Here is a 121,896-nt window from a genome sequence, read left to right on the forward strand (position 1 = left end):
CCCCCAGCTCCCAACTTGATGCCAGACACTTCAGTTCTTCCCTGTTTGCCAATGGTGCCTTTCAAGCTGCTACCCCAAAGGTGCTATAGCTCAAAGGAAGTGCATCTGTGTAAGGTGTATATGGGTTTTTTAAGGGAAACTGCCTGGGACTCTACAATTTTCTTCCATTGACTCAATCCCTGCTGGTTTTTGCAGCCAGAAGTTATGAGAACTTATCTTCCTGGCACTGGAATCCTGGGCTTCATGGCCTGGTGTGGAGCTGGACTCCTCACTGCCCAAAATATCCCTCCCAAATTTTTATCCACCACCCGTGGGTATGAAAGCAGCCCAGTCTGCATCTCCACCCCTCCTACCAATCTGGGTGGATGTGGTTTCTTTAATTCCATAGTTGTCAGATTTCCATTCAGCTCGATTTCTGACAGTTCTGAGTAATGGTGGTTCTATATTCTAGTTGTAATTTTCATGTGGTTGTGCAAGTAGGCACACTCTGTTTACCTATGCCACAATCTTGACCCAATATGCTTTCTTAAAAGAAAATAATATTTTGCAGGTCTTGTAAAATCAAGTTGTTTCTTATAAACCAATGGATTTCTTTTTGTATTGTTTTAATTTTTGTTTATTTGTCTTAAATAATTCAAAGAATTTTGATCTAAAAATTAATATTTTAATCTAAAGATGATCAAAGATCTCCTCGTAGCCCAGATTTGATTATGGGACTCATAAAGTATATACTTTAATTATAATCAATGTAATTAACTTATAATGTGATTGGAATTCTGTAGCAGAAAGTTTCCCCTACTCCCTTCTAAATTTGTAATATGATTTTTCTATATTTTAGAAGTCAAATCAGAGACTTCAGAAAACTGGAGATAAAATTTAGGGGGGGAAATCTAGGTAAAAAATAGAGTGAAGACCTAAATTAAAATTTTCAAAAGCACAAAGAGAAATGAATTCAAAAATAATTTTTTTAATTTAAATAATTATTTAATAAGCAAAAAATAATGAAATTTACAAGTGAATAAGTGCAGCTGATCCAAATCTCAGTTTTAAAGCATTTCATATATAATATCCTTAGGAATGGCTTCCAGCTCACCAAAGAGACAGTGTTTCTCTACATGCCAAATTACGATGCTAAGGCAGATTAAGGGAAAATAATCAACCATTTGTTGATTATTTATTTTTGAACCATGTCCTCAAGCATCTACAGATGTAAGGAAACATGTGGCCTCAGACTGAAGCCGTTTGCAAACAGCAGGAACGCCTGGCCCAAGAAATGGTATTTGCTGTGTGATAAAGCTGCCCCTCCACAACCCTGTTTGGTTAACACCTACGCCCTGCTGAAACTAGCATAGCACGTTTTCCACGGGCATGCTGCCAGCCTAACAGATGGGCATGAATGTAACCCTGCCAAAGTACCTGTGTGCACAGTGAGTTCACAACTGTGGTTAGATTCCTTTCCAAGAGTGTTGAATATACTTAAGCTGCCCAACAGGAAAAAAAAAAAAGAAGTATGACCTACATGTCATCAAATGGCATTAATGAATGAATATGTAATTCTCCCAAATCAGTGGTTACCTGGACCAGCAGCATTGCTACCATTTAGATTACTAGAAATGCAGATTTTCAGGCTCCACCCCAGACCTAGTGAATAAGAAACTCTGGTGGTGGGACCCAGTGATCTGCCATTTAAAACAAGCCTTCTCAGTGATTCTAATACAGCTCAAGTTTGACAGTTACTGCTCTAAATCACCTTCTCAAACATTCAAATTACTTGAGAAATTTGTTCAAATGCATGCCCAGAGATTCTGATTTAATTGGTGCAGGGTGAAGCCAGGGCCTCAAGAGTTTTAAAACCTTCCCAGGTGATTCTAATGTGTGACAAGTTGAGAAGCAGCCCTGTTCAAACTAATCAGACTATCTCCCACATTTTGATGAGAAATACTTCAGACCTTTGCAAATGCACCTAAGTCTTTATTGAAAGAATATTTGTATAGATTTTTGCTTAAATACTTCTTTGATTAGCCAGCCACTTTTTAAGCCCTTAGATAAGATAAAATTTATGTACTCTGTGGCTTTTGGTGAAGCCCTGTGTGCCGTGAGTCACTTCCCTTCAAGATCGCCCTCCCTCGTGGCTCCAGATTTAAGCTTGCTCCAATTTCAGTGTACTCTTCTAATCTCAATGAACTTGACATGACATAGTAATGTAACATCCCAAAATTGTATTCCACTGGTATCCCACTCCTCTGTGTGTCTCAAATATTAAAACCTAGCCTTCTTCCTAGACACAAAGAGATCTGATACCAGAAAATCTGAACTCCAGTCTAAATTGAACTAATCAAAAGCAAAAAAAGTTTCCTTTAGGCCTCAGGCTTACTCACCATATATAGTATAATATTTGACGAAAAAGGCTAGAGCAGGAAAACCTGAAATATCCATTAATTTGCTGCACTTTTGATACAGAGGGATCTGATCAGATCACTGGGGATAAGTAGGGAGGAGCTGTAGGAGGAGTTTGCCAAGGCAATTGTGGGCAGTCTAGGAGTGGATTGGCTGAGCAGCTGAATGCCTCCAGAGTGCGTGGAAGTAAAAAGAGGCCTGCTCTCTGACTCCTGGAGTAGTGCGCTCTCTCTCCCTCTCCCTCTCTCCCCCTCCCTCTTCCCCCTCCCTCTCCGCCTCCCTTCCCCTGCCCCCTCTACCCTCTTTCCCCCCTCTCTCCCTCTCCCCCCTCCCTCTCTCTCCCTCTCTTCTCAAGGATGCCTGAATATCGTGCTGCAGCTGCTGCCTGCATTTCCCGCAGACGGTATTTTGAATGGGAAGGGACTATAGATACAGCCTGGGATTGGGCTGCCCTGGCAGAGGGTGGCAGGTTTACTCTTTGGGTGTTCTATAGGGGATGACCTCTGAGGGAGAAACCTGCCACTCTTCCTAAATTGTATAGCTTTTGTATCTTTTGTTGTTTTAGTTTATAAACTAATCCTATAGAAATAAGATAATGAAAACTAACAAGGGGAAGCGCTAGGAGAACTCGGGTGTTAGAATTTAGCCTTAATTGATAGGCCCAAATGACTAGTTCTTGTGGAAAGCTGTTATTCCAAAATTGCAAAGCTTTTGAATAGACTCCTTTCCTTTATCACCAAAACTGTGCCTCTGGAATTCTGCCTAGAGGGTGGTAGTGGGTAGCAGGACCCAAGCTTGCTGTGTGGTAACACTTTCACTGCTTGTTTCACAGCAAGGCACACTTAGATGTGATAATATTTGCACATCCCAATGGAGTGAATGAGAGAGGTTGCTGCAAGCCTGGCCCCTCGGAGGGAAAGAGAGCAGGATCTCACACACACGCTACATTCACTCTTGGGTTCACATCCGAATTGATGAACTCTTGCTACAATTCTGCAGAGAATGAGAATTAACAAATTAATATTTGCTCCCCCTTTTATTTTTCAGCAACTGATCTATTGTACAATGATGATGGCCCTTTGCACTACTGCTGACTCTGTTGAGGTCCAACTTAACCCTGACACAAAACAGTGAAAAGTTGAGTAACTAGATCTAGTTCCCTGCAGTAGAATCTCAGTTTTGTCTCTTACCCTCTGTGTGGCCTTGGGTAAGTAAATGGCATTGTACCTCAATTTCTTTCCCTATAGGTACAATTATTTCACATAGGGCTGTTATGAAAATTAAATGAGCTGATGTATGGAAGCACATAATAAGCTGTGATTAAGTCATCACTATTCTTATTAACAGTGATTAGATGATGACTATGTAGACAAATTACTAGCCTTCAGCCTCATTTCCCTTGTCCTGGTCTCCCCTGGCTTTGACATATGGACCCAGTGAAGAAGTAGCCATTGAATCATCCCAGCACAGGAACAGAATAGGGCTCAATAGGGAAACGGTGAGTCATGCACTGCCATGAGACAACAAGGTTCCAGGCTGGGTTCCGCACAGAACCCCTGGACCCTGGAAAGGCATGCTGCCTGGTGGTTTTCATTTAGGGTGGCCCGACAAGCTCAGAAGTGTTTGGAAATATTTGAAAACATTTATGGCTGTACACAGCTACTGCATTTAGCCAGTGTTGCTAAATTCCCTCAAATAAATGGAAACCAAAATGGCAATAGCAGCCACATTGAGATCAAAGTCAGAAGCGGACCAGGCCCCAGTATGATGACTGGGACATAAGTCACCAGAACAGGGACGGAGAACAAAAACTAAGAATGAGCACCAAACTATGCCCTGTGGCAAGATGTTTATAAAGAAATACCCTAGAGATAAACACCTGTGGAAGGAAAGGGACTATCTTAGTCTGGGCTGCTTACAACAAAACGCCACCAACTAGGTAGCTTACAAACGAAAGAAATTCATTTCCCGTAGTTCTGGAGGCTGGAAGCCCAAAATTAAGGCACAAGCTGGGTCACATTTTCAGGGGAGGACCCACTTCCGGCTTCATAGCTGGCACCTTCTTTCTGTGTCCTCACATGGTGGGAGGGGTGAGGTCTCTTTTGTAAGAACACTAATCTCATTCATGAAGATTCTACCCCCATAACCTAGCCACCTCCTGAAGTCCCCACCAATTAATACCCTCATCTTTGGGGTTAGGATTTCAACATAAGAATTTGGGGGAGACCAAACATTCAGATCACAGCAGGGATAGAAGCAAAATTGGCCAGAGGGAGAAATGAAGCTGCCTCAGCTGACTATGAAAAGTGGTGTACTCGAGTGGCCCTTTATTATTGTCTCAAGTTGGCATGGATGTCCATGTCTTTATATCTCCAATTGATCAATCATTGGATATAGGCTGCCCTAGAAAGTGTGTGACCTTGGGCAAGGCCATTCTCCTTGGGTAGGTAATTCCTGAAGTGGCTGGCAGTTGAAGGCTGTCTACCGACAACACTCCTAACAGCTGAGTTAATAAGATCCATTGCCCTGGCCAGGTAGTTCACTTGGTTAGGGTGCTGTCCCCATCTGCCAAGCTGCAGGTTTGATCTCCAGTCAAGGCACATTCAAGGATCAACCAATGAGTGCATGAATAGGTGGAACAACAAATAGATCGATCAATCGATCTATCATCTCTCCCCCTCTCTCCTCTCTCTTTCTCAAATGAAAATTTTTTAAAAGATCCACTAAAGGCTATATAATAGGGATGGACAAAGTATATGGAATAACATGGAATCCCAGTGGTCAGCGCCACAGCACCATCTTCCAGGTCAGCTTTCGGGCATGAATGCCCTGAGCAAACACATCAGTTCCATGTCCGGAGTTTTGTTGCTGGTCTCTAAAGTGGGGGAGGCGAACATTCTCAGGACAATGGCCACTTAGCCTTACATAAATGGCCTCAAAGAGGGGATTGATCAATAAAGTCATGGAACTTCTCTAGTCTTTACAGCAAGGCACTGGTTGTTGTATTCTCTGTTCTTGTGTGCTTGAACCCAGAAGTACCCAGTTAACACATTCAATCTTCCAGCAGCCCCACAGCATTGGTATGCTAAAGAGAACTAAACATGGCTATGTTTAAGTACTGCTTCTCTCTCCTTTCAACAGCCTTGCCTGAAAGAGATGAAGAGCAACCCTCTACATGAATTACATAGAAATTCGGTTGGTAAGAGTGAACTTTTGATACCAGTTCTGGTTTACTTAATGATCCACCCACATCTTGAATGTATTTGCTTGGTTGCAAATTTATCAGTCCACCTGGTTCTGGTCAAGCTATTTTTCCCAGCATCTGAACCATGTCCCTGATCCCCACATGCTCTCTGGGATCTTGTTTCTTCCGAACCAAAGCAATATCACCCATTGGTTACCACCAGCATAGCTACTGCTCAGAGAACCTTTCTGTGGGATCCCATCTCACCTTATCTGATACTTTAATTTGGATTTTGTTTGGACTTCATCCAGCTTCCTTGGAAAATGGTCAGGTCAGTCCTCCCAACTGGTCTCATGAAACTTAAACTTACTCCATCTCCTCATACACCCTCTGTTTAGGGTTTAGCATGACCATTGGCAAAATATACATTCTAGACACTCTGAAGATTCTTAGAAAGATGTTTCAAAAGTACGGACTTCAGGAGTCCTACTGATATAACAATTCTATGCTAGCCAAATAGAGATGGCAGATCTTAACCCCACAATTTCTTTGACTTCCTATCTTCTCAGATCTTAGTCTTCCCCTACCCCTTCCCCCCAACCCACAGATTTTACTTTATACAGCAAAGAAGCATTCCTCTGAACATAGCAACCCCTTTGCTAGAATGTGGCAAAAGACCATAGCTCAACATCTCAGACTCCCTTGGGGCCTCCCACGCAGGTTTGGTTTCCTGTCTAGTTTGCATTCCATCTGCAGTTGACTGACTGCACACAATACATAGTCTACACTTTCCAGGCTTTTTGGGATAACTCCAGCTCCCCGAAACTCTGGGCAGTGGCTTTGTCACTTACTGTATAAATAATATCTCAGGTAGTTAATACCAACATTTTCCATTCAAAAAGGGCATGCACACATTCAGAGATAGAGAAAACTGAATACTGGTTGTCAGTGGCTACAGGGAGTGGACAGGGGAAGTTATTGTTTAATGGTTACAGAGTTTGGGATGACAGTAAAGTTCTGGAGACAAATAGCAGTGATAGTGGCACAACAATGTAAACATATTGTACTTAATGCCCCTATACACTTAAAAATAGTTACACTGGTAAATTTTATATTATGTATAGCTTACCACAAATTTTTTAGAGACTGTGGAGAGCTTTTTTTAAGGAATCCTATTCTAGTTAGTTGCTTTGGTTGGAAGGTGGTATTTACTCAAGTTTACACAAGCAATGCTATTTATTGTGAAACTCAGTTTGGAACCAGGCTCACATGTCAACCAAAGAACAGGAACCAGACGAACAAAAACTGGAATGGTACCCAAAGACCCTCAGGAGCAAGAACTGTGACTCTTCTCTCAAATGCTCCATGACAAACAAGTCTCTCCCTGTCTCTGCTTCTCTTCATATGTCTTCTTGATACTCCTCCCAGCAAAGACAGGGCCCTTGACTCTATCTTTTCTCCTTCTCACAGCCACTGCTTAATTATTGCCTCACCTTCTTCACAGTTTAGCTTTCTTATAACCTAGCTTTGACCTTGACCTCTTTTCTACATTATACTTGCTTTATACATCCTTTCATATCAGTTCCTCCTCTTACCCACCTTATTCTGCTTCCCAAATCAGGTTCCCATGACTGAGCATATGATTGGTCTGGTTGTCCCTCTGTGAGTAGAACTTTTTGATCCACATGACCCCATAAGCTGCTCTCCAGTGTATATTTTGACTCTACTGCAATCAGCCATGTGAAAGGTGGATTTATGAGGTGCAAAATATGGCTGCCTTCATCTGCCTCTTTAGCATGCGTGGTGGGTATGAAAGACACTGTGATAGCCATGTCCAGGACAATCTATTGATTATGCTATTATAGGTGTCCCAATTTTTTCCATTTTCCCACCTCACCCAGCACCCCCAACTCTTTCTGGTGTTCCCCCCTCCTTTGTTCATGTCCATGGGTCATGCATATAAGTTCTTTGGCAATTCCGTTTTCCTATACTTTCTTTTGACATATCCCTGTCCATTCTGTACCTTCAATTTGTACTTCTTACTCCCTGCACTTTTTCCCCCAACCCCCAGACCCTCTGCCCACTGGCCACCATCCCAATGTTCTCCATATCTACGATTCTGTTCCTCTTCTGCTTGTTTGCTTAGTTTGTTTTTTAGATTCAGTTGTTGAAAATTACGTATTTATTGTCTTCTTCATGTTCATAGTTTTGATCTTTTTCTTAACTAAATCCCTTTAATTTTCATATAATAATGGTTTGGGGATGATGAACTCCTTTAGCTTTACCTTGTCTGGGAAGCACTCTATCTGCCCTTCAATTCTAAATAATAGCTTTACTGGATAGTGTAAACTACTGGATAGACAAACTACTGGATAGTTTGTGGGTCCTTCCTTTCCATCACTTTGAATACTTCACTTTGAATACTTGCTGCTTTTAAAGTTCTCTCTTTATCTTTAATCTTTGGCATTTTAATTATGCGGTGTCTTGCTGTGGGCCTCGTTGGGTCCGCCTTGTTTGAGACTCTCTGTGCTTCCTAGATTTGCATGTTCTTTTCCTTTCCCAAATTAGGAAAGTTTTCTTTCACTATTTTTTCAAACAGATTTCCAATTTCTTGCTCTTTCTTTTCTTCTGTCACCCCTGTGAGGAGAATGTTGGAACATTAGAAGTTGTCTCAGAGGCTCCTTACACAATCCTCAATTCTTTTTATTCTTTTTTCTTCCTGCTATACTGATCAGGATATCTTTTTCTTTCTTATGTTCCAAATCGCTGATTTGATTCTTGGCTTCATCCACTCTGCTGTTGATTCCCTATAAGTTGTCCTTTATTTCAGTTAACATATTCTTCATTTCTGCCTAGGTCTTTTTTTATGATGTTGAAGTACCCACTGAGTTCCTTGAGCATTCTTTTTTTTAATAAAAATATGGAACGCTTCACGAATTTGCGTGTCATCCTTGGGCAGGGGCCATGCTAATCTTCTCTGTTCCAGTTTTAGTCTATGTGCTGCCGAAGCGAGCACTGAGCATTCTTATAACTAGTGTCTTGAGCTCTGCCTCTGATAGATCCCTTATCTCCATTTTGCTTAGTTCTTTTTCTGGAATTTTTTCTTTCATTTGGGCTCTCTTTCTTTGTCTCCTCATTTTGGCAGTCTCCCTGTGTTTGTTTCTATGTATTAGGTAGAGCTGCTATGACTTCGTGTCTCGGTACTATGGCCTAATGTTATAGGTGCCCTGTAGAGTCCAGTATACAGCCTCCCCTATCACCCAAGGTCTGTACTTGAGGTGCACCCTCTGTGTGGGCTGGATATTCCCTCCTCTTGTAGATGAGTTTTGATTGCTATCAGCAGGTCAATGGGAGGGATTTACCCAGTCCAGACAGCTGGTAGGACTGGCTGTGATCCCTGGCCAGCAGCTACCTCCCTCTGTGGCTTGTGGACGTGGTTTGTGGTGCTTCAACATGGTCTGTAACTGTCCACTGGATGTGCAGGCTCTGGGGTTTCCTGGGTGGTGCAGGCCTACATCAGCCTCCACCTCTGTTCTGTCCGGGGTCCCTTGGCATAAGCTATAAAGTGATCTGCATATGGTTGCTGCTAGTACTGGGCCAGGGGCCACTCAGCAAGAGGTATGGGGCTGGGTTCAGCTGTTACTTGTTTGAGCAGATTTAGAATGGTCCGAAACTTGTGCCTAGCCCAACCCTTCATATGGAAAAGCCACTGTTACCAGTTTAGGTGGGCCCATAAATTGGATGGGGTGGATCCTTAGGTAATTGTCAGGGTGGAGCTTATGGTGTGAGCCAGGTTGATGGAGATTCAGATATGGTGCCGCTGCACTGTGGCTCTGTGCAGGGGAGGGCTCAGAAAAGGTACTACGGCTGCTATCTGCAATTTTGTATAGGAGGAAGTTGTCCCCCATCTCTTGCTCTGATGCCAGACACTTTAGTTCTCCCCTGTGTACCCATTGGTGCCCTTTAAATTGCTGCCCTAGTGCTGGAACCCAGAGTGAGTGAGTCTGAGTAAGTCCGTGTGTGGTGCAAGGCCCTTTAAGAGGAGAGGCCTGAGAATCCCGTAGTTTCTTCTGCTAACACTGCCCTGACTGGTTTTTACAGACTGAAGCTATGGGGACTTATCTTCCTAGTACTGGAACCCTGGGCTGGGTGGTCTGATCTGGGGGTGGGACCTCTCACCCCTGAGATACCCTCTGTTTTATATCCACCACACGCGGCTTTGGGAGCAGCCATTTCCACATGTCCACATCTTGTCTTCACATCTTTGCATCTCTACCCCTTCATCCCTCCTGCTTATCTGGGTAGATATGGTTTCTTTAATTCCCTAGTTGTCAGACTTCTAAGCAGCTCAATTTTCTGATAGTTCTGAGTGATAGTTGTTCTATATTTTAGTTGTAATTTTGCTATGGTTGTGAGAGGAGGTGAGCCATGTTTATCTATGCCTCCATCTTAGCAGGACAAATAATCAATTTCTCAATCTTCAGTACAACCTAATTTTCAATTTCTTCCCTCCTTGTGCTCTAGAATTACCCTTTCTAGGAAGAATCACAGCAACTGTACCTGGATCAATGACATCTTTGGTATCAGTGTATTTCAGGGGAATCTCTACTATCTGATGCTGCTGAGGACCAAGTGACTGACCTAGAGATGAGACCGGCAGCAGTACTTGCAGGATTTTTCCTTGCTCTAGGAAATATGTGTGTGTGCACACATATGTATGTGCACACACATATGTATGTGTACACACGTGCACATATACATGTATGTATACATATGTATACATATATATATGCCTGCCAATGTCAGAGAGCTTGCCTCTGGTATAAACACAAACAAGGTCAATTTAAAACACAGCTTGATTTCATGGCACATTTTCACCCCTGCTGGTTAATTATTATGTTCCTAATTTTGGCATAACTTAAATCCAAAATCTCCTTTGGACAAAACGCCTTTTTAATCAGCAGATTATTTTTAGTTCTTGGTCATTAAATCCTAATAATGTATCTAGGACATTTGGCCTCCAGCAAATGCACTAATTATTAATGTTTTAAGTAGCACATAACAGTTTTTTGTGCGGGCAACATGCTAAGTAAGATATTCCCCAAACTTGAAGGAGGCTATTCCTTGAGACTTCCAATCTGGCTCAGTTCTGTAGAACAGACTAAATTCTTCAGCTGGCTCAACTCCAGCTCTGCAGGGCTTGAAGCTTCTGGGCAGAACGGGCAGAATAGCTGCATTGTGGGTGCCCCCAAGTGGGTACATTTTGATGTGCATGCTGAGGATTTTTCTGGCCTTCTTCTCTATCATTAACCTGTGAAGTATTTATAAGAATGCAAAAAAGCTATAAAAGTACATATTTTTTCAGCATACACTTTGTATTATATATCACCTGAACTAATATTTAATGTTTTGGGTTTTCACAGATCATTTATCTTCTAGCAAATACCTTACAATAAAGTATTCAAGTTATGCTACCATATATGGAATAGAAAAAGGATGGACTTTAATGTCAGACACAACTCGACTTTGAACTCTCAGCCCTTTTTCAGTTGTGTAACCTTGGGCAATCCACTTAACCTACCTATTCTACAGCTGTCTCATTTTGAAAATAAGATTTAGGAGTATTTACCTCATAGGACTATGTTTTGGCTGAGATAATACGTGTAATAGGGACAATGCCCAACACATTATAAGTGACTAATAAATATTATTTATTATTTTTCATAAACAATATTGTTTAGTGTATATAATGTATTATTGAGATATAGCAAAGTTCTAGCACCTCCCAATACTTTTCCAATCAACTCAATGTTTAATATCTAAAGTTAAAAAATCTAGGTTTGAAATGTGTATATAAAAATTTTAAAAATAGCAACATAGTCCCCCTAAATATATTAGATAACTATTCAGTACTTTGAGACAAACACACAAAATTATTGGAAATTAGTTGGGAAATAAAATATGCTTCATGTTAAAGAAATATCTAGTTTCTGAAGAACATTAGAATATATTAACTAATTCTTTTTGAAATTGAGAATTAGGCATAAATGTTCTTCATGAGAAAGGAAGATTATGAACCATAAGAGCTCAAAAGGACCTTAGAGATCACCTTATCCAGGCTTGTTTCCAAGAGAGAAAAGGAAATCATCCAAATTTACTTAAAGATATATCACCTGCTTTTTTTTATATTTTATTTATTTATTTTAATTTTATTTATATTTTAAAGATTTTTATTTATTTATCTTTAGAGGGGAAAGGAAGGAGAGAGGGAGAGAAATATCAATGTATGGTTGCCTCTGCCAGGGACACACAATGTATCGTGTGTGTCAGGGCCAGGAACTGGCCTGCAACCCAGGCATATGCCCTGACTGAGAATTGAACTGCGATCCTCTGGTTCGTAGGCCCACGTTCAATTCACTGAGCTACACCAGCCAGGTAGATTTTATTTATTTATTTTTAGAGGGAGGGGAAGGGAGGAAGAAAGACAGGGAGAGAAACATCAACATATGGTTGCCTCTCTAGGACTCCTTCCTGGGAACCTAGCCCACAAACGAGGCATGTGCCCTGACTGGGAATTGAACAGGAGATTGTTTGGTTTGCAGGCCAGCACTCAATCCACTCAGCCACACCAGCTAGGTCTTAATCTGTGGAATAAATCAGTCTGTATACATTTTCTCATGGTTTAAGATTATATAGGACTCATTATTCCGAAAACTGGCAAATAAAGAGAAAGAATCAATAATTTATCTTCACTTTTCTGTCCTAATTATAATTCAAGGTAAGAAAAATAGTTGATATGAGAAAGTTTTTCATAGAATAATTTCAGCTAATGTATGAAGAAAGAATGATAGGGAAATCACCATATGTCAGTCATAATGAAATAATGGATCCAGAAAATAATCGGTGACCATTAAAATCATTAAGTAAAAAGTTGATGGGGAACTTTATCATGGATAAATCAAACTGACCTCATTGATCAATTTTAGTATCCGAAAAAAGACAAGCAGACATTGTGTATCTCCTAACTGGTCCACATAGGAAGTATATAGTACCGCCTATAAAGAATATTTTAAGAAGAAGCAAAAAGAACTGACCAGTCCTCTAGATCTATCTACCAACTTATAGGAAACACAGAGTTCAGATGAACATGTTAAACAGCATCATGAGGATAAAGGTAGCAAAATCCAGAATGTGGGAAGCTCTACCTATCAACCGAGTTTCTTCGACTAATAAATTTGAAAGAAGAGTTGGAATCTATAGATTCAAAGAGACTTACAAAGCATTAATTACAATGTATAGAACTTGTTCAGATTCTTAATTTTAACAAATCAAATGTTCAAATAATGTTAAGAGACCATCAGGGAGACCTGAACACTGGTTACATATTTGGTGATGTGAGGAACTATTAAATGTTTTAGGTGTGCTAATGGTATTATGGTTATATTTTTCAGATACCCTTATGGAGATTCATACTTAAGCATTCATAATTTTAATATTAGGACTTCTGGAATTTGTTTCAAAAATAACATGGGGTAGAAGGGGAAAGAAGCAAATGAAATTGACTATGTGTTGATAACTGTTGAATCTGGGTGATGGGTGGGAATTTAACATACTATTCCCTTTACTTTTAAATATATTTGAAATTTGTATTATAAAATTTTAAACATTATTTTTAAGAGATTGAAGTAGCTAAGTGTTTACTGGAATGAAATTACTGCCAATACATATCACTGAAAAATCAAGACACAATATTTTGGGTTTTTATTATGATAAAATATACATGATATAAAATTTATCATTTCAATCATTTTCAGTGGCATTAAGTACACCGACATGTTGTATGACCATCACCACTATTTATTTCCAGAACTTTTTCAGCATCCCAAATAGGAACTCTGTACTCATTAAACAGTAACTTCTTATTTGCCCTCCCCTCAGCCCCTGGTAGCTTCTACTTTCTGTCTCGGTGACTTTGCCTATTCTAAGTACACCATATAAGTAGAATTACACAATATTTATCTTTTGGCATCTGGCTTATTTCACTTGGCACAGTATTTTCAAGTTTTGTCCATGTTGTAGCATGTATCAAAATTTCATTCCTTATTAAGGCTGAATAATAATGCATTCTGTGTGTTTGTACGCCACTTTTTGCTTATGCAGTCATTTATTGCTGGACATTTATGTTGTTTCCACCTTTTGGTTATATGAATAATGCTGCTATGAACATGGATTTAAAAGTATCTGTTTGAGTTCTGCTTTCAGCTGAGTATACCCATATGCCTAGGAGCGAAACTGCTGGATCGTATGGCAGCTCTGTTGTAGTGCTTGAGGAACCCAACAGCAGCTACATTATTTTACATTCCCACCCACAGTGCACCAGGATTCCAATTTCTCTACAACCTCACCAGCAGTTGATGTTTTCTTTGTTGTTGTTGTTGTTGTTAATAGCCATTCTAATGGGTGTGCAAGTGGTATCTCATTGTGGTTTTGATGTGCATTTCCCTAGTGACTACTGATGTGCTTCTTTCCATGTGTGCATTGACCACACGTGTGCCATATTTGGGGAATGATCTTTTCAATGCCTTTGTTCATTTTTGAACTGGGTTGTTGGGCTTTTGTTGTTTAGTTATAGGAATTTTTTACATATTCTAGATATTAATTCCTTATCAGATATATGATTTGTAAATGTGTTTTTTGATCCTGTGGGTTGTCTTTTCACTTTCTTGATAGTGTCCTTTGATGCGCAAAATGTTTTAATATTGACAGAGTCCAGTTTATCTATTTATTTTCTTTCATTGCCTTACACTTTTAGTATCATAGCCAAGAAATTATCGCCAAATCCGAGTCATGAAGACTTTCACCTTTTTTTATCCTAAGAGTTATATAGTTTTAGATCTTATGTGTAGGTCTTCAATCCATTTTAAGTTAACTTTTATATATGTTATAAGGGCCCAACTATTTGGCATGTAGACTATTTTCCTAGCACTATTTGTTAAAAAGAAGAGTTTTCATTTAAGAAAATTAAATACTATAGTTAGAGATATTTCTTTGTAAAAACATAATGAAAGATCTGGAAATATACAGCCACACTGTTGGCAGTGATTACTTCCGGAAAGGAAAGCAACATTGGGCAGGAAGTATACAGAAGCTACAGCTTTTGCGCTGTATCAGGGTATAGTGTTCCAGTTATTTGTAAGCACAGGCATAGATAGCAGGATTTTTAGCAGAGAGCTTTAGTGTTTTGTTTTCAGGAAAGTTGGTTGGATGTCAAAACATGAAATGAGTAGGCCAAGGGTCAATATTTTGGCAGCCTAGCGGTCCAAATTCAATAAAACTCTGAAGCAGGAGAACTGTAGCATGGGAACAAATTAGCAGATCTCAAGGGTCATGCCATTTGTCCAGAAGATCTGGCAGCAGCAACAGCAAATAGAGACAGTTAAGAAGACTTTGTTTGAATTCTTAACCTTCCACCTACCCCCTCGACTTAGTTTGTTTATAATGTTCAGGTGAATTTGGGTAGCATATGGTTTGCTGACATATGTAAGAGGTACCTGAAGACTCAGCAGTCCCTGTGAGTTTTGCCAGAACAAAGCAGCCAGTTCCAAAGAGGCTCATGTGCAATGGTTGTATGGAAGACACAGAGGGAACCATGCTGCCCAGACCAGAGGGCTTTAACAGCAGAGTACCATGGCAACAGAAGAAAAAAGGCTTTTAATTTTACATTAGTTAGTATACATTTTATTCTAAAGTTTTCACCAAAGAAATTGGAAAGCTGTATATAATAAATAAAATGCTTGTTGAACAAATACATGAATGACACATGAATCAGAAGGAGAAAAAATGAAGACAAATAGATTAAATAAGAGTAGGCAAATACTAGTAAGATTTTTGGACTACATAGAGTGGTTTCACTGGGGGAAGAAAAACAAAAGAAATAGATAAGTCCCCTGAATAATCAAGAAGTGCAAATCCGGAAGACTGTGACTTTTACCCTGCAAGAAGCTATCAGTAAAAGTGATTCATTGTTGAACTGACACTGCCCCATCCTATTACCTGTCTGGCCAACACCCTATCACGGATGACTCTCCTCCAGCTGCCTTTTCCTGCAGGGCGTTCTACTGTGAGAACAACTTGGAGACAAACCTGGAAAGATATTTCTAGCTTTTCTTCTAGAAGTCAGTGTGGTTCAAAAACTGTCCTGTTGCTTTGTGCTCAAGAGCATTTCAGCAGCATTATTATATATCAACTTCCTATGTCTGCCTGCCTAGAGACATCAATCTTTACTTCTGATAACTGCTATCTAGTTTCTTGGGTACCTGGCTTTTTCCCTGCCCCCCAAAACTCTGGGTAACCAGGGTGAACCTGGTCCTACCACCTAGTCAGCTGCCCAGTATACCTATTATGCTCTTGGAGATCATGCCATCATTTGTCGGAGCATATGCCTGCTACGTATCTCCCTGGCCTTGTACTAATTAGGATCCATAATGAATGACTGTATAACAGTGGGCACCTCCACTGCCTGAATTCCAAAATCAAGGCCCCGTCCCATGTCCTACTTCTAGGTTAATGACCCATACCTGGAATCACACAAGAGTTTGACTATGGTGCTAGCTTCCTACTGCTGCTATAACAAATTACCACAAAATGGATGGTTTAAAAACAATGCAATTTTATTAGTTTACAAATCTGAAGGACCATAGTCTGAAAATGTCTCACTGGGCAAAAATCAAAGTACGGGCAGAGCAGCATTCCTTCTGGAGGCTGCAGGGAAGCACTCATTACCTTGCCTTTCCAGAGTCTGGAGGGTGCCTGAATTCCTTGGCTGGTGGCCGCTTTCTACATCTTCCAATCCAACAATGTCCAGTAGAGTCTTTCCCATTCTGTAGCACTCTGGCCCTCCAGCCTCCCTCCTTCACTTATAAAGACCCTCATGATTAAATTGTGCTCACCCAGGAAATCCAGGAAAATCTCCTATCTCAAAATACTTAATCACATCAGCAAATTTCCTTTTGCCAGGTAAGGTAACATTCACAGGTTCTGGACATTAGGACATGGACATCTTTGGGGAAGGGTATCATTCTGCCTACCAAAAGTACCCTCCGTAACTTATCTGAAGAAGTCATGGCCTTTCTATGGGGAACCAAGCTATCACTTCAGTCCCTGAGTTCAACCTGAACTCCTCATACCTGGTCCTCCCTAACCCCCTCTGGTTCATTTCCCAGAGCTCTTGTCATGCTGTGTAATCAAATGATGTTAACTGATGCTGATTGGATATAAGGATACAGTGTAAAATACATTAGTAGGCTGCTTTGAGCCAAGAAGTTGAAAGATAGGAAGAAAATTGGGTGGGGACAGCGATTTGATTAAACTTAACTCTTGAGAAATTAAAATTGTTAAGATCTTTAGAAAATGATTTACGTATAATTTGCCATAATCTAATAAGTATCCAGAAAGATTTTTTTAAATTCTGTTCATAATGTTGTGTATTAACATGCCCTCTTTTAGCCAGAGGCCATGGGATGAGCAGGCCAGAGAAAGGAAAGTCTGACAATAAATCTTTACCCCTAATGTTGAGGTTCTTGCACTCTCAACATAGGCTACAGTGGGACAAGAAGTAAGCAAGACATGGAAAATTATCACCTACCTCCACATATATTCTTCGGTTTTACTAAAGAATAATAAAGGGAAGAATCAAGCGATTTCATTGGTAAGTCCTGTCAAAGCATTTTAAATTATATCAATCTTTACAGTAGAATGATACAGATATTGTATGATATTTTTTAAACTGATAAGAACAGATACTACACTTGATCTTAGCCAAAAGGCCGAGAAGCGATGTATGATATTTTTTTAAGATAAAATAGAACAGGGGCCTATTTCACTGGCCCTTTGAAGGGACTGGTTTGTGCTTCTCTGCTAGTAGGAGTTCTGTGGTAGAACAAGTTGAGGGGACTCCCTTAAATGGTCAAGAAAGGCAGATGGAATCTGGCCAAAGAACAACCTGGAATAACCAATAGAATTTGCAATTAAATAACATGTGGCTGCCATGAACATATGGCCATTCTCCTGAAATGTTTGCCCAGCCCTGGAAGATTGTACAACCCTGAGCAAAATTATGAGCAGATCAAACATATGTGTGTCCCATGTGTGGCCTTCAAACAAGAATGTTCTCATTGTGAGGGAGTGGCACCCTCTGAATTAGAGTCTTCGTCTACTACGAACTTCGTTTTCCTTTCCTATAGTCCTTGGTCATGGGTGTTTGTCTGACTGTGTTTTCAACTTCAAGTTCAAATGCAAGTTTTTACATGTAAAACTTTCACATTTTGCTTATGCTCTCCTCTAGTTCAAATCAAGAAAGGCAAGTACTCTAACTTAATCCCTGAGCCTTCAATGAACCTGAGGCGTCCACTTCCAGAGCCATTTTGTAGAGTGTGTTTCTTTGATGTTTTGCCTCCGAAAACCACATTTATTTCAAACTTACTAGATAGCCAGATATCACTACTTTAAGTCAAGTTCCCTGGCTTGGTGATATGACATAGGAAATTAACCTTAGTACCAAAGTTCATCGTTCAGAAAATCTTGGAAAGGGGAAAAGGGGAAAAAGTTAAATACTGTCTGAACAAACTACGTAATGGAATAACTAAAATCAGTGATGTAAAAGTTGGCCAAGGAAACAGTGATTTGTGCTGTGTGACCATGTTGTTCCTCCATAAAGTCATGATAATCCAAAAGTGGAAGGAGAAGAAAGCAATACTTACTGGGATGTGCTTGTGCCATACGGACATTATAGTTGCCAAAACCAATGTAAGACCCTCATGTCACACCGCACTAGGACTAGGAATATGAGCCTTAAAGACCTCAGAACAGAAAAAAATTGACAAACAGAAGTCCTCTCAAGTATCTTGGCAGCACTGTAAAATTTCTTATTTTTGACATAGGTTGAATATCTGGGTTCACTGAATATGGTGGATTTAATTTCTTGAAGGAGAATAAGGACTTTTACTTGTAACTGATTGTCTTTCAAAATAGATAAAATTGGCCCTAGCTGGTGTAGCTCAGTGGATTGTGAGCATGGGTCTGCCAACCAAAGGATCGCCAGTTCAATGCCCAGTCAGGGCACATGCCTGGGTTGCAGGCCAGGTCCCCAGTAGTGGGTGTGCGAGAGGCAACCATACGTTGATGTTTCTCTCCCTCTCTTTCTCCTTCCCTTCTCCTCTCTCTAAAAATGAATAAATGAAATCTTTAAAAAATATATTTAAAAAATAAATGAAATTGATATAACATCCTCCTATTACATATAAGAAATTCCAGACAATACATAGATAAGAAGGTACACACATACACAATGCTTTAAATGCCATAACTAGATTAGAGTTTGAATATAATCTGAAAAGTATTGGTTAGGGTTATTCCCTGAAAGAATACTAAAGCCCATCATCAAGATCTGAAACTCAACCTTTAAGAATGCTTCCTTTGATTTAAGTAATGCAAGAACCATAGGACGGATAATTTAAGAAATTGTATTAACTATTGTGAATTATTAAAACTTTTCCAATAAGTTAGTTTTTACAATTGTAAAGTGATTTATGCATATGAAATATACCAAATAATATAGAGAGGTTTGTGAAGAAAACGTTAACAGTTATTCCCTTCCTTCTCCAATTCCATTGCTCAAAAATCTATTGAGTGCCCATTAAAGGACCAAGCATGTTCTAGACGATGTGGATATAGCAATGAACAAAACAAAGTTTATACCCTCATGGATTTATAGTCTGATGAGAGAGCTAAACAAGCAAACAATAAGTAATTCCAGCTGACAAGTGCTATGAATAACTGTAAAGATATGTAAGAGAGCTAGGCAGGCCTCTCTTAAACAGTGATTTGAGCAAAGAGGTGAGTGAAGTGGAGATATAAGCCAAGAGAATATCCAGGGGAAAGGGGTTCTAAGCTAAGGGAACAAAAAGTACAGCTCTGTGTGGTGCAGTGTGGTTAGCATGTTGGAGGAATAGCAGAGACCAGAGCTCATGAAGCACAGGGATCAAGGAGCTGGCTTTTTATCCACTTACAGAAAAAAATTTATATACCCTGTATACTTATGCTACCAAGAACATAAAGTTAAATTCATTTGTTTCATTTACTTTTATTTTTTCAGAATTTTTTAAATTAAAAAAGTTAAAAATTTAAATTAAAAAATTGTAATTTTAAAAAGTAAAATTTAGATCTAAAAGTAAATTTACAATTTACTTTTATAAATGTTTTGCATGGTTCCGAATTCAAATCTACAAAACAAAGAATATTCAAAGAAGTTTACCTAGTATATTTTTTCCCTCCAACCAATTTCTTCCCCCATAGGGAACTATCTATGAAACTTGTAATTTTTAAGTATAGGAAATACATTTGTAATTTTCTCTGCTTCTATGGATGTAAATGGTAGCATACTGTAATAATATAGAATACTTGATGAACTTGGGGGCGTCTTTGCAAAGGGACCATGCTAATCTTCTCTGAATTGTTTTAATTTTGTGTTTCTGCTGCTGAAGCAAACACTAAGAGATTAAGATTTTACATGGATAAGAGTTTGGAAGCTGGACACCACCTGAAGAGAGATGGCTTACCGTGGGAGTCTTATGTATCCCGGAGACACCGTGAAGACACCAGGTGCCCTCAGAGAGAGAAAATTGTCCAGGCATGGACCACTGGCATTGAGAAAAAGAAGTGAGAGGGTCACTGCAGGCTGGCGTTGCCTCTGTCACGAACTCAGGCTACAGCTTAGCTCTGCTTCCACTTATGTCCCACTCCTGCCGATATTCTATTGTACCGTAGAATGGGTCTATAAAGTGCTTTAATGTTTTGGTTTTTTAGTGAATTGTGTAGGCCTGTGAGAGTATAAACGCAGAACCCTTCATAGGCATACAAAAACATTTGTTTGAACAAACTCATGCCACAAATCAAAAAATGTTCCTGGGTTCTCTAAGTTTGAATTTTGCAATGCTGGAAAGAAAAAGACATTCTAGAGGTCATACTAATTTGTCCAAAACGACTAAAATCTTAGTTAAAAGAAAATAACAATATAGTTATTGCTTATTCTGTGCATTCTAATCCCTTTATTTGTTATTGAACAAAAATGTACTGAATGACTATGTTTAACACTCCATGTTAGGTGCTATAGAAGAAATAAATATGAATTAGAACTAATTCCTGTCCTTGTGAATCTTACCAGCTCTGCCAGTTATTAACATGTGACTTCTCAACTACAAATCCATCTTTCTCTGCCTTGCTTCCTCATTCTAGAGAGTCGGACCTTGTAGGCACTTCTGCATTGACAACTGGCAAAATAATAGGCCTTGTCAATAGAGGGCGATAGAAAGGCATAGTGAGGCTAGACCAGGAGGGAAAAGATGTGTGTGCTATTTTTCACGATAGCCAGTGGATTGGTTTGCAGATGACTGGTTATGTTCACTCAGTATGGCTCGTGGTTCACCTGAGGCCCATACCTGTGGATTGTACCTTACTTCTCCACATTAATTAATTAATTTATTTAATTTCTTTCTTTCTCTTTCTTGCTTTCTTTCTTCTTCAGCCCCTTTTTTACTTTTTTATTCCCATCACCATTTATCTCTTTTATACCCTCTTCCACCTTCACCCCCCTGCAATCACCACAGTTGTTCATACTCACGAAGTCTTTTTTTTTCTCAATCCCTCTACCCACCAACCCACACTCACCCCAGAGCTGTCATCCTGCCCCCTATCTATGAGTCTGTCTCTATTTTGCTTGTTAGTTCACTTTGCTCATTAGAGTCCACAAATGAGTGAAATCATGGTATTTTTCCTTCACTGACTGGCTTATTTCACTTAGTGCAATATTCTCCAGGTCCATCCATACTATCACAAGGGTAAAACTCTTCTTTTTTTAAAGCTGAGTAGTATTCCACTGTGTAAATGTGCCATAGCTTTTTATCCACTCATCTACTGATGGGCACCTGGGCTGCTTCCAAATCTTGGCTGTTGTAAGTAATGCTGCCATGAACATAGGGGTGCATATGTTCTTTTGAATCAGTGTTTCAGGTTTCTTTGAATAAATTCTCAGAAGTGAAATTTCTGGGTCAAAAGGCAGTTCTACTTTTCATTTTTTGAGGAAACTCCATACTGTTTTCTACCATGGCCACATCAATCTGCATTCCTACGAATAGTGTGAAAGGGTTCCCCTTTCTCCACATCCTCCCCAGCACTTATTGTTTGTTGGTTAGTTGATGATAGCCATCATGACAGGTGTTAGGAGATACATCACTGTGGCTTTAATTTGCCATTCTCTGATGATTAGGGACATTGAGCATCTTTTGATTTATTTTAAAATATATTTTATTGATCATGCTATTACAATTGTCCCATTTCCCCCTCTCCATTCCCCTCCACCCTGCACACTGCCTCCCACCCACATTCCACCCCTTTAGTTCATGTCCATGTGTCATAAGTTCTTTAGCTTCTACACTTTCCATGGTATTCTTGCCCTCCCCCTGTCTATTTTCTACCTACCATCTATGCTACTTATTCTCTGTACCTTTCCCCCCCCCTTTCCTCCTCCCACTCCTGTTGCTAACCCTCCATGTGATCTCCATTTCTGTGGTTCTGTTCCTGTTCTAGTTGTTTGCTTAGTTTGCTTTTGTTTTAGGTGTGGTTGTTAATAACTGGAAGTTTGCTGTCCTTTCACTGTTCATATTTTTCATCTTCTTTTTCTTAGATAAGTCCCTTTAACATTTTTATATAATAAGAGCTTGGTGATGATGAACTCCTTGAATTTGATCTTATCTGAGAAGCACTTTATCTGCCCTTCCATTCTATATGAAAGCTCTGCTGGATAGAGCAGAACTCATGAAGATACTCACGAAGTCTTTTTTTTTTTCTACATCCAAGACCTACAATCTTGGATGTAGGTCCTTGCCTTTCATGACTTGGAATACTTCTTTCCAGCCCCTTCTTGCCTGTAAGGTCTCTTTTGAGAAATCAGCTGACAGTGTGATAGGAACTCCTTTGACTGTCCCCTTATCTCTTGCTGCTTCTAGGATTCTCTCCTTCATTTTAACCTTGGCCAATGTAATTACGACGTGCCTTGGTGTGTTCCTTCCTGAGTCCAATTTCTTTGGGACTCTCTGAGCTTCCTGGACTTCCTGGAAGTCTATTTCCTTTGCCAGATTAGAGAAGTTCTCCTTTATTATTTGTTCAAATAAGTTTTGAGCATCTTTTAAAATGTCTATTGGTTATCTGTATATTTTCTTTGGATAAATGTTTATTCAGATCCTTTGCCTATTTTTTCAATTGGCTTGTTTGTTTTTTGGTATTCAGTTTTATAAGTTCTTTATAATTTTTAGATATTAACCCTTTATCAGAAATATTGGCCAATGTATTCTCATATCCAGTTGGTTGTCTTTTCATTCTGTGGATGGTTTCCTTTGCTGTGCAACTTTTTACTTTGATGCAGTCCCATTTGTTTATTTTTTATTTTATTTCCCTTGCCTAAGGAGATATATCAGAAAAAATATATTGCTATAAGGAATGCTCAAGACTTTACTGCCTATGTTTTCTTCTAAGGGTTTTATGGTTTCAATTCTAACATTTAGGTCTTTAATCCATTTTGAGTTTATTCTTGTATGTGGCATAAGAAAGTGGTCTAGGTTTGTTTTTGTTTTTGTTTTTTGTTTTTTTTGCACATATCTGTCCAATTTTCCCAACACTTATTGAATTCCTCCCTAAATTTCCAAGTTCTTTTGCTGTTCACTCTCCCTTAGCCAAGGGTAGAAGCTGCTCCCACACTTGCTACTTCTGTATCCTTTAGTCTGCTGTCTCCTTTATAGATAGTTAGACAGCTTTTACTGGTTAGCAATATTTATATTAAATTTTCCTTGTTCAAATTACTGGTATGGTTTCTGTCTCCTGATTAGTCCCTAGCAGATACGGAATAAGGGAAAAGGAAACAAATATAAGTTAATACAAATTCTGTGGGAGAAAGGTCATTTCTGCATAATCACAGCCCAAAGACTAAACAGCTTCAAAGATGTAGATCTATAGAATTACATATCGGTTTGGGTTGTGTTTAACTGCATATAACAGAAAAATTACTTAATGACTTTACCAAATAGAGATTTATTTTCTCATGTAACATAAAGTCGCTATGTAGGCAGTTAAGGGCTGTTGTAGCTATTGAAGGAAATGAAGAATTCAGGCTTCTTTTAGCTTCCAGCTTCTCACCCTAATGTGTGGCTTCTGTTTTCATGTGTGCAAGAATGCTGCTTCACCTCCAGATGCTGGGTCCATATTCCAGGCAGAAAAAAGAAAAAGAAAAGGAAAAAAGAAATGAGCCCCAGTTAAGTCCATCCCCTTTCTACGCATTCTAAGGACTTCAACCCATTACCGACCATTCCTGCCTGTGAGGGAATGTGGGAAGTGCAGTGTGTTTTAACTGTGAACAGAGTGTTGTAGGTAAGAAAGAGAGAGAGAGAGGTGGATATTGAATTGGCATCTGTGTCTGCCACAAATTAATTGGAGAAATGAGTAAATGATTTATGAGATGGGCAAGAGTCAAAAGAGGGCCTTGATCTCATATCCATATACTTACTTTCTTTTTACTTAGTCTTTCTATATTAATTATTGGCCATGACATAAAATTTTTTCTCAATAACTAGAATATCTTACCAGAAAAAGGATAGAGTAATATTTATTTTATTAGTATGTTATTTTAATGTAACTATTTACTATAAATATTAGCTTAGACCCTCTGGCCATCTGAGAAGACATGGAAAGATATATTTACTTTTAATTCCTTACTGAATTATTTGGAATTCATTCAGTAAATATTCTATTCCACTATATTAGATGTCATGAAAATAGCTAAATAATTTGTAAAGGAATCAAAAATGAAGTTTAAGAACAAAAATTTCTGCACCAGAAAGTGATTAGTAGTCTAGGTAGTTAGTATACCTGGGTGTTTGAATTTTATTTAAGAGGTAAAAAATACCATTAAATCAATCAATACATAAATAAAAGAGATCCCAATAAATCTCTGAAAATGGATTATCCCATCTCTCCCGACCTTGTTCAACTATGAAGCATTTTCTGAATAGACTAATCTCTTTTCTTAAGCCATTTCCCTTATCACACACCATACAACTTAGTCCTGAAACATTTACTGGTTTGTACTTTTTTGCAATTTTATTTACCTTAGTCCAATTTTTCATATTACCCAATTTTTTGTAAACTGTTACATTTTCCTGTATACTCACTATGTTCAAAGAGACAACATATGATGTAGAGATCACTTAATTCTATAAGAATTAAGATTTAATGATCTTATAGAATTAGTGCTGGTGTAGAGGTTATTTTTTTAAAGATACATTAATAACAAATGAAAGCCAATAATAAGAAATGAAAGCTTTTATAAGAAAAATAAAATATTATAACAGAGCCCAGAATATTTTTGACTTACATATCTTATTTTCAATTCATAAGTAGTATTTTTTATTACACTAGCATGAGAAGAAGGCTGAAAACTTTACAGGCTAATAGAATGAAAACCTTTAAAAGTAGATGACTTAAACTTCTTTACATATATTTGGGTTAGAATTATCTTATAAGAGCCCTGGCTGGTGTGGCTCAGTGGATTGAGCGTGGGCCTGCGAACCACACGATCGAGGTTCGATTCCCAATCGGGGCGCATGCCTGGGTTGCGGGCCGGTTCCCAGGGGGGGACTCATCAGAGGCAACCATACATTGATGTTTCTCTCCTTCCCTCCTTCCCTTCCCCTCTGAAGATAAATAAATAAAATATTTTAAAAAAAGAATTATCTTATAAGAGTTTTAATAATAGCACCCCTACCCCACTCTACCATAGTAGTTCAAGGAAAGGTGAGTCAGTCACAGAGACATTTGTTTTTGTTTTCTCTGACCGGTTTGCTATGAGCTCTATGTGAAATTTTGAAATTTTGAATTGAAATTCCCCGTATTAAGAAACTGCTATGCTTTTGCCTCCACATGAATCTCAAAGACCAGTGAATATTTGGTGGACAACCTCCTGTTTCAATTATCTACTGCTGCATAACAAACTACCACAAAATGTAATACCTTCAGAAAACAACCCTTTCATTGCTCTTGACTCTGCAGGTCAGGAATGTGGGCAAAGATGTGGGTCAGGAACTTGGGCAAGGCTCATTCCTGTTCCATGTTGTGTTGGCTGGGAAGGCTTGACTAAAGCTGGAGAACCTCATAGGGCCTCACTCATGTCTGGGACACTTTGGTTCTCTTTCATGAGGCTTTTTCTTGTCCATGTAGCTTCTTAGCATTTAAGGGTCTAATCCATATTTTCTTGATATGGTGGCTGGCTTCCAAGAAACAGGGAATGAAAGCTATGGGACCTCTTAAAGGCCTAGTCCAGAAGTCACAAATTGTGACATCCAATACATTCTCTTGGTTGAAGCAAGTCACAGGGTCAGCACAGATTTAAGTAGGGAAACACTCCACTGCTTGATAAGTGAATACAAAGGTGCTTGCAGGGTAAGAGAAATTATTGTAGCCATATTGAAAATGATTTTTTCGTCCTTCTCATTCCTTCCCCATTCCTTTCTTCCCTGTGCCACCATCAGCCAGGCTTATCAGATACTACCAAATTATGATTTCTCATAATTTAACATATCTGTATAGTCTAACAGAAAATACAGAATGGATCAAATACTCCACAAAAAGTTCTCTATTCATCTTTATGGTCTCACTGTACTCCTTCAGAAGGTGCCTTTTTTCTCGAACTTCCCCAGTACAAATATATGCCCCCTATCAACATGGATTGCTGTCACTCAAGATCCACTCCCTTCCTCTGTCAGTGTAATCTTAGGATGCAAAACCCAGCAAAATCTGAGGAAACTGACCTAGAGAGCACCTTGGAGACATGGCCATGGTCAGAACCCTCAGACTGTCTGGGCTGCACTTTAGAACCCTAAGTCCAGTTTCTAGCCCCTAGCCTATGAGGTAGATATACTTTATCATTCTTCAAAGTCTTTCTTCCTCCAGCAAATAATTACTGGACCCTTTCTCTCCTTCTCTCTCTGTCACATACACACACCATTCTCAAAGATACAACATCTGTTCTTTGAACACCTAATGTTCTTCATAAATACTTAAACTCTGATAGAACCCACAAAAGGCCTATTCTCACCTTTTCTAGACCAGTTCATCTGCTTATTGACACATTGACAGTGCAAGGCCTGAACTTAGACTTCACCCCTCCCTCCCATAGGCCTCTGTCTGTTCATATGCTGGAAGTGATCCAGTTAGGAATCCTGGCTTGTCTCATGCCTCCTCCTCCTCCATACTTAGTACTAATGATTTATGCCTGAACAGATAGGAACTTCTCTTATTCTATCTCCATACACAAATCCATTAGAATAATTTTCCCTTAAGAGGATCTATTACTGAAGTATAAGGCATATGATGTTTACTTTTATGTATAAACTTGGCGGCCCATAGGGGTGCCTAGACTAAACATGATTTCTGGGTTTGCCTGTGCAGGTGTTTCTGGATGAGATTAACATTTTAATGTGTGGACCCTGTAAAGCAGAAGTTCAGTAAAAGCCATTTTTCTGAGACATTTCTGAGAAAATGATTTGTCCAAAGTTAGCAAAAACCAGTCTAAAGGTTGGATAGGTTTTGAAAATATTCAGACTTTCTTTAACTAAAGGTCCCAGGCCCTATACATTACAACCCCGTAATTCTTCCAATAATAGAGCTGGAAGAGAAATTGACCTCTCTCACTTTACCAAGAGCCGTCTTTGTTAAAAAAAAAAAAAAAAAAAAACCTCTTAGATATATTCATTGGCTCATTTCTTTGCCACAGTACTTCTAGGTTGGGTCCTGTTCCACCCAAAGGATTAACCATATCTTTGAAATCTTTTCCAGATTCCTTTAAAGAAATGTATTCACTTTGCTGAGACCATAATTTGTTCTGTCAAGTAATGAATGAACCCTTTTTCCTCACACACATAGTCCTATTTCACAAAGAAGAGGGACCAGGAAGGAGACCCTTCTACTAAAAAACATCTAATGAAAGGCCAAAAAATCACAAGGTGTCAAATGAAAGAAAAAGCATTAGCACTTTACTCCTCCGGCTCAGATCAATATCTGTTCATTTGTCTCTGCCAGGGCTAGTTTTCAACTTTTTATCTCTCCTTTACCACCTCCTGTCCACCTGCCCAGGGGTCCCCAATCCCTGGGCAGCTGACCCTTAGCACTCAGTGGTCTATTAGGAACCCGGCTGAGTGAAGCTCGCCTGAGCTCCGCCTTCTACCTCTGCCCCGCCCACACCCCTCCTGGGTCCAAAGGCTGAGAGGCAGCAAGCTGAGCAAGCTCGCCTGAGCTCCGCCCCCTGAACGCCCCACTCCGCCTAAGCTCCTCCTCCTGACCAAGCCTGTACCTCCCGCCCCATACGTCCATTGAAAAACTGGTTCCAGGTGCCAAAAAGGTTGGAGATCCCGGAACCAGCCCATCATCAATGGCTGTCAGTGTCCTTCTCAACTGGTTACCAATAAAGTTGTTACAAAGTGACCTTGAGTGTTTTCCCTACTGCATCCGATTCCCCGCCTTCTCCATCCGGGTGTCACGGCGCCGATAAGAGCGGCACCGCGCCTGCGCTCTTAGCCCCACTCCTTCGACCTCTGCCGCCGACGCCGCCACTAGCTCCGGGAAAGGTAAGTGGCGGGCGCGAGGCAGGGCCTAGCCGGGGCAGAGCGGTGACCATGGGGACCCATTCATTCTGTCGTCGCCTCACTGGGTAACGGGGGGGCCCAAGCTGACAGCGTGCACAGGAGTCCACGGGAAGTGGTGGGGACGAAAGGCCCTCGGATGGCCCTTGACCTTAAGCCTCTTCTCCGCAGAAAGTGGGAGAGGAGCCCACGTCGCCTGCCACCCAAGCCCTCCAGCCGCGCTGCCCTGAGGAGTGTAAGATGTTTGCCTGCGCCAAGCTCGCCTGCACCCCCGCTCTGGTGCGTAGCCCAGCCGGGCCGGGGACTGTGGGCCCGACCTGTTGGCCTCTAGCATCCACGTTGCTGAATGGGCCACCTTCCGGCAGCGTCCACCGCCCTCTCGGGACAGCTGTTCCCTCACCCCTTAGCCCTGTGCTCCAGTCCTCGTGATTCTGGAGCGCCTCACTCTGCTGCTTCCCGCCCTGGGTAATGGAGGGCAGCGGAGGCCTAGCTGTCAGGCCCCAAGCGGTGTAGGTCAAGCCCTCCTTGCCGGCAGGCCTGGAGCACCCCCCTCCCCCACCCACTCGGCCGCGCGGGTGAGTTGGGGTTGACGCTAAGGTTGGCGTGCTCTGAGGAAGGTAGAGGGCCACTGAGGCCTAGTTCACCGCAGCAGCGCTCTCCGTTGTCTCTCTGTAGGTCAAACTCGCTGCTGCAGAGGGAGGGACTTTGCCTTACCCTGTGTGGGTGGAGGAAGGTGGCCGAACAGCTGAGAGTCTTGCTTCCTGCCTCTAGAACGTTATTTCCATAACCATTTTGGAGGCTTTAGATGAAAGGAAGATCTGGGGAATTTGCCTTAGAGAATCCGATCTTGGTTCTGAAAGGATTTTCTGTGACCTTACTTTGGTGGACACTCAAGGGCAGGCAGAGCAGTTGAACTGGAATATGTCCTTATGGTCAGAGTATTTCACTGATTATTCTTACACTGGTGGAGACTTGCTTAAACTGTTTTTTAATTTTATGATTATTAGACATTTTGGGATATCTTGGAAATGGTGGGAGCTCATATTAACTAATGGGATATTTTTAATAAGAAGCTTTTATAGTGACACTTCTAATATACTCACTTGTTGCTCCACTTGAACTTTCCAAAGAATGTGCAATGTTTATTGCCATTTTTCCGATCTGAATTGGGGCACTACAACAACTGAAAGTTTAAAAGCAATACATGTATTTTTTAAATGAATTGTTCTTAGTGGTTTCGTTCAGTATATTACAAATACCTTATGAAGGAAGCTTTAAAATTGCATTGGCAACTTCAAAGCTTTTAAAATGGCTTCACTTATTGAAAATGACCAAACAGCCAAGATAAGTATCAATAAAGAAAAATCATGAACTTTGATTCATATTTGCTGCTTGCTTTCTTAGAGCTCCTGGTCAAAGAAGGGTCATTGAAGTCTTATCTGTATTCTTACTTATTCCACGGAACCTTCTTTCATTAATAGATCCGAGCTGGATCCAGAGTTGTGTACAGACCAATTTCTGCATCAGTGTTCTCTCGACCGGAGGCTAGGACCGGAGAGGTAATAGTAATAATAGAAATTAAGTGACACTCCTAAATAAGTCTTATGGTTTTAATTAATTAAAGAGAAAAAATAACACTCATTAATCGAATGGTTTGAAAGCAATCCTTTCTACTCTTTCATGCAGAGAAATGCACAGAAGATAAGCCAATAAAATAAACTTATGTACCCCAAACTCACCCATCTGATTTGGCTAAGAAATATTGTCAGTATGTATATGTATAGGCTTGAGTTGCCTAGATTTAAGATTATAATAGCTGCAGTTATTGAAAAAACTACTATATTAAAAAGCATATGAACATATGTTGTCCCTTAACTTTCAACAACCTTATGGGGTGTAGATATTATTATTCCTATATTACAAGGTTGGAATTATTTAAAGCCATTGATTTTTCTATTGTGCCACACCACATCCTATTCACACTCAGCTACAAAATAGAGAACTAGTTACCATTTTGACAGTGCGGTAATTAAAATAGCTAACTGTGATTACTGATTTGACCTTTCTTTTATTTCCTGTTCTCTAGGGCTCGACAGTATTTGATGGGGCCCAAAATGGTGTGTCTCGGCTAATCCAAAGGGAGTTTCAGACCAGTGCAGTCAGCAGAGATATTGATACTGCTGCTAAATTTATTGGTGCAGGTGCTGCAACAGTAGGAGTGGCTGGTTCTGGTGCTGGTATTGGGACAGTCTTTGGCAGTCTTATCATTGGTTATGCCAGGTAACTTTTTCCATTGCCAAACAAGAGCATGTTTGAAATAGTTGGAAACTTAGAAAACTAATGGAATATAATAGCTACTTTGTATTAAGTGCCTACTCTGTGCCTTGCATTGTATTTTGAGGGCTGTGCATGCATTATCTCACTTAATTCCCCACAAGACCTATTGGGGACATACTCCAGTTTACCTGTGAAGGACTAGAGACACAGTCTCCAGGTCATAGCTAGTAAGTGTCAGAAAATAAATTTTAACTGAGTTTGACTTCACAGTCTGCACTCTTTAATTGTCAAACTATATTGGGAATATAATTAAGAGCACATTCTTTAAAAGTCAGTTTCTATTTTATTACTTAAGACCTTACTCTTAAACTATCAGATCTTAAAAGGTATAGAACATACTTTCACAGTCATAAGGAGAATGTCAGAACCCCCCAGAATGAATGAAGACTATTTGTATTGACACACAGAGACAGCTATCTCCCCTTTCCCCATGTAATTAGGATCCGGAGAAAGGAATGTCAACAGTGAAGCAAGAGATCTAGGCAAATACTCTTCTAGAACTTTCCAGTTTACAAAGATCCCCACACTAGTAATCTGATTCTTTAACACTTACCAGACATAATGAAATTCAAATAATATTTCAAAGTAACAATTAAATGTGTTGTGTCTCTTTTAGAAACCCTTCGCTGAAGCAGCAGCTGTTCTCATATGCTATCCTGGGATTTGCCTTGTCTGAAGCTATGGGTCTCTTTTGTTTGATGGTTGCTTTCTTGATTTTGTTTGCCATGTAACAAAAATTACTGCTTGAAATGTTGGCATTCATATTAATTACGGATGTAATTCTGTGTACCTTACTGTGACTCCGAACACTGTAGTATTGGTGTCATGGAAATAGATGTTATTTCCAAAGTCATTTCATTAAAGATGAAAACTTTCATTTTTGCTGTGATTTGTACTTACCTAAATTTAGATCATCACAAAGAAGGACATGCATTCAGGCAGATGCTGTCAGAAGGAACTGCAGCAGTTGCCCCACTAATGAAAAAAATCCTAATGTAATTTTATAGGAATTCTTTTATATAGTGTTCTGTGCATTGTAAATGGTAGGGGATTTGTTTATTCATTAAAGGAGAAATATATGAGTGATTTTAGCTTCTTTGAAATATGATTAAACTAAGATAACTGCTTGAAGTGGTTTTGAATTTTTAAGGGCTAACATGAATTCAATACTTGGAAGCAGGATCACTTTCCCAGAGTAATTTAGCTGGTATTACACAGCTGGATCTAAAAATGATGTGAGCTTTTTAGGAATTGGAGCCTTGTTAAATAGGGGTGGGAAGAGTTTTTACTTTTTAGTAAGTTTCTAAGCAATTGTGAATCTTACCCATTTTCTAAGAAGAAGCTCAATCTAGCAGCTGGTTTCTTGCTTAACCAAAGCTCATTAAAAAAAACAAATAATCAAAAAGTAAATTGAATTAGCTACATTTTTAAAGCCAAAAGTTGCTGAAGCATTGCTTATCATTGATGCTAATATGTTTACAGTAGGAGTCTTGGAAATAATAGTTGGTTCAATACTGTTTTGTTTGTATATGTTGCTTCTTGGTCAAATTTTCCTATTGAAAGGAAGAAAGTAGTGCTACCCTAGAAACACTGAGTTCTACTAGCAGAGATGTTGTACCGCTACATCACTTGTCATCTCAATTTCAGGGATTCCATGAAGATTAGGATAACAATTAAGAAACCTGCATTTTACTCCTTTAATGTCTTCTGCCTAATGATCTCAATGAGTCATCAATTACTGTATTTGCCATGTATAATGCACTCCCCTGAATTATGCATGGCAAATGCACTACACACCCACATTTTTGGCCCAGACCTTCAAGGGAAAAGAAAATCTTCCATTTTAATTTTTTCATTCAATTTTTCTATTTAAATTTAGAAACAAAACCAGTTATATTCCAGGGTATTATTTTGCGTATGGACATTGCCATTACTTTCTAGAGTTAAATTTATGACACATAAGCATAAATAAAAGAATTAAAAACATTTATATAGATGGGGGATTTAGTACTGTATAATATGCATCCTTATTTTTCCCTCAAAAGTTTGGACAAAAAAGTGCATTACACATGGCAAAATACAGTACCAGGGCTTTTCAGTACTATGGAAAGACTACCTGAGACCACAAAAAGCTAGAGCTACTACTGCTTTGTGGTTGGTTAATTATCTAGTCCAGGGGTGTCAAACTCATTTTCAGAACAAGGTGGAGGGCTGCATTCGGCCTGTGGGCCTTGTGTTTGCCACCTGTGATCTAGTCTAACATCCTGGAGCCTTCACTGTTGTTTGAGCAGCACTACCCAGTATTTGAACTCAGCCATGTAACATACAAACATTATTATTACCCAGAAATTCCATACCTTCGTATATACCCAAAAGATTTAAAAACAAGTGTTCAAACAAAAATGAATTTTTATAGCACTATTCACAATAGGTAAAAGGCAAAAACAATCAGTCATTCAACTGATCAATGGGTAAACAAGCTATATCCATATAGTAGAATATTGTGCAGACATAAAAATGAATGAAGTACTGATAACACGCTACATCAATGAACCTTGAAAACACGGTAAGTAAAAAAAGCCAGACACAAGACTACATACTTGAGAGGCTTCTGCCCACATGGCCTCCCGCCCTCCCCGTTTGTAATGGATGAGAATAAGTCTACCAAAACATGATCTGCTTGGGGAGGAAAGGTGGCTGGTCTCAAAGGAGAAGCACCAGGAGCCTGTTCCTCAATAGGCTTTTATTGTGTTCAATATGCACAGGAATACAGGTAAAGCTCATCAATCACTGTCAGGCATTAAGTATCAAACAATAGATAACATACAGAGAACTATGAGGGCTTATTCTGAGTTAGTGCCAGTTAGTTAAATGGCTATAAACCTGAGTCCTGTGTGGACCCTTAGAAAACAGGACATTCTTGGCAAAGCTGGTTTCACAGGATTTTATGCATTCTTTGTTAGGCCTGATTGCCCCAGGGAACCCACCCTTTCCAGCACAGGGCTGCACCCACCTCCAGCATTGTTTTAGGCTTAAGTCACTCAGAAGTAAGGTAGCCAAGAGATTAGGAGACTACGCGAAGACAGAATGAGGACTCAGGCTATATCAAAACCAAGGGGTGAGGGTCTATCACCCCCTTTTTCTATAGCCCCCCAAGTCCTTCCCTGAGCTCTCTTTTGTGACCATGCCTGTCTTACGTCATCCTTCCCTTGAGGAATCTTACCCATTATTGGCTAGCCAGTCATCCGCCTTCGGCTAAGCAGGGTGAAGTAAAAGTGGACAGAGGCTGCACCCCTACCACGAAGATAAGCTTTGTCTCCTTAGTGGCTTATGGTCCCAAGGTCTCTACTCAGCCTTAGCCCTGGGGGATTACAGCTTCTGAAACTAGGCAGGGTGGTTCCCAACACATAATATATATGATTCCATTTATATGAAATATCCAGAATAGGCAAACTCATAGATAAAGCAGCTGAGAAGATGGGAAGAATAAGGAGGGACTGCTTAATGGGTATGGGGGTTCCTTTTGGGGTAATAAAAATATTCTGGAAATACATAGTGGTGATGGTTGCACAATATCATGAATGTACTAAATGCCACTGAATTGATAGTTTAAAATGGTTGAAATGGCAAATACATTTTAGTACAATTAAAGTACTACTGTTAACACAGAATACATAGTATTATTCATACCCCATTTTTTAACTCCTAGGGAAATACATAGATTAATTAGTCCTCTGTCCCAGGTTTGTTTAAATTAAGTCAATTTGTGTTTAAAAACAAATTGTTCTTAGTGTTGGTTTGGTAGTTGGGTGAAGAGTCCTGAAACATTGATTTTGAAACAGGCAAGAGAGGCCTCTAGCTGAAGAGATTGAAAATGGAAAAGAAATATCTGGGCTGTGGCTGTGTGACTTCCATGTTAATGAGGAAAAAAAACCAAGGTCTTTAGAAAGTCAGTATAACTGAAGTATAACCACAGCCTATTTCACCTGGAAGGCAAACGGACATTGAAAGGATCAGCCTCCTGGAGTATATCCGCCCACTGTATTTTAGTTTCCAGGAACAAGTTTCTGATATTGAAAGTACCTTGTTGGGCTACATCTACTCTGACAGCAGAGGTCTTTACTGTGCACCATTTGACAGGAAGTACCACCTCCCTCAGTTCGTGCGCCTTACAGACAAATATTAATGGTATATGCTTTTCACCAGCTTTCCTTAGTTTCTGACCAAAGTCCAGTAAGATGTTCACATCAAACATCAAATGAATTCATGTTGATAAGAGTTCGATCTATTTAAAAAGTTCAATAGGTAAGAGCACCTGAGGGTGGTAGTGTGTCAGTACAACTATATGTATTCAGAATATTGTTCCCAAGGGCATTTGTTTTCCAGGCACACTTTTTATTTGGTATTAAATCGTTACCTTTCCTTGGTACAGAAATGTGGTATTATTAATGCCTTTAGGACTAACTAAAAATATAGGTTTGAGTATGAAGTGTGTTCAAACTAAAGAGAAATTTGCCATCTAGCCTCACACACTAGATATGTATGAAAATAACTAAAACTCAGAATGCTAAGTTCCAGAAGAATGGCAGTAAGTTATAAGCTGTTCAACGTATGGAAAGAATTTCCAGTGATGGAATCACATGAAGAAATGTCTACAAATTAAGATGAGCATTAAGGAAGTGGTGGAATGAAGACAAGCAAGAAAAGAGGGTATGTTGGCTAGTGGAGAGCATCAGGAAAGGTATGTGAGACACAAAGCTGCCTGGGTGCGAGAGGGAAGTGGTGTGAGATGAGGCCACTAAGACTGGGGCCAAACTATACACACCGCAGACACTGAAGTGTGGGTTTTATTGGGGTGACTACAGTCAGCCTTTGCAAGGTTAGAGATGTGTTTTAGGAAAGTTAATATAAGACTAGTGTGGGTGGATGAACTAGGGCCGGTAACGCTCAGTGGTTACTGTACTAGCTTTGCTGAGAGACAATGAAGGCCTAGTCTAGGATAGTGGCAGTAAGTTGTTTTGGGGTGTTTTTTTTTAGTCTAAAAAAGTATCAGTAAGATTTGATGTCTAGATCTTGGGAACTAGTTAGGGAAGGAGAGGGTGGGTACATCAAATAACTCATTTACAACATGACAACCCTCATGACAACCCTGCAAAATTGGGATTACTCGTCAAGATGCAGAGAAATATAGGCTCAGAGGGGTTGAAAAATTCCCCACCCAAATCACAGCCATTAAGTGGCAAAGTCACGATCCAAATTTAGATCTTCCTTGATTCCAAAGTCTATGCTTTGATTTTCAGTATGACTATGTTAGGGATGACAAGAAAAAAGCTGATTTTGGGAAAGTGATTATTTTGTTATACAATTTTAAACACAAAATTGAAGTATAATTTTACAAAGAGACTTGTGGGCTTGAACAGAGTTATGCTGTGATTTATGGTATGGATTAGATGTTAATAAAAGAAGTGCAGAGTAGAGTAAGGACCCAGCTCTAGGTAGGTAACATGAATTTGTAGTGAACCTACAATTTGTGGTCAAGTTGATGATTGGCTAATGTTGGATAGAAATGAATGCCAATGAAGTTTACGGAGGAACTGTAGACATGGAAAGTAACATTTGAGAACCAAATAAACTATACTCATGCTTCTGCTGTAAGTTTTAAATTCCATGAATCTATTCTAGACAATGTGGTTTGATTTGGGTGACATGTGTTTGGGGCAGGATGTCTGTATTGTCTCGGTACTACCCTCTGCAAAGCCTCTTAAAATGTGATTTCTAAACATGAAATAATGAGTTGAAGTTTCTACATACTGAGCATATGTTAATTTAGTAATTTCATGGTATAACTACACTGATAACATGAACTTAAGTTGCAAACAGAGTCCATTAATAATCTGCCTGATTCTTTATTTGGGGCGACACTGTTTTTAAAGATCTAATGCCATCCTCCTCTGCCTCAACAAGCACGGCAGTTGGATTCTGTCTCGGTCAGTAGCAACATTACGCCTTAGCTTGCTTTGATGTAGAGACAGTTACAGAGTGGTAGCCAACACTTTCAGGATTTATAAGAAAATGTTTTTGTAACTTTTAAAAAAATATGTCTCACATGAATTTACTTCTCTCTTCCCTCTTCCCATTCCTATCCTACCCTCTCCCCCACCCTACTGCCTCCAACACACACAAGTTCACTTATGCATGCGTTTATAGGCTTTCTGGTGATGTTTATAGCATGACATACCAAGGCATTGCTATGCAAAGTGAGGTCTATGGGTCAGTAACGTTGGTATAACCTGTGAGCTTGTCAGAACTACAGGTTTTAGAGCTTTACCCCAGAACTTCTGAACCAGAATATGAATTTTTTACAAGGATCCAAGGTAATTAAATTTTCTAATGTAGACACATTAAATTTTGAGAACCACTGTATGAGAATACTGCAATTTTTAACATACTGTCCCTTAAGACTCCTTATCTCTCAAAAAGCTGCCCATTCACTGGAAGATCCCTCTCTTCCTTCCTATTGGAATGTACTGTTATTCAGTGATTCTTAAAGTGTGGCCTGAGGATTTCTGAGGCTTTCAGGGCCTTCAGGAGTGCCTCCCTTTTCCACATACATAGCTGTGTGAGGCTAGACTTTCATCAGATTCTTAAATACAATATATGGCAACAGATCAAATGCTGAAGCAGAGACAAGAATGCAACTACAGGCATGCCTCTTTTTTAAAGAAAATATTTTATTTATTTTTAGAGAGACAGGAAGGGAGGGAGAAAGAGAGGGAAAGAAACATCAATGTGTGGTTGCCTCTCACATGCACCTAGCTGGGGAATCTGGCCTACAACCCAGGCCTGTACCCTGACTGGGAATCAAACCGGCAACCCTCTAGTTCACAGGCCTGCGCTCAATCCACTGAGCTACATGAGCCAGGGCCAGGCATGGCTCTTTTTATTGAATTTCACTTTATTGCACTTTACAGGTGTTGCATTTTTTACAAAGTGAAACCAAGACGCTCCACCAGCAAAAAGATTACAACTCACTTTATTGTGCAACTTGCTTTATTAATGTTTGGAACTGAACCCACAGTATCTCCCAGGTATGCCTGTATCTTCTTTTTCCTAGGTCACATCCTTTCAGTTATCAATCTGCTTATAATCTAAAAATGGGCCAGGATCCTGGTCAGAATCTGACTTTCTTCTGACCAATGCTAGTAATCTATCTCCTCTTCGAAATTTGCTACCTTACAGCTCCTTTCTCAAGGGAGCTTAAACATTAAAAAGAGGAATTGACCTAAGATCAACAAGGACTCGTAAATCTTAGGGCTTTTGACTGTTTCGCCTGTTACTGTGAGCTAACATCCTACAGCCAATTTTGGCAGACTCTTAAGGGGACCCTTGGCTGTTGGCTGCCATTCAACATCTTTTAGTCAGCACTTCCCAGCCATGGGGACTCTGGATCTGCCCCTCTTATAGGAGACTCCCAGGGTTTGATTCCTCAAGTAGACAGGTTGGCTGAGTCTTTCAGCCCCTGGACAGCTCAGTATTAGTCCCTTAACATAATACTTGTAAAGGATGGCTCAAAGCATTTATCTACCTCTCTAGAAATATCTAAAATATCTAGCTCTCAAGTCCTCTAAAGTTGTACAAAAGTAAGCTTAATACTGCATGTTATCACACCCCTGCTATATTTTCTCCATAGCACTTACTACCACTATTTAAATTTTTATTGTTTACATATATATTATGTCTCTCCTCCCCCCTAAGAGTCTCCTTAATGGACTGTCTTGTTTATTACTGTAGCCTCAGCACCAGGAACAGCACCTGGCACGTATATACTCAATAAATCTTGGCTTTATGAGTAACGAAGTAGAGACAGAGCATCCGATTGACAGTTAATCTAAAGTCTGTGTCCAAGGTAAGAAGGTAACTGGAAAGAGCAAGGCATTGGTCTAAGGGCACAGGAGAGTCCATATGACAAGACCCTCCTTAGTTCCTGGCATAGGAATTGAGGACTTTGGAATTATGTGGGCCCCAGTTTGACAAACAGACTAGCCATGAAGGGTAGATATTGGAATGTCAGACAAAATTTTTTACCCTAGGAGTTGTTCTACGTATTTTATTGGTAACTTACTAGTGTATGGAAAGCAGAATATAATGATGACAAGTCTTCCTTATAGTGAGTGGGATGAGACAGATTGGGGAGGTTTTGACATGAAAGATGAAAACAGAGCCTGTGGATTCAATTCTCTGTCTGTGGGCTGGTCTCACTGAGGCTGGCATAAACCATAATTGGTGTATTTAAAGATAAATTCAACTCTCTAATTTTTCCCCCACAAAGCCACAGTAAATAATACATTACTTTGAGAATCCAAAGGTGGGGGGGTTGAGGGGTACAGGTGTACTTGAAATGCTCTGAATGCAAATTTCCATAGTGAGAACGAACACTGAAAAATAACTATGACATAAGTCATTTCAGCAAACCATGAGTGGAAGCTACCAAAAAATATATATCAACTACAATGTCATGCTGTTCTCGTCTCATCTCTCTGATATCAGGTGGGTGAATAATTATGCCTTGCTTCTTCCACCCCTTTCATCACACTCTCACACACACACACACACACACATATACCCCTGTTTGCACGAGCAAAATCCCAGCTAATGCACTGTACTGGATTGCATCTTGAGAATACCTGTGTAAATGCAGAGGCTCTTTCTGAGTCCAAGGCAGATATAAGGGATGTCCAGGAGTATGTTATGTTTTGTAGTGTTTAGCTCTGGACAAACAGAAACTATATTTTAAAAATTAAATGTCTCTCTTTGGTAGAATTTTTATGAGCAATAGCAGAAAATGGATTGATAATCACCTAATATTTCCAACCAAGGCAGAAAATATCGCATTCTGTGGCATTTGGAAGGTTTGGAGAGTACTGAGAGGTTGCCATTGTTTCTGGTGGTATTTAGTAATGGGCATGCAACAAAAATAAGTTTTCTTCAAATAGCCTCTTCTGGAATCTAAAGGACGCCAGTTTTATTTACAAATCATGCTGACTCCTTAAAGGAGATTGATCAGATTCTCACTAGTTTTCCTAGGATTAAGTTGGGTAGATGCATGTATGGAATGATAAGATAGGCAAAGAAAGTTTCCAGAAGATGTTTCCTGCATTTGTAGAGAGAAGATTGTAGGGAACATTAAGGCTGTTGGGGGATACTGAGGAATGATGTCAGAAAAAAATTGAAAAGCATTTTATGAGGATATGGACAAATATAAGACTTACAAATTCATAAAATCAGAACTGAAGCCACACTCGTTTTGTCCACGGTGAATGTTTTCTCCATTTGTAGAAAAGCTATAGTCAATGAACTGCTGTAGAACTACAAACATGTAAATAAAGTGAGACCCTTTGCTGTCAGGCTACTGATGTGCAAGAACAGATTTGCATAATTTCCACCTGTTTTCTCCCCATCTTTATTTTATCTCCCTTTATACCATCTCTTTACAAAATTAGCTAAATCTGCATTCTCACAACAGACCAGAGTACTATTTGTATTACTAAATGACTCTTTTCTTGTCTAAGGATGCCTGACGGGACTTTATTTAAAGTGACATGTCCCTCTACTACATTATGTAGATAATTACTTGACAATAGACTAAAGAAGCAGGGATGAAGAGGAGAAATTTAAAACTAAACCAAATGCCAACAGAAAATGAATCAAAACAGGAGAAAAGAATTTTAAATTTTTAAAAAAGATTTTATTTATTTGCTTTTAGAGGGGAAGGGAGAGAGAAAGAGGGAAACATCAATGTGTTGCCTCTCACGCACTCGCTCCTGGGGACCTGGCTGGCAACCCAGGCACGTGCCCTGACTGGGAATCAAACCAGCAACCCCTTGCTTCCCAGGTGGGCACTCAAACCATGGAGCCACACCAGCCAGGGTGCATTTTAAGTTTTTGATATAAGTGAATGAAAAATAATTGTTTAAAAAACTGACTCTAATCGATGCAGATTTCTTTTGACATGCCGTAGCATTTATATGTTTTTTCTCCCATTAGACATTTTGGGGGACAGAGAGAAGCAGCACCACATTAGTAAATGTATTCTAGACCTAACAGTTTGTGACTTGTCAGTCGCACATTTGGTCCATCATCCTGTTCATCATCAGTAATCTGAGCTGCTGAGGGTTTGTTGATATAATCAGTGCTACACTATAGTAATCCTACCTCAATGTTACTAATATTATATAGGGATGGTACCTTCATCTTAATTTGAAAAGTAAACAGAATTAATAACCTGGCTTCTTTCTGGTCTCTTAAATAATGAAATTATTCCTTTTAAAAGAGGAGTGAGTTGGCTCACACACATGTATACAGGCCAGAAACCTGTTAATAGATCCAGCGCCATTACAATTACACTGCTATGCCAGATACCATTACTGATTTGCAGGCTCATTAACTCTCAAATACTACCCCTCACAGTCTTCCAACAATTTCAGTTCCACTTTGATTTAGAGATGTTTGTGAGTTCATTTTGTGTTAATCCATAACTTTATTCATAATTTTGTCATGGACTAGAAATCAGCACTTAATAAATAAAAAAAACAAGATACTGAAAAAACTTGCCTTTTTAAAAGTAGTATAATGCAAATTTTACACAGAGGGCTTGGTCATACTTTTTAATTTATAGTAGTGTGTATTTATTGAACAATCAATATCCATACACTTACCACTTAAATGTGTAAGTTGTATAGAGAATCACAGAGCAACATTAAAAGAAATAGTTTCGGCACTGTACTCATTTCAGAGCTTTTAGGAGTCTATCTGTGTCAAAGGCAAATAAGTAAATACAGACCTGGGGAAAAGTAGGTAAATTATCAGCCATCATTACCTAAAAGATACACCATAAGGATACAAAATAATAACAATAATAAAAAGACAAGTAATACAAATAGTACAATAGTTAACAATACATAATACAAGAATAAACTCTATATGTTTCCATACTCACTAATGTAAACCTATTTGCCCACCCCATATGATCTCCCTAGTCTTTAACGTTTTTTTTAAAGATTTTATTTATTTATCTTTAGAGGGGAAGGGAAGGAGAGAGGGAGAGAAATATCAATGTATGGTTGCCTCTCATGAGTCCCTGCTGGGAATTGGCCTGCAACCCTGGCATGTGCCCTGACTGGGAACTGAACCGAGATCGTTTGGTTCCCAGGCCCGCACTCAATCCACTGAGCTACACCAGCCAGGTTGAACAGTTACTTTCAAAGCTTGAGAGACATTTCTTTGGCATTGCAGAGACGTTAACAGTGATAGTAGCAGTGGGATAGTACTACGGAAAGAGTGACATCTCTCTGCCACATTCTAATTTGGTGACTTTTAGCCCTCTCTAAGAAAGAAAATATTGATGTTTTAAAAGTTTGAAATTATTTCTACTAAAGTGGATACATATTATCTATAACTACTAAGTAAAGTCGACAAAATAGGATACCCCATAATATGAAAGTCTTTCTCTTGCACTCAACAAACAAGTTCTTGCACTCTTTCTTTTAAATTATGGTGTTATAGTAGAAGGCCCTGCACTGTCTTTTGATAAGTTACTTAAAACATAATTGTATGCTATTACCATATATTGTACTAGATGCTTAGGAGCCAAAAGGATCTGTTCCACTTACAGCTTAGTGAAATCCGAACAAATGCAACTCAGAGCAAAGGCTTTTTTTCTTTCCAGAACTGCTTTTTCTGTCTTCCTTTCAGCATATCGGGGGCTTCGGTGTTATTTCCGGCAAACCCCGCCTCTTCCAACCCACAGTTTAACGGAAGGGTAGCCGGAAGGTGGGTTTAGGAGCGCGCCTCCTTATATTTTACCTTTCTTCCTACCCAGGGCCAGGAAGTGACAGAAACGGAAATACCAGGCTCCTCGGGCTGGACCCGTCCCGCTCTCCCTCCGACTACTTACAGCTGTAGCTACCTGCGTACAGTCAACCCCTTCCAGCGACCTCAAAAATCACCCGCTCCAGTGCCACACCCAGTCCGCCTCCATCTGGCTGCCAATCACAGGCTCCAGCAGGTCCTGTGCTACGGAGACACCTTCTTTTTGGCTCCCTGGTCCCGCCCTCTCCAGAACTGCTTCCCGCCCTTCGGGCTTATTGTCCAATCACCAACTACTGAGTGTTCTTTGGTTCCCGCCCCCTACATCCCCGCCTTCCTGAAGTCCTGCGCCCTTCTCTGAAACCTGAAAGAATCACCTGACCCGTAGCCTCTCCATCTGAACGAAGGCAAGAAGGGGCGTGTGTGTGGAGGGGAGGGGTACTGGAAGAAAAAGGGGGATGCCGGGAGTGGGGCGGGGAGAAGGTTTGTCAATCCGATCTCGCGAGAGACGACGGAAGCCTGTGGGAGCCCGTGGCCTTTAAAGTGCCGTTCAGCCCTTTCCTCCAAGGGTAGTTTGTAAACACGGCTGAGCTCAGGCCTCCCTGGCGACTGAACGAAGCATGAATTAGTGTCTTAGAAAGGTGAGTAGCGGTGGGGAGAGGGCCGCAGGACTGGAGACTGTAGGGATACGGAGAAAGAAGGCACTAACATGGCGACGTCGCTCACCATAGTCCCCACCCCCCGCTTCCCATCACCTCGGGCGCTCCTGCCTTGGTGCCTAACCCTCGGGGCCGCTGTGACTGTGCTGCCACCTCAGCATCCTCGCAGCGTGGGCCTCAGGAGCCGGACCGGCAGAGCCACACCGTTAGGTAACAAGGGTTGGTTGTTCCGGCCCCTCCCCACTCGCGCGCTTTCTAACGAAGAAGGAAAGGGAATAACGGCTCCTCTTAGACCCCTCCCCCCGATTTATCTTCTCCTTCTCTGGTCAGTGCAGAGGTTCCTGGGCAACACGTCGGATATCCTTAGGGATCAGAGGGATCACCTCTTCAGTCCTTGGATTGACCAGGAAGAGGGTTGGCTCTGGCCTCCCCACCCTAGGACTCAGTGGTTGGGGACTATGTCTTTGGTGGTGGTAGGGATGAGGATAGGGAGGCGCGGCTGAAAATAGGGTCAGGGTCTCTGGTTGCGGTGGAACATGCTGGAACAAATGGTATGCAGAACCTGGGAGTTGGTAGTTTCAGCCTTTTCCGTCCTATCTGCCCCCTCACACTCCCGCCACCCCCCACTTTTTCACGGTGGAGCGGGGTGGGGCTGAGGTGTGTGTGCGTATTGATTCTTGCATTTCCCCCCACGTTTTACCTTTCTGGGTGGACTGCAGGGTTCCAGTTGGAAAGTAACCTGTGCTTTTGTTGATGCCCTAGGGACCAAAGCGCTGTGCGGGCGTGTGTGTGTGTGTTGATTCTGAGTTCCCTTGTTGAACCGCCCCTGGAAGGAGGGAGAGGGTGGGGGACCTGGGTACTATTTGCGAGCTCTTAGGTGTAGTGTAAAATTGTCTTCGCTTAACGGGAAGTCTTAAAACTGAAAGCCAAGAGTAGCACTACAGTGCATGTGATGGAGTGAAAGGGATTACACCTGATGGAATTTGGCCTATTGACTAATCCGTAAATTCTAATGTGAAAGATACAATTTCTTAGGGATTTTAAATCATGGAAAAGGTAACTGTGCATAAATCTAATATGTGTTTGAAGTTAGAGCAAAAACTTCCCCTGAGAATATTTTGTCCTATTTGAAGAAATTCATCATCAGTGGCATTGTTGGTAATAGCCTTTCTAGGCATAATCTTTAACCATATAGCCTTGGTCTTTTGTACCCAAGCTATGAAGGTGAGAAGCTTGTTAAAAAGTCATCCCTGCAGGGCTAAGTGTCCTGAAAGACACATACAGTCGCAGTTTTATCTTAATTAAATTGGCTACACTGAATTAAGGAATACATTGTAAATGCTTTTTTCAAAATTGTAGGAACATCGATGTAAAGTACGTTAAAAAGGAAATAGAGATTCCCTTCCTCAGATCAAGAAACAGATTTAAGGAAGTTCATGCATCTTTAAGGCCACCAATAATTGAATTACAGTTAAGAGTCCTGGTCTTTGCAAACAGATTTAAGGAAGTTCATGCATCTTTAAGGCCACCAATAATTGAATTACAGTTAAGAGTCCTGGTCTTTGCAAAGTAATTATAAGAATCTTACAAATTTACGGTGGTGTATATGCTGTTTTCCTAAAGCATGTTTAATCTTCCTTTGAGAAGATGTTATTGCCATTAAGTTTTTAATTATTTAAAATATAATACTGTGGTCATTCAGAGTTTAAGTGTTTGTATTTTAATTGTCAATAAGGAAGGAGCTTTCAGGGACTTTGTGTATTTTTAAGGTATATAATGTCTTCTGTAGATGGGATTGCATTTCTTGGAAGTTCTCTTTTACATACCCATTAAATTGCTTATTTCATATTTTGGACACTATATTATAATCTGTTAAACATGTATTTCAGAAATTCCTGCATTTACTTTTTTACTTGGAGAATTTGTTTTCTGTTTTTAAAATAAGATAATAGTAGAAATTATTATTATGTGTAATACTGTGTGGGGATGACTTATTAGAAACTATGAATGTCAAAAAAATTATATGCTATGCATCAAACTCCTACTACCTGTAACTAGCATTAACTCTTGAGAGATTATCTATATTTTCCTTCCTAAATTTCTGTTTTTTGGAAAAGTTGGGTTTCAATGATTTATATGTTCTCTTGGTGTATTAAATTATTAGATCAAGTTTGTGGATCTTACTATTTGTATGACGTTGGGCAATTATAGAATCTTTTAAAACCCAGTGAATAACAATAATTGGGTATTCAGCTGATCCTTATAGAAATCAATACATATAATGTTGGGTTGGCCAAAAATCCATATGTTTTTTTACATAAAATAAAAGACACATTTTTCATTTTCACCAGTAACTTTATTGATTTGGATATTTTGAGTATGTCGGCTGTCTCCTACTATTGCCTTCTAGTGCTTAAGAGGCCAGAGGTGCTGCTAAACATCTTCCAATACATAAAACGGCCCACAGCAGAGAATTATTTGGCCAAAATGTCAATAGTATCAAGAAACTTTGCAAACTACTTTTGGTATGTTCACTCAGTCACAGCACCTTCTCCATACACTGCACAAATCTTTTCTTGTGTTTCAGTTGTGCTTTTACCTTTCTTGAAATAGTAAAGCATAATATGCCTAAAATGTCGTGTATTTTCTTCCATCTTCAATATTAAAATGGCTGCATAAAAATTCATCAATTTTTTTTTAAAGATTTTATTTATTTATTTATTTATAGAGGGGAAGGAGAGAGGGAGAGAAACATCAATGTATGGTTGCCTTTTGTGCATCCCCTGCTGGTAGTTAGCCTGCAAGGAACCGGTTTGCAACCCAGGCATGTGCCCTGACTGGGAATCGAACCTCGATCGTCTGGTTCGCAGGCCCGCGCTCAATCCACTGAGCTACGCCAGCCAGGGCCAAAAATTCATCAATTTTAATAAGTTTTTTAAATGCATGCTGATATGACAGTGGTCACAATATGATCTAACAAAATTGTTTCAAATGAAGTTAAAGACAGTTTAGCACTATTAGAGCTATTGTATGGAAAAAAACTAAACAAACTTTTTAGCCAACCCAATAATTAGCAGAAGCTATTTGGCAAAATACCAAGTGCATTTTGATTATTTTAGAAGTATATATGGTTACCTTCCTGAATATCAAATTTATAAATAAGCTCCCTAACTTAAGTTCTTTAGTTTGCCTAACTTGACATAAACCTTTGCTTTTTCAGTTTTATAGCTAATCTGAAGTTTGGGCTAGTATGTTTCCTTTTATTTGTTAAGCATTTGTTAGAATAGTGTTACTAGAAATCAACTTCATTTTTGCCCTATTAACAAATATTTTTATTTATTATTTTTGTCACCTCCTAATTTGTGTATATACATTACAGTTTTACAGAATTGTAATACAGTTTTATTTTACTTTTACACCATTAGCATTTTTCCAATGTTATCTCACCTTTGTAATATTTAATGTTTACACGACATTTACTAAATGACTGTTAAAATGTGCTCAATTTTAAGTGCCCAGACAGGAAAATAATTGTGTTCAGGTTTTGCTTGTTTTAACAGTAAATTGAGCATCTCTGTGCATATATCTTTTTACTTATTTTGAATTGCTTCCATAGGATACTTATATTACTAGGTCAGAGGAAATGAATGTTTCTACAGATGCCAGTTTTTGCCTCCCCGAACATTTGAGCAAATTTATACCATTAGAATAGGAATGCACCTATCTGTCATAATTTCACCAACTTTGGAGTTGTGTTATTAATAAAAGTGGATTACTTAATTAGGAATTATTAATGGGAATAAGTTGTATTACTGAGTGGTTTGAGTTAGTTAACCATATCAATCTGTAGATATTTGTCTATCAGTGATCTGTACTGAGACATATTCTAGATATTTAATATTTTCTGTCGTTACACTGACTGTTTCTCATAAAGATTACCAAAAATTTTTTATTTATTTATTTATTTTTAGACAGAGGGGAAGGGAAGGAGAAAGAGAGGGAGAGAAGCATCAATATGTGGTTGCCTCTCATACACCCCCTCCTGGGGACCTGGCCTGCAACCCAGGCATGTGCCCTGACTGGGAATCAAACCAGCAGACTTTTTGTTCACTGGCTGGTGCACAATCCACTGAGTCACACCAGCCAAGGCTGATTTTTTTAAATGTAAATATTTTATTGTCTGTGCTGTTAAAGTTGTCCCAATTTTTCCCCTTTGCCCCCTTCTACCCAGCCCACACCCCACTCTCACAGTCAATCCCCACACTCTTGTCCATGTCTGTGGGTCATTTATACGTGTTTTTGACTAGTCCGTTCACCTTCCTTAAACCAGTCCCCAGCTCCCACCTCCCTTCTTACAGCTGTCAGTTTGTTCCATGTTTCTGTGCCACTGGTTTTGTTTTTCTCATTAGTTTATTTTGTTCCTTGGTTTCCACTTATAAGTGATATCATATGCTATTTGTCTTTCATCAACTGGCTTATTTCACTTAGAATAATAGTCTCCATTTCCATTCATGCTGTAGCAAACGGTAAGAATTCCCTTCTTTTAAAGAGCTCCTACCCTTTGCGACAGCATGGATGGAACATAGAAAGCATTATGCTAATTGAAATAAGCCAGGGGGTGAAAGACAAATACCATATGATCTCACTTTTAATAGGAACCTAATCAACAAAATGAACAAGCGAGCAAAATATAACGAAAGACACTGAAATTGAGAACAGGCTCACAGTGACCAGAGGGGAGAGGGGAGGGGATTATAGGGGAAATGGGTGAGGGGTTTGCAGGAACCATTATAAAGGACACGTGGACAATAAAAAGGGGGGGTGGAAACGGGAGGGAGGTGGGGAAGGCTGGGATGGGAGGAAAAGGCAGAAAACTGTACTTGAACAACAAAAAAAAGTTAAAAAGATAAAATTAGAGAAAAATTCCTCTTTTTACTGCTGCATAGTATTCCATTCTGTGTTCTTTTGAATTCTTTACTAATTATTCATCCAATATAACTGCATCATCAGTTCTCAACCAGTGTGAAGAGTCACTGGTGCCTCTTTTATAAAAGACTAGAAGAGTCTTTTATCATTTGTAAGGAAGAATTTTAATTATTGTTGAAATGGATATTTGAGGGTTATTCCTATAGTAATACCTATATCACTTAACTTGAATTTTGACATACTTTGAGAGGAAGAGAGAGAAGTGAGCTTACTCCTGATGTAATATGAATCGTCATAATTCATACCCTATCTTATTATGCCTCCTTCATAGTGAGAAATTATTTATGTACTCTTAATAGTGATGATGACTATGAATTATTGTAATGCTTAGGGAGCTGTGAATTTGTTTTCTTTTTACTTTTACAAAAGACCATTTTTTAATAACAAAAAAAGCAATGGTAGGTAAGTACATTTTATACAACTACCTTGAGCAAAAATAAAGCAGTGCACATTATTTCATATAGCATACAAATACTGATTCTAAAATGATGTTACTAATAAACACTTGCATTCACACTGTTCATGTTCATAACTGGTAGTCTGTAAGTGCTTTGTATTTGTATATTTCTAATGGTCTTGTAATTTTAAACTACAAAACAAGAACTTGCTTGCCTTACTTTACCTAGTGATTAGAGGTCTATGAATAATCAAAACTCATTTTAAAAATGAAGTTGAACATAAAAATTGGACTACTGATTTTTATTAAAGAATACTTTGAGATAGTGGGCTGACATCACCATTCAAACTAAATGTACTTTCATGAATGCAATACTGAGAAAACTCTTTATGTGTTCCATCAATTTGGAGGGATTTCATCAAAACTTTAGTATTCTCGGTGAGTTGTGATATGTGTGAAGGACATTTGTCATGTTTGCTGTGACTGAAGAAAAATTAAAAACTGCTACTTTCCTCATTAAAGCTGGCCTTATATTTTTCTCACGTCTGAGGAGTTTGATTTCATACATTGATGAACTAAATGTTATATACCAGGTAACATCTGGATTAGAGAGCAGTGTAAAAGTCTTCTAAGAGTTAAACTATATGTGTAGTTCTCAGTTTCTGGCTTTAAAAATGAAAAAGGTAGTGCCCTGGCCAGGCAGCTCAGTTGGCTGGAGCATTGTCCTGGGCACCAAGAGGTTGCGGGTGTGATGCCCAGCTGGGACGCGTGCAGGAGGCAGCCAGTGGATGTTTCTTTCTGTCTCTCTCACACCCGCCTGCTCTCTCTTTCCCCCACCCTTCTTTTTCTCTCTGAAATCAATAAACATGTCCTTGGGTGAGGATTAAAAAATAAGGAAAGACTATAGTAAGATTAGGATTAAACATTAGGAAAATGTATATTTAAAATTAAAATACAGTAAAACTGTTAATAAACTTAATGGATACTGTATGACTATCATACACTATATGTGTAAAATATGTTTTACACATATTTTCATTTATTCTTTTTGACAACCCTGAAATGTGTATTGTTTCTTATTGGAGAGGATTGTTGTGAAATTATACTGTTTAAAGTTTAAACAATATTCCTTGGCTGGTATGGTTCAGTGGATTGAGTGCTGGCCTGCAAATCAAAACGTTGATGGTTCAGTTCCCAGTCGGGGCACATGCCTGGGTTGCAGGCTGGGTCCCCAGTGAGGGGGGTGGGCGGGAGGTGCACATGAAAGGCAACCACAAATTGATATTTCTCTCCTCTTTAAAAATAAAATTTTCCTAATACAGAAATACAAAGATACTTTAACCCTGAAAAAGGGAATGAAGTCCTACCAACTGGTAGCTAGAGGTTTTCAAACCCTTGAAACATTGGGACACAGGCTTATTCTCCTAGGCACCTTAACATCTTTGGCTCTGTTATCTAGTTCTGCATCACAGATTACCACATACTTTATTTGACATCTTAACACAGTTAAGACTTGTCTCACAGTTTTTGTAGGCCAGAAGTCTCACAGCTGGGCCCAGAAGTCTTCTGCTTAGAGTCTTAACAAAGCCAATATCAGTGTTTTGGGAGAGCTGCATGTCTTTTTTTGGAGTCTCTGGGGAAGAATTCACTTCCAGGTTCAGGTTGTTGGTCTGAGGTTCCTCTGTCCTTGCTGACTGCCAGTCAGTGCTGGTCCTTGCTCCTGGCAGCTGAAGTGCTTTGAGTGCTGCCCCACTCCCAGTAATAGCTGGCTGGGTCTCTCCCATGCTTCTGAGCTCTGTGGCTACTGCTGCATGACTGGCTCCAGAGAGAGCACGTTCTCTGCTTATGTGATTAGAATGGGCCCCCTGGATAACCCAGGTAATAATCTTCCTATTGTAGGATCTGTACATCTGCAAAGTCCATTTTGCCATGTAACATAACCTATTCACAGGTTCCAGGGATTAAGGTGTGGACATCTTTGGGGTAAGGGGCATTCTACCTACTTGTACTCATATGCACCTGAAAAGAAGTTTGATTTAAAAAGTTGGAAAAAATAAAAATTCCGGCTTTTCCAGATATTAATGACACTGTTTTGTAAGTACCCAGTTTCCATAGTGATTTGATAGTATCATTGTTTTTAGAAAACAAACCTGAGTTTTCACACTGATAGCACTCTTGTAAACATTGTGAAGTTCCTAACCCGCCAGACTTTCTGTAAGTGTGTTAAGCATCAACCCCACACAGTGACACAGTATAAGAAGGGCAGGATACTCTGTGCGCACAGGCAAAACAGCCTTGTGATAGGAAGCAGAGTGGCTATGGTGGACAGACATCGATTTTCTGCAAAAAGGCTAAAACTACAAAGAAGATTGTGTTGAGGCTTCAGTGTGTTGAGCCTAAGTGCAGATCCGTAAGAAAGCTGCCTATTAAGAGGTGCTTGCATTTTGAACGGGGAGGAGATGAGTAAGGGCCAAGTGATCTAGGCTTCATATTTTGTTTTTTTATGTGACAATAAAATGTTGGTATGTTCACTTAAAAAGTTCATTCATCTTCAACAGTTGGAAACTTGTTCCTTTTTCTTATGGAAGCTATTTAACTTCCACTTCTGATAATTTTATTTGTATTCAGGGTATTTTAACATTTTAAAGAATTTATTGATCAGCTTATCTCTACAACAGATACAAATTAAACTTTTCAAAATTTCTTACCTATTGCCTCTTTGCTTTGTTCTCATGGAGCTCTCTGTCAGGACCATGCATTTTTGGACAATATTTCAAGAATGAAAGGCAATTATTCAATGAAAGTGGGTTTTTTTTTGTCCCTATCATTACACTGTAAAATATATTTGAATTGAGAACATTCCTAAACGTAAGGCAAAACACCATTCTTAAAGCCATGCTTTACTCTAACAAAAATATATGGAAAATATATGGAAAATACATGGAAAATACAGGAAAATATGCAAGTCTGAGATTTAATGATGCCTTGATTAATGGGGGCTTTAAGACACTTTTATTTTAAATTATTCCTTGTTTTGTTCCATGGAGGTTTTTACAGCCTGGGGCAATACATTCTAATAAGATTTGGTCTGGGTGAGAGAGGTGGGTTTCTTTTGATGTGTGGGAGGACGAGGACTTAAGGAAAGTAGGCAGGTCATTTTTGGGAAAGCAAACATAGGCAAGTTGAAGCTGTGGAAATTGATTTTCTTAAAACTTAGCTTGTTCAGATGTCCTGTGGGAAGTCTCAGTTAGGTACCTTCAGTCGTACATACATCTGTTGGAACACTGCTGCCTTGAGCGACTGTTTCCTTTGGGTAGCTCCTGTTCTCCCACAGGGCCAGAAGCCATCTTCTCTTTTCCAGCCAGGATTGCCTTTGAGTATGTTAGACTCTTCCTAGTCCCTGCCCCAGAAAATTAATTCCTTTCTCACACTACCTTTTGGGCCCTGCTTCCTGGCACATAATCTACCTTTTTTCAGAATCCTTGCCATTAGCAGTTATCCTACCCCTTATTCTCAGGTTAATTATAACCACATAGAAGAAATACATACACAGTAGCTAGGATAGGGTAGTAGTAATTTCTCTCTGCCCAGAAGATGGGAACTTTCATATTATCCCACAGAGCCACTTGTTTGAATTGCTACTTCATTTATAGTCCCAGTCTTACATTTATACAGCTGAGTGTAGTTTGGGGTCCCTTTCCCTTTAAGAAACAGTCTGTATATAAAGCAGAATTTTGCTGCCAGCTTTGAAATGAGTGTCTTTCCAGCTTCTGGTATTTGCAGCAAAGTTTTAAACGTATTAAAGCTAGTTCAGCCAACTTGATTTAAGATAAAGTGCAACCCTTCTTTCCAATAGTCTGTACAATAGGGGGAAATCTCTGAAGTTCATAGATGGCCTAGTGGAGAAGAAAGTGTACTTTGGCTTCATCTTCCTTCTAGGTTAGTTGCCTTTCTCTAATGCATTTGGTAACCGAGCTTTCTGCCAAGTTCTTACCCAATCTCACCTTGGCACTCCCATTACTTACATAATTGTCCTGTGTAATTCTGTGTTTTGTGGATTGCTTATATGAGTTTATCCTCCCAAAGTACAACTATTGTTTCTTTACTCTGGCATTGTTATTTTGGTCTTCAGATTTTTCCCCTTCGGTTACCACAGATTGTCCTTGCATATTGAGAGAAATCCTTCTGAATGTTGGTCTTGCTCTTTGGACACGTGACAGAACTTGGTGCTTTTGAAAGCTCCCTTCAGTAGACTGCTAATGCAGCTCTGCAAGGTATCCAACCATCTTACATTTTAGAATGAAATGAGTATGATGACAGAAACAACTAGCTGTCCACCGGTATTCATTCTTTTTCCTTATTATACATGTGCCATTTTTTAGCTGAGCATATGGTGAAATAAAGAATATATTTTCCAGCTTTCCTGCTAGCCATGTGACTTACGTTCTAGCCTATGGAATGTACATAGACGTTTTCTGTGAGATTTCTGAAAAGCTTCCCTAAAGAGAGGCTATTGCATGTCTCCCCATTCTCCTTCCTGTTGTCTGATCAGCAGGTGTATTACTAGACCTTGAACAGTTAAACCATGAATGGGACCCCTCATGTTAAGGATGGAAAGACAACGGAAAGAGCTGGGCTCTTAAGGTTGATGGTTCCGGATTGCCTGTGTTTATATGAGAGAGAGAAACTTCGGAATCATTTAAGCCTTTGTTCTTTTGAGTTTTCTGTCACAGCTGAACCTAATTCTATAACTGATTCTGGTATAAAAAAGTCAAGTTGTTTCCGAATAACAAGCACATAAACGGTCCCATGGGGCTTGTGGTGCAGCACTGACACAAGATACACTGTTAATTTTCTCTAATAATTTTGGTGCTTGGATTCGGCACTGCCATTTCACCTGTCACCTGCGACTACCTCTCCCTTCTGTTATCATAAAAAGCCCCATTTTTCTCTTTTTACCAGGATTCCACTCCAGTACTTCCACCCTTGGAACTTATACCTCTAGTGAGTGGCAGTGTGCCTGGGGTTGTGGGAGTCCACGGGATGAACATCTTCCTGAAGCACTGAAGACTGTGGAGGGAACCCTAATTTTTGAATAAAAATAATAGAATGAAAAGCAAAATTCACATGCATCTTTATTTTTTTAGAGATGCATTTTAAAATATAAAATACACGTTTTTAAAGGGTAGTGAATGGAGTTGAACTACATGAGGCATCTCTTCTTTAGATGTCACGGAGTGATGAGTTCACTCTTCTCTGCCTCTCCTTTGCCCTAGGGATACTTGGAAGGAAACCTGAGGGCCACCTTGAACTTGATCGGATTTGAGGTGGCAGAGTGAATAAAGCTCATGGCCCACCAGCCAGAAAGGTAAGAGACTTTAAACTTTGTGTGCAAAAGTAGTCTTTTTACTTTGTGATTGTCTCTCCAATATTGTTGAATTCAACAGATGTTTCCAGACAGTAGTCCTCAGAATGCTAGTGTTCTACCATATTGACAGTTGTCTAGTTAAAAAAAAATTCTGAGGATCAGAATTTGAAAATTTGAAAATGTCCTTTTGGAGCTACTATGCAAAATAGCACATACGTACACCGAAGGCTTCGGTTGAAGTACTTAATTTTGTTTGACCCAGAGGCTCCCAAACTTCTCTGACAAGGGAGCCTTCTATATTAGCAAAGCATCCTAATATGAAAGTCCCAATTGTAGGATTTTATAAGGATAGTAACGAGTTAATCTGTGACGTATTTTCTGTGTTTCAGAAATACGTTGGACAAAAAGTATTACCCACTTTAAAGCTGTACAAGCTAACTAAAAGGTCAAATTTATTTGCTTTTGGCTTGAAGTATATCAACTGAGTTTAGTACCATGATTATTTCATGCTGATCAGAAACATTAATAGTTATATAATCAAACATTTACCTTTATTATCTATGTGGCAACTACGGTGTGCTAATGTTGAAAGATACAAAGTATAATGATTTCCAGTCTCAAGCCATTTATATAATTTGGGGGTGTAGCTTCTAAAAATGGAAAGGAAATACTGATTTAATAAATGTGGCCTGGTGTACAGTCTCTCAAGGCAGTGTGGTGTGGTGATGGACTCTGTCGGACACATCAAGATGCACAAGCAAATTGGCCTGTGCCATTGTTCCTGAATCTGGAGGTTCATATCAAAAGAAAAACTGCAAAAAGTACATTTACTCTTAATTTTGACAAAAATTTGGAAGATAATTTAAATGTTACTATATAGTTGAAAAAGTAAAAACTTTTCAACAGGTATAAGGTGGCAATACTCGATAATTTTTTTTACACATTGATACCTACATTAAATAATTTTGAACTACTTGTCCAACTTAAATGTTCAAGTCTATTGATTTGATTAGAACTATTTTCCATGAAATGTAAATTCCATGAGGACAGGGACTGTGTCTGTGTCATTGAAGTATGAAGCCCAATTCCTACTCTCCTGCAGCTACTTAATAAATATTTGACTAAATGACTGAGTAAATGAGAGATCTGAATTTCAGGGTGGGGGGATAGTGGATGTAGGGATATCAGAGGGGAGTGGTGTTAACTCAGACTGAGATGGATGAGTGAGAAGTGACACCGAGAAAGGGAGCTGATTAAAAGACTATCTAACTACAGCCAAGAGAGGAACAGGTAGCATAAGACTGGGAGGGGGACAGGAGTCAGTCCATGCAAGGGTCTGGAAACAGTGTTTAGGTCCTATCCTAAGAGCAATTTTTCACAAACATGTTCTTCCCTCTCGTTTTGATTGGCACTGCTTGAATTCAGACCATCGGACTCTTCTCTGAGGTTAGCAATAGCTTGTACTGGTTTTCTCTTGCATAGTGTTGCCCTCTCTAGCCAATCCTCCACACTTCTACTAGTGATCTTACCAACATTACCCTTTCATTATCTAGTTCACCTGCTTAAAATCTTTTCATTTTTGTAAAGATTTTATTTATTTTTAGAGTGAAAGGAAGGGAGAGAGAAAGAGGAAGAGAAACATCAATGTGTGGTTGCCTTTCATGTGCCCCCACTGGGGATCTGGCCCACAACCCATCATGTGCCCTGACTGGGAATTGAACCAGAGACCCTTTGGTTCACAGGCCAGCACGTAGTTCACTGAACCACACCAGCCAGGGCTCTTTTCAATTTTTGTACAGCAAGGTTAAGCAAACTTTTTCTTTAAAGGGCCAGATGGTAAATACTTTAGGCTTTATTGAGGTCTCTGTTGCTTATTCTTCTTTCCTCCTGCCCCCCCCCCCCCCCCCCCACCCAAACCAATTAAAAATGTGAAAAACATTCTTAGCTTAACATTTTGGCATTGGGCCCTAGTTTACAACCTCAGAGTACAGGTGGGATGGGAGGCAAGGATGGAATTGAAATTCCTTGCCAGAGCTTTAAAGGCCCTTCAAGATGTGCTTCCCTCTCTGGCCTCACCTCCCTTCCCTTCCCTTCAACTTTATGTTGTACACTTTAGCCATCAGAGTTCTCAGAGCCCTCAGTGTAACTCCGCTTTATTGTGCTTTGCACATGGCATCTCCTGTCCCCAAAACATCATCTGTAACTGGCTGGTGCCTCTTTCATTGAAAAGACTAAGCTCAGGCATTGCTTCCTTCCGTAGTCTTCCCAGACCCTCTTTCTAGGGTTGGCCAGGTGCTTGCCTTAATTAGGGGATATAAAATCAGATACATTCAGGCTTAAAAAGAGGGGGGGGAAAGGCAGCCTATACTCAGGATTTAGGAGACTCTCTCATCACCCAATCATAAGCATAGGTGGGCATCACAGAAACCACATTCCTTCATCTTGGCTGCGTGGTTTCTTGGGTCTGTTTTTCTGTGCCTACTTCATTCTGGCTCTCATTAATTTCTTATCACTATGAACATGACAGAAAATATCCACCAGTCCTGAGTATGATTTTGAATTGCTGATACCTCTCTTTGGCTGATTTTGAACTCACATTTTATTTATTTTTTTAAAGGGAACTATCCTTTTGGACAAATTGTCTATCACCCCTGAGTCTTTATTCAGATATATAAATCGTTCTACTGCACTATGACTCTTAACCTTTTGGTACAGATCACAGTTTTTCTACTCGTTGATATCTCATAACATGAAAGTTATAAGACAGGCACAAGTAGAAAATTGTTCAAGAATCCATATATTTTGTAGTGTTTTTCTCATGTAACTATTGCTAAAAACTACATACTTATATAATAATTATATAGTAAATTATTGTAGTGCATATTATTTATACATATTGTAAACTACAAATTTTTTAATTTGAAGTTTTTTAAATTTTTTAAGTTCAAAATCTTTAAAAAGTTGCCAGCATGTCCCATCATCCCCCAATACTTTGTTTTCTGCAATAAGATATTCTTTTACAAAACCACAATACAACCATGAAAATCAATAAATTACTATATACTACCATCTAATTTGCACATCACATTTAAGTTTTGCCAGTTATTCTAATAACGTCTTTTGTATTTATAGCAAGAAGGGTCAGGCTAGAATCTCATATTGCAGTTAGTTGCTATGTCTCATTAGTCTTTTTCAGTTTGAAACAGTTCCTCAGTCTTCCCTTGACTTTGATGACTTGGACCCTTTCAGAGATTATAGACCAGTTATTTTGAAGAGTTTACCTCAGTTTGTGGTTGTATATTTCTTCGTGATTAAATTAAGTTAATGTATTTTTGGCATGACTGTCATGTAAATGATAATATATCCTTATTGCAGCCTTTCCAGGCACGTGATCTTGATTTCCTCTATTTCTAGTGTTAATTTGGATAACTTGACTAAGGTGATGTTTGCCAGGTTTTTATCCTGTATATATTTGTTATACTATGTATATTTATACTGTATATATAGTATATTTTAGTATAATACACTATACTATATATATTATTGTTGCCTTTAGTAATTAAAATGTATTTATAGGGTAATACTTTGAGAAGATATAAATATTCTGTCTTGTCAAACTTTCAATTTATTCTGTATAGATTCTATATGTTTATTCTGTATTCAGTTATATCAATATGGATTAATGGAATCCTATTTTATTCATGATATAATCAATTACTGTCGTTATTTATTTTGATTCTCAAATTGGCCTAGATTTGGCCACTTTCTGGCCATATGTAAGTTCTTTACTTTCTGGCTCAAGATATTCAGAGTCCATCGTGTGCTATACCTGTCCCAGCTCTGAAATCAGCTGAATTTTCAAGGAGCCCAAGTTCCTTTTGGTGGGAACGGTGTCTAAACATCAACATCTGAATGCTAAGTGGGCTTATTGCTAAAGGGATATCAGTGTTCCCATGCCCTCTCAGTGGGCACAGCTAAGAAAACATAGGAATATATTAAATATATGCTTATATATGTACACTTTATTGTTTGTATATTTATATCTAGATTGAAAGCCATGAGTTCACACTAATATCTTCAAATCTCATTTAATATAAGGGTTCGTTATATTTAATTACCTTCACTCATAGTGTGGATTTACCTTCACCTACCACATCCTTGATACATTTACATGCTCAGTCAGTCCCTGTGTATGTATATAATGAATTGCCTATTGTCACCAGGCCCTCTTCTCCTTAGCGAGTAGGTATCTTCCTGCTTCGGCCCTAACTTCCTTAGCTGGGTGGTACCAGCCCTGCTCCTTACCCTGTGTGGATGCCTTCTCACCCTACTTGGGCATTGATCCCACATCAGGATACCTACCCTCTCACACACTTGCCTCACACAATTCAGATTGCCCTCTGGCCCAATCCATGTTTCCACCCTTGGACACCTTGCTCACCTTGCCTAGGCTCTGACACTTGGCACTGGGCTGTCCCTCAATGGCCTGAGTTGCCTCTTAAAAAGATACCTGTTTTTTTCCTGGAGGCTTGACTTCTATATTAATTTTAAGTCATAAGAAATGATTTTCCAATTTCTCCCATTTTCTTCTATTTATCTTTCCTTAAAGTTGTTCTTCTTTACTATTTTCTCATTGGCACTTTATATTATGTGTGATTTTATTTGATAAAAAGTGAGCGGTATTTGATAAAAGGTTTTGGGGACCCTACAAGTCCACAAAGAGTCTGCTTTTTTTTTAAGGTAGTTCATATAAAATGTTGGTATAATTGCTAGCCATAGAATAGCAAGGTACAATATTTGATATACTTTAGTGGAGCAAGGCATACCAGTTAGTAGGCACAGTTCATACAGCAGTTGAAAGGTTCATTTGTTTTTACTTTTGAATATAAATCATGTTACCCTTTGGGACCCACTTTTGTAGGTTGAGCAGTTAGGGTCAGATCAGGAACACAATAAGGTACATGAGCAGAAATTCATATAAGAAAAAGCCTATAGTCTATAGTCAAGAAAGAATTTTGGACTAACATTTGATTTTTTAAGAATCGGTAAGAGAAGAATTTCACAGATAACTACAAAGAACTATTTTATATATATGAAGAAGTTCAACCTTATTATGTCAAGCTATGCAACCTTAAAATTAGCTTTTTTCACTAATCTAACAAAAATGGTAAAAAATAATATCTACTGTTTGTGTGAATTTTGAGAAATGAGGCCTTTTTATATACTACTTGTGATGTAGAAGTTAATATTGTGTATTTGAGGACAGTTTAGAAATGTAAACCAGAAGCCTTAAAAATATGCCTTCAAAGCCCAAAACACTAATTTGAAATAATATATGCACCCCTGTGTTCATCTAAGCATTGCAAAGCTATGGAAGCAAACCAAATGCCTGTCAGTAGACAAGTGGATAAAAAAGCTATGGTACATATATGCAGTGGAGTATTACTCAGTAATGGTACATATATTACCAGTAATGGTACATATATGCAGTGGAGTATTACTCAGTAATGAAAAAGAATGAGTTTTTTTTTTTTAACTCTTTGTAACAGCATGGATGGACCTGGAGGGTATTATGTGAAATAAGTCAGTCAGAAAGACGAATACCATGTGATTTCACTTATATGTGGAATCTAAAGAACAATAAAAATGAACAAACAAAACAGAAACAGACTTATAGATAGACAGCACAGACGGATGGTTGCCAGAGGGGAGGGGGGTTGGGGGACTAGGTGAAAAAGGTGAAGGGATTGAGAAGTACAAATTGGTAATTACAAAATAGTCATGGGGATGTAAAGTACAGCATAGGAAGTATAGTCAGTAATATTGTACCAACTATGTATGGTGCCAAGTGGGTGCTGGAAATATAGGGGGGCACTGTGAAGGGTATGATTGTCTAACCACTATGCTATACACCTGAAACTAATACAAACCACACTGAATGTAAATTGTAATTGAAAAAATAAAAAACATTAAAGAAATAAAAACATATGCCTTCACTCTGACAGTGAGTTCACATTTATAAATTCATCCTGTGGAAATTATTACAGATATTGCACAAAAATTTGTCCTAGGGATATTTATTGATGATAAAAATCTACTAATAAAGAATTAATTCTACATAGATCATAACTTTATGATGGAATACCATATAGCTATGAAAAACAACATCTAATAGTTAGTGATACCACTATTTAATGATGTGGCAGAGTTTAGATAATTGCATTTTAAAGAAAGTTATGATAATGTTTTTGCAATTTTTGAAGTTATGTATCTCCATACATTGATAGGACTAGAATGTGTACCCTGGAGTGTTAAACAGTAGTTAGTTCTGAGTGGTGCTATTTTGGGTGACTTGTGTTTTTGCTATATTTTTCTGGGAGCAAATTTAAAGTTATTTATAACATTGTAGTTCAGTAGGTGTGATTAGTTCATATTGTCAGGAAATAACAGTGACCTCCTGAACCCTATTTCTAACTTCAGGTTTTAGGGTTTTTTAGTAATTATACACGATTGATCATCTGTGTGAGATAACCGTTAGTGGAACTTGCTCTGGCTATGTTTTAACAAACAAAATTCAAAGTATACCTTTAACCAAGTTTGAAGTTCCAAAATAAAATACCTTATAACAATGAAATATAGAAAATATGAGGAATATATACATGTTTATATACTGAACCCTGGAAAGAGGAGGTCTGAGCTGGATGCTTGATTAGTTAGTGTAAGAATATTACTATCCTGGACACTTTTAAGGACAGGTATTTGTCTTCTCTACTGCATGCCTAGCATCTGGCACGGTGCTAAGCACTAGTAGACACTCAAATTCATTATTTGTTGACTGAAAAAAGAAAAGGGTCAATTACTAGATTATGAGGACAAGGAAGATAAAAGAGTGTAAGAAGAGTTGAGAGAGATTACAGAAACCAAAGAAGCTGATTTCTTTTAAATACTGCCTAGAATTCTCTTGTGTATTCTTTTTAACAGTGATTTTCCCACCATTATAAATAGGGGCGCTTGCCAGAGACAGTGGTGTGGTGTATTAACAGTTCTCTATCTGCAGTCAGTAACTTCCTCTACAGTTTTCTAGAACAGAAGCCTCCCTTCCAGGCTTTCATGTGAGCATATTTCCAACCTTGCTCTCAACGGGAGATAAGCCCGGATTCAGAGGCTTGAAATGTCCCAAAGTTGCTTCTACTTTGAGGCATAAGCTTATATTTATAGCTACCTCAGCGAGGTATTAGAAAAATAGCAATAAGGAATGGGAATTTTAATTGGTTGGCCAGGAAATAGGCTGATAAGTAGACCTTCTTTAGAGAAAAGGGGCAGTTGTGGTAGGGGAGGAGTGGGAAAGATGAGAGAGAAGGGTACCAAAAGTTAAGTCTGTCAGAAAGCACTTCTAGAACTGTCAGATTGATTCCTGTACTACCTCTGTATTCTCATAAAATTTTAACTCTCATTCTTTCCAAAGGAATTGAAATTATAATAGATTTCTGTATTTCTCTTTCTTTTGCTAGACTGAAAGTTTCTCGGTGCAAGCGCTGCTTGTTTTTTCGGTTGTCCCCTCTACCCCTGCCGTGAAAAATCTTTGTGCATTGGCATGTATTTGGTGTTTAAATGCTTCTGGAACTTAACTAAGTTTAAATATTGCTTTAGTTTTTCAATATTTATTTGACTTGTCCATGTCATACAGCTGTTTATTCATTCCTTAATATTCATGAGTAAACATTATGAGCTAGGCACTGTTTTAGGTAGTTAACCAAAAGGTAAGTTTTTTTCCCTCATGGGGCCCACATTCTATTGGTAATGACAGAAGCATAATGTTTATAGGATTCCTTTGGATTATTCTAGTGTTCTTTTCCCTCTTTTCACAAACAGCATGGTAAAGGTGGATGTGAATGAAGAAATGGAACATTTCCAGACACAAGCTTTGCCTGGGGCCAGGGAGGAAACTTTCTTCTTCCTTTCTGCCTTTCCCCATCACTCAGGCCTCCAGGCCTCCAAACTGCAGCTAGTACTTGCTCACTTCCCACAAGAACTGTCTATCGTTTCTGAGCCAAGACATTCCTGATACCACAATCATAAGCAAAATTATCAGAAATAAAATCTTTTCTTTCTGTACTACTGGCTTATTTGAGTAAGCATATATACTCTTTTCTCCACTAGATGGGGTTTCTGTCACTAGATGAACCAGTATTAGCAAAGTTTTAAAAGTGGGCCACGAACCTAGATAGTTTCAGTATGTTACTTGTCCTTAAGCTAGTATAAAGTAAGTAAGTTATAAAGGTATGGAAGAGAGAGCTGCTTATGTAGATCAGTATGTTATAGGACAAATAGATTTTGATGAATAAGGCTGAGGACTTGACCACCATGGACTACATTTTTAAAAAAATTAAAAGCCTTCCGAATAGATATTTTGAAATATCTATTTCTCATCTTTGTCATCAGCCTTTAGAAATCAGGCTTTTCACCCTTTTAATGGCTCTTCAACCATAGTCATAAAGCCAAAATAAATGTTTTTTTTCTCTTTTGCCCCCTTTGTGCTGGGGTCCTATGTACTAATATATACATTTTATATAATTTATATAAAATATATTTTGTTTATATACAATAAATTGTATATGTATTTTTATACAAGTTTATATATTTCTATTTTTATATTTATACAAATGGCATTTACATGGGCGTTCATGTTTAAGAAGCAGTACTCTGTTAGTAAAGATTCTTATAGTAACTGGATTTTTGGATGACAGTAACATTACAGAGTGTCATTATTGGAGTGTTGTTTTTTTCCATAGTGTCTCAAGAAATGTTTCAAAATTAGCCCTTACTGGCATGGCTCAGTGGGTTGGGTATCCTTTCGCAAAGTGAAGGGTTGCCAATTCAATTCCCAGGGCCTGTGTCTGGGTTGCAGGCCAGGTCCCTGGTTGGGGATGTGTGAGTGGCAACTGATCAATGTTTCTCTCATATACAGATGTTTTGCTCCCTCTCTTTCTCCCTCTCTTTCTCCCTCTCTTCCCCTCTCTCTAAAAATAAATAAACAAAATCTTTTTTAAAAAGGTTTCAGAACTACTAACAGTGGGGAACCGCTTTCTTTTTCAGTATCCTTGCCATGAAAAAAAGGACGTGATAAGTTGTTCAACTTATGAAATTCAAATTACATGTGAATTCTGCCAGGTATGTGTTTCAATATTCTGAAAATATTTTTACTATTTTCAGTATTTTAGAGTAAAAAAATCATAGATTGTTTCTAGATAAGTATTTTAATGTTTTTTCCATGAATGTGAAAAAATATTCAAAATATTCCTTTAGTCATTTCATTTGAACATAGTGATGACTACAAAAATTTGTACCAAAAAAAAGTGCACTAAGATTTCCCACATTTGTTTGGCCACATACCTTTTTTCTGTAATAGCTGTTGCCATTCTTATTGGAAATGCTCACAAGTTCTGGCCAAGATGGAGACGTAGGTAGAAACCCTTTACTTCCTTGCACAACCAAAAGGAGGTTAACAACCAGCCTGAAATCAGTAAACAACCAGAAGTGCCAGAAAATCAAACTGCACGGAACTCCGAATACTTAAGGTACCACCCCCTTATAGCTTAACAAGAGCGCCAAGACAAAGAAATAGGGCCCAAGTGAGAGAACAGAGCAAAACCTCAGAAAGAGAGCTAAGCGATGAGCAGATAGCCAACGTACCTGATGGAGAATTTAAAGCCCTGGTAATCAAAATGCTCACAGAACTGATTGAGCTTGGTCGAAAAATGAAAGAACAAATGAAAGATACCCAAAATGAAATAAAGCAAAATATTCAGGGAACCAAGAGTGACAAGAAGGAAACCAGGACTCAAATCAACAACTTGGAACAAAAGGAAAAAATAAACATCCAACCAGAACAGAATGAAGAAACAAGAATTCAAAAAAATGGAGACTTTCGAAGCTCTGGGACAACTTGAAACGTTCCAATATCCAAATTATAGGGATACCAGAAGGAGAAGAACAACAGCAAGAAACTGGAAACTTATTTGAACAAATAATGAAGGAAAACTTCCCCAGTCTGGTGGAGGGAATAGACTTTCTGGAAGTCCAGGAAGCTCAGGGAGTCCCAAAGAAGTTGACCTAAAGAGGAACACACAAAGGCACATCATCATTAAGATACCTAAGATTAAAGATAAAGAGAAAATCTTAAAAGCAGTAAGAGGAAAGGAAGAAGTTACCCACAAAAGAGTTCCCATAAGACTGTCAGCTGATTTCTTAAAAGAAACGTTACAGTCAAGAAGAGTCTGGAAAGAAGTATTCCAGGTCATGAAAGGCAAGGACCTACATCCAAGATTACTGTATCCAGCAAAGCTATCATTTAGAATGGAAGGGCAGATAAAGTGCTTTCCAGATAAGTCCAGTTAAAGGAGTTCATCATCACCAAGCCCTTATTATATGAAATGTTAAAGGATTTATCTAAGAAAAAAAAGGAAGATCAAAAATATGAACAGTAAAATGACAACAAACACAACTATCAACAAATGAACCTAAAAAAAAGACAATGAAAACAAAAACTAAGCAAACAACTAAAACAGGAACAGAATCAGAAATGGACATCACATGGAGGGTTTTCAGTGGGGAAGTGGGGGAAGGGAAGACTAGGGAAAAAAGGTGCAGGGAAGAGGAAGCATAATTGGTAGGCATAAAATAGACAGGGAGAGGTCAAACATGGTAGGGAAAACAGAGGACTCGACTTATATGTACAACCCATGGACATGAACTAAGAAGGGAAATGTTGGAGGGTTGTGGGGGTGGAGGGCAGAGGGGAGATAAAGGAAAAAAATGGGAAAACCGTAATAGCATAATAAAATACACTTTTTAAAAAGGAAATGCTGGCCCTGGCTGGTGTAGCTCAGTGGATTGAGCGCGGGCCTGGGAACCACACAATCGTGGTTCGATTCCCAGTCAGGGCACATGCCTGGGTTGCAGGCTGGTTCCCTGCAGGCCAACTCCTAGCAGGAGACATGCAAAAGGCAACCATACATTGATAAAAAAACAAACAAAAAGGAAATGCTTTAGGAAACACATGCAAAAGGCAACCATACATTGATAAAAAAACAAACAAAAAGGAAATGCTTTAGGAAACATTGCTCTGGAGAGTTAACAAGCTAAGTGTTGACAAGGACAGAATTTTTAGTTGAGTCAAATACAGTTGATAGACATAATTTCTAGAAAAAAAGCAAAAACAAAGTAAAGACCTACAAGTTGATAAAAGGAATAATTGAGAACTTTACATCAAAAACTAGGAAAATAATCTTGACTCAAAAATGTCTTTTTGTAGTTGTGTTGTTCAAATCAGTATCCAAAAAAGTCACCATATTGTATTAAACCTCTTTTAACCTAAAACACTTTCCCCTATTTTCTTTGCCCTCCACTTTGTTCCTTATGCTATTTATTTGTTGAAGAGACCGGGTTTCTTGTCCTGTAGAATTTAGCTAGGCACAGCCTGGTGGTGGTGTTTTTCTGTCGCCTATATTCCCTGTAGCTGGATCTACAGAGGCTTGATTACATTCAGGTTTGACATTTTTTCTCCCTGAGTATACTTCATGTGCTTTCTATTGCATCATATCAGGAAACACGTAATGTCTTTTTGTGCCACTTTTAGTGATGTTAATTTGAGACTGACCAGCAAGTTTAGGTGCCATCAGCGCAATCGAACCATTACAAAGTTCCCGTCACTTTTTCTCCTGATGGTTTTATCAGATGTGATAAAATCATTATTTTGTCTATATCCATTATTTTATTGAAGGTCCAAGTGGTGATTTTGGAATAGTAGGATTATTATTTCTGCACTTTACTATTTAACAGGAAATATTTAGCCTGATAGACCAGGAATCCTACCCTTTTTTTTCTATAGTATAAAATTTGCATGTTAGACACGTTTGTCTACTCATACAGTAAGATAGAAGTCAGGATTAAAATGTCAGTAAAAGTGTATTATTTCACAGACAGGTAGGAAAAGCAATAAACTTAGGGAAAATCAAAAAATACTACATTTTGCCCTGACCAGTGTGGCTCAGTTGGTTGGGTGTCATCTGGAAAACAAAAGGTGGTGGATTCAGTTCCTGGTCAGGTCACATGCCTGGGTTGTAGGTTTTGCCCCCAGTCAGGGCACACATGTAAGAGGCAACTGATAGTGTTTCTCTCACTCTTTTTCTCCCTCTCTTTCCCTCTCTCTAAAAATAAATAGACAAAATATTTTCAAAAAATATATTACATTTTAAATTCTTTTTTCTTTAAAAATCTGTACTGTAAAATATTTAGCCATCTCTTAATGTTTTATTACAGGCAATACAAGGACCTGTGGAATATGAGTGATGACAAACCCTTTCTATGCACTGCCCCTGGATGTGGCCAGGTAATAAATAGATTACTTTAAACTATTTTTTAATCTATATTTATTAAAGCACTAATAAAAGTCATTAAAAGAATTCCCTTACAATATTTTGTACAGTTTTGGAGCTAAATGAAAACAACCCAGAAAAACTGGGGGAAGAAATAGTTCTCCTTCCTCAGTAACATTATCCGAGTTTTAAAAAATTCAGTTTAGTATGGAAAAGAAGTTGTCTTCTAATGGAAGGATGGAAAGCATGGACAAAATCTAGGGTTTAAAAGTATTTTCATTTGACCATTACTGGTTGAAAATCACTGCAAACTGCCTAATTGGAAATTAGATGTACATTAGCTTATATGAAAATTACTTTTTTTGCTAAACTCTTATGAAATTAGCTGATATTCACCTGAGAGCATTACTAATGTATTAATGTTCTTAAGTCTAACATCTTTAATACAGAGCATGTGTGGATGCATTTTCAGAAAATAATACTTCAGTGTTGTTTCAGAAAATAATATTTCAATGTTTTATAACAGGCTATTAAATTATTAATTTATTGCTATTATAATTCTCATCTTAAAATAACTACAGACACTAAGGAATTAAAGAATAAATGTAATGTTTAGTGAAATTACAGAGTACTTAAATTTGCAAATTATACATATAAAATAAACATTAAAGGGTTTCCTTCTGGTAAATCACATTTACTCCTGAATTTGGTACAGAGGTGAATGGAAGAAAGGTGGTATTACTCCAGTCGTCCGTTTGCTGGAGTGGATTGAACAGGCACACCCTGATTCTGTGATCCCCTGGATTACTGCAGACACAGTGGGGGTCTAGAGCCAGCCTTTGGACAGTGAGCAGTTTTGCTATGCTGTTTAGCAGTTATTCTTAGAAGCTAGTCTCCAACATACCCCTAATCTCTTCTTCTGTTCTTCTCTTAAACGAGTAAGAATTATTTGTTGTTTTGTGATTGACTTTTATTAATACACCTCATTTTTTAATAAAAAGTATTACATTTAAATTTGCTTAAATTGAACAGAACAAAAAGAAACTTATTACTATAAGAATATATATGTGTATGTGTTTTATAAGAGATTGTTTCTTAAAAGACTTCTCTAGTTAAAAAAAGGAAAACATTAAGAAGTTAGAATTGTTTTGTATACTCCCTATTGTAAAAGGATTTAACATTCATACTTCCTTTCACTCCTTCTTTTCCATCTCTTGATGTCTGATAATTCTATTTTTTACATTGTCAGGGTTTGCGACACATTCTGTCCAATAACCTGTAATTCCCATATTTGCTTGATTTTACTTCCATACTTAAATAGTATAGATAGAGAAGAAGGGGAAGAACTAAGCTTCGAGGAACTTTGTGTGTAGAAGTCAGAAAGAGAGGGAGGGATAGCATAGGAAGCTGAGAAGCAGCAGACAGTGAAGAAAATTATGTCCTGGAAGTCAAGTAGAAGTGTTTCCAAGTGGAGAAACAGTGTAGTCACATGGCTGATAGGAAAAGGTGGGAATTTAGTATTTACTGTTGGATTTAGAAATATGATTATTAGATGAATAGTTTCAGTGAAGCAGCAGTAACAGCAATGTGATATAGTAGGTTGAAGAGAAATTGAGGAGAACCAGAAATGAAGGAGACATTATAAGACAGCTTTTCCTTAATTTATTTTAAATTCTCACCTAAAGATATGTTATTTTGATTTTAGACACAGAGGGAGGGAAGGAGGCAGGGAGAGAGAGAAAAATCAGTGAGAGTAAGAAACATCGATCTGCTACCTCCAACATGCGCCCTGACCAGGTATCAAACCTGCACCCCTTTGGTGTCTGGGACAACGCTCCAACCAACTGAGCCACTCAGCCAGGGCAAGACAGCTGTTACTTAGAGTTTAGCTTGAAGGGAGCAAAAATATAACTGCAGTAGGATTGAAGATATAGCTTGTTTGTTTTGCATTTTATAGTAGGATTATCGCAACATATTTGACACTGTGGAGAGAGGGACTGTTGTAGGTTTGGTATCCTTAAGTAGGTAAGAAGATGGGATCTGGTGTTCTAGTGGAGGGACTGGCCTTAAATGAGTCCATACCCAATTATTCCGTAGTAACGGAGAGTAAAAAGGAAGAGGGGTAGAGGTTTGGAATGTTCAAATAGAGAAAAGGAAGCATACAGACATACTTCCTTCAGTACAGTTGCCATAAAAAAAACCCAAGCCCTGGCTGGTGTAACTCAGTGGATTGAGCACGGGCCTGCGAACCACACGATCGCAGTTCGATTCCCAGTCAGGGCACATGCCTGGGTTGTGGGCCAGTTCCCAGCGGGGGACTCACGAGAGGCAACCATACATTGATGTTTCTCTCCTCTCCTTCCTTTCCTCTCTAAAGATAAATAAATAAAAATTTTAAAAAAAGAAAAAGGTATTGTGAAAGTTACATTTAAAAGAAACCCTACATTTCTGTTTATTGCAAAGAAATTACCTTTAGAGGCTATGGCAAACTGTTTTAAATAAACTTGGAGTGGCAAATTTTTAGCCCATTTTGTACTTGGGATGCTGGTTTGGACAGACTGAATCTAACAATAGCTTGAACGGTTTGGGTTTTTTTATGTAACAGCCCAGAAGTAGGAGTTCCAAGGCAGGCTGACTACTATCCTCAACATGTGAGTTCCATTTTTAGGTCCAAGATGGATGTTCCAGCTCCTGCCATCAAGTTCACATTTCAGCCGTAGGAGAAGGGGGAAGCAGAGCACCACATACACACTTGCCATTTTATCAGCATTAACTGAAAGGAATGCATACAATTTCCATTTATTCCTTTCAATGAGAACTCAATCACATGGCCATCTTATTGCTAAGGGAGCTAGAAAATGTAGTCTTGGCTCTGGGCAGCTCTAAAATTGGGAAGTTCTTTTATTGAAAAGAAAATTTTGAGTAATAAGAGATTGAGAAACAGCTAGCAGACTTGTCATCATTTTCAGAAATGATTTTGAATTTGAGGACATAGCAATAAGTCATTTGGAGCCTGAATTTGGTTAAGCTGGGTATAGTAATTCCTCACTTAATGTCAGTAGGTTCTGCAGCTTTGTGAAACAATATGAAATTTTATCATAGGCAAGAGTGAAAGACTATCAGGCACTTGGTGTAATGTTTTAGAAGTTTAAAACAAAGTTACCAAAGTCTGGAATTTAGTTATCAGTAATGTATCAGTGTTGGTTTCTTCATTTTGAGAATGTAGCACAGCAAGTAAGATGAGAACAATAGTGGGAACTGAAAGGAGTTCGGAGTGTGTGGGAACTCTATGTACTATCTTTGCAACCTTCCTGTAAATTTTAAAGTTTCCCAAAATAAAAAGTTTATTCAATTAAAAAAACCTTTCCCCCCAAAAAATGGGTTTGGTGATAACACTGCCAACTTTACTAGAATGTTGTGACAGTCAAAAGGGATAATGTATGTGCGGCACATAATAGGTGCTCAGTAAATGCTCCCCAAAACCCCCAAAAAAGTTTATTCAGTAATAGTAACAACAAAAACTCTACCCCAGAAACACACACACAAAACCACAGAGAACCACAGAATACAGCTTTCAAATATTAAGTGTGTGCCATGTCTATTACTTATCTGTGCCCCAACTTGTTTCAAAAAGTATTTGAGAATTTAAAGGCTCATATAATAGTTGTAATGATGAAAACAATGATAACATTTTTTGACTTAGTCACTTTGCTAAAAGTGTATGTGGGTTATGTCATTTAATACTTGCAGTACCCTATGACGTGGGTGCTGCTGGCCTTATTTTACAGGTGACCGACTGAATGTAAATATTTAAGAATTTCTCTTGAGTCACAGAACCAGCAAGTATTGGAAATAAATTGGTACCCAAGCCCACTCTTGTGTTTTATCTGGATATAGAATGTTCAGACTTCAAGGTATATTTGAATATCGGTCTTTGTATTTGTTATCTTTCAGTTAACATAAAATTTTTATTTTCTGTAAATACCAAAAGTTTCACAGATAATGTTGACAGGCTTAAACAGGGCAAAACAAAGCCCAGAGAGGACTCTTCACGAGTCCTTCTTTTTTTCTTTTTAAGACAAACTTGGGACTGTCTGCAGTTACATAGTTTTGTATTCTGTTTGTATGTAGATCACATTATATGTATCATAAGCATTTTTTGTGTTAATTTAAAAGATGCTCCTGTTTGTGTTCATTAAAAGTTGATGTGTCCTGTTCTGTTGCCAGAGCATGTCCCATAATTTATTTCCCCATTTCTCTATTATGGGCTTTGATAATTTTATAATTTATAAAACTTTAATAATTAATTTTATTGTATAATTATGTTATATACAAATTGAGTATATAGAATATAACATTATTATTTATATGTAATTTTATAATTCTAGTGTTACAAGCAACAGTGTGGTGAATATCCTGCATAACCTTTTATATGCATCTAATTTCTTAAAAATACAATTTTAAAAATCTTAACTGTTACTGATCAAAACAGTAATTTGTCTAATGTCAGCATCATCTATTTGTTAAATTTTGCCGAGAGCAGAAATGGAACAGTCTCTTTAGGTTCAAATAGTATTTCCTAGGAAGTGAAAAATTTCTGCCCTGGCTGATGTAGCTCAGTGGATTGAGTGCGGGCCAGTGAACCAAAGGATTGCAGTTCGATTCCCAGTCAGGGCACAGACCTGGGTTGCAGGCCAGTTCCCAGCAGGGATGCACGACAGGCAACCATACATTGATATTTTTCTCCCTCTCTCCTTCCCTTCCCCTCTAAAGATAAATAAATAAAAATCTTTTAAAAAACTTCTAATAAGACTTGATTTTAAAAGTGATGGTAGTGCAAATTATTTTTGGTCACAAGTAAATAATGACTTGATTCCAAATTTGAATTTTAGCTCTAACACACTTAAATTTAAAATTTGAAGTAGATTTTTTCTCTTTTTAATTGATTTTAGAGAGAAATATCGATTTGTTGTTCCACTTATTTATGCATTCATTGGTTGATTGTTGTGCATGCCCTGACTAGGAATAGAACCCAGAAGCTTGGCTTATCGGGATGGTCCTCCAGCCAACTGAGCTATCTGACCAGAGCCTCAAATAGATTTTTAAATTTAAATATATTTTGTTGATAATACCATGTTGGAGAAAAAGACCTGTAGAAATCAATGAAAGCATTTAACTTTATTCTTGCTGTTAAATCTTTTTTTAGAATGCTTTAGTCACTGCTAGGTATTTCACAGAAAGAATTCTGTTAATTTCATTTGTTTTAAAGTGTTCCATTGAATTTGTCCAACAAGACAAAGTGAAATAATTTAGTGAAAGATTTATGGAACATTGGAATTCCTTTAGTTTATTGATGATAATTTTGCTTTTGGTGACATTTTCATTGAAAATAATTTTTTGCCCTGGCTGGTGTGGCTCATGCAGCTCAGTGGATTGAGTGCCAGCCTGCGAGCCCAAGGGTCCCCAGTTCAGTTCCAGTTGGGACACACGCCTGGGTTGTGGGCCTGGCCCCCTGTTGGGGGCATGCAAGAGGCAACCAATTGATGTATCTCTCACACATTGCTGTTTTTCTCCCTCTCTTTCTCCCTCCCTTCCTCTCCCTCTAAAAGTAAATAAATCTTTAAACTTTTTTGGTAGAATGTTTATACATTATAAACTGTTTTATGAAGGGATTGAAGATTCATTTTATTTCGTTTAAAGTTTCAGTGGAGGGGGGGTGATGTGTGTGTGTGTGTGTGTGTGTGTGTGTGTGTGTGTGTGTTAATCAGTAAGTTCCTAACAGCAGATAGATCCTTCAACTGGTATTGTTCTGATGGCTTTATAATTCAGTTGAACCTATTTACCTGTTAAGTAGGAATTAAAATCTATATCAGGTGTATGAATTAAATGCAGAATGATTAATTTCTTAGGAAGTTAATGCTAGTGTGTTCAAACCTTGGAATTAGAGTTCTCAGATATCAGAACTTATATCAATCTATTATAGAAGCATCTGATTCATATCTCTCTGTGTATCTCCCTTCCTCTTTTTTAACCTTTTATAAGACATGATTATCTTGTTCCACCTTTCTTGACTGCCTTTCCCATTGTTTATTCAGCTTTACACTTGAAGTCTTGTTAACACAATACTGCGCACATTTCACATTGGATTTGTGCTCTGATTTCACTTTGCTCTTAATATTTTCTTACTAGCAGTATTACTATAATTTTCTTAAAACATTTTTAGAATAAACTTTTTAATTTGGCTGGGACAGCAATTCAGATAGATTTTGCAAAAGTAGGCTTGCAGCCATAATGCAAATAGTACAATAATAAATAATAATACAAGAATAAACTTTCACATACTCAAAACTGTAAGCCTACTTTTGCCCACTCCTGTACATATCTTTTCTTGATGACTGCCTTTGGACAAGGTTGCCTTTTGCCACTGTCTTTAACTTTCTTGTTAAAGGCAAGTAAATTTTCTTACATGACAATCTAGGTTAAACTGACCTGTATCAAGTGCCAATTTCAGTGTATTTTATCCATGTATACAAATTATATCACCAATTTCCTTTAATACCATCAATATTTCCTTTATTAATAGCATTTAGATCAATTTGATCTGGAGATCTTGCATATTTCTTGCATTTCCCATTTTAATATTAATATGACCCTAAATGTTTTTTGGGGTCTTTTTAGCTGCTCCTTTTCACCTCTAGGATCAATCTTGCTGCCATTTTCACATGTTGTATACAAAACATAGTGTTATTTATTCTTCATGCTCTTGATTTAAATATTTGCGATCAAGCCAATTCAAGCAGAAGATACTGGAAGAATAAAATTTCTGGGAGATAATTTTCCAAGTCCTCATCTATTAATTATGCTGACTTTGCCATTGTAAAATCTAGGACCTCTGCCAAAATACATTCACTCACAAATGTTTAATGATTCTCCTCTGTAGAGAAAAATCTGTAGAAGCCAAATTATTAGGTTATTTTTAACATAAAGTAAATTTTGCTTTAAGATCCATTTAATGTAGAATGTAAGACGTACATTTAAAACTGCAATGCAAAGGTTAAAAGCAGTGAAATAATGCCAGTAATAAACTCTATAGATACGTGCATTCTCCAAGAGCCTTGTTGTCAAAGAATGACTACTTATTTCTTTAAATTTGGGAGGGACTTTTATAATGATAAGCTTAGGAAAATAGCACTTGAGTGGGGAAGAACTGCATTATGGTCTTGGTGCCTTTAGTTGGTGCATAGTAAGTGTTTGAAGAGTGAGTGAATGAATACATCAGTGATAGAGATACTGTTGCATCTAAACACTCACCTTCAATAGTACCACAGCAGATTCTGACAGAGAATGTCTCATAACAGACATTTTTCCACTAGTGTGTACAGTAACCTAAAGACTTAGTGGCAACCACACGTACTGTGCTAACAAAATATGGCCAAATTAAATGAAAGCTTAATTCACATTACTGAACAGTCTCTAGTTTTGGTGGTTTTTTTGTTTCTTCTTTAGGCTGGGCTTAAAGTTTCAACTGTTTTATTGTAAAGGAGCTCATTCTTATTCAATTTTTATTGACTACTTATATGTTAGTTTTGGTGGGCCTCAAACAATAGGAGCTTAGCCTACTTACAAGGACAGATGTACAAAATTGTTAATACAGTATTGATAGGTGCTGTACCCAAGGCATTGTGCAGAGCATATGGGTATGAGAGGGATTGACTTCTACAGAGTGAAGATCTGGTTGGCTTGTAAGCATAATGTAGGTATTTAGTATCATACTTTTAGAATTAGAAAATTTCAGAATAAAAAGCATAATGGGAAAAAATTTTCTTTTATACTGTTCTAATGTTACCCTACAGCTACTATTATTGGTTGCATGAAAGGAAATAATAATTGGGTAGGATGAAGTAGGGACTGGACCACAAGGAAGGAATCCGTTTTGATGGTTTAGGGGAACTAAGGTCAAGTATGTATGATTTTAATTAACATCCCCATTTATAAGGATATAGTCTAGAGAGTGAGTTTAGATCTCTTAATTTGGCATTTTACAATTATTGGTCTGAAATAAAGAGTAAGTGCTCACAATTTGCACTTATAAATGTTGTTTAGTAAAGATTATCTTCATAAACATTGGTGTCCAGATGTTCAAGAGGTGTTTAAATTATATGTTATATTGTAATCATAAAAGTTACCTTTGGCATGCAGGACCTTTAATGTAAGAACTATGGTGGAAAAAAAAGATGAAAAAAATCAGTATTTTAAGTTAAATTTTTATTTTAAAATTATTATTGTATTGACTGCTGTTTCTTTACTGATTATGACAGAGGCATTCTTTTTACATGTGGTAGCATATAGAGCCTGATTTACTTCTTAATTATTCCAGGAGTAATATTTTAAAAATTCTCATTTTAAAAGTGGTAAGTAACTTGAAGTCTATATAAATACAGTATTTCTTTCAAAAGTCTTTACACTATGGAGCATATATCTCTACTATGACATGGCAAAAATTATAGTGGTCTATTTTTAGTGTCTGATGAAATTTCTATAAAGTTTCTTTGCCTTGGGTTTTGTTTTACATGCTCTGAAACGACCTATGTGTCCTAGTAAGATACCAGCATTGTTTATTCTTGGGTAATAGTTTTCTCTACAATTATTTGAAATCTAGTATGTTTATCTATACTAACAATAGATTCTCTTATAGTTAACAAACTGCTATTTCATTGTTAATGGTGGTTTTACATGTTGTGGAAATGAATTTCCTTATTTTACTTATTTGATCAAATTGAAAATCTTAACTATATTTTAAAACTTTTTGCCACAGCGTTTTACCAACGAGGATCATTTGGCTGTCCATAAACATAAACATGAGATGACACTGAAATTTGGTCCAGCACGTAATGACAGTGTCATTGTGGCTGGTTAGTATATGCTTTTATTAATAGCTTATATACATATTTCACCTGGAATGTGCACAATTTTTGTGTATTCTATGTAAATAATATAGTCTGGTGATATTCCAATGACTTCATTTACAGTAAATGTTGGCAACATGTATTTTACCCATTACATCTCCATGTTTCCTTCTGACCATTCATTTCACTTTTTGTATGGTTTTGCAATGTAGATTTCAATGTCAGTTTTATGGAAATTAATTAAAAACCTGGGAGCATTTATACCATCTCCAGAGTTTACAATTACTAGATAATTGAACTAATATGATGTTTGGTCATTGTTTCTTTTAGCTGTTCACACCTGGTTTATGGTGCTGTGTGAAGATAGAAAATGATCACGCTCCTCCTGTCGGGGAAAGAGCACTTACCCAATTTGTTCACTAGGAGTTTGTTTCTATTTCTTTTGTACTAAACATCTGTGTTAGTAAAGTACTCTCCTAAATTCAGTGTTTTTGTATGTTGATTCCATGAACATACAAGATCACCTAAGTAGATATTATCTTTCATAATATGTGAGGAGAGAAACCCAACTTATGAATTTGTTTCTTGTCCTCCATGCTGTTAGTTGCCCCTTTTTCGTTATTTAAATATATATAAGCACATATCCATTTGTATGTACACACACTATGTTTAATTTCAGTGAATTTTACATATTTTATAATTATGGTAAGAAAAGTCTATGAAATTTAATATATTTATATAAATTTCAGACTTTTAGTGTCATAACCACAGATTCACAGAAATACTCAAAATAACATTAAATTTTTTTCTTTTGTAAAGCTTAGGTTGTTGTACTCTTTGTAAGTCTGTATTTATACCTGAATATTGAGAATGATTAATACTTTTTAAAAATTACCCAAATGTAGAGATCAAATTTTCATATGCAATCTTGAGAGATAATGAGGCAAATATCAGATTGTTCTTCCAGTACTTTTAGCATCAAAATTTTTGTAATGAAAACAATTGGATATAACAAAAAGTTGGTGATTTATCAAAATTATTTATTTATGAAAAATGTAGAGGAATGTTCAACCTATCTTCAGTTCCATTAAGTAAAAGGAAGCAGAACAGAGTGAGGTGTGCGTTTCTTTAGAGTGTCGTGCCTCAGATACGAGCCAGAACTGCAGACAGTCAAATAAGCGGTGTGACAGCAACTTGGAACAGTCACTCTCCCAGGCATGGAAGTCCTTGCTTCTCTGACACTGACTGCCTTAGGGCACTTTCTCTCTGTGTAACTTTTTAATTCAAAAGTGTTTGAGATTGCTTTCTAGAATTACTCTCCTGTTGGCATTTAATACAGTAGAAAAATAGAACACATTCAAACACAGCACTTAACCATATTTTTTACTAATGTATGTCGAGGTGAGTAGTTTAGCATTACTATATAAATAGAATGCATGATTTGTGGTATAAATTTGAGGAGCATCAGTCATAAGCCATCTGCATGTTTAAACTGTTGTGCCTGTGTTGACTTTCTCAAGCCTGACCATTCCAGTAATCACTGATAAAAGTGATTTATGCATATGTGTTTTGTGTTTAAGACTTTTTTTCTCCCTTTAACACAAATTAGGAGCCTTTTGTTGAGCTTAGATAGTTAAACCCTTTAAGTGTGAACAGAAGACTCAATTATGTTCACTTTACTGAGTCAGTCACAATAGACCTAAGCTGATAATGTACAGTGGGCACTTGTGTAATACAATATTGGAAATCTTATGGGGTAGGTGCTATATAAGTTTCAGACTAATAGGAAAAAGGGTAACACAATAGAGTCACTTTAGTAATTCTGTTAATACTGATAGTATCTGAGGTAGGCCTAACTTATGTGTAATGTGTGACAAGTAGTTATTTTAGTGCTAAACTACATAGGTAGTAAACATATTAGTCCTCTGATATAATGTGGTATTAGTATATGTGTAGGAACAAAAATAAAACAGTAAGTAATGCCCACTTTTGGGATAATAATTAACAAATATATTTTACAAAAGATTTTATGAGTATTTTACCTTAAATGAAGAATCATACTTACACATTTATTTGGTTTAAGCTAGATTCATTATATAACCTATAAAATCGATGCCCTAAAGTATAAAATGTGAATAAAATTTGAATGTGCTACCAACTCTGATCAACACGAATAGCCTTGGAAATAATATGACTTTTAACAGGCAAAATTTGTAAATTTACTATTTTTGTACACATGGACCTTAACAGTCATTTGGCCTGTAACCAACACATGTACATGTATACATTCTGTACCTGTGTTAATGCACATAGCATGAGTAATGGTCAAATATAGTGACAATATTTCAAGTTTTGAGAATGTAAAGTTGACTTACTCCTCTGCTGCTCAGAAATTAAGCTAGAACACTCCATAGATAGGGAACTCTTCCGTAGCTAGCTCCTCATCCAAGCTTGAAAAGTGCATTACAATAGAAAATTAGCTTCAGTAGGTAGTAATCTTAGGGATTTTGTTTTAGTTTGTTTTGGGGCCCTAATTTTAACCTTTTTTTTCTTGTGTATTTGATTCACCTGCTAAACATTGTTTTATTTAAACATGCTTCCATAATAGATTATCGACAATAGTGGAAGGGCCACATTTAAGTGAATATACATGCTCTTGTCTTAGTTTTCCCCAAATTGCATGTATTTTAAACATAATTTTAATGTAAATTATTAAAAACATATTGTGTTGAGTAATGACAGTAGTTCTCTGAGTAGAGGATGTTTATGTCACTCTGCCGAGAAGGTGTGGACTAAGGAACAAGAAGGACTTCTTTCACGGTTCATAAACTGGACAAAATATCTTGAACTGCAACAGGTACTTAACCAAATTTTGTTTGCTTTAAAGGAAGAGGACTTTCCAAAGAGAGAATTAACAGCTGACTGAAGCAGTCCTGCTAATTTGTTAATTTACTACATGTATATTAGGGTTCATTATGATATTTAAATCTATGTGATTGCTGCTTGACATTTATTTCAGATCAGACCCCAACACCAACAAGATTCTTGAAAAACTGTGAAGAAGTGGGTTTGTTTAATGAATTGGCAAGTCCATTTGAGAATGAATTCAAGAAAGCCTCAGAAGACGACATTAAAAAAGTATGTTGTTAACCGTGATGTTAAAGAGTACTTCTGAGAGAAAAACAATTATAGTTTACATTCCTTCTTTCTTATTTTAGACAAACTAATTGGCTGTTTTTTAACTTCTAACTTGTTTTTAATGTTTATGTTTATCTTAGATGCCTCTAGATTTATCCCCTCTTGCAACACCCATCATAAGAAGCAAAACTGAGGAGCCATCTGTTGTGGAGACAACTCACCAAGACAGCCCTTTACCTCACCCAGAGTCTACCACCAGTGATGAAAAGGTTAGACATTGGTCTTTATGGTGAAAACACAAACTAAGTGGAAAAATTAGCACCCTAAGTGAAGATTAATGTTTGATCTACATAAATGTTAAGGTAATAAATTGTACATAACTCAGTGTCAGGTTGTAACAGTTTTATATGTGAAAGCCTTTGACTACTCATAGAAATTTCAGGGAGAGAAGGTTCTATCTTTATAGATAATTAGCTTTTTATTACACAATATTTATAAGGGAGAACAGTTATTTTAGATAAAGCTTATTTTTAAAAGGATATGTAAATTAAAAAATATAACTTAATTTTTCTGGGCTTTGCTATTTTTAATTTTAACAACTTTTATACAGTGACAGCTTAATTAAGAATGTTTACAGTGAGAAGTTGAACAAAGATTATTTAGGTGCTTAAAGGGTTAACAGCATTACTCATCCTTAGCAATGGATCTTGGGTAGCAGCAACTAAGATAATGTCTTAGTACAAGGCCTTTAGTAGGTGGTTTAGAGCCTCATTCCTGGATTTCGAATGGCCTGGTAACTTTCAACCACCTTGGTCTCATCTTGAAATACCTGTGTCTCAATCAGAGCCCTTGATTCTTTCCACAGTTTTTCCTGTCTCAGTATATTTTCTTTTAATCCATCTAATTGCTTAAGCCAAGAACCCTTAATTTCTTCTTTTCCTTCACACTGAAACCAACAGTAAATCTTTCCAGACCTACTTCCTGAATACATCAATTTACCCTCTCCCATCTTCAATGTCACCACTGTAGTGCAAGCCATCCCAATAAATTGTCACTTCCTGCTTGAAATCCTTCAGTGGCTTGTCATTGCATTTAAGGTAGCTCACACTCCTTCCATAGTTCCTCACTGATCTGGGTTTGTCTCCCCATCTGACCTCACCTCGTGCCACTCTCTGGTGTATTTATCAAATATTGCAAGTTCTTTCCTGGCTCAAAGACATCATTACTCATGATGTTGATTCCTTCTCCCTGGAATGTTCTCCTTACCCTTCAGTATCAGTTCAAATACTATTTTTTTCAAAGTTTATCTACATTATACTATCAAAAGTAACCAACTCCAACCTTCCTTCAGTTAATTTTTCATTATCTATTATTTGTACTTCTACTGTATAGTGCATTTCAATCTGTAATTTTGTTTTACTTGTTTATTTATTGTCTGTCCCTTATCACTAGTTCTTGAGAGCATGTTATACCTTCTCAGACTTGTGGAGTAGATGAAGCTCCAGTAGTAATAGTGTATCTTTCTGTGTAGCTTAAGATTTTGGTAATAAGTGGCAGCATAAAAGCCAATTCAAAGTATACGATAGACCCAGTTTTTCTACTAACTAGTTAAGGAGTTCTGGATAAGGCCCTTAATCTGTTTCCTAATGTGTAAAACCAGGGAAAAGACTATCTGTGAGGTCTCAACCAAGTCAGAAATTCTATGTTTTTCTTTAATTTGGAAAGTTCTCATGCCATTAACTATTTTATAATTCTATAATTATGTATTTATATTTAAGATATCACTATTTTTGGCCTCTTGATACTGAGAAATTATTGATAATGGAGGAGTACCTACCTAACGCAACATTTGCATTGTTTTAATTTTTTTTTGTACTTGCCAGAGGTTGTGCTTCCTGATTTTAAAGTGAGAGGAAGGGAGGGAAAAAGAGAGGGAGAGAAACATCAGTATTAGAAACATTGATTGGTTGCCTCTTGTATGTGCCTGACCTGGGACTGAACCTGCAACCTTTTAGTTTACAGTACAGCGCTCTGACCAACTGAACCACAATGGTTAGGGCACTTTAAAATTTCTTTTTCAGTATTTCTATTACTGAATTTGTATCAGCCATAACACGATCTCCCTACACCCCTTTGCTCTTTTTTATCATATAATGATGCAGCAGAACTAAGCAATCCCTTCTGGATTTTAAGTTCTATGATTCCATGAGAATGGATTGTATTTTTATTTTTTACTAAAATTCTCATGGTATCATAGCCAAGTTGCTGAGCCTAATAACTTATTTCTGGATTGATAGGAAAACAAGTTGCACTGAAAGAACCACTCAGATGTTTTTAAATTAAAATATGAACATAGCATTTGAAACTTTAGAGCTGCCTCTAAAATTTTCTTTTAATTAACTTTACATATTAATTTACTTTGGGGGATATTAAGTACTATCCTGCAAATGCTTTCAAAGTGTGTTATATTCTATTCATTAAGGTACCTGAATTGACTTGACTTGCATTTTTCAATCCTACTCTTTCTCTATCATTATTAAATAGGAAGTACCATTGGCACAAACTGCACAACCAACATCAGCTATTGTTCGTCCACCATCATTACAGGTTCCCAATGTGCTGCTTACAAGTTCTGACTCAAGTGTAATTATTCAGCAGGCAGTACCTTCACCAACTTCAAGTACTGTAATCACCCAGGCACCATCCTCCAACAGGCCAATCGTGTAAGTGATTTGAACCATTCATTGACCTATATGAATACGTGTTAAGTTTTTGTTGTCATATTATTAAAATTGTGACCTCAGGGGTATGTATATGAGAGAAGGAGAGTGAGGTGGGAGGACTCATATTCTGCATGCTTTAGTTTTGGGAAAAAGTACTTGGGTAGTCTTTTTTAAACGTACAGGATGTGTGTATATATACAAGGTCTGTCCAGAAACTATCCAGCCATGTAATATGTATGAAAAATAGAGGCATTGGAGAAGGTACAAAAAAATTGTACCTAGGACAATGATTCCTCAGTCCCCTTCACAGTAGGCACCTTGGGACTTCACACAGTTCTCCCATTCACCATCAGCTAACTGCCCTGTCATTTTACCGGACCTTACTGACAGTCTAAAATCTCTTCCCTTTCAAAGGTGATTTTAGTTTTGGGCAAAGCCAGAACTTGTAGGGCACCAGGTCTGGGCTGTAGGAGTGCTGAGTCACTTGGGTGATTGGATATTTCACCAAAAATCTCTCCATGAGACACGATGCATGATTGGGTACATTTGTCATGGTGAAGCTGCCAGTTACCAGTTGTCCATAGCTGCAGCTTCTGTATCATCCAAGTAGCTCAGTGCAAAATTTGGTGCAGATTCAATGCTCTACTCACTCATTTTGAATGCATTGTCCACATAGTACACGTGCTCACTCAGCAGCGTCTACTGCCCCCACTGACTAATACAGTGAAGTCGTCATTGTTCATGCATACACATTCCAGTCCACTCTTTAGCTTCCAGGTTACATTGATGTTATGTAAGCCATTCTAGTTATATTAACAGTGGCTAGACTTTTCCCAGACAGACCTGATACGTATAAAATTAGAAAATAAATATCTAAAATTTAGATGGCATTTCTTTTAGACTGGTAGCTCTTCAGAGCTCTTTCTAATAAGAATTTTTCTCATTAATATATTGGAGAGTATCCTAAATAAATCCATAACTTTCTGTTTTTTTCCCTTTTTTTTGTTTTTCACACTACCACATATATTATGCATATAAGATGCAATTAAAAATGATTAAATTTTGTGATTTGCTTTTCATTGGTTAGAAAAATTATTTTTAAATGCTACAGTTATAGAAGTAATAGAGATGTTAGTACAAATTTCTTTGTTTTAATTCCCCTTTTGTTTTTATTAGTCCTGTACCAGGTCCATTTCCTCTTCTGTTACATCTTCCCAATGGACAAACTATGCCTGTTGCTATTCCTGCATCAATTACAAGTTCTAATGTGCATGTTCCAGCTGCAGTCCCAGTGAGTTCGAGATTTAGACTCTTTAAATATTTTGTTATAGCAAAACTTAGAATGAAGAATTTTATTCCTAGTGAACCCATTTCAATTTGACTGGATTTGTAGAATTCAAATAGTGACACAGATTTTTATTCATGAAGCGGATATTTATACTAGAACACTTGTCAGATAACTCCGTTGTATTTCAAATAGTGTAGAAATTGTTCATAAAAACACTTGAAATTTTATGGTCAGATTGGGTTTATAGAATTATTTTGCTATTCAAGCCTGTGAACATCTTAATCAGTCTAAAACAACAGTTAGTCCCCCACTTTCCTAATGAGAATTTTTTTAAAAGTTGTTTGCGGGGCAGTTTATGTAAATTTTAAAAGACATAGGCAATAGTTAAATATCTAATTATAATATTTAATAATTTAGTGAATATTTAAAACATTATTTGGAATAATGTAAGTTAGAAATAATGCTTTTTTCCTGTTCTTATATTTCATAAAACAGTTTTATTCAAATTCTCAAAATGTGTCTTCAACATTAAAGTCATCATCAGAACCACCTTTTAAGACATTTGGCATACTTTTCCAAAATACATTATTTTCATTTTTACTTAAGTAATTTCAGTACAATACTTTTTGAATCTATTACTCTCTTTCAGGAAGTCTTACCCCAAACCCTAATACTCATTCATAAAGAAAGATAGTTTCTTCTTTTACCTTGTAAATAGATACTTCCCTGTAGTACATTATAATCATGTATTGTGTAGCTTTTTAAAAAAAAATGAAAAGATTTTATTTATTTATTTTTAGGGAGTGGGAAGGAGGGGAAAAGGGAGGGAGATAAACATGAATTTTCAAGAGAAACATTGATTGGTCCCCTCTGGCATGCCCCCAGCCAGAGTTAGGCCTGTAACCCTGGCCTGTGCCCCAACCAGGAATTTATTGGCCTGTGGGGAAGGCACCCAACCAAGGCACACCAGCCAGGGCTATTGTATCACTTTTAAAAATCATTTTTAAAAGCCTACTTATAGTAACATCCAGCACTTTTGGTCAGATTATACCAAGAATAGTACTAAAATTAATGTTAAATACTTATTTTTGTTAGCTCTTCCAAGTGACCCTTCTAAGTATCCAGAATTAGCATTGATTGAAATAATTTCCAAATTATGTGACTTTTCAACAGAACTTTCCTGTTTAAGATGAATTATTTGAGAAACTTTATAAGGATTAAACATAAGGTGACTCCTTCCTCTTTTCTGGGGATAGTCTTGAGAAAGAAACATTTTTGCCCTGTATTTGAGATTTGTGGGTATCCTGTGAAATGTAACTGTGATGGAAGAAATTGAAATGAAAAGGCACACTTTAGCTACACAGTAGTTTATCACTTGGTGTTGATATTAGGTTTAAAAAAGCAAAAAACAAAATGGAAAAATCTGTTCCAGGTTGTTAGAGAAATTATTAGAGGTAATCAGGGCTTTTTTTGTCATTACGCAGTATGGTAATATAGCAAACTTTTTATATATTTTAGAAACCTTACATATTTTAGAAAAGCATAATTCATTGATGAAGTTATTTTTTATGCCTAGTTGTTACAAGACTTAACATTTTCTTTCACACTCAAAATGGAAGTGTGACAGATGTGTGAGAAGTTGTGCATCAGTCACTTTGAATACCATGAGTTTCTGTAGGAAGAAACCATTTTTTAAAATTACGAAAATTAAAAATTAGGGAAGCAAGTGTCTTAGAAATTAACAACTTTTGAAGGATAAATCAAGGTATAAGATTGATAAGGGTTTAAGGCAGAAACAGTTTTCTGATTTGAAGTCTCAAATTATTTATAGCAGCAATCATGAAAATAAAGTACAAACCTCATTTTGAATGTATCCTCTAGCAGTTACTGTTTAATATCTTTTGCATAGCTTGTTCGACCCGTCACCATGGTGCCTAGTGTTCCAGGGATTCCAGGTCCTTCGTCTCCTCAACCAGTACAGTCAGAAGCAAAAATGGTAAATAAGATTTTACTTGTTCTGTTTGTTTCTTGAGCCGGTTCTAAAGTAGGCTTTTGGTTTTTGTTTTTCATTCAAGCCCACTCAAATGCACAATCTATATCACATCTTATAAAATTGTGGACTATATTACACTATTAGAAGAACTAGAAAATTTGGAAAAGGAAAGCTTCCACTAGCGTGGTGACTAGTTAGTGGTGCTTTAAAATAAATGGATGCATGGGTAATACATTTCTAATTCTTGTCTGGTTTTTGGCTGTGGCTTTTTACACAAAGTGTCCTCCTGGTGGAGGCTAGGAATATTGCAGCTGAAACGAATCATCTGAAGGTGGTGCTGATAAGTAGTTTTAAACACTGATACACATTTGCAGAACAATATTAACAAGTATTCTGAAGTAATATACGAATTAGTAGTTTAAAGGAAAACCATATTTCGGAGGTGTGTTTCAGACCCTGAGAAACTGGTTTTGTTTACGGAACGAACTATATATAGATTAGGAGTCAGGATACATGTTGTAATTTTAATCATTCTCTGCTATTCATTACCCTTAACCAATCCATTTTAACTCTTCTGAGACTCAGTTTTCTCATCTGTAAGATAAGGTATTAAAATTAGATTTCTGGGGTTTGTCTTGGCTCCAAATCCTATAAATCTGCTAATTTTCTTGGGAGAAGACATACAGCTACTGCTTTTTTTTTTAAATTCTCTCTACCCTTTATATTCATAGTCTTACATTTCATCTAGTGTCTTTATTTAAAATGATGGTAAACCCTACTTTATGTCATATATAAATGAATCCAGTAAGAGGCCTTGTGATAATCCCTGAAGGATAATAAAGCTGGAATTTCAAATCTTGGCTCTGGGCGGAGAACATTGTTTCCTTTTCTCACTTGAGTTGTGAAGCAAAGGGTGGTACCACCTGAGAAGGCCTTCAATGCATATTAATTCGTGATGCTCTTTCATATGTTATTCTTGGGGGATCATTCTGCAATTACGTGTGCTCGGCAGCATCACTGAGCTAACTCAGTGTGTGGTCTGTTTTATTAGCCGCCAAATCCCCTGACCCTAAGCCTCAGGACCATGGTAAACTAACTGTTCCCTTAGAGAAGCTCTTTGTGGTTTGTGGGGTAAGAAGGAGGGAGGACAGCGTTGTCTTCCCACTGAGCTTGTACATAGGGAGTGTGGATTTCTATCACAGCTTTGGGAAGAGACCTTACAGGGCCCATATGCCAAAAAAGGAAATAGAATATCCCACTCACCTTTGGGGGTTGAATGCCAGCTAGGGTCCTTTGCCTTATGCTGTGGTCCCCATGGGATTCCAGAATGGGAGTGGAGGTTCTTTCCCCTCCCTCCACAACCAGCTTGCATGGCAGCCAGCTGCTCGGATGGTTTCCCAAAATGCTGTACAATACATGCCTCTTCTGTACATCATCATCTTGTTTAAATCATTGTAATTCTTCCTTACAATCTCACATACTTCAGGGTAATTTCTTCTTAACAGCAATTAATGAATGTATCATTAGGAAATCAATAGATAGTTATTGGGTGCCTATTATTTGCTCTACTTCAATGCTAGGTACTACAGTAATGATATAAACTTGTACACATAAAATCATTGTATGTTGCAAGTTTTTAAATGTTTTGTTGCTGTTCTCCATTAATGCAAATAATCAATCTGAAATTGGCATGTGATGACTTCTCTTAACAATAAAACTTACATATCATTCAAATGAATAATAAGTGGCTGAGGGATGTAAAAAGTAGCTGGTTATTGATTGTAGTAAGAGAACTTGAAAACCTGAGAGGGAAATTTTTCATGGAACAGCATTTTTAGGCCAAAGCTTCGGAAATACTAAGATGCATGTATAGCCAAAAAGCTTCACTGGGAATGTTTTTTATACTTTTTACCTTAAACATATACTAATGGAAAATTCAGTTAGTAAGAACTGGGAGTAGAAATGTGAATAAGGAGATGATATTATTGTACACTGTATCTAAAAATGTTACCTATTCAGTGGGCTTTTTTTTTTTTTTTTTTACAAATTCAAAAAGAACAAATCCGATTTAAAGAAATACTCTTGGCTTACAAGACTAGGCCATATTTGTAGAAACTATTAAATTGAGCATTTTCCTAAATAACTTTCTCTGTTACCAGGAAATTAAATTAATAATAATAAAAGTGTTTTGTATGCTTGTATATTAAAAAATACCAAGGTTGTAATGTTCACAAGTTTATATATGGAAAACAGTCATTGGTTGAAGGCCCCCAAAATAGCAGAGGGAGTCACAGATCACCCCACTTAACTTTAACAATCCAAATAGATTTCTTATTAGAAGTTTGCTAATGTGAAAGAGCTATATTTAGATGATTGCCTCTTTTAATTGGTATAATAAATAAGTTTGATTGTTCATTTTTAAATTAAATAAAAACACTCAGAAATTAGGTTATTAAATTTTAACTTTGCATTATGGAAAATTTTAAACACATGCAAAGTAAACAGGATAATAGAATGAACCCACACATACTCATCACCCAGCTTCAATTATTATTAATATAATTACCATTCTTATTTTATCTGTACCTCAGATTACTCCCTACTATGATATAAAATTTATACACATTGAAAAGAACCAGTTTTAAATGTACAGTTTTGATAAGTGCATTCATGAACATCACACCCTTATTATGGTATACAACATTAATATCTACCCAGAAAGTTTATTTCCCTTCCCAATCAGTTAAGCTCCACTAACTATTCTATATGTCACCAACAATTTGTTCTAGAACTTCATATAATTAGAATCAGTATACACTGTGTCCAGTTCAGCATGTGTCTCTTCGATTTATCCATGTTGTTGAATGTATCCCAGATTGCTATTTCATATTGCTAAGTAGTATTCTATTGTATGTATAGAATATACCACAATTTCTGTATCCATTCTCCTGTTGATGGACATCTGAATGGCTTTTAGTGCTTAGCTACTATGAATCAAACTGCTATGCGCATTTTTATATAACTCTCTGTAGATATACATTTTCATATAGTCTGTCCACCAAATAGTAGAATTGCTGAGTCAGAGGGTAGGTGCACATTTAAGTTTGTGAGAAACTGCCAGAGATTTTTCCAAAGATTTACATTCCAACAAGCAGTACATGAGAATCCCAGTTTTTCCCACGTTTATGCCAACATTTGGTTTTTATCATTTTTCTTGTAGACATTCTAGGAGTATATAGCAGTATCTTGTAGTTTTTATTTGCATTTCCAATTTGACTAGACTTTTTTGTGGTATCTTTTTCCTGTTTTTAAATTGGGTTACTTATATTTTGTTATGTTACATGAATTCTTAGTTTCTATTAATATAAACTAGATTCAAATTTTTGTTATATATAACCTTACAAATATCTTCTCTCTGTAGCTTGCCTTTATTTTTCTTAGCAGTATATTTGTACTATTATTGATTGCTATTGCTATCTTTAATATTCTCTCTTGTCTACTCAATTTGCTTATCTTCTATTTGCTTCCTAAAGTGAAGCTTATTGATTTAAATCTTTTTATATTTTTAATATAGGCATTTAAAGTTCTATTTTTCCCTGCACAAATTTTTATATAATATATTTTCATTATCATTCATTTTCTAATTTCTTTCATGATTTCTTCTTTGAACCGTGGGTTATTTCAGTGGGAGTAGAAGGAGCATACCTCAACATAATAAAGGCCATATATGAGAAATCTATAGCCAAAATCATACTCAGTGGGCAAAAACTAAAAGTTTTCTCCCTAAGATCAGGAACAAGACAAGACTGTCCATTTTCACCATTTCTATTCAACATAGTATTGGAAGTTCTAGCCACAGTGATCACACAAGAAAAAAATAAAAGGCATCCAAATTGGAAAGGAGGAAGTAAAATTATCATTGTTTGCAGGTGACATGGCTGTGTACATAGAAACCCCTATGGCATTTTCTAATAGGCCCCACCAAAAAACTACTCATTCTAATAAATGAATTTAGCAAAACGGCAGGATACAAAGTCAGTATTCAGAAATTGAAGGCATTTTTGTACAACAGCAATGAGATATCAGAAACAGAAACTAGGAAAAAGATGCCATTTTCTATAACAACAAGAAAAATAAAGTACCTAGGAATAAACTTAACCAAGGGTGTGAAAGACCTGTATTCAAAAAACTACAGAACACTGAAGAAAGAAATTAAGGAAGACACAAATGTGTTCGTGGATTGGAAGAATTAACATTATTAAAATGTCCGTACTACCCAAAGCCATCTATAGATTCGGTGCAATCCCCATCAAAATACCAATGACATTTCACAGATACAGAAAAAATATTTCAGAAATTTATATGGAACTATAAATGACTCTGAGTAGCCATAGCAATTTTGAGAAAGAAGAACAAAGTAGAAGGGATCACAATACTTGATTTCAAATTGTATTACAAGGCCACTGTAATCAAAACAGTCTGGTACTGGCAAAAGAACAGACACATGGATCAGTGGAACAGAACAGTGAGCCCAGAAATAACCCCCTGTCTCTATAGTCAATTAATATTTGACAAAGTGGACAGAACCATAACATGGAGTGAAAATAACCTCTTCAATAGATGGTGCTGGGAGATCTGGACCGGTACTTGCAAAAAAAAAAAAAAAAAAAAGGAAAGAAACTGGACCACCAGCTTACGCTATACACCAGAATAAACTGAAGATGAATAAAAGACGTAAAGTCATGACACCATAAAAGTCTTAGAGGAAAACAGAGGCAGTAAAATGTCAGATGTCTCATACAGCAAGATCTTCACTAACATATTTCTTAGGGCCAGGAATATAAGGAAAGAATAAACAAATGGGACTATATCAAATTAAAAAACTTGTGCATGCCTGAAGAAAACATCAGCAAAATAAAAAGGGAACCAACTGTATGAGAAAACCTATTTATCAATGATACCTTGGACAAGGGTTTGATCTCCAGAATGTATAAAGAACTCATACGACTCCCCATGAGGAAGTCAGTCCAATTAAAATGAGCAAAGGACCTGAACAGATACTTCTCCAAGGAAGATGTATAGAGGACACATAGACATATGAAAGAATGCTCAACATCACTAGCCATCAGAGAGATGCAAATTAAAACTACAACAAGATACTACGTCATACTGGTCAGAATGGTCATCATTAACAAAACAAGTGCTGGCTAGGATGTGAGAAAAAGGGAACCCTAGTACACTGTTGGTGGGAATGCAGACTGGTTCAGCCACTGTGGAAAACTGTATAGAATTTCCTCAAAAAAACGAAAGATGGAACTGCCTTTTGATCATGTGATCCCACTGCTGGGATTATATCCTAAGAATCCTGAAACACCAATTCAAAAGAACCTGGGCATCCCTATGTTCAAAGCAGCAATAGTTACAATAGCCAAGTCCTGGAAACAGCCTAAGTGCCCATCAGTAAATGAGTGGATAAAAAAGCCCTGGTCCATTTACACAATGGGATACTACTCAGCAGAAAGAAAGAAGGAGCTCCTACCTTTTGCAACAGCATGGATGGAACTGGAGAGTATTATACTAAGTGAAGTAAGCGAGGCAGCAGAAGACAAATACCATATGATCTCATCTATAAGTAGAACTTAATGAACAGAAGAAACGAGCAAAATAGAACCAGAAACATGGAAATAAGGAACAGACTGACAGTGACCAAAGGGGAGGGAGGAGAGGGATAACAGGGAAAGGAAGGGGAAGGGTCTAGTCAAGAAACGTGTAAAGGACCCATGGTAATGGACAACAGGCTGGGGATTGACTGAGGGGGCAGGAGATGGGAGGGGTAGGGGGGAGCAATGGGGAAAAATTAGGACAACTGTGATTGAACAACAATGAAAAAATAAATGAAATGCAAAAAATACCCAAATAAAATTTTATGGATTTATACAGTATTTAGTCATGTCTGTCTTACTGTATTCAGCATACAGTAAGCAGGACATTGATGCTTACACTGTTCTGCATTTCATTTCCTTCACTACTGGGTATTATTTCATTGTATAAATATAATATAGTTTATCCATTCATGCATTGTCACACATTTGGGTTGTTTCTGCTGCCTAGACATTATGAGTTAATCTGCTGTGAACATTCTTATGTATTTGTGGAGAGATACGTCTTAATTTTTGTGGGTAAATAATCCACTGTGGAGTTTTACTGTTAGTTTTTATCTGCATGACTAGAACAGTACAGGAAGGGGGGAAGAGAGAAATATCCATTAGTTGCCTCTCCTCCACCTGCTACTCGGCATGTGACTTGACCAGGGATGGAACCCTCAACCTAGGTATGTTCCCTGACTGGAAATTGAACCTGAAGCCCTGTGGTGTATGGGTCAAGGTTCCAACCAACTCAGCCACCAGGTCAGATCTCTTGGTCTTTTACAGTTTTGCATTTGTTAGCAAATTTTAATAGTTAGAATATGTTCACATGAAAATAGAGATCTTTGGCTTCTCTTCAAAAGTTAATCTGCTTTCTGGGGGGTGGTTTTTTTTTTTTCAGTTTTGAAGAATTTAATAGTCCTGCATAGGATGTGTTTATTTATTTTTTTAAATATATTTTATTGATTATGCTATCACAGTTGCCCCATATTTTTTCTCCCCTCTATTCCCCTCCACCCTACATTCTCCTTCCCACCAGCATCTCCCCCCTTAGTTCATGTCTATGGGTCATACATATAAGTTCATTGGCTTCTTCATTTCCTATACTGTTCTTAACCTCCCCCTGTCTATTTTGTACCTACCATTTATGCTTCTTATTCCCTGTACCTTTTTTCCGCTTATTCTCACCCCTCTCTCTCCCCACTGATAACCCTTCATGTAGTCTCCATTTCTGTGACTCTGTTCCTGTTCTAGTTGTTTGCTTAGTTTGCTTCGTTTTTGTTTTGTTTTGTTTTGTTTAGGTTCAGTTGTTGATGGTTGTGAGTTGTCGTTTTACTGTTCATAGTTTTGATCATCCATTTCTTAAATAAGTATCTTTAACATTTCACATAAATATAATAATAACTTGTGATATGAACTCTTTTAACTTTACCTTATCTGGGAAGCACTTTAAGCCTTTCCATTCTAAATTATAGCTTTGCTGGATAGAGTAATCTTGGATGTAGGTCCTTGCTTTTCATGACTTTGAATATTTCTTTCCAGCCCCCTCTTGCCTGCAAGGTTTCTTTTTAGAAATCAGCTGATAGCCTTATGAGCAGCACTTCTTTGTAGGTAACCTGTTATGTCGTAAGGGGCAGAGGCTTAGGTATTCCCCAGGGTGGGGCAACTCAGGTTGCTGCATTTGAGGCACCGTATGCGGAGGAGGGGTTCCAGAGGAAACAGTGCCACTTACTTGGCTCTTGGATGGCTTTTGGTCACTTCCCCCGCTACTCACAAGCAAACTGGGCCCTTCTGGTGCTGGTTCCCGAGTGAGTGGGTTTCTTTACATTCTAGAACCCTGTGGGTCTCTCCAGCGAACTCTCCTGTGAGGCTGGGAGTCTCTTCCGCTGCTACCTCAACCCCCACATGTGTTTTCAGCCAAAGGCTTTGAGGCTTTATTTCCCTGGGCTGGAACCCGGGGTTGAGGGGTCTGTCTTGCTCCCCAGTTGTTTCTCCGGTTTATCTGCACATGAATGTGGCACTGCCCAGAATGCAAAGTGCCAGCTTCCCACCCAGGTCTGCCAGTTGCTTCTCTGCCCAGCTGCCCATCTCCTCCCTTCCTACCGTTCTGGATGGATGTTTCTTCTTTAACTCCTTGGTTGTCAGACTTCCATACAATTCAGTTTTCTGGCAGTTCTGGTTATTTTGTTTTAAAACTTTTTGTTGTCCTTCTTTTGGTTGTGTGAGGAGGCAAACGGTATCTACCTACACCTCCATCTTGGCTGGAAGTCTCAGAATGTATTTATTAATCAAACTAGATTTCAACTTAAGCCATTTTTTTAATAAGATATTTCAAACTTTTTTTCTCATTTTTTTTCATTTTTTTCATGTAAACCCATTTATATAAAATTGTAGAGCAGGTAAAACTGATCTGTGGTGGAAAAATTCAGAATCGTGGTTGTGTTTAGTGGTATTTACTGGGAAAGAGCATGGGAGAATATTCTGGGGTGTGGCAGTGTTTATAGAGGTTTTGGTTAACACAGGTGTACATTTGCGGAAACACTGAATGGTACACTTATGATTTGTGTATGAGTTTTATATTTCAGCCCCAAAAGATAGAATATTTAAGTGTATATGTACTGATACCTGCTATTTATTGTACTTGAAAATGCACCAAAAAATAAGTTGGCTTTATGAATGATGGATTTGTCAACAGATGTGTAATAAAGTAATATAGTTTAAAATGTTAGTGATATACTGCATTGGTGGGTATACAGATGTTTATTACATAATTCTTCCATCTGAATATATATTTGAAGGTTTCGTGGTACAATAAGATGTTAAGAAAGACTTCATAGTTTTTTTCAAAAGAATTATGAAGAAAAGGCGTTAGCCTAAGGATATATTTATAACTAGACTTTCTGAGATACTTGGTTACATGCCTCCCTAGTTGACTTTGGATGAACTGACTTCCACCTACCGTCCTTGTGTAAACCTGGTAGTTCTGGGCAGTATCAGTGATCTGCTTTTGGACCCCAGGTCTCTGCATTTCCATAGTACTTCTTGTTTGTATAGGATAAGTGGAACTGGAAGCAGAAATGAGAAGCAAGACTTTATTTTCTAAAGTTCAGAAGAAAATATTTGTTACCTGCCCTTGAAGCTTAGGTATTGATTTGGCTTATAACTTTCTCTGGATAATTATTACAATTATCTTATCTGGCTTTTATCTCAATCTGTGTAACTCTGTGTAATAGGTGGTATTGTTTTGTAAATAAAATAAAACGTACATTAATTTTTTTAAGTATTATATAATTTCCAAATAATTGGAGGCTTTCTTCTGTATCTTTTTCTTTACTGATCTGTATTTTAATTATACTATGCTATGGTAAGATACCACATGTGTTTTTATTTTCTAATATATTGTAGGCATTTGGCTTATTTGTGAAAATCATAGTTGATACCGTGTTATTCAGGTAACATGAACTGGTAACAAAATACCAATCGCCTGGAATGCCAGAGGAATTGTGATTAATTGGGGTTTTTTGTTGTTGTTGTTGTCATATCTAGATTATTTCCTACTTCATTATTGGCTTGATATTTTTATCAGCTATTACTTTGTTTTCCCTGTCTTAGTAACATAGAATGAACATTATTTAGTATCTGTTTAAGACTTTTCAGTGCTTACATGTCATTATCATCAACATGAACTATACTTAGAGAAGTACAAAATGAATCTATCAGCCTTAGGGAATAACCAGAAATAGCTTGGTTTTTTGTAGTTTAATTCATGTTTATATATTTTGCCCCAGTCTCATTGAACAGTTATTTCTATCAGCTGTCATTTATTTAACAAACATTTCGTGAGTACCAAGAAATTCAGCAGATGTGATCTTAGATTTTGAGGAATTTTCCCCCCAGATATTGCCTGTGACCATCAAGAGAGTCAAAAAGTGTTACCTTTAAGAAGGACATTATTGATTTTTTACCCCAAACAGGTGGACAGGATAATATATCATTGGAGTGATTTTTGTTTTTGATTTTTTTCTGTTTTTTTTTTTATGGTGACTTTTTTTTACAGAAGAATCATTTTTTCAGGGACTTCTTTTTTTAAATATTAGATATTTTTAAAATTACATTGATTATACTGTTAGAGTTGTCCCAATTTTCCTCTTTTACCACCCCACCCCCCCAGGTAATCCGCATACTTTTGTTCACGTCCATGGGTCATGTGTGTAAGTTGTTTGGCTACTCCATTTCCTATACTGTACTTGACATCCTTGTGGCTTTTCTGTGACTGTCAATTTGTACTTCTTAATCTCCTCACCTCTTCTTGCAATTTAGGGAACCCTTTTTGCAGGGTTTAGGGAAACCCTGCCCTCCCACCTGCCAACCATCAAAATGGTCTCCATATCCATGATTCATCTCTGTTCTTGTTTGCTTAATTGTTTTGATTCATTCATTGGTATGTGTTATTGCCATCTTACTGTTCATAGCTTTGAACTTTTTCTTAAATAAGCCTCTTTAACATTTCAAAGAATAATGGTATGATGATGATGAACTCTTTTAGTTTTTTCTTGTCTGGTAGCTCTTTATCTGCCCTTCAATTTTGAATGACAGCTTTGCTGGGTAAAGCAATCTTGGGTTTAGGTCCCTGCATTTCATGACTTGGAATATTTTTTGCCAATCCCTTCTAGCCTGCAAAGTTTCCTTTGAGAAATCAGCTGATAGTCTTTTGGGGACTCCCTTGTAGGTAATTAACTGCTTTTTTCTTGGTGCTTTTAAGATTCTCTCTTTATATTTAACCTTTGGCATTTTAATTATGATGTGTGTTGGTGTGACACATCATAATTAAAATAATACTAGATTTATTAAAGCTTTAAATTTAGTTCTTCTGTAAATTGTTAAGGCCAATTTACACATCTAATTATATATGTAGCCCTTTTAAAGGGCTTAAAGTATAATTAATATTAAGCATCTTAAACTTTATTTTAAACTTAATATATCCTGTTTTTTCTGTCTCCCAAGTACTTAATAACCTTTAAATTCAATTAACAGATATAATGAGACATGGTTTTTAAAAATACTCCTATATAAGTTAGATAGAGGCTTAGTAAGATTATCTTAGCTCAACTCAAATCACAGGAATAAATCAATCTCTTAATTATTTTAATTTGAAATCCAAGGATAATCTGTTATTTTAGGTGCTTTTAGAACATAAAATATCAAATAGATACAGATTATTTCTAAATTTGAAATAAAATGTCAGTGTCATAGATTACTTTTTAAACTTCAAGGGGCTAAAATTAGAGACTTATTACCAAATGAGGAAATAATTGTATCATCCCAACTGAAGAACATTGAAACTAGGTTCATATCCCAGCGCACAGAGGTTTCTTAATAACCAGATAAGTGATCCTGAGACGTTATTCTTTTCTCCGTCAGAGATAGAACTTCAAATCCATGCTTTCCACATGCATGGTTCCCAGCTCGAATTTCTGTATTCACATTACATACATAATAATTAATTTTTATGACTGTTCACCAGTCTACAGCCCCTCAGTGAAACTTATAATTTCTTCTTTCACTACTTCAGTTGGGTTTTGCTTTGGTGTTTTCAACTCCGAAAATACTTAAAACGTTCTCCGTGTTTGGTTCTATGTATCTCTTTAGGATTTGTTTGGCCTGTGTGGTCACAGTCTATTAGTGACATGCTACCTATCTTAGCAGTGCTGATTGTATTAAAATGACCTGTGGTTAAAAAATAATGTAGAGGAATGGCAGCATTAGAACACATAAAATGAGTAGCACACCATGTAGCCCAAGAGAAACTTGTTTGTATCCTAAGAGTGCTAAGAATGCTTTTGCAGTGCCCTGATATGCAGATGCCTAGTGATTACAGGAAGACGCTACATTTGCATTGTGTTTGTGTCCCCTATAAATATTGAAATAAGATCCTTGTTTTGTGCTAAAGAAATTTCTTCAAAGCAAGGTTTTTTGTTTGTTTGTTTTTTAATTTTAAGAACTTTAGAATAAAGCTTTGGAAAAGGAAGTATGTGGTGTAAGAAAAAGGTAAGGTGGGGGTCCACAGACACAAGGTCATCTAGTGCTTTCTGATACTACACAAGAATCAGTAGAATCTGTTTTACTGCAGAATTGCACTGTATTTTACCAAATTTAGGTTTAGGGGTTTTGTTTGTCATTAAGCACGTAAACCATAAATATTTGCTGTCTTTGTTACTCTTCTAATAGAAGACTTTTCTTATGTAGTATTTGTAATCAAAAAGTAAATCTTCTGAATGTTAATCATTTAGGAGTTTTGTTAAAGAAGATGCAGAAAGTATTTAAGTGGTATTTTCCAGACTCATCCCTTTAAGAGCTGTGTGACAAACAGAAATACCTCCACACTCAGTGGGTAGCCAGTGGGTTTTCTGCGGGGGGTTTCTACTGAGAGCTGACAGAGGGCATCTTGGCAAATGTTCAGAAACTCACATTAACTTAGTTGGGCCCTGCGTGGAACCTCATGTTCAGCAGAATTCTTCTGACCTGCCTCTGCATGCTAAGCTAATCAGCAAACACCTAATGAGCCCACTCCAAGAAACAGACTCTCTCCCAGCCTCCTTCATTTTCATATGTTCTCTGGGGGTGGGGAGACAGGACTTTATGAGGACTGATGATGCTGCAAAGACCACAATAATGATAATTAACTTGCTGAATTTAGAAGATTATGCTGTTAATTAGTTGCGAAATAAAGATAAGTAATAGAGTAGCAGATGGTAGGATAACACCCAGGAGAAGGAGGGTTATTACTCTGATGAGCTTTTGTGGCACATATGAAATATGGATCTAACTTTTTCATAAATTGTTTTTAGAGAACATTGTTTTTTCTTTGAACTATGATGGAATAGTTTGTTCCTGCTAAGTTCTGACAAATATGATAAAATCTGTTTTCAGTAGTATAACATAGAACTTGAATAGCATTATTTTTCGTTTACCTCTTAAAGTGAATATGTCAGATCAGCACAACAGATAGAATCTGTCTCTGAAGAGACCAGAGACAGATCAGTCTCTGATCTCTTAAAAAAAGTTTTCAATAGTAGTTGAATTTTATATTGTTAAATATTAATTCTAAGCATTAAAACATTAGTCTTCTTAGAAATACAGTAATAAAGATGTTTTCATTTTCTTTCAAACAAGGTATACACCTTCAGTTTGAAATTAAAATTATGTCTGTTTTATTGTATATGGTGGAGAATATAGACTTTTAAATAATTTAATTTCATTGAGCACTCAATCTTGTTTTACTTATTGAGAGAAATTTTAGTCTCAGCAATGGACTGATACCCTTATTGATTCCTAATATACTTAGAATACTTAATATTAGACAAAAGTACTAGTTTTATAAAACTTGTTTAAAATATGTTCAATGAACTAAGAGTCAGTGGACAGAATTTCTTACTAATTTTTGAACAAATTATTTGTTTAAAATGTCTCTAGCAAATACAATATATATGGGTGGATTGTAGACATTTTTATATTGTAAAATTTATATGAATCATATTTAGTGACAGCTTTTTTCACTGAACCCACTCTGATTTTTTAGTTTACATATATATGTATTGCTGTTTTAAAAATCTGCATTCCAGAGCAGTGTTAATTAACCCTTGAAGATCTTTTTCTGAAATTTTGTACCCAGTGGCACACTTTCCAAGTCAGACTTGTTGTAATCAACATAACAGCATGGAGCAGACATTAGAGCTTCTTCACTGGCTGAGTGCTGAATACCCTAGGGCAGTCAGGAGAGGGTCACGAATGAATACTGATGCTGCTTTTAAGTGCTCTGTAAGGTAGTAACTTGTCCTACTAAAGATTATTCAAGAGAGTGATGTTTATGTACTTCAGACTCCCCTGTGTGTAGTTACTGTATTTCATTAATTCTAAGAGTTAAGCTCTTCACTATAAAACTTTAAATGCTTTCCAATTCTATGATGCTTTCTACCTAAGGACATAAAAATGTTTTACCAACATAAAATTTATTAAGTTTCACATCTCAATCACTACTTACATGTATGTACATTTTATATCCATAAATGAAAGCCCTAACCTAATGCTGGAGACTGGGTACTGTTCATTGTATTTTGACATCTGATATTCTATTTTTAAAAGATACCATCATGCAGAGACTGCCTCTCCAGATTCTTCTCTTTTGTTCTGCTTATATGACCCATACTTTCAAACTCTTATCATTTTACCTTTAATTTTTCTTTGACCATTTAACCTAAGTATTTCTACCTGAATATAACCAACCACTTGCTTTGTCCACTTACCTAATTTTAGTTTTAATTCACCCACTTCCATGTTATCCCGTCAGTTATAAGTGTCCAAAGCTCCTGTATTCTAGCCACTAATGTGGTAGTTCCTCCTTGTTTAAAAAAGAAGAAAAACAAGGAAGAACCAAAAATTTTATCTGGGTTTTGAAAGATGCATTGTATGATGTGGTCTTGAGAATTTGGTTTACATAATAAAATATGTCTGAGGCTAAATTAGTGACTAAGATGATCCTAAGTATAGTTTGAAAATACAAAAGTGTAGGAACTCGCCTGGTTCTTTGGCATCTCCATCCCACACCCATACAAAGAAAACAGAGGCTATTTTTGTAGAAATAAGGAACCTGACATTTTAGAGATCCTTTTATGAGTCAGGTACTTTTACATATTATATTTAATATTTACCTAAATCCTAGAAATTAACATTATTCAGTCTCAGTTTTATAGATAAAGAAACCGAAACCCAAAGATTACTGTATTTTACCATGTATAATGCACACTTTTTTGCCTACGTTTTTGAGGGGAAAATAAGGATGTACATTATGAATGAGTATAATGATTACGTTCCATGGGTATAATATGGGCCTAATGATCCTGTGTATAATGCACACAAAATTGTGGGTACGCATTATACACAGGAGCACCTTATACATGGCAAAATACAGTAAATGGTTTGTTCAGTCACACATAGTTTTAGGCAGAGTTAAATTCTGAACAACATAAAGTGTCTTCTCAGCTGTATCCAATATGTATACATTATATATACTAACCAGTAAAGATACTAGTACTTTACATATTGTAGAACTCTTTGCAATTCATAAAGAAGTATTCCACCATCCCTGGCTGTTGTGGCTCAGTGGATTGAGTGCTAGCCTCCAAATCAAAGGGTTGGTGGTTCGAGTCATGGCCAGGGCACATGCCTGGGTTGTTGGCCAGGTCCCCACTAGGAGGCACTCAAGAGGCAGCCACACACTGATGTTTCTCTCCCTCTCTTTCTCAGCCTCAAATTTTATTTCTTGATCACTCCTTGTGTGGTTTGGACAAATCTAGGATTTGAACTTAACTAATGGCTGGCTGTGTGACCTTGGACAAATGATCTCTGGTTTCTGAATCTATAAAACGGGGATATTGTCCTATTAGAAATTCATTGTACATTATGCTAAGGGAAAGAAGCTGGATTCAGAAGGCTCTACACTGTATAATTCCATTTAGATGGTATTCTGGAAAAGGCAAAAACTCTTGGAGTCAGAAAACAGGTTAGTAGTTTCCAGGGCTGGTTGTATGAGGAGGGAGACAGGACGGGAGCATGAGGGAAATTTGAGGGTAATGGAACTGTACTACACTCTGAGTGTAGGAGGTGGTGCTACAACTGCATGTGCTTGTTAACACTCAGAGAACTGTACACTAAGATGAGTTCACTTTACTATGTTGAATTTACAACTCAGTGAAACTTGTTTTAAACTACTGACTTTGTTTTTAAAGTCATACTCAGAATCTACAATGATTAGCGGTAAAGAGAAAATGTCCACTAACAATTGTCCATGTTTAACTATTGCTTAGTGGAAATTTTGTGGATCTTTTCATATATGCTTCAGTTTTTAAGGAATCTGGATTAGATATAGAAAGTAAGATATGCATAGATGAAAATTAAGAAACTTCAAATTTCCAAGTAGTTGTTAAACTTTCTAAATTGTTCTGAGTTGGCGTGAATGAAAGCAATTGTGCTAGAATCATTGGGGACCTTTTTCAAAAGCTCTTCTCTCTTACCCACCCGTTTCTGCTATATCCAGAGAAGGAAGAGAGGAGAGGCTACCAAGAATCTGTTTTTAACTTGTAACACCCAGGCAGTTACTTCTGGAATGTTTGGGAAGCACTGGATAGACTGCAACACAGTTCTCACACTGATGTTTGTAGCCTCCCCCCCCACCCCTGAAATTTGCCCCCGAGTGTGGATCTTAGGAAAAGATCATGGACATATTTCTGCATCAAATTTTGTGAGAGAACTTTATTTTGGGCTCAAGGACTACATCTCATTAATAAGAACATTTTCAGCACCAACAGTTTCAGGTCTTTCATCTCAGAGATACTATAGTATGATTACCTTGTGCTAATTATTTCAAAATACAGATCATAACAATAAAACTGTCCCCAAAATCATGTGTCATTTTCACCAAAGAAACCAATTTCTGTTTGTTAGCAAATACATTTGCTGTTTACCTGTGTAATAAATCAATAATGTACCAGATGCTAAAAAGGATGCAAAAAAAATATAAGGCAATCTCTGCACTTAAAATGCTTACTGTCTAATTGGGGAGATAATGTATTCACATATGATACATTTTTGCTGGTAGAATAATAAGGCTAATTCACATTGCATACTTTAAAGAGGTAGCCATAAATGTCTAGGGCCTCATTCTAACACTAGACTTTTCCTCCTCTTGACAATGGGTCAGGTACAGTCCAGTTAACAGGCAAAATGGAACACAGTGGAACAGATAAACTTGGAAGTAGATCTGCTTATTGGAGACAGGAAAAACCTAAGAGATGTAGGTTCTCAGAGAAGGTTTAACCTGATAGTGTAGTGGCCTTAAAAAGTGCTGTATCAGGTCATAGTCTAAGGAAGCACTGACATCAGACCTGCAGGCAGAAATCAGATGGTCCGTAACCGGAGAAGAAGAGATTTTGGTCTAAGAATCTATGAGCCAGAGAATATTGGAATATAGAGTATAGGAATGGAGTGGCTGGGAAGGGGAAATAAGTGTACATAATAAACTTGTATTGCTTTGTGTTGGTTGAACAAAGCTAGTTATTTTCACTCAATAGTGTTTTTATTTTTTACTCTTTCTCAAAATTGATTCAGAACAGCAAACTTTAGAATCTCTAGTACTATTATTAGACAAAAGACTCAGGGAAGCTTTCCAAAGGTCCTTTTGTTTATCTTATTGATGTTTATAGTGATCTTAGGAACATAACAAATTATGATAAATCAAAATTAACTTTAAAGCTGAATGAGTTTATGCACTCCTTGACAAATACCTTTTTTGGTTAATCAAAAAGTATGTTAAGAGTTGCATTTGGGTAGAAAGCAGAGAAATTTTTTTTAATTTAGTGTTTGCATTTCAGAGATTAAAAGCTGCTTTGACCCAGCAACATCCTCCTGTGACCAATGGCGATACAGTAAAAGGTCATGGTAGCGGACTGGTTAGGACTCAGTCAGAGGAATCTCGACCACAGTCATTACAACAGCCGGCCACATCCACTACAGAGACTCCGGTATGTTTGTCATTTTTATCATTCAGCACTGTTACAATCCTTAAAAAAAAAACAAATACAGTGTAACTTAAATGACTATGTACTTTGAAAAAAATTATTTCTGGTTATGTTGTTACTCTCAAAGTGTATCAGAAGCCTTAGGAAGAGTGAGTTCAGTGTAAAAGTATTGACATTAAGCAAATAGTCCAGTCCATCATCCCGTCAAGCAATTATTACTGTGTAGGACTCCCTGTATATTAGTCGGTCTAACATGGCACGATGTCCACCAATACTATACAAAGGAAGTATTTTTCTGTTAATTGTATTCAATACTTAATGTATATATGTAGCCCATTACTAGCACAAATCAAGCAATTCTTGCATTAAAATTTGTGAAACATCCTCAGAGGACAAGCTGTGCCATGTGGCAGCTGTTTGTACTAGAGGCCCTCTTCACTTCTCTCTAGTTTGTGACTGCCTGTTCGATGATCGATATTTCTATGGTAAAGGGCTGCTGTGCTTCTCTTAAATGTTTCAGAACTCTAGACCTTTTATCTTCTCTACCCTAAGACTGTTAGTGTGACATGAAAAAGCAAAACTTTGCATTTAAATAAACAGGTAAACAGCGAGTTTCCAAATGCCTTCTAAGCAAGGGTATTTAGATAATTCTGTTTTATCTTTATGAAACTTATGACAAAGTGGAATGTAGTTGTCATCCACTAAACAACTTTTACTAATTGTCCAAGAGAGAGGGAAAGTAAGTAAGTATATTTTATTACCATAATTCAGGGGTTAGCAAGATGGCTCACGGGCCAAACAAAGCCCAGGGCTGGTTTTTTTTGTATGATCTGCAAGCTAAGCGTGGTGTTTATTTCTTTAAACATTTATTTGAAAGGAAAGAAACAAATATAATTTATTTTCTTATATTAGCTATAGCTTCCCTGTCTAATTTTTATCTATATCTTTATATTTGATTTTATTAGGTGAAAACTCCTCTGCTGTATCTCGCTAGTTTCCAGAATAGTTCATGTGTTTTTAATGAAGAGTGAATGAGTCAGTGAAAGAAAGGAAAGGAGGAGGTCCTTACGCTTCTCATTAGCCTCAGGTCCTTGTTAGGTGTAAAAATACACGAATGTAACTTACAGTTTCCACTTATCATACTTAGATTTATTTGGCCTTTGCTGTGAAACTGAATTGTCAATTAAAAAACATAACTGTTCTCTCCTATTTAGCCAAATGAGTAAAAGAAAAAAACCTGTTATAAGTTACAAGGATAAGGTAAATATTTCAAGCTTGCCTTTCTTGAAGCTAGCCATAAAAATATTTTTCTAAAAGAGTAACTTGGAATTATTATGTAAAATAAACAATCTAATACTTGGTCTTTATTACAGTTAAAATATAGTATAAATGGAATAACCCTAGTGGTTTTTAATGCTAGTTATTTGGAAAATGAATTAAATCATAACATTGTGTTTTTTGGAGTTTGTAGAGTGAAAACTAATTTGGTGATTTTCCTGCAGAAGTTATCTTGAGCTTGTATATTAGATTTTTGCCTGTTATCTACATCAGGAGAACATAGAAGTTTTATCTGTTCACACCATTTTAAAATATAATTAATTATAGGGAAAAGATCATTTCAGGCTTCTTTGGATCACGTGCCTGTGGCCACAAAGTGCTGTTTCCTTTGCACTGTGCCCAAGGCTTTATTTCCTGTCTTTTTATTCACGTGTTCCGTGATACAACTTTGGGACTTGTAAGAGGCTTGGAGGTATTTACTGCTGTATAGTCCTAGACGCTAGACAGTATCACTGGTGAGTGAAGCTTTCTGTCTCTGGCTGATCTGGGATAGCCAGGCCAATCTGTTGAGAGGTGGGGAGATGAATTATAATGAAAATCTGGACTCCTGTGGGATCCTCCCCACCAGGAAAATGAGCATTAATGAACCTGACCCTCAGAAAAAGATTGACCCTATATTTCAAAAACTGAAGAAAAGCTGAGTTAGAATCTCGTGCTACATAATGACATTTCCATCAGTGGTGGACTGCATATGTGGTGGTGGTTCTATAAGATTACAGTATATGCTTACAAGCAAATCTGTGAGGAAGAAAAACAAAAACAAAACACCAAACCACCATGGACATGTTTCTGAGAAGAGTGACCCCTCCTTCCAGAAGAGCCTCGGTCAGGTCCTTTACAAAGGATTCTGGAAGCTACGTTATAGGAGACGACAGACCCTAAAGACCCTCCAGTGGGGCCAGATGTAGAGGTGGATCACAGTCGTGTTGATGGCCCTGACCCTGTTTAGGCCTATGCTAATGTGTTTGTGTCTTAGTTTTTTTAAAAAATGTCAAAAGTAAAAAAATGAAATTTTGAATATCAATAGTAAAAGTGATAGAATAAGGATATAAGAAAATATTTTTGGCCCTGGCTGGTGTAGCTCAGTTGATTGAGTGTGGGTTGTGAACCAAAGGGTCGCTGGTTTGATTCCCAGTCAGGACACATGCCTGGGTTGTGGGCCAGGTCCCCAGTGTGGGCATGTGAGAGGCAACCACACATTGATGTTTCCCTCCCTCTCTTTCTCCTTCTCTGCCCCCTCTCTAAAAATGAATAAATAAAATCTTTTTTTAAAAAAGGAAGAAAAAATATTTTTGTACAGATATACAATGTGTTTTAAGCTAGGTATTATTATAAAAGGATCTATAAGTTTTAAAAAGTTCAAAGTGCATAAAATAAAAATTACAGCAATACAGGTTAATTAAATATTATTAAAGAAAAATGTTTTATAAATTTAGTGTATAATAAGTGTATAGTGTTTATAAAGTGTACAGTAGTGCATGATAATGTCCTAGGCCTTCACGTTCACTCACCAGCTACTCACTGACTCACCCAGAGCAACTTCTAGTCCTGCCAGTTCCGTTTATGGTAAATGCGCTGTACGGACACACCACTCACTAAAACGCTTGCTTCCGTTTCTGTTTATTGTAGGCTTCTCCAGCCCACACAACTCCACAGACCCAAAATACAAGTGGTCGTCGAAGAAGAGCAGCTAATGAAGATCCTGATGAAAAACGAAGGAAGTTTCTGGAGCGAAACAGAGCAGCAGCTTCAAGATGCCGACAGAAAAGGAAAGTCTGGGTTCAGTCTTTAGAGAAGAAAGCAGAAGACTTGAGTTCATTAAATGGACAACTGCAGGTACGGTCCATAAATATTTGTTTTAATCATCATGAACACAGCTCTTCCTTTCCTCCTTAGCCATCTCAATATTTTAGGTGTGTAGAGAACCTATATAAAACCTAATTTTATAAACCTATTTTGATACTGAGATGAAGTAATAGAAAACTTTCAACACTGATACAATGGAGATTTTAAATGTGTTTAAGTGTGTAGTACAAAAATACTTAAACTTAATAAAGTTGTGATATAAAGTTCAAAGAATCTTACAATTAAAAACATCACTGGTATTTTACTTTTCATGCTCGTTTTCTGGTTTGTATCACAATAAAGCTGCATTAAGTAATGGTGTTCTTAAGTTCTTTTCTTTGAATTATAAATTTTGTTTTGTTTTGTTTTATTTAAAGTGAATATAGTGCTCAAGAAAGGTGCCAGATTGACAGCTTTGGAAACTGAAGGACTCTTATTATCCACAGAACAGGTACAATATGGCCAGTGGCAATTGAAATCATTTTATACTGCCCTGCCAATGTGCCTCAGATACATTTCTTAGGAACCTCATGGGTGTAAAGGTTTAAGGCTCCTTCCTACTCAGTCTTTGGTAAGATTTCCAGTGGGGGAGAGCCAAGTCTGTTTTCTTCCTTCCTTCTTTTTTTTTTTTTCCTTTAAATGTTGTGAATGTTCTCCAGTAAAATCTACTGAACTATCAATCAATGAGCATCAACTAGAAAATTATGTTAGTGAATTGTAGGTGTTATTGATCAGTCTTCGGCGTTAATTCATTTCCAGTTAAAAACATATCTTTCTATATAATTGCTGATAACTGCTGTCTTCTTAAACCTATCTATCTTTAAAGATGTCACTTAGGAATCTCACTTCAGGAAATCTATTTCATAAATGCACATGTGTGAGTAAATTAATTAATGTATACAGGGATGTTACTGCTATATGTTTTAAATAACAAGAAAAAAGTCAGGAAAATCATGAATGTTGACTAATAAAGGAAGAGTTGAACAAGAAAAAAATAAATAAATAAAGATGTCACTAATATAAATGTCTATTTAAATGCTTAAGAAAAGTTCTTAGCATCAGGGATAATATTTAGCCTGTAATATAAATTTTATAACTTAAAAATTTGTCAAATGTGAGGCAGACATCTCTTAATACTGTGTTGTGATTTGAATGTTGACATGTTAATTTTAGAACGGATTGTCTTACAAAACATTGTAACCATTTAGAAAAATTCAAATGTGATTTACATCACAGAGACTTCAAATGTATACTTATATTTTTTAGACAATAGTATTTTTATAAAATATATTAATTTTTTAAGAAAAAATATGACTATTTTTCCTCTTAAATTCAATGAAACAGATTATAGGTACCAATTTATTTATACACTATAAATATATATATTCTTTACCAGGTCTCTCTTTTATAATATTAACTTTTAAAACTATTTTAACGATTTAATTTTCAAAGAATATTCATTTTATATTAGCAAAGTGATTTAAGTATGTATATTTTTTCTTTTGTTTTTAACTAACAAAATTTTTCTTCCAAATGACTAAGTCTACTTATAGTTGTAGGACATTAAACATCGTTAGCCTCCATTGTCTTACCTGTAGGGTAACTGCTAATCTCCTCTGGATTGTTGCATAAATCACTTGAGTATTTTTAGATACATAAATTTTTAATTGTAGTAAGATAAATTAATATTTTCCTATGTAATTTGGCTTACTTGCCTTTTTAAGAAGTGAAAATGCTTGAAAATTATAAATGGTAAATAAATTTAAGGTCTCATTTACAAGGTATTGTTGGACTTTAGGTTGGGCCAGTTTTCTGCTTTGACCCAAATTTTTGCGGTATTAACAACTTTTAGTGAGATAGTGCTTTTTCCTTAGTTATACTGCAGAGCTGGTCATCATTATTAATAACAATAGTACTTTGTTATTTGAAAAACCTTGGAAAGCTTGGAAAATTCAGGATTCAAAATAAATGTAATCTTTATTAATTTCATTTTTCCACTATACAAACTACGGTGAAAATATCATTGTAAAATGTGTTACATTTTTATATTTCCTAAGTTGGGTAGACATTTCTTAGAGAAATAAAGGCAAGATTTATCATCTAAGTACAAGTTAGCTACACATCAATTTCAAAGCTCAAAACTTTTAAATAGAAGTCAAATTCAAGAAACCTCTAAATTAAAGTTACATTCAACTGTAGAGCTTAATACCTTTAATTATAAACAAAGCCAGTAAAATCAATATTTTTAATTATTAGAAACTGGTGATGATGGCATGATAGATAAGAAAGTATTCTCAGTTTTAGAGGTGCATACCAAAATATGAACACAGGTAAAATTATATGTTGTCAGGGGTTGTCTTTAAAATATTTACTCAAAAAAAAGGAAAAAGAATAAGGTCCATTTATATGTATTAACCTGAGAAATTGCCTGTAATTTATTGTTGTGGGCAAAAAGAAGGTTGCTGGAAATAGTCTGAATGTCCTTCAGTGGATGAATGGATAAATAAATTATTGTATATATACATACATTGGTATATTATTTAGTCATAAAAAGGATTGAAATGCTACAATGTGGATGAACCCCCAAAACATGCTCAGCAAAAGAAGCTAGACACAAAATCACATACTTTGTGACTCCACTCACATGAAATACCTAGAACAAATAAATCCATGGAGACAAAATGCAAATGGGTTGTTGCGGTCCACTGGGGAGAGGAGAAAAGGGAGAAACTGATGAATGGGTAACAGGTCTTAATTTAGAGTGATAGAGGTATTTCATAAGTAGATTTGTAAATTACTGTGTAAATGTACTAAACACCAGTGAATTACTATTAGAAAGGGAAACTAAAAAAACAGTCCCATTCACAATTACTTTAAAAAGAATAAAATACGTAGGAATAAATTGAACCAAGGAGGTAAAAGACCTGCATTTGGAAAATTTTAAGACACTGAAAAAAGAAATTGAATATACAAATAAGTGGAAGCATATACCATGTTCATACATACGAAGAATTAACATCTTTAAAATGTCCATAGTACCCAAAGCCATCTATCCATTCCACATAATTTCTATTAAGATACCAATGGCGTATTTCACAGAACTAGAACAAATATTCCAAAAATTTATATGGAACCATAAAAGACCTTGAACAGCAACAGCAATGTTGAGGAAAAAAGAATGAAGTTGGAGGAATCACGCTATCTGATAACAAAATTTGATGCAGATTCGTTGCTTTGTTCACTCAGTCATTTCAAATATGACATCCACACAGTACACATGCTCACTCAATGACATCTACTGCCCCAACTGACTAGTATAATGAAGTCATCATTGTTCATGCATGCACATGCCAGTCCACTCTCCTTGACTGCCAGCTTACATCGATGTTGCATAAACCATTCTTGTTATATTACAGTGGTTGGACTTTTTTATATACAATAAAAAGATTAATGAATGCTGAGGTGTAACTGTTCATATTTTTGCCAAATATATATTAGGTTTTTTATTTTTTAATATATTTTATTGATTATGCCATTACAGTTGTCCCATTCCCCCCTTCACTCCCCTCCACCATGCACACCCCTCCCCCACGATTCCCCCCCTTTCATTCACGTCCATGTGTCACAAGTTCTTTAAATTCTGTATTTCCCATAGTATTCCTGCCCTCCCCCCTATTTTCTACCTACTGTCTATGCTACTTATTCTGTGTACCTTCTCCCCCCTTCTCCTCCCACTTCCCTGTTGCTAACCCTCCATGTGGTCTCCATTTCTATGTTTCCGCTTCTGATCTAGCTGTCCTCTTGGTTTGCTTTTGTTTTAGGTGTGGTTGTTAGTAACCGTGAGTTTGCTGTCCTTTCACTGTTCATATTTTTTATCTTCTTTTTCTTAGATAAGTCCCTTTAACATTTCATATAATAAGGGCTTGGTGATGATGAACTCCTTGAACTTGACCTTATCTGAGAAGCACTTTATCTGCCCTTCCATTTTAAATGAAAACTTTGCTGGATAGAGCAATCTTGGCTGTTGGTCTTTGGATTTCATGACTTGGAATACTTCTTTCCAGCCCCTTCTTGCCTGTAAGGTCTCTTTTGAGAAATCAGCTGGCAGTCTGATGGGAACTCCTTTGTAGGTGACTGTCCCCTTATCTCTTGCTGCTTCTAGAATTCTCTCCTTCATTTTAATCTTGGCTAATGTAATTATGATGTGCCTTGGTATGTTCCTTCTTGGGCCCAAATTCTTTGGGATGCTCTGAGCTTCCTGGATTTCCTGGAAGTCTGTTTCCTTTGCCAGGCTGGGGAAGTTCTCCTTTATTATTTGTTCAAATAAGTTTTCCACTGGTGGCAGTTCCTCTTCCTCTTCTGATACCCCTATGATTCGGATGTTGGAATGTTTAAAGATGTCCTGGAGGTTCCTAAGCCTCTCCTCATTTTTTTGAATTCTTGTTTCTTCCTTCTTTTCTGTTTGGTTGTTTCTTTCTTCCTTCTGGACCACTCCCTTGATTTGAGTCCCAGTTTCCTTTCCATCACTTGGTTTCCTATGCATTTCCCTTCATGTCAATCAGTTTAGCCTTCATATGTTCCTCTAATTGTGGCTAAAATCAACCAGTTCTGTGAGCATCCTGATAACCAGTGTTTTGAACTGTGCATCTGAAAGGTTGGCTATTTCTTGGTACACTTAGCATTATAGGCTCTGGGGCTTTGAGCTGTCTTGAGTCATAATGTTTGGTCTGTTCGCACCTGTTATGTTTGAGGGGCAGAGCCTTAGGTGTTCACCAGGGCGGGCTACCCAGTCACTGGGTTGTGACGCTGTATGTTGGGGTGGGGACAGAGAGGGGAAAAAATGGTGCTTTGCTCCACTCCGCTCCCTCTCAGATTTCTGTCCCCTCTGCGGCTTCCCACAAGCAAATTGGGCCCCTTTGGTGCTGGTTCCTGGGTGTGTGGGCCCGTGTACTCTCCAGGACCCTGTGGGTCTCTCCAACGAACTCTCTGTGAGCCTGGGAGCCTCTCCCGGCCCCTCGACCCCAAGAAAGTCTTTCCAGTGGGTGCTTTCAGGCTCTAATTCCCATCGCTGGGGCCCAGTCAGCCAGCCACCTTGCGCCCTCACTGGGTCCACCCATCGCCACCCCATGCCTGGGACCCACCAACGGCTTCCGCTCCTGGGTCAGTTGGACCCAAAGATCTTTCCTGCCTGACCCCACTCTGCCACTGACTCTGCCCCTCTTACCGGTCTGGCTGAGAGGTTCATTGTTGTCAGACTTCTGTACAGTTCAGTTTTCACTGTTTTGGCTGTGTTTTTGTTTCTAAAACTTTACTGTCTTTAAATTTAGTTGTGGGAGGGGGCACAGTGTTTCCACCTACGCCTCCATCTTGGTCAGAAGTCTATGTTACGTTTTTTAAAATATTAATTATTCAACTTTATTGTCCTAGTCACAAAATTTAATTATACTTTAGCTTTCTAAAATCATCACTAAAAAGGCAATTTTATCAAATTGTATTAGAGATATTGAGTGTAATCTTGACCAAGAATTAGATGTTGTAATCATACATTATATTTTTTTGGTAATACATGATTTTTGTTGTCTTTTATTGGAAATGATTCTAACCTTTTTATGGCTTTGTCTTTCAGTTATGCACATTTGAGGGATTAGTTTTGAGTTTAAAACATCAGCATCTTTCCTTTGTGGACAAAAAGCTGACTCTTTACCAACCGTAACTCTGTAACCATAACTCTGTGGATAAAATTTGGGGATTTTGGCTTTAAAACTTAAGTATTGCAAAATGTATGTGAAGTAGAAGTTCAAGAAGTTTATAGAATCATTCTTTGATAGCTGGGTATGTGAAAAGTTTTATTCATAGGTTAATGATATGGAAATGGTTTTGTTTATTGGTCCATTGACTTCAGGAACAGGACCGAATCTTTAGCATTTATTGCTTGGAATAGAAAGGAAGATGCTATATGATGCCTGTTTTAATTTCTGGGGCGGGGGCGGGGGTAGAGATAGTATTCCTGTAATTACATTACTGTCTTCCTTCCCCCCTCCCCGGAGTTTTTAACTGTATATAGGGGGGCATGGGCAGCTACTTAATAAAATGCATGAGGTAAAGGCATTTTATTAAGATTTGGAGACCTAGTCCTCCTTTTTACTAGCCTTCACTAAAAATCTTTCTGAACCTTTACTCTCCTGTCTGTCAAAGTCATAGAATAGCAAGAGAAGAAACAGAAAAGTCTGGTGTATCTGTGCTAAGCAAATACTAGTTATTATTCATTCTGTCATTAAGCATCTGTTGTATGCAGGACATGTTATTAGACACAGGGAATATAATAGTGAAAAAGACACTGCCCTTGCACTTGCAAAATTTGTGGTCTACCAGAGGAGACAAACATGAAAGAAATAATTATAGTATGAGAAGAGGGAAGGGTCATTCCTCTTTTGTTTTGAAAAATATTTTCAAAATTGAGCACTGTTATCTCTATTTCTGTTGTCGACAAAAAACTATTTTGTTCTCAACTATAAGGTTTTGTATCCATGACAAGCTTTGGAACTGTTTGGCAGGAATCTTAATACTTCATCATTGATTTTTATGAAGACTAAACATGAGAAAAATTACATTTTTAGCAATGAGAAATTCCCCAAAGAAGAAATCATCTAATATTATTTTTTTTAATTTTGGGGGTAGTGACTAAACTAGTAAGTCAGAGGACAGAAATTTGTGGATTACCTGGTCATCATCTGTGGCCAGATATCAGTAAGAAGTTTTGGTTGATTGATAGGTTGGCTGCCCAAACATGATTTCATCAGTCTGATCTGCTGTAGATAAAGTGTAAAATATATATTTGCTTATTAGTATGAAATCATTTTTTGAGTACCTAAAAATAGAATGGAGCAATGGTAAGACAATGCCAAAATAATGTACATTTTATATTTTACCAGAATAATTTTTTCAGCATCTGCTTTACCTTACCAAGTATGTTTTACTTTGATTGGAAAAAATCAAAATTGCTCACATTTGAATGGGACTTTGACATTTTCATGTTTTCATGTCCTTTATTTTACTTCACCTCTTTTGTTTTTTTTGGTTTTTTTTTTTACCCCTGGACATAGAATTTCCATGGTCCTCTATAATGTAACTGTGTGCTTAGCCTGTGCCAGGCTATGCTGTGATGCTCTGAGGATGCAAAGAACAAAGATAATCCTGCCTTGGAGAAAGTCCCAGTCTGACATAGGTGACAAACTGGTAAACCCAAATCACAGTCCGTTGTGGTAGGTGGTGTGTTAATACACACACTCATGGCTATGGGAACAAGGAAGTGGACGTCTGACTTCTTTTCGTACACAACCAGCTCACTCTGTGTTGGGTTGACTGTTGTATGTGAGTTGAATAATTAGCAAGGTAAAAAGGAAAGACTTTCTAGGTAGAGACAACAGTATGTGTTCAGGTAACCATATAAAATTTATATTTTTTATAGGTGAAAGTGATTAAGTATTTCATAGGTTCAAACTAATGTGAAGGATGGCCACATGTACCAGATTATAAAAGATTTTATATGCTTGATATACCTATCCAGCCCTATTTTATATTACACAAATTCATGAGAGAAACTTGTAGACCTGAGTCTCAAAATCAAGTTGACAGAGCAGACAGAGGGAGAAACTTTCTTGGAAGTTATATGTTGAATTAGTCATAACATGGTTTCTCATCAATAGTGTCATTAATAAAGTGCTATAATTAGTGATATTGACACTAATGGCTGCAATATTTTATAAAAATGAGTTTTCTAAAATAAGTTCAGTTTTAAAACAAAACTTTTAAGTTTTCTCTTTAGTACTTTGATTGCTATGAACCTATTATCTCAAATACATTATTTTAAACAACTTTTTTATTAATGGTTCATATTTATTATAAGCATCAATTTTTGATGTGTGCTTTAAAATAGTGTTACAGTTCATTATTTGGGGGGTATCAGGAACTATTTGACCCAATAGACTTGCCCTTAGATTGCTTAACTTTTACTTTTTTGATTTTTGTATTTGTCACAGTTATCACATCAGGAGGCATAATGAGTCAGATCTGCTAAATTATTTTACATTAAGAGACCGAGGGGTGGAAAACAAAGTGCCTGAGCTTTTATATGCACTCATTTGTTGTATTTATTCAATTTTGGGTTCATGGATGAAATCTGCATAGTTAAGGTTAATGTAAGTCCAAATAAGTAGAGGTATTTATAAATTAAAATTATGTTATCAATTTATTAGATTCATATTATTTCTAACTCTTGAGTATTGGTAGTAATCACTGATGTATGTCTTTAATATTTGGGGGTGGCTGAATGCAATTAACTGGACTAGCAATTTGGAATTTTTACAGCAGGGGTGTCAAACTCATTTCCACTGGGGGCTCCATCAGCCTCACAGTTGCCTTCAAAGGGCTGAATGTAATTTTAGGACTGTGTAAATGTAACTACTCCTTAACAGTTAAGCAAGAGCTCGGTGCTCTCGCTGGGTAGAAACAAGGTGGAGGGTCAGATTCAGCCTGCAAGCCTTGTGTTTGCCATCTGTGTTTTGCAGAGAATCTTCCAGATTAATGCATACAAAACAAGCTGGTGTGTTCATTCCATAATAAGGAATAGGAAAAATTGCCATTGATTTATCAGACTTAAATTTAGATATGAGCGAAGTGCCTGAGTGAAAGGCAACTAAGCCATTTAGATATTGCAACTACTTCTGTTGGTTTCATGTTTAACACAGTGCCTTGCAGTGCATTTTAGTTACCCATGATTCACTGATACTGTGGTTTCCCATATGTAGCTTTTTCAAGTTTACAGAAAACTAGAAACTTGAGTTTCCAGGATAAATTTTTCATTTTCAAGTGAATAGAGTGACTAAAAATGTATCCTGACTCATTCATTGTTTCTAATTTTTTATGTAATCAAACACATCTAACATAGATATAATAAAAATACCTTATATTCAATATATGTAGTATATATAAGCAGTCCCAAGGCAAATGGTAATGTAAAATCTTTGAAATATGCTATCCAGTTGTGGTGTTAAATTTCTGTAAGTGTTGCAGTTTTTATTCAAATGCTAAAATATAAAAACTGGTATGTACTGATTAAACATTGAAGCAGCATATTTTGCTCATTCCTTGATACTCTGTTGAAGATACCCAGTGTCACTGTCTGTCTAATCTTCACTTCTTTTAAACAGTAAGAAATGTTTACTCTGATGTTGGTAAGGCACATAACTCGTTTCTTCTCCAGAGTGAAGTCACCCTGCTGAGAAATGAAGTGGCACAGCTGAAACAGCTTCTCCTGGCTCATAAAGATTGCCCTGTCACCGCCATGCAGAAGAAATCGGGCTATCATAGTGAGTAATGGGCCGCCCCCTGGAGCCTCAGGCTACCTCAGTGAAGTGCTGCCACAGTGAACCAGGCTACCATTAAAAAGACTGAAATCCTTATATTTAGTATTAAATATCAGTTCCGTGAGGTTGTGGAATCAGGGTATTCTTCTTAGAATTTAGAGTTTTTGAGTTCTCCTATTTCTAATTCTTTTCCTAGGGATTGCTATAGATCAACAAAATGGGTTAGTTAATAATTTAAAATGTACTGTAAGTACTGATGATTATTTTGTTTATCATCCTTGGAACACTTTGTCTTAGATTGACAGGGTGAAACATTTCCAGCCTTTGCAGTAATGATCGTTTTAAATCAACTGTTTTCACTTCATGTATAGTTTTTGTTTCTAGTAGCAGATCCTATTGTTCTTAGATATCAGCATTGTGTGATTTTTATTGTCATGCACCTTTATATTGAATCTTACTAGTTAGTCATAAAAATGCTAAAATAGAACAGTATTTAAATTATCTGCCTATCAGTTTCCTCTTAAATGGTTTCCCTAAAAATGAGATTCTTCTTTTTTCAGCAATTCAGAGGTTAATTGTGGTTTTTCCTTCCTAATGTCCTTCTTTTTGATAATATGCACAGTGTTGAAACCAGCTGTTACTCTTGAGTAAATGGCCAATTTTGTCCATTGTACACAAATTTGTAACAAAAAACAGAGCTGGGAATGCATTAGGCAACATTCATAATATACAACCCACAGCTTTCATTTTTATGATTTAGTGATATTTCAGGGTATTTGTAAATGTGAAGATTGTTTCAACCATATGTATCCACTTCATTTTAATTTGCCAGTGTCAGTAATTCAAAGAGAAAGAAACATTTTGTATTGGATGCAAGCAGTTCCTCAGGTGCTCACGATAAAACTTAATGGCCACCATCTTTACTTTTAGTCATTGTAAGCAGTTTCATCACAATGGGCAATATTTTTTAATTTAAAAGTTTCAGTAGATTTAGTAACTCTCTATTGCCATATATATTTAGAACATTGATTTTGTCACTTTTGAGCAAATAAATCTCACTCCTTTGATATCTAATCATTTTGACAGGATGGCGAAACACATTGTGGAGTAAATGGGACCTGTATAGAAATATGTCTGGAATTTGTATTAACAATGATGGCTGCAGGGATGAGGCCATTATGGCTCCCATCTGACTTAACATAATTTCCTACAGAAGCTCCCGAGTTCAGCATTATGCATACATGATTTTCTTCACAAGAGAGTTCTCTTGAAATTTGATAGTTCAAAATGTAATGTATAATTGATTCAATAAAATTAAAAAATTAACTCATATTGCATGCAATTCAAAATTGTCTGCAATTTTTAAATCTTAGGTAATGTGTTGGATAATCCCAACAGTTTTTTCTCTATTCTCTAGGCAGTATTATGTTCAACAAATGTATGCCAGTTTTTCATTTTAAGAAGTAATTTATAAATGAATTTTTAAGTGTATAGATGCATGAATTTATGTCCTATACCTTTAAATAAACTAACTAGAAACCTAGATTAATAAGTTTTAGTGAATGTACAGGGTCTGGCAGAAGTAACACCTGCTTGAGTGTGGTTGGTAGGGTAATAATATGGGTGTAACAATTTACAGTTTTAATTTGAACATTTCACCTAAAATGTCATACGGTGTGTTTGAGTGGGATAGTGATATGTTACAGAATTACACTTACGATTTTGTGATAAAGGAACATTATTTGTGCTGGACCCTGTGTATTATACTACATTCAGTATTATTATACTGCATTCTTGTGAGAATGCAAGACATTTTTCATTTTGGAAACCTGGAATATGGTTCTAGCACGAAACTAGGTCTCTTCAGTTCTTGGAAGATGCAGGATTTTGTAGAAATTTTAAAGTAATTTCTATTTTTGAATTTATAGTCTTTGGAAAAAATCTGATTTCTCTGTTGTTTGATACTTAAATTCACTTAGAGATTGACTAAGTGAATATTTAAATCTTTTAGAAAATATGACAAAATTTACAAATACCTAACACTATTCTTCATGTTGCACACAACAATTGCTAATGGTAAGCCTCGGTGCTAGTTAGTTTTTTTCAAAACATTTAATAGAGAAAACTAAGGTTCAGTAGAAGCTAAGGAGTATTACAAAATTTTGTGGGTAAAGGTGACAGTTAAAGTCACACTGTCACAGGGTCAACACTGAATTGCCATTCATTCATATTCTCTAGAGTACTGAACATAATTAAAATTGTATTATAGTTGTTTCAATGGTCAGAAGTGGGAAGGATCATTTTGAGACATAAGAGCTTATCCAGGTGGCGCGAAAGTAAGTTTACAGGTGTGAGTTCACAGAACACCAAGTTTATTGTGTTATTTATTACTTATTATTATATTCTCCATATGAACAACTGTAAACCTACTTTTGCACCACCCTGTGTCTTCAGTACTGAAAATATATATAAACAGATGTAGAGAAGAACTTCAGAGAGTGAATTGTCAAACAGCTGGTTTCTTTAGCTTCTGTAGCTGAAAATGGCTCTTGGCGTGCTGTACGGTCTCGTCTGTCTTTCTAATGCCTGTGATCGTACTGGTTTTCTCTTCTTGCCTTCTGGAAGTAATGGTAGATGCAGGTGTAACACATTGCAGTTATTTTATGTGGGAAATCTGCAAACAACTGAAAACCTGTTCTTGGTACATACAGCCTAAAGATTTGCTTGACCTAATTCTGAAAGATGAGGTAATCACTGTCCCTCAGAATTTACTGTTTAATTTTGAGTCATTACCTTCACTATAGGTTTACATTTCTTTGTTACACTCATCAGATCAGCCTCTTTATTTTTGAAAGGTGTTGTGTCCCTAGAACTTAACCTTGAGAGAAAGGTCAGCTTTTGTCCTGTTGAAGAGTAGTGATAAAATAAAAAAGGGCTTTTTAGTAGTCTGTAGTGTTTTCTCTGGACGCATAACTATTATGTTGGCTATGCACTAAATTGTGTTTTATAACATTTGTTACAATTTTAAAAGAACTACTGGTTGTGATCTTTTACATTATATCCTAAGGTCAAATTTTTATATAAGGGTGGGTGTTGTTTTGCATTCATAGCAGATTATGGAGAAGATAGGATTCTACCCCACATATATCTGTAAAACTGCTTTTCAAAAATGCATGAATTGGAGAAAGTGTGTCAAAATTCTGTAAGAACTACAATATTCTAGAAAAATCCTCAAAATAAGGAATTTTATTTGAACAAAAGTGTTTTGCGAGGTTCCTCGCCCTCCATCTTCTGTGTTACGAATTGTGGGGTAAATCCTGCTTCGTGGGGTCCATAGTCTTTGAATAAGGGACACTCAGGAGAAGGACTTGGCCACTAGTAAGCAGGCTAGTGTGCATTCCCAGATTGGCTGGAAAGCCTGTGAAATAAAAATTATTTCAATGCCAAGCGAATAAAACAAGGTGCAAAAGAATATACCCAGTATGATACTGTTTTTAAGAGTGTTTAATAGTAAACAAGCTAAATAGTGGTGTTAGGGATACATACCTATTTGCTACAACTTCACAGAAAAAAACAAGGGAGTGGTTAAAGAAATAATAGCAATTATTTTTGGAAACTTTGGGGTTACTGGCAATGTTCTCTTAGGTCGGGGGCTGGGTTCACAGGTGTCCGTGTTATCATTGTGTCTCATAACTTACATGCTCTGTAACTGTGTGTTGTGTGTGTCAGAATTTTCAGTAAATGAAGTTATTGGATTCTATTCTCAAAATAAGATATGGGAGATTTGTCATTCACGCCTACAAATTGGTAGATTTATTTTCATAAATATTTAGAGTGCCCTTTCCTGAATTTCTTACAATTGCAGTATCTAGAGTTTTTAATAGATTTTTATTTGAATCTCAATTAATGCATGCAACTGTAACAGCTGGTGGCATTTGGGTTATAAATATTGCTTACTCTCGTGTATGCGTCATTAGAATCAGGTGTTGTAGTCATCCATCGCTGCAGTAGATGGAAAGTCAGCCAGAGTATGTGTAGTTCTAGAAACGGCAGAGGGAATCATTTGAAGATATAATTTGTATGGAAGAATTCATTTTGTTCATGCATGTGGAAATACATTTTTTATCTGTTAATAAGAATGGGATGTAGCCAAACAAATGGGTTTTGTTAGATGTGTTGTTTGATAAGTGTTTGCTTATAGCTGTAGGAGTCTGTCTCCCAAATCCCTACCACAGCCTGTTTAACACTCGCTGTTTAGCAGATATTTCTTCAGCCTCATTGCTGAGGCACCGGGCACCCAGATGTTTTCATGTGCATGGTCGTGCCTCCGTTCAACCTGTTGAAGGTAAAATCGCCCACTCCATGACTTGCTGCTACCTCTCAGTTACTCAGTTCCCATCAGTCTAAATACTGATTTGGTAAAATACTTTGTAACTTTTTACTCTGTTTATTGACTCTGCCTACTCATACCTTCTTACACTGTTTTAAGAAACCGAGTAATTTTTCTCTTTCCTACTCAGCTGCGGATAAGGATGATAGTTCAGAAGACTTGTCCGTGCCAAGTAGTCCACATACTGAAGCTATCCAGCATAGTTCCGTCAGCACATCCAACGGAGTCAGCTCCACCTCCAAGGCAGAAGCCGTGGCCACGTCAGTCCTCAGCCAGATGGCGGACCAGAGTGCAGAGCCTGCCCTTTCACAGATTGTTACGGCTCCTTCCTCCCAGGCGCAGCCCTCGGGAAGTTGATTAGAAACCTGCAGTGCCGCCGCTTTAGATACTTACTAGTGACTTCAAAGGGAAATCAAGGAAAGACCAGTTTCCATTTATGCGAAATCTGTGGTTGTAAATTTTTTTTTTACTTGAAATTAAATTTGGCTCTAAAGTTGGTGTAGCAGCAGTTGGTGATCAGACTGAACAAAAGTTTTTAGTCTCTGGAAAAAGACTGATATTGATTTTTTTTATAAATATTGTTAGATTTGTTCATTTTTCTGTGCTCAGTGTATAAATTGTATTATAATTCGTCGTGGCTTATTTCATTTTTAATTTGGTGGTGTTTTAAAAAATGGGGGTGTTACTGAATCTCTCTTCCCACTTCCATTTCTTTTGACCACCTCTTAACCCTCAACTGTGATGGTAATATTGTTATATCATTTATACCAAAGTTCTGCTTAAATCCCTGTTGGCTTTGTAATGTTAACAAAGTCATAAAGCACTAGCCAGAGAAAGAAATTTGCTTTTAACCTTTTTGCCTTTTATTTTGCACATTATGCAAAAAGAAGAACATTAGAGAACACTTGTTAAGTAAGTGAAAACATTGTGGAAGACATACAGTGCTTTTACGCACACTCTTACTCTTAGATCAAGACCATTAATAGTGCATTTTTTCTCTTTAAAGATTTTAAGTAGACATGAAGTTTGGAATCCTTATCATTTCAAAAATGACTATTTTTCAAGTCTTATATTCAGTATTTTAAACCTTATGTTTTGAGGCTAATGAAATATGAAATTATGTACAATACAGGGTTATCAGATATCTAATAAGTTTTTTGAAACTAGGTTTTGGGGGTTTCTTTTGCAGATTTCAGGTTACAAACTGAGAAGTTTATGCATAATCAAGTATGGTATGGTTGCCAGAAAAGCCTAAAAATTACTACTTAGAAAATTTAAGACTGTTTACCCCCATTGTCTTGTACTTGCAAGCTAACTTGTACTTATCCTTGTGAAAGCACTGTCATCTTTTAGTAGCAAATTTTGATAATGTTTCTTGTGGGAAAAAATCAGTATCTTTAGAACAATGTAATTATAATGTGGGAAGCAAGAGTGAGTGAGAGAGAGAGCATGTGTGTGTGTGTGTGTGTGTGTGTGTGTGTGTGTCTTTCAATAGTTTATGCCAGCAATCTTTGCTTGAATGTTTAACGATGCCTTCAGTGTGATGCTGGCCAATAGGTGGTTGCAATTTAAAACGTCATTACTGTGCAGGCTTGGATAACTAACATTCCATGATGTAGTTTGTTTCTGATGAGATGACTGTAGGTACACTTCTCATTATCCAGTCATCTGTGGGATACTGAGTTTTCTAATGTGCCATTATCTATTTTTATTCTGCAGTTACGTTCAAAATACAGTACAATATTTTAAAATAGACTAAATTGTTAAAAATTTAAAAGTAGTAGATGTGTGTAAGAAAACTTTGTAAACTAGTGATGAGTCTTACCCAGTAGCAACTTCTGGCATTCAAGCAGGATTCCATTATGTAAATATCTGTAATGCATTTATAATAAGTTGTGTAGTTTGTTCTGCATCCATACTACACTATTTGCGAAAGTCTCAGTGCCATCTCTTAATGAGACTGACATTTAAAAGCCTATATGGAGTATCCTTGATAATTCAAGGAGACATCCCACCTGCCTAAGTTCCAGACTGGGAAACATTCAAATGATACAAATGACATTTCAGGACTTTTAAGTTATGAAGATAATAAGGATTTCATTGTTTGGCTTATTAAAACTGAACGTTTTCAGTTGATAATTCTACTTCTAAATTTTTTAATTTTTAACTGATTTTATAATGTTTAATCAATTTCTAATCATGATTTTGCCATAGTTATGCTAAGGAGTTGATCTCAAAGGCACAAAATATGAATTCTACAAGAAGGCTATTTTTTATTGTAGTTTGAATGAGTTAGGAAAAGCCTCCTCAATTTTTCTCTCTCCTAAGTCCAGTTCAGTGCATTTTCCTTTCATTTTTATTATTTATGCAAGTTAAAGTTCTTTGATAACAGGAATTCTTGCAACTGTAAAATAAAGCTACATAGATGTAAGAAGTCATGTAAATGGTTAATGAGCTTACCAACGTTAGCAAAACCCTCATTGTAAATCAGTCTGTACTCAGCAAATAAAAATCATTATTAGTTGTATAAACACAAATTTCATTTTGACTTTCAGGATGTCACACTACTTCTGTACCTAGCGTTTTGAGTCCTTACATTTGCAATGTTATACAAACTGTACTGTTTTCTTTTATGTGCAGTTTGCATGAGTAAACCATCAGAGAATAAATTCTATCTTTAAATTATGTTCATAATTTGCTTGTTCTTACCTATCTTTCATAAAGATATAGCATCACCTGATACTCTGTTTCTGTGATAAAGTATATTCCTTTCCTAAGACCTTTCAGCTGCAGGGTGGTCGGGCGTTACTGCTCTTTCTCAGCGTTCACTTCAAGCCACATTCATGTACAGTGATCTTGGGTGTTCCCAGCACAACACGTTCGTCAACTTCAGCCACACGCAGACCTGCCAGCCTTTGGTGTCTGTTGGTGTCTGCCTACCAAGTCATCTTAACTATACTGTGTCCAACTGTGAACTCTCGATCTTTCCCAGCCCTACCCTCGAGTGGAATCCTCCCACAGTCTTTTGTAAGTCACCTGGTTCTTCCAGTTGGTTATTCGAGAACAACCTTGTCATTCTCGATTGTTCTCCCATAGCCCACACTCACCCGCCAGGAAACACCCTGTTTGCTTTACCTTCAAAATAAACCAAAATTCAACCACATCTCAGCATTCGCACTACTATCACCCTGATGTGTGCCATCATTTCTGACCCACATTACTGTGTTCACCTCATACAGCCCCACTGCTACATTAGAGGGAAGCTTTTCAAACGTAGGTGGGTTCAGCTCTCAAGTCCTGGAGTGGCTCCTCATTGCATTCAGAGCTGGATTCCTTACAGTGGCCTATAAGGCCTAGATAATGTCCCCCCATCCCCCTCCCCT

At 37.2% G+C, this 121,896-nt stretch overlaps 2 protein-coding genes, 1 non-coding gene and 2 pseudogenes across 6 annotated transcripts; 2 read left to right on the forward strand and 3 right to left on the reverse strand.

Annotated features, from left to right (window-relative positions):
* Positions 1-8,495: 8,495 nt before the first annotated feature.
* LOC118986006 (U6 spliceosomal RNA) lies at positions 8,496-8,597 on the reverse strand. The gene has a single exon (XR_005066249.1). It is a non-coding gene; the product is annotated as a U6 spliceosomal RNA (small nuclear RNA).
* An 8,690-nt stretch (positions 8,598-17,287) lies between these two features.
* Positions 17,288-17,418, reverse strand: LOC118986075 (uncharacterized; annotated as a pseudogene).
* Positions 17,419-20,023: 2,605 nt separating this feature from the next.
* LOC118986019 (uncharacterized) lies at positions 20,024-20,124 on the reverse strand (annotated as a pseudogene).
* An 8,077-nt stretch (positions 20,125-28,201) lies between these two features.
* On the forward strand, positions 28,202-31,534 carry ATP5MC3 (ATP synthase membrane subunit c locus 3). Its single transcript, XM_037044410.1, has 5 exons — positions 28,202-28,305; positions 28,492-28,599; positions 29,802-29,879; positions 30,407-30,600; positions 31,274-31,534. The coding sequence occupies exons 2-5, from the start codon at positions 28,561-28,563 to the stop codon at positions 31,386-31,388; spliced, it is 426 nt and encodes a 141-aa protein (XP_036900305.1). The 5' UTR covers positions 28,202-28,305; positions 28,492-28,560; the 3' UTR covers positions 31,389-31,534.
* Positions 31,535-43,006: 11,472 nt separating this feature from the next.
* ATF2 (activating transcription factor 2) lies at positions 43,007-121,207 on the forward strand. 4 transcript variants are annotated; one of them, XM_037044411.1, is made up of 14 exons: positions 43,007-43,163; positions 53,841-53,932; positions 63,029-63,103; positions 66,254-66,323; positions 75,125-75,221; positions 78,235-78,353; positions 78,494-78,622; positions 80,898-81,076; positions 82,253-82,367; positions 84,274-84,360; positions 101,429-101,578; positions 104,543-104,749; positions 114,021-114,126; positions 118,644-121,207. In XM_037044411.1, the coding sequence occupies exons 3-14, from the start codon at positions 63,072-63,074 to the stop codon at positions 118,868-118,870; spliced, it is 1,518 nt and encodes a 505-aa protein (XP_036900306.1). In that variant the 5' UTR covers positions 43,007-43,163; positions 53,841-53,932; positions 63,029-63,071; the 3' UTR covers positions 118,871-121,207. The 4 variants fall into 4 exon arrangements, with proteins under 4 accessions (XP_036900306.1, XP_036900307.1, XP_036900309.1 ...); XM_037044412.1 differs by having other exon boundaries at positions 80,961-81,076; XM_037044414.1 differs by lacking the exons at positions 114,021-114,126; positions 118,644-121,207 and adding an exon at positions 105,136-105,205.
* The last annotated feature ends 689 nt before the right edge of the window (positions 121,208-121,896 follow it).

Source organism: Sturnira hondurensis, unplaced genomic scaffold, assembly GCF_014824575.4.
Source record: "Sturnira hondurensis isolate 20B ecotype Veracruz unplaced genomic scaffold, ASM1482457v3 Scaffold0004136, whole genome shotgun sequence".
Classification (NCBI taxonomy): Eukaryota; Metazoa; Chordata; class Mammalia; order Chiroptera; family Phyllostomidae; genus Sturnira; species Sturnira hondurensis.

Bases quoted from the DNA above. Each gene is read 5' to 3' on its own strand.
- ATP5MC3 (XM_037044410.1), top strand. From the start codon at position 28,561: ATGTTTGCCTGCGCCAAGCTCGCCTGCACCCCCGCTCTG. The intron at 28,600-29,801 runs GTGCGTAGCCCA...TTTCATTAATAG, and splicing joins TCGCCTGCACCCCCGCTCTG to ATCCGAGCTGGATCCAGAGT. The intron at 29,880-30,406 runs GTAATAGTAATA...CCTGTTCTCTAG, and splicing joins CGGAGGCTAGGACCGGAGAG to GGCTCGACAGTATTTGATGG.
- ATF2 (XM_037044411.1), top strand. From the start codon at position 63,072: ATGAAATTCAAATTACATGTGAATTCTGCCAG. The intron at 78,354-78,493 runs GTATGTTGTTAA...TGTTTATCTTAG, and splicing joins CAGAAGACGACATTAAAAAA to ATGCCTCTAGATTTATCCCC. The intron at 78,623-80,897 runs GTTAGACATTGG...ATTATTAAATAG, and splicing joins CTACCACCAGTGATGAAAAG to GAAGTACCATTGGCACAAAC.